This window comes from Electrona antarctica, assembly GCF_951216825.1.
Source record: "Electrona antarctica genome assembly, chromosome: 5".
NCBI lineage: Eukaryota > Metazoa > Chordata > Actinopteri > Myctophiformes > Myctophidae > Electrona > Electrona antarctica.
Window position 1 is genome coordinate 57415661 of NC_136810.1, and position 144179 is coordinate 57559839.

At 44.2% G+C, this 144179-nt stretch overlaps 4 protein-coding genes across 4 annotated transcripts; 3 read left to right on the top strand and 1 right to left on the bottom strand.

The window, feature by feature from the left end:
- The first annotated feature begins 13562 nt into the window (after positions 1-13562).
- Positions 13563-117789, top strand: LOC306923545 (protein phosphatase 1H-like). Its single transcript, XM_079501715.1, has 11 exons — positions 13563-14305; positions 78555-78723; positions 82113-82229; positions 83210-83461; positions 93081-93193; positions 95208-95292; positions 95640-95758; positions 102689-102752; positions 107335-107442; positions 112844-112995; positions 116914-117789. Exons 1-11 carry the CDS (start codon positions 14055-14057, stop codon positions 117059-117061), a joined length of 1578 nt encoding a protein of 525 aa, XP_079357841.1. The 5' UTR covers positions 13563-14054; the 3' UTR covers positions 117062-117789.
- On the bottom strand, positions 35231-36322 carry LOC306923219 (pyrin-like; the record flags this gene model as incomplete). The annotated part of the gene is made up of 1 exon (XM_079501245.1): positions 35231-36322. One exon carries the CDS (start codon positions 36320-36322, stop codon positions 35231-35233), a length of 1092 nt encoding a protein of 363 aa, XP_079357371.1.
- On the top strand, positions 41547-43649 carry LOC306923220 (solute carrier family 15 member 2-like; the record flags this gene model as incomplete). Its single annotated transcript, XM_079501246.1, has 1 exon — positions 41547-43649. The coding sequence occupies one exon, from the start codon at positions 41547-41549 to the stop codon at positions 43647-43649; it is 2103 nt and encodes a 700-aa protein (XP_079357372.1).
- On the top strand, positions 50306-52405 carry LOC306923221 (solute carrier family 15 member 2-like; the record flags this gene model as incomplete). Its single annotated transcript, XM_079501247.1, has 1 exon — positions 50306-52405. One exon carries the CDS (start codon positions 50306-50308, stop codon positions 52403-52405), a length of 2100 nt encoding a protein of 699 aa, XP_079357373.1.
- Positions 117790-144179: the final 26390 nt, after the last annotated feature.

Genomic DNA, 144179 nt, shown 5'->3' on the forward strand with positions numbered 1-144179 from the left:
AGGTTAAAATGTAAACAGGCTAAATGCTGATGGCTGATGATTCATTCACTGTAGACAATGCAGATATAAAACGTGTTAATGTTCACTGGTTGTCATGCATTGGACAGATCGCCTGTTAATGATCACATTATGGATGAACTGAGACCATTTTACACCTCTTTGACTCTGAGTTTCAACAGAACTACAGAAATAGGCTTATCACGCAGAACTTATTATTATCCTTTGTGAAATGTTAAAGGTGCTGTAACTTGAAAGATAAGTAAAACTGTTTACATAACCACAACACACATATACACACACACACACACACACACACACACCAGCAACAGATTTCATCGCAAAATAAATACTAATGTGACAACTATGCAGCAACAGCGAGAACACAACCAGAAAGCAGCAATAGATGCAAAAAAAACCAAAACAGAGTTCCATAATCCATACCATGAGATGTCTTCTAGCCTACTTCTTCAGTCGTGTAAATGATGGCCAGTGAGTATCAAACTTTGGATCCCACGGGACTTAACTCCTTCTAGAGAACCCTCTCTTGGTCGGGGGTTCCCAAAGTTTTCAGGCCGTGTGTGACCCCCCCAAAATCTACATTGTGCAATAATAATAATAATATATATATTATATTGTGGAAGTTAAGGAATTAGACGAACAGACGGAGTGGGGATCGACGTTTCTGATCTTTTACTTCCAAACATTTGCATCAAGAAACAAACACAGGTGCAGTAATCTCCATTCTGAGGTTAGACCATGGTGAGACACCGCCATCTAGTGGCCACACATTATAGGCTAATACAAGCTAGTAAATAAGATTCTCGCTATATTGTTTTATTTTAAAATGTGTCCTTTCTTTTAAACATCCACACACTTGTGTACACTAGAAATATACAGTAGGTATTAGGTAGCCTATAGCCTACTGTAAATTGGCAATAAATAGGTTAGGGGAATAAAAGCTTCAGTAGGGTTTATAAGTGGTAAATTGATCTGTCGATAAACTGTACCTATCAGTTTCCACTAGGTGGCAGCAGAGTCTTTTTTATGACAGGTTGTATGCATACAGTAGAAACTTGTAAGCTCCTCCATGTCAGTGGTTCACAAAGTAGGGTCAGGGGACCCCCAGGGGTCCTTGACAGTGTTCCGCAGGGTCTCCAGCAAAATGGGGATCAATTTAACCACCCTATATTTTATACTTCAGACATTATAAAATAGCCAGCTCGCAGCAATAATGTGACATGTTACGAGTTTGTAGATCGGCTATTTTTGAAACATTTGTATATATGTAAGTTATATATACACACACACACACACACACACACACACACACACACACACACACACACACACACACACACACACACACACACACACACACACACACACACACACACACACACACACACACACACACACACACACACACACACCTAGTGACCTCTCTCCCCCTCTCCTATAGGCATGGCCAGACTATAGTCCGGCCATGCCAGGCTACTGCAAACAATACCGTTCCACAGATTAGGCTTTGCATTCTCACAGACGACAGACAGACAGACAGACAGACAGACAGACAGACAGACACCTCCATGGGATTATCCCTTTGTAGCAATTAAGCGGGCACTGAGATGTGTTGGTGGCAGTCTGTTTATATGTTGATCTCTGAGTCAGCCTTCAGATGACCCCACACACACACACATACAGCCGGCTAACATGCAACTGCTTTAGACTAGACATGGTTTGTATAAAGCACATGCAAAGATCAATACACACACGCCCCACAAACAGCCGTTAACCAAATGTGAATGCCTAGACTCCTTCAAAACCGCTCTCAAGGAGCACTTACGGTTTACGGGCGGCTGCAATTCGAAACTGGCCCCTGTAAAAAAGAAATCCCCCAACCTATATCTATATACTGTACACGTTTTTTCCAACCGTGTATATGACGATTTCTTCTTTTGCATACAATTTACAATTTAGGCATTTAGCAGACGCTCTTAATCCAGAGCGACTTACATTAGGCAAGAACAAAAGTATGGGAATACATCACATATATAAAATGCATTTATCAAGAAACATGCGTAAGCTAAGAACGTAACTAGAACATATCTATATAATGACACTATACATATTAACTATACATATATACTATACTATGCTATACATATGTACTATGATGTGCTATGACTACATACAATGCAATTATTGTGCTGTCTACATGACATGCTATAAGTCTGTTTCAAATGCTATCTAAGTCTAAAAAGTGCTATCTGGGGGTAGGATAAGTGCTATGGGCCATGATGGAGTCTGAAAAGGTGGGTCTTCAGACTACGGCGGAAGATTGGGAGTGATGCTGCAGTTCTGATTGCAACGGGGAGTGCATTCCACAGTTTTGGGGCCAGAAGGGAGAAGAGTTTGGGACGTGTGGAGCGTTGTCCCGGCGTTTTTAGTGAGGGTACTTCCAGCTTTCCTGCGTTGGCTGATCTGAGTGCGTGGGAGGGTGTCTATTTGTGTCTTTAAATGTTCTGAGACATTGAAAATGGAGGACGCTGATGTCTTAAGTCTTAGTGCTTTTTCTGGTTTTAGCGGTGTACCTTCCTTGGACTGTACCCATTCTGCAATCTGTTAATGACATGTTCAATCAATCAATCAATCAATCAATCAATCAATCAAACCAGTAGAGATATCGGTCATCAACCAATCCTGGCCATGCAACACCAACTTTAGTTTAGTTACCTTTAGTTTATTTGGGTATCATAAAGTTCAGGACTTATTTTCACAATGGAAAATATATTGTTTATTCATTGTACATGGCTTATGTTGTGTATCCTACTTATTATGTGTAAAAGGACATTTATACAGTAGGATACATAACATAAGCCATGTACAATGAATAAACAATATAGTATTTTACACATAACAAGTAGGATAGATAACATAAGCCATGTACAATGAATAAACATTATATTACATACAACATTTGTTAGGGTTTAGTATGATAGGACCCAAAAGCAGAACTCAGAACTCAGTTGTTCTCAGCAGAGCGTAGTAGAGCAGCACGTGCATCTTTCCAAACCCTACGACATCTGCGAAGGTTCAATTGGACGGAGGGAACAGCCAATTCCTCTTCCTGGGAGGGAAACAACGGTGGCTGATAGCCTAAAGAGGCCTCAAAAGGAGACAGTCCTGTGGCTGCACTGGTTAGAGAATTATGCGAATACTCAACCCAAGCCAGATGTGTACTCCACGAAGCAGGGTTGGCAGCCGCTACACACCGTAGGGCAGCCTCCAGATCTTGGTTAGCCCTCTCCGTTTGGCCGTTGGACTGGGGATGGAAACCAGACGATAAACTCACAGTTGCACCCAATGCTTTACAGAATGATTTCCAAACATGAGATACAAATTGAGGGCCCCTGTCTGAAACAATGTCCAATGGAATACCATGAAGGCGGAAAACGTTGTTCACCAACAGATTAGCAGTTTCATAGGCTGTAGGGAGATTCGGAAGGGCCACAAAATGAACTGCCTGTCACGATGGCAAAAAGTATTGAACCCAAGTGCAGAGTCACGACCAGCAAGGCAGAGTGTAATTTAAGCATTTATTGAATAATGCAGAAAAAAGGCAAAACATATACAACTAGTAAATGGCAAAAACTAAGCAGTCCAAAAATGCAAAAAACAAAGAGGTACAAGCAAATTACCAGAAGCTTCAAAGCATAGTCCAGGAACAAGGAACAAGGCAAGAGATCCCAGCTACAAACACATGACATGAAAGTATGATCCGACAAGGTGTGTGTGCAATGAGTCCAGTCTTATAGGTGGTGGGTTGATTGCAGTAGTGTTCACAGGTTTGTGATGGGCTGGGCTGATGAGAGTGGAACCAGGTGTGTAACTGGGACTGAAGTGTGGAATGGGATGAGGGAGTGGCCGAAGTGGAAATACAGACAGGGGGAGACTCAAACTATGACACTGCCTTAGAAAAACGGTCAACAATGGTGAGAATGACAGTGTTACCTTGGGAGGTGGGCAACCCAGTGACGAAGTCAACTGCTATATGGGACCAGGGACGACTGGGAACAGGTAATGGATGCAACAGACCAGCAGGTGGACTATGAGAAGACTTCCCCCTGGCACAAACGGAGCAGGCGGAAACGAATGCCCGGGCATCTGCCTCCATGGAAGGCCACCAAAAGTGATGCCTGAGGAGTGACACAGTGCGGTTCCTTCCCGGATGACACGCAAGTTTGGAGTTGTGTGTCCATTGAAGGACCTGAGAACGAGCTGAATCGGGAACAAACAGGCGGTTAGGTGGGCCATTACCCGGATCCGGCTGTGCTCGCTGAGCCTCCCTTACTGCCGATTCAATCTCCCAGGAAACAGCTGCCACCACTGAGGAAGGGGAGACGATGGTGTCTGGACTGGGAGGCTGCTCCTCAGGAGTGTGCTGGCGGGACAGAGCATCAGGCTTGACATTCTTAGACCCAGGGCGATAGGTAATGGTAAAGTCAAACCTCCCAAAAAACAAGGCCCAACGAGCCTGGCGAGAATTTAGACGCTTGGCTGATTGAATATAGGCCAAGTTCTTATGGTCAGTCCACACAATAAATGGGTGCTCAGCTCCTTCTAACCAATGCTAGCAGCTCCTTGTTACCAACATCATAGTTACGCTCGGAGGAGTCAAGGGTATGAGAGAAAAAAGCACAAGGGTGCACCTTCTGATCCTGGCTGGACCGCTGAGAGAGTACTGCCCCAACCCCTATATCAGATGCATCGACCTCCACAATAAACTGCAGGGAGGGATCAGGACGAACTAGAATAGGAGCAGTGGTGAACAGATGTTTGAGCTTATAGAAAGCCTGCTCTGCTTCTGGGGTTCAACGAAAAGGGACAAGTGTGGAGGTGAGCTTATTACGACTTTGCTATAGTTTTTCACAAAGCGGCGATAAAAATGAGCAAACCCCAAATATCGTTGAAGTAGCTTACGGGTAGTGGGTGTAGGCCACTCTACAACTGCTCTGACCTTCCCTGGATCTGCTCTCATCTGTCCTTTCTCCACAATGAAGCCCAAAAAACTGACCGTATCGACGTGGAACTCGCACTTCTCGGCTTTCACGTAGAGTTTATTCTCCAACAGCCTTTGGAGAACCTGGCGGACATGGGAAACGTGGTCAGACATGTTCTTGGAAAAAATAAGAATATCATCAAGAAACACGAACACAAAACGATTCAGGAAGTCCCTTAACACATCGTTTACCAAGGCTTGAAAAACCCCAGGAGCATTGGTGAGTCCAAAAGGCATTACCAGGTATTCGAAATGTCCTAATGCAGTGTTAAAGGCCGTCTTCCACTCATCTCCTTCTTTAATTCTGACCAGATGATAGGCGTTCCTGAGATCCAATTTAGTGAACACAGTTGCTCCATGGAGAAAATCAAAAGCAGAGTTCATTAAAGGCAGAGTATACTTGTTTTTCACTGTGATGTTATTAAGCCCTCTATAGTCAATACAAGGGCGCAAAGTACCTTCCTTTTTGGCCACAAAAAAAACCCTGCACCCACAGGAGAGGAAGATGGGCGAATAATTCCTGCAGCTAAAGAGTCTTTAATGTATTTTTCCATGGCCTCCCGCTCAGGACGTGACAGATTGTAAAGTCTACTAGACGGCAAAGGGGCACCAAAGAGCAGATTCATTTCACAATCATAAGGACGATGAGGCGGTAGAGAGAGAGCCAGATCCTTGCTAAAAACCTGTCCCAGGTCATGATAATTAGCAGGAATGGAGGACAAATCAACAGGTTCAGGACGAGAGGCAACAGTGACCTCAGCAGGGGGAAGAGCTGATTGCAGGCAGGAAGAGTGACAAAATTGACTCCAGCTAATAATCTTTCCAGCAGACCAGTCAATGTGAGGGTTATGTAGTTTTAGCCAAGGAGAACCCAGCACAAGGGGTGTTTGAGGAGAGATAATTATCTTGAACTGAATTAACTCCCTGTGATTGCCAGATAGGACCAAAGACACAGGTACAGTTTGATGGGTTACACGGGCCAACAATCTCCCATCCAAAGCATTAGCAGTGAGTGGCTTTTCCAACTGAATAAGAGGGATCTTAGCCTGGTCGGCAAAATGGCTATCCAAAAAACTGTCATCTGCACCCGAGTCTACAAGAGCAAAAAGCGGCAAAGGGACCTGATTAACACATAAAGTAGCTTGAATCTGCATCCTGGTTTTGGATAGGGTTGAACAATTTGCATGGCTCACCAGTACCCCCACCTCTACTGACGAGCCAGGTCTTTTGGTCGGGTGGGACAGGCAGCGCGCAGCCGCAGGTGACCTAATTGACCACAGTACAGGCACTCACCCGCTCGGAACCGACGAGAGCGCTCGTCAGGGGATAAGTGGGCTCGACCCATTTCCATGGGCTCCTCTTCAGTGACATCTGATTGCCGCGAGGGGTGAGATTTCACAACAGGTGGTGAAGGGAGAGAGGAAGGCGGAGGACGAGGACGGCTCACTTTCTCTCTGCGTCGCTCACGCAGCCTGTTATCCAGCTTAATGGCAAGAGAAACAAGGGATTCAAAGTCAGTTGAATCATCACGAGAAGCAAGCTCATCCTTCATCTGTTCACTGAGAGCATTAATAAAAACCCCACGAAGAGACTGGTCACACCACCCCGCATCAGCAGCTAGGATTCGGAAATCCACAGAGAAGTCTGCCACACTCTTGGAACCTTGATGAATATATAGCAGACGTTTAGCAGCATCACCACTGTGATCCGGATGATCAAAAACTCCCTTCATTTTTGACACAAAATCATTGAACGTGAGCATAGTCAAAGGTTGACTAGAATTAGCTGCCTCTGCCCAAGCCAACGCCCTTCCTCTCAATAGCCCCATTACATAATGTACCTTAGATTGATCCGTAGGAAAGGTATGTGGTCTTTGCTTAAACACCATGGAGCATTGGAGAAAAAAACCACGACACTTATCCACATCCCCGGAGAATGGCTCTGGGTCCGTAGCATATGAATCTCTGTCAGCAGGTTGCTGTGGGTTGGGCGGAAGCGGAGCTGGAGGTTCTGCAGGATTGAGTTGAGAGGTTAACAGGTTCATGCCAGCGGATAATTGGCCAATCTGATTTATCATGAGTTGATTGCTGTTAGAAAGTTCTTGCAAAGCTTGTTGGTGTTGTCCCAATAGTCTTCCTTGGTTCTCAAGAATTTTTCGTAAATCTGGTTCTGAGTCAGCTGAGTCCATAGTGGCCAGTTTGTTCTGTTAGGGTTTAGTATGATAGGACCCAAAAGCAGAACTCAGAACCAGATGAATACAAACTCAGGTATTTATTCACAAAACAGGTGAAAAAAACAAAAATAGGCGTGGTGCTGTGTTGGGCTATGTTGAGCTGGTTGGCAGGCAGGCAGACAGGCAGGCGGCGTAGAACACTGGGGGCACAAGGAGACGAGGAATTAGAATAATGTTGATTGCAAGCAAAAAACGTAGAGCTCAGAGGCACAGTAACTTTACTGATCGGCAACTGACAAACTGGCAAGGACTCGAGCCAGGGTTTTTATCAGCTGGGCTTGATGAGGTGATGACCCCAAGGTGTGCAGTTCCACAGGAGGTAGATACAGCACGTCACAGCCCAGGAAGTCAGTCACACGCCCTTGCCAGACCATATAGGGAAAAGGGGGAAAAAACAGAAACACGACAGAAAAACAGCCAGCCCATAACAACATTACAATTTGAGGGGAATGCAGTGATCAGTGAACCTACAACCTGCTATTATTTTGTAATGTTTATGCCTTTCTTTTGTTTTCTTTCTTTCTCCATTGCTCTGTATAGCACTTTGAGCTGCATTTCATGTCATGAAAGGTGCTATACAAATAAAGTTGTATTATTATTATTATTACAACAATGTAGAATCCTGAGTGGGGGCCAAACAGTCCATTTGTATTTGTTTCCATCTCACGGTGTAGCAACCACTATACGCAGGCAGACAGGCAGAGGCGGAAAAGCTGGCAGGGTAAACAACAACAGATCCCTACAGCGTTGATGGACCAAAGCTAAGAATTAAATTTGCTATTGTTGCATTCAACACATCAATCAATTCTCGTTAGTGTACAGTATGTCAGCAGTAATTATGTGTTCATGAACAGGACAACGGGACAATTATTAAAAGTACAGTAAGTGATATTTGTTTTGTAAAAAATCACACCCGTGTGAAGGGCGCTCTTATACATCATCTAATGAACAACTGAATTTATATGATTGGTTGGTTAGCCGGTTTGCTCGTCTACATTCGTCTAAATCTTCCCTTCATTGTCAATGGCATTTGATGTTTGTGTTGCCACAAATTTACGTCATATTTGATGGGACATTTGACCTAATTTTTCCTTTTATTGTCAAACGCAAATATTGAGACGTGTGGGGACAAAAGCTGTCTAGGGCCCCTCAAAACAAATAACAGTGGTAGGCCTAGCTACAGTACCAGGCATAATCTATCTATAAATGCACCTACGTCTGTCTGTACGTCCGTCTGTACGTCCGTCTGTAGGTACGTGAGTACGTCTGTAATCCACGTAACTCGAGAACCGTTCGCCCCACCCGCCTTCAAATTCGACATGCGTCCCACACCCCCACAGGTAGTGCAGTGCCCGGTGTCGAGTCGGTCGGACCCACGGTTGTCCAGAACCGCCACAAAAGGCCTCTGCCCGGGCTCTGGACAGGGCCCCTGTCCATGGTCCAAATATGGAGCTGCCTGTTCTGACATAACAACAATCCATATACCGTATGGGCATGCCTGACACAGAACTCCACATATGGGCATAAAAGGGACACAGACAGATGTGTGGAACAGGTACTCTGACACAGGTACAATGGGTATTGCAGAGCCGGGTGGGGCATGGATTTCCAACTTCGTTACAGAGTCGGTATACTCTACAGCCAGGCACCGGTCTAGTTTTGAATAATTCAGCATTAAGGTTTTTAATTTCACTTTTCATTGTGTCATTAGTTAATAACTATAATAATGAGCATAATTAGCATACTTTACCAAGTCCAGAACTTAGTGCATGGGTATATGCTTTGGGTATTGAGTTTCTCTAAAGGTGGTGTTAGGTCATTCAATACACAGTACTCAAATTTCCAGCATGACCAGCAGTTTTGCTGACCTTTTATTTTTCAGGATAAAGGGCACTTTATTTGTTAAACTCATTTTGCCACTCACTTTATGCATGAATGTGTGGAGCTATCATCTCTGCCTTCCTGGGTCATCTTGCTTACATTTTAATACCTAGAATAGAGCACCAAAGTCTGACATCAATATCACTAGAGGGCACTATTCCACAGGTTTGTGTATTTTTTATAATCCCCATATTTTAGGTTCTTATATGAGGTGATCTTAGATCACCTAAACTGTGTTTGAAAAATAAACAAATCATCACAGTGGTTTCACTCATGGATATGAAGAATCAACTGACTGCGAGAAAACGCCAAATTAGTTAAATTTCCGCTGGAAATAGACTGTATCAAATATGAGTGACTTGACTGTCATAAACGATACAGAGACACCTCCCTGACAATATTGCAGAGACAGAGACAGTTTGTTCATTTTTGGACCACAATTCTTATATGATTTTTTAAAGATTACCCAATGTTATTCTCCATAGAGAAATTAGTTCCGCAAACCAGGTGATGACATCCTTGAGGGGGCAGCACTTTCCGTGTAAGAAGAGAAGCTCACCAGCATTACTGACTGCTCTGTAATTAGGACAATGGAGCACTTTGATTAATTATTGATCGGACATAGATGCCAATTTGGCATCTGCCCTGTGTTTGGAGTTGGGCTTTAATGCTGTGGCTGCATGTTTGAAATGGAGACACTGTTGTTTATAATAAGCAGCAGGGTGAGGCTTTTCACGGAGCATGTCTGACTCAAGGCCTATTCATCCAGGTTCAGGTGATGATGTGACCATCGAAAGGTGACCACCTTTTTGGTGGTCACCTCATCACTGGAAACTGGAGTATACAGGCATTTAGGGCTCCATTTGCGTCACCGCTAAACAACTTCTTTGCCTTTTTTTTTACTATTTTGATTTTTTTTTTTTAATAGTTCAATCTACATTGACACGTTGTGAGCTTGTAGACTGGCCAAAACATTTTTGAATACCGGTAGTTAAAATGGCCAGTCTACAAGCTCACAACGTGTCAATGTAGTAAATAGTAAAAAAAAAAAAAAAGGCAAAGAAGTTTAGGGATAAGGGGTTTAGCGGTGACGAAAATGGAGCCCTTAGTCTTAGTGCATCATATAATGCTCATTGTTCACATTATATCTTATCGTTATGGTTGGGCAGAAACATCCTATCTCTAACTTTTTTTTGTGCTTTTAGTAAATTAAGGCCCTATACTACTTGATCATAGCCTACTACAGCTTACACAAAAGCATCCAAAGTAGCAGATCTGCAAGCTCCACACGCATTTGCCATTTTAGAATTTTCATTCTGAAATGTATAACAGTTTGAACTGTAGGGATGTTAACAATCAATCGTTAATCGATGAGTTGCTGTTAAGAAATTCTTCAATTAAACAGTTTACAATTAATTGAAAATTCTGCAGCGGTTTTATGCGAATGTAGAGTTTTATGTTAGACATTATTGAGGGAAATGAAGATTCTCAGATTAAAAAAATAAATAATCAACTAACCGGTAAATCAGGTAACAGGTACGGTCGCCCCTTTTCCAACTTCCCCCGCGAAAAGTGAAGAACAGTCGCGCCGGAATTCCGAAAAGTGAAGAACGGTCACCCCAAAGCCGTGGATAGCTCGCCCACAAAGCGTGGATATCTCGCCCCAAAGCGTGGATATCTCGCCCAGAAGTGTGGATATCTCGCCCCATGTTTATTTCTCATATTACAACATTTAGAACCAGTTTAGCCATTGCACTCCATGTTTATTTGACCTTATTTCTCATATTAGAACAGTTTGTTGTTGTTGTTGTTGTTGTTGGTCACCTGATGCATGGGTAATGACTCATCCCCCTCAATTGTTGTTGAAATTCCATTCTGGATAGCCATGCATCTCCCTCCATTGTTGTTGAAATTACCCCCAACAAATGCATGTTGTTGTTGTAGTACCATTTCCATATATCTATTGCATTCTCTATTCTGCTATTTAGATTTAGCTGGGGTCCAACTGGACCCCCTCAAGGTAGACTTTTGTATTGTTCTTAATTAACTTTTAATCTGTTTAATCAATGACCTCTTCCATACAGGAAAGGATTCCAAATAAGCCAGCTGGCTTCTTCCTTTCCTTGCATTGTATTTTTGTTCTTCGATATGTATTATTATATAAAATATTCTATTTTTTATACTATGTGCTAAATAAATAAACCTAAATAAACCTAAACCTAAGGACCACTGCAATTTACGTGAAATATTTCAGACTTTCCTACTAGGCTGAGGAATATATCCCACCGTGAAATATTTCACAGACTTTCCTACTAGGCTGAGGAATATATCCCACCCTTTTCACATTGGCCTGTTACAGCGCCACCAACAGGTGGATTTTTGAAAATGACTCAAATCATGAACGCAGCGTGCAATTAACGTGAAATATTTCGCAGACTTTCCTACTAGGCTGAGGAATATATCCCACCCTTTTCACATTGGCCTGTTACAGCGCCACCAACAGGTGGATGAGCCATTCATTACCCATGCATCAGGTGACCAACAACTTTACCTCCTCCTCTCTGTCTAGCCCCAAAAAGTACAGGTAAAAATCTCTCTCTCTCGATCTGCTCTCTCTCTCTCTCTCTCTCTCTCTCTCTCTCTCTCTCTCTCTCTCAAAGTTGGCTACAAGAAAAATCTCAAAGTACAGGTAAAAATAAAGTAGGCCTACAGGTAAAAATCTCTCTCTCTCTCTGTTTAAACGTACAGGAAAAATCTCAAAGTACAGGTAAAAATCTCAAAGTAGAGGTAAAAACGGTTTTACGGGGCGACTTGTCCGGACATTTTGGGGCGACTTTGCCGGAGATTTTAGGGCGACTTCCCCAGGCTTTGGGGTGACCACACCGGACGGTCGGGGCGACCGCACCAGACGGTCGGGGGCGACCGTTCTTTGTGGTTTGGGGCGAATTGGAATTGGGGCGAGCAGGTATTCGTTAATCAATATCCGTAATTTCCGTCCCTATTTTGGAGGTTTCCAGACGATATCATATTTCACTTGGTCTCTCAAGGGTACATTTGGTTAGACTACACTTGTCAGGTTTAACTGTATATGACCCTTTTCTAAAGTAGACTATCAGGGCTTTTTATTTTTAAGTGGTGTAAACCACTCCTACAACTGGCTTTGTTGAGTGGTGTAAACCACTCCTACAACTGGCTTTGTTAGTTTACGTATCTGTCTGTTTGTCTGTCTGTCTGTTCGTACCAAAAAATGAGCATGTTGCTATGGTCACCCAGTTCACACGGGTGTGATTTCATTACGTCAGACATTACGTCAGACCACAGCTGATCAGTCTATATAAGACCTTACACCACTCAGTTCACACGGGTGTGATTTTATTTTATTTCGGAATGTGTTTTTCTATCTCCATGAAGTTGAAGGTTCCCATGTATTCATTCAATCATCCATTGATCCACAATACAGCCATTAATCTTCTCGGGTGCCCACTCTGTTTTGCTGCCCAGTATTAGAAGGTGCCCAAACTGCCCACTCTTCCGAGGTCGCTGGAGTTTTGAGGTGCCCAATGCCTGCACGCGACCTGCATTCATCCAGTTCAATCAACTCCCCTTTGGTTCCATTTATACAGTCGACTAAACCAAAACAAGGCCCCGGCATGAACACTCATAACACCTGCTCACTTTACCTGCAATACCTAATATGGTTATTATTGTCTCAGACTCCACCAACCCCAGGCCGACGGCATGGGCATAGGGTATGATTTGCACTCCGTCCGTCCTTCTGCGTATAGGCTACAGCTAATCTCTTGATCTGTGTACACAACTTTGTAGGCGCACTTCCTAGTTTGTAATAGGCTATATTCATCCTGTGTTGAGATAGTTTTTTTATCTCATGATGAAATTAATGAATCTCTCCCCGTCTCACTCGCGTGCGCGCGCACACACACGCGCCCACGAGACAGACACACACACACACACACACACACACACACACACACACACACCTTCAGTGCAAGATGATAAGCGCTCTGAAAAGAAAATACCGTGTTTGTGGTAGGCCTATACGGTCCGTGCACTTTGCCCAGAATACAGTGTGTAGGCTCGACTCATCTTTCCCTGCAGGATCAACGCACTTTGACCCGACAGTCAGTCAGCACCTCGCAACAGCACTATACTAACTATATAGTATAGGGGTGTGTGTGTGTGTGTGTGTGTGTGTGTGTGTGTGTGTGAGTGAGTGAGTCGTCATTCACTCAGTCAAGATCGGCTTTTCGGCGCCACACCGTCCTACCATAGAGTATATAGGGTATAGTCCACAAATAAGCTGCTCTCACACACACGCACGCACGCACACACACACACACACACACACACACACACCAACCAACCGGACCAACCAACCGGTTCAGTCGTCACATGACTCAGCTCCGTGTTGACATTTGTTTCCGCATTTCTTCTTCCAGTTCCATCCATAGAGTTCTATGTTATGTATCCCCAGCAGGACGGAGGAACTATAACTGAATGAATTACGGCAGCAGCGATAGTGTTGTTGTCTTTCGTCAAGCAGAAGAAGAAGAAGAAGAAGAAGACGAACGCAGCAGCAGCAGCAGACGCCGCTCTCCTCCTCCTCGTCCTCCTCCTCCGCACCGCAAAACGACGAACATCATCACCATCACGGTTCACGGAGGAGCACCTTCTCCTTCATCGGGTGGAGGAGAAGGAGAAGGAGGAGGAGGAGGCTGAAGAAGAAGAAGAAGAAGAGGAGGTGGTGGAGGACGGGGACTCTCACTCTCACACACGCTGCGGCAGGGAGGCAGCTATAAACGGCAGGACGGACCACCACCAACAGCACCAGAACCTGGACCACCACCACCCACCACCACCACCATGCTGACGCGGGTGAAATCGGCCGTGGCCAGCTTCATGGGCGGCATGATGGCCGGTGGGGGCGGCCCCGGGGGCCCCGGCGGGGGAGACGGCCACATCGGCTCGGACCTGCCGCTCAAGTTCCCCTACACCCGGCCGGACTTCCTGGGTCTGTCGCCGGACGAGATCGAGTGCTCCGCGGACCACGTCGCGCGACCCATCCTCATCCTGAAGGAGACCCGGAGGCTGCCGTGGAGCACCGGCTACGCCGAGTGAGTTTTTAGTTTTTTTTGCCATGTTTATTATGATCATCAATGATGGATGATGATGATTCATCCATTCATCCGCCTATACATCCATCCATCCATCCATCCACCCATCCAACACAGACAGCATTAGCTGTCTGTCTGTCTGTCTGTCTGGACCACTCCATCATAAACAACACCAGCATCTATCTATGCATTGTGCGCCTACTTGATTTGTATGAAGGATGTCAAACAGGTTGAAATATATGGTCTTCATACACGTAAATTGTATACACTACCTGCTTATTACGGTAATGTTACCTGATTATTATCATCATCATCATCATCATCATCATCATCATCATCATCATCAACCTTTTTAATTTCAAGGACCTATAGGCCTATATAGGGTGACCAGATCCCAAACACAAACATTATTTGGGACACAAACATCCCGTTCATTTGAGGGACAGAAGAAGTAGTGTTAGGCTATCGCTTGTGTGGGACAGGATGGGGTTAATGTTTAGTCATACTGAATGATGTCATATTCCACCATATAGGACAGCCTGATATTGCCTATATCATTCTGGCGCCTCACATTTTGTTTTAAAATGCTCATTTTGGTCATGGGTGGTATGGCCGACCTGTAGCATATAGGGATATTTCTCATGTTATTTTAACAGGCTTAAAAACACCTTGCACGAATTGAGAGCTTTTTAGATTTCAGATTTTTTCAGATTTTTGAGTGGTGTAAACCACTCCTACAACTGGCTTTGTTAGTTTACGTGTCTGTCCGTACCAAAAAAAATGAGCATGGTTGCTATGGTCACCCAGTTCACACGGGTGTGATTTCATTACGTCAGCCATTACGTCAGACCACAGCTGATCAGTCTATATAAGACCTTATTACACCACTCAGTTCACACGGGTGTGATTTCATTACGTCAGACATTACGTCAGACCACAGCTGATCAGTCTATATAAGACCTTATTACACCACTCAGTTCACACAGGTGTGATTTCTATTGAAGGGACGGCCCCTTGAGACGCAGCATCTCATTTTCAAGAGGGACCCATAAACAGACAAAATACAAAAAAAGCATACTGTACAAAATACACAAAACATATAGTACACAGATACAAACGGATATACAAATACATACATATATACACGAATAGCTTGCTCGCCCTCTTCCACCTATACCCCACCAACCACCACATCATCAGCTGTCACACAATGGAGATACGGTGCAAATACATCAGTGTCATTATTGATTACCGTCAGATTAGAAGCATAGACAAGTTGAGTCTAGATTAGCTCTGGTCCATAGCTCTAATGCGTTGCATTTAGAGCTATGTTACTCTCAACTTCCGCCGCTCGCATGAATGCAGACCAGCCTCTCCTCTTTAGCGTAAATAAAAAGAACGTTTTTGCTACTCACCAAAACAAAGGCGGGTTGTGTCATTAGAAAGCCTACTTTCCTTAGTGGGAGCACTCTGAGCCCCCCACCACACATATAAACTGTACTTTTTTGGCCAAAGGGGGATTTTGTTTCCACCGAAAAAAAATTATACTTTTAGTTACTCCACTGCGCCTTCTACCGATATTGCCCAGAGAATTGCCTCATAGAGAATATTTTTCCTCCGGTGAAAAAAAATCCCTTTCTGGCCAAAAAGTAGGCTTTCTGATGACACAACCCGCCTTTGTTTTGGTGAGTAGCAAAAATGTTCTTTTTATTTACGCTAGAGAGAGGCTGGTCTGCATTCATGCGAGCGGCGGAAGTTGAGAGTAACATAGCTCTAAATGAAACGCATTAGAGCTATGGACCAGAGCAAAGTCTAGATGTGAATATAAGGAGGTCCTGAAACTATACTGAATGATGAGATGGATCTTATCGATATAGTTGATATAGTCTAGTAGCCAGCCCATAGAGTTAAACAAAACATTAGTTTTGCAAAAAAATACTCGTTGGGCTAAAAACGGCCAATGCCGTCATCACAAATGTGATGATGTCAGCACATTTGGGCAAGTGGGCATGGCTGTTTTAAGCCCAATGAGTGTTTTTTTTTTGCAAAACTAATGCTTGGAATGGATTCAGCATCATGAAAACCCCCTAGTTTGACACATCACATGCTAGATAAAGCATGATGAAAATTTGAATATTTTGCCTTCTATATGTTGTTAATAGTATGGTCACATATTTTGCCAATTATGAAAATTGCTCAACATATGCAAGTTAGCATCCGGCAGTTTCTACATGCTGGGGACCCATACTCAACATTTATAACATAAAACCTTGGTGTACTCAACATGTCCGGGTTCACTTTTTGGCTACTAGACTAATTAACTAAGATTGTTCCAATCAAATGGGGCTTTGTAGCAGAAAGACCTCCGCCCAACCACACTGGAGATTTTGGGGGATTTTAAAGTACGGGTATTGTAGATGTCTTAGTGGATATGTCGAGGTAGACTGAGGCAGGTACTGCTTCAAGTAAGCAGGGCACAAATGCATTTATAAATGAAGAGATATACCAGTGTAGTTGCCGTCTTGCTTTAGACTGCAGCCAATTGAGTGATTTGTACATGAGGCAGTGGTGGGTATCATAATGGACGTCTCAATACATTACAAACCTAGTGCACAGGGAGTTATATAAGACTTTGAGGGGCTTATTAAGATGCTTACTACAGAAAGACAACTAATAGGGGACTATTAGGCATGCCAGTCACAACGACAGGGTCTCAATTTGTGGGACGCCTGCATGTCTTGGAAACGAAGGCACTGTCCCACGCAAAGGGGGACATCTGGTCTCCCTGAGGGACCCCCCAATTTGATATACCTTATAGGTTTTTATTTTTTGATTGATTACGGAATAATCAATTGAATACTTTAACAGTTTGCGAAATAGCACAGCCTACAGTGGTGCGATTATACAATGATGCTACCAATGTTAAAAGGACAACACAAACATAATTAATTGAGTATGCATGTTCCGCAATGCAAGTACACAGTGGGATCCTCATTGTACACACTGTAGAATCACCAGCCTTAATTTAACTCTTGGGAGAGTGAAACCAAATGGACCCGGCTTGGTTGGTGCAGGTCGATGGACCCATAACGCTGAGAACCTGGTGTCTTAACTAGATATGCCAAATGTTTGTTATTTTGAATATCAAAAACAAACTAGGCTATTGATAATATGTAATAACAGGTTAACCCATTTTGGGCGGGAACCCCTTTTGGTGTTTTAAACATGTTATAATTTAGCTATTGAAAAATAGCAGATCTACAAGCTCATGAGCTTGTAGGTCTGCTATTCTTGAAAAATCGTGAAAATATTTATTTCAGAAAACTGGAGGGTTTAGAAGATTTTTGGGTTAAAGGACAACTCCAGACTAAATAACATATACCATAGGCTCATTTTCCTACTTATATTGATCCCAAATGACTGGTCATGGGGTCTGTTTTGCATTTGTCGTCTAGTTTCCCTGGCAGTTCTGATAGCATAGAGTGGATTCCATAAAGCATATTGCTTTCACATTTATTTGTTGCGGTCAAAAGTGCGTGATTTATTTTCCATGAATGTGTTATTAGTTGTCATTAGACATACACATCCTCCATGCCTGGGTTGTCCCACACGAGCCGGCACAAGTCTCGCAAATGTTTTGGGTAGAGCTGGGACTCGATTCAAAATTTTAATCTAATTAATTAGAAGCTTTGTGATTAATTAATCTCGATTAATCGCATTTTAATCGCATATCAATATTCAACCAGAGAACAGTGATAAACCTTTTTTTTCAAATGTTTTTTGGTATCCCAGTGAATCTATGAATAGTGACTACAGGATACCACTCATTTTCAACATTTTACTGTCATTTATATACCTTAGAGCTGTTGTGTGGAAATAATAAAAAAAAGTCACCCCAATCTGTGTTGCCTAGAACTGGAGGTCTGAAAAAAAAATCTGTAACAGTAACAAGTACATCTCAGTGACATCACAAAGCTGTACTTCATATTGTTACTGTTTTTTGTCAGACCTCCAGTTCTAGGCAACACAAAATGGGGTGACTTTATTATTTCCAGTTTTCCACTCCTTGAAAATGAGTGGTATTCCCCTTTAAGCAATACAACTTTTTTTCAACAGATAAACAAGTGCAGCAAGTGCCTATAAAAAAGTGTCTATGAATACTCAAATGTGCTTTACATGGTGGGGCATGAGAAAACTTTATTAGGGGAGAAACACTTAGACAAAGGAATAAAATAAAAACGGTGGAATGAACTAGCTGGGGAGTGCATTTCACATGGGGTTGGGGCAGACCATTGCCTGACCACGGACTTTCACACTTGCTGCTTCAGTATGTTTCGCATCGAGGACAGCTTGACAGCTTCGTGCTGTGGCGAAATATCCGCGAGCTTCTGCAAGCCTCTACTCTCTCTGCGAGACATGCTAAGCTGAAGCAGCCGTGGCAGCGGTGGCCGAACGGATAGCGGCGCGGTCTAGATACCGGAAGGTTCCCAGTTCGAACCAGCCGTCCGACACGTTAAAATTACCACCGCTGAAATGCCCTTGAACAAGGCATCAACCACTACGATGAAATGTGTTCTATGAGCAGGGCCTAGCTGGAAACAAGTTCTTGAGCTTAGCCCAGATACCCTGGGTAAATATAGATTTCATTTCATTTCATTTCATTTCATTTCATTTCATTTCAAGCAGCTAGCATGGAAGCTATCGTTGGTCATATGGCTTATGGATCCTTTCCCTCTGACATTGCACACAACCATGCTGCTATCCACGCGTCCATCCGATAGCTAAATGTCTCTGTGTCTACGAATCTAAATGTCCCATCCACGGAGCAAAAGCGATATAAGTGGCTTCTTCATTCGATTCGTTTGGGTGTTGTTGTTGTCTGACGGAGCTGTAGTGTAGAGTGAACACTGCTGCTGCTGCGAGGGGGCTGCTCCTCCGCCTGCAAGGAGTGCAGCAGCCTAATGAGCCTATTCAGTACTAGAAATGCGCACAGTGAGAAACGTTCCACCGTGAAAAAAAAGGTGCGATTAAATGCGTTAATTTTTTTAACGCGTTAATTTTTATGTAGTTAATTAATCTCAATTAACGCGTTAAAGTCCCGGCCCTAGTTTTGGGGTGTGCATTCAGCACTACTGCCAATCAAAGTCACTGTACTTGCCCTAGCCTCGCCTCGATGATCTTACAGGCATTTGCAAAGTCTAAACTTGTAATTTAGATACACATTTTATGTAGACATAGCACTGTATACTTATAGTTTGAAAACCACGAAAGGAAAAATGAAACATTTCCAGAAGGACCTAAGAACCTTATGACTTCTGCAAACCCCATTGTACAGATATTCTAATGAATCTACTGTAAGGTTCTTACTTGGCTTGCTTATGATCCTTGATGATTATTTCTATGTATTTGATATTACCATGTAATGTGGTGTTCTTGCTTACTGTCAATCGCTCTGGATTAAGAGCGTCCGCTACCGTAAATGCCTAAATTGTATAAATTGTAATCTCTGGGTCTTGGCAAAACACATGACCACATATCTGTTTAGCAGACTGTGGCAGCTCGTGTGGGACAACCAAGGCATATGGATGCTTACTGTAATAACAGACTGATGAAAACATCACAGCTGTGTGAAGTGAGCGGTGCAACTACACATGTATTGCTATAGTTACTATACTGTACTGTGCTCTGTACTGTATTGTATGTAAAAAATCACACCCGTGTGAACTGAGTGGTGTAAGGTTTTATATAGAATGATCAGCTGTGGTCTGACGTAATAAGGTATTATATAGCCTGATCAGCTCTGATCTGACGTAATGAAATCACACCCGGATGTGATTTCACAACTGGCTTTTTTTGTGCAGAGAAAATGACCACGGTTGCTACGGTCATCCAGTTCACCCGGGTGTGATTTAATTACGTCAGAAATTATTTTGAACATAGCAACCATGGTCATTTTTTTCTGCACACAAAAGCCAGTTGTAGGAGTGGTTTACACCACTCAAAAATTAGAAATGTGGGGGTCCCCGGGGGGGGGGGTCACCGGAACATCCAGACCCCCAGGAACGCGCCGTGCCCAGTTGGCCGGCCCGGTTCCGGCGAGCCTTCCCGCGTCCGAAACGGTCAATAAGTCAAGACAAGTCAGGGAGGCGAAAATACGTGGACCCCTGTGGCCACCCGCGGACCCTCGCGGCCACCCACGGACCCCACTTGACCATGGCAAGTCATTTGGGATAATATAACATAAGTAGGAAATTGAGCCTGTATGTTATTTAGTCCAAAGTCGTCCTTTAAAACCTAATAGTCCTAGTCTGCATAGTGTGAGGCCAGTGTTGATTGTGTCGACTAAAACTATGACAAAAAAATGTTTGTGGACTACCTTTTTTCACTGACGAAAACTAAATTAAACTAAGCTATGATGACTTAAACTAAGGCCAAATATATTGACAATTTTGTCAACAGATAAAAAAAATTAGACTAAAATGTTAGGGAGGGCCGGGACTAGTGGAGAAGAGATCCAGTATAAGTAGAAGACAAGTCATTTTATGGTTGGTTGCGCGCGGGTGTTGCACTCTGAGAATAGCAAATCTACAAGCTCACAACGTTGCGTGTTGTGAGCTTGTAGATCTGTTATTTTCAGCATCCAACCAAGTCTAAAATCAGGCATTACGATGCTATCAAAAACCCCCCAAAAAAACAATGTACACAAAATTAACTGTAGATTTAGTTGACTAAATCCTATATGATATTTATTATATAGGATTTAGGAATTTATATTCCTTTCGTCATAGGAAGTCAGTCTAAAATATGACTAAAACTAAACTAAATCTTATTCAAAAGACTATGACTGAAACTAAATCAATTTCTGTCCAAATCAACACCTGGTGTGAGCACTGCAGTGGTTATTACTTGCTGCTGGTGTTCTGGAGTCCTATAATCTAATCCTTCTTGCGGTGTCGCTCTCACAGCGTGGGCTTGTTGTGTTCACAGCTGTGGCAGACAGTCCCATCCTCCTAATATAAGCTTAGTGTGACGTGTTACGTAATGTAATGAAATGCATGCATGGAATGGAGAGCAACTCTGTGGCCCACCACCACCATTCTACTGACTGGTATGAAATGAAATGATTACTATATTTACCCAGGGTATCTGGGCTAAGCTCAAGAACTTGTTTCCAGCCAGGCCCTGCTCATAGAACATTTCATCGTAGTGGTTCAATGCCTTGTTCAAGGGCACTTCAGCGGTGGTAATTTTAACGTGTCGGACCGCTGATTCGAACTGGCGACCTTCCGGTATCAAGACCGCTCCGCAATCCGTTCGGCCACCGCTGCCACTAGTATTAGAGAGGTGGAAAAAAGAACGGCTTGATTTTATTTGCTCATTTAATATTTGACTTGCAAGAGAGGGAGGGGGAGCACTATACTGCCCTTGGTTTAATTAAATAGCATGCTATCTAAATGATATTCTTACAAGAATAAGAAAAGCCTATAAGTGACAAAAACACGACAACAAAATAATGACCAAGAGATATCTGCATGACTGGCAGCCATATATATCCTGGTCCGCTAGCATGAATTAACCCATTTTGGGCGGGAACCCCTTTTGGTGTTTTATAGCATTATGTTCTACTTTAGCTATTGAAAAATAGCAGATCTACAAGCTCATAGCACGGCACCGAGTGCCGCGCTACGAGCTTGTAGGTCTGCTATTTTCGTGAAATCGTGAAAATGTGGTGGATATCTTTGAATATATTCTTTCAGAGCGAATGTTTTTAACTCAAAACTTTGCTTCTGGGGGGTTCCTGGAACAACATAGATATATGGGGGTCGGCGGCATATTACATATCATTTTGGGGTCCTTGACATGAAATATTTAACACATTTTTTAAATGTTGACGTCAGGCCTAAATGGGTTAAGGCAGATATAGAATTAGTTAACCAGTTGAAACACTTTAAAGTAGTGCTGCACAATTCATCAAAAAAAAGACTGCGATCTAGATTCAGACACGTATATGCGATCTCATTTCTAAATTTGAGCAAGAATCGTGCAGCACTAGTTGTTTCGTCCAATTCATTTTAGTTACTCTTAATGTTTTTGCTACAAGGAGAGAGAAGTTTAAGTCTGAAGCACTTCACGTATATATACGGACCCCGACGTATACTCCGTCTATATAATGGTTGAGTCCCACAACAGCGTTTAACATTGGTCCGGTTCCTATGGCAACGCCCCACCGCTCCAGCTATGGGATTGAAAATATAATCACGGTGTAAAGCAGTTGAAAGGAGGATTTTCAAACCTCCATAAATCGGACTCCGACTTTTAAAGTGAACGCGTATGGTGGCACCTGGAACTGGGTTTTATGCTAACAGCTAGCTGCAATTATAGAGTTAATAGTAGTTAGTAATGTTCAGCAACTACAGCCTAAAGCCAATATATATTTTCCAAAAATCGAGATTCACATTTGAGCAAGAATCGGGCCGCACTATAGTAAGTTACTGCACTTTGGCTTTTTCAGGACATTATAATACAGACCATCACATCAGCCTAAAGCTTAGAGACATATAAAGAATTTGTGTCTTGTCAGAAATCAGCCAGCTGTTGTGACGACGGCACAGCAGGGCTTCAGATAAAACTTAAATCTGGACAAAATGCAGATGATGTGGAAAAACACCTAGTACCTATATGTCATAATAATTAGGCATTGTCATAACAATAAGACAGGTTCTACGACACGTTTTGTGAAATGGGCATTTGAACATCTAAATCGCCAAACATTCAGAAAACATCCAGTCAATACTGTGAATACATTAAGTGAGTTCAAGAGTGGAAGAAGTCCACCCTGGTAATGCTCCCTAAGAACAAATACAAGGATATCACCAATATATATTTAGTTTAACCCATTTATGTAGACCTGAGGACGATTCTTAAAAAAAATCTTCTAAATCCTAAAAGCTTTCTGAAAATCCTATGTTTCTATGTCAGTGGTACTCAACCTTTTTCATGTCAAGGACCCCCAGAATTATATATTTGGCCGCAGACCCCAATCTGAAAATATGTTGTTCCAGGGACGACTCCCCCAGTAGCAAAGATATACGAGTTAAAAACGTTCACTCTGAAATAATATTATATTCAAAGATTTGTGCCACATTTTCACGATTTTTCAAAAATAGCAGACCTACACGAGCTTGTAGATCTGCTATTTTTCATTAGCTAAAGTATAACACGTTCCTCCAAATTAAACACCAAAACGGGTTCCCGGCTCCCGCCCAAAATGGGTTAAAGTCAAACAGTCAACAGTAGAGAGGCTTCAATCCACAGCATTGTCAAATGGAAACCATTACAGTTGGGTGCCACCGATATTGTCCCTTATCATTTGACCCATTTAGGACTGACCTCAACATTTTAAAAAATCCTTCTAAATCCTCCAGTTTTCGGAAATACATATTTTCACGATTTTTCAAAAATAGCAGACCTACAAGCTCGTAGCGCGCCACTCGGTGGCGCGCTATGAGCTTGTAGATCTGCTATTTTTCAATAGCTAAATTATAACAACACCAAAAGGGGTTCCCGCCCAAAATGGGTTAACTGTCCTTTTGCGCAGATCACGCAAACCTCAGCAAAAAGAAGAGGACAATATCGATGGCCTCCAACTGTATGTCCAAAGCCGTTACTTTTCAGGATAAAAAATAAACAAAACAAAAAAATAAACAGCAAAAGTATTTATTGCATTTTTATGTTTTGACATAAAGATGAATCAAATGTATAGATAAAGTGAGACAAACTAGAAAGGTATAAATTATAAGCACAATTCAATAAAACAGACAAGAAAAACAAAAAGCACAGACACAAAACAAAACAAACAAACAAAAGAAAATGGCGAGCAGCACATACACAATACAGTCAGTTATTCATTAGGGGAAAAAATATAAATACAAATATACACATATATACACAACACACATGGGCACATCAGAAGGCAAATTGCAAGAGTACAGCTGGGGCTCTCCAATCCAATGAATCACTTCCTTTATAAATCACAGTAGATAGATCCCTGGGCAAGTAATCTATCAGCGGCTGCCATATACCGTATTCATAAAGTTATTTTCTCTCTCTTTTAATTTGGCACTGAGCCTGGAGAGAATAGCTTTGAATGTGAGGCTTGACAACATTATACCAAGTATGGTCAACAACATGTACAGTTGGAGGCCATCGATATTGTCCTTTTCTTTTTGCTGAGGTTTGCGTGATCTGCGCAAAAGGACAGTTAACCCATTTTGGGCGGGAACCCCTTTTGGTGTTTTAAACATTATGTTATAATTTAGCTATTGAAAAATAGCAGATCTACAAGCTCATAGCGCGCCACCGAGTGGCGCGCTACGAGCTTGTAGGTCTGCTATTTTTGAAAAATCGTGAAAATATTTATTTCAGAAAACTGGAGGATTTAGAAGGATTTTTTAAAGTGTTGAGGTCAGGCCTAAATGGGTCAAATGATAAGGGACAATATCGGTGGCACCCAACTGTACTATGTAACTATCAACTAACTTCCTCTACTCGTGATACCAGACAGCGAGCTGCCTTTTCAGCTGTTTATGAAGAACATTTGTACTTTTAACCCTAGAACACTAAACACGGGTGATTTTCACCCAGACAATTATATTTTTTGTCATTTTCATAACGTTGCTGATCTCTGAGGTGGGCGGGTCTTTCAGTACCTTCATGATGCTCAGTGTGACATCATAGAAGGTAGGTTCGTTTCCCTGCCCACATCCCTGTTTTTGAGGGGCGATGGCCTTAAAATATATAAAAATAGAAACGGCACCCGGAGGAAACCCTGAGGTGAAATGGACATAGTGGCCGAATTTGGTATTGCAGTGCTGGCCGCTGGGCCAATTCTGGTCCGTTGACTATCGTTGCGCACGTTCATGATGACACGTGAACGCTGCGTTTCATACGTGAATGCGTGCAATGATAGTCAGCGGCCAGCGCGTTCACGATTTGGCCTTTGAAATCGCCTCATGCGCTTTTGAGCAACTTAATGCAAGTGGATGGGAGGAGAAATCCGGTGCCGTCTCTATTAATATATACTCTAAGGCGCTAGGCCCTCCTATAAACAGCTATAGTGTTTAATGTTTGTGTTGTCTGAACAAACAAACATTAAAAATGCCATTGACAATGTAATGGTGAATTTACGTCATGTGTGTCTGAGCAAATCGGCTGGGTATTTTGTGTATTGTCGTGCCATGTATTGCTGTACTTCAATATATTTTGATGAAAAATAGTTTTTATGGCATATTTGACATTGGGTAAAATATACCCATGTTTACTGATGGTGTGACAAAATGTATGTTGCAGTGTTCTGGGGTTAATTCATTTCCATATAAATACATATTTTTTAAAAGCAACTGATATCATTGTCTACTAGATATGAACTGTAGTCTATCTGAAGTTGTCCCTTAGTTATTTGGTCAGGTGCCCTATACCTTTTAAATGGCCATATTGTGTGAAGCAGCATTTAGTGCGGTCTTATGAAAAGCTAACTTGTTCATGTTGTTTCCATGAAGCAAGCACTTTATGAACGCACAGCTCCCAAAATGAGGCAAAACATTGACAAACAAGAAAGAAATGCAGCCCTAGTCAAATATTTTGTGGTGCCTTGAGAGATTAGTATCCTGGGTTCACAGGTTAAATTCACGGGGAGTTCCTGATTACAGAATTGTATTAGAATGCACACAAAAATAAAAAGTCCCTAAACTCGTTTAATTTGATGAGTTTGTGTTTGTATACTATTCAATTTCACATGAAGGCCCTTGTCTTGTCCTCTCCTGGCTGTTATGAGGCCGTCATCTGATACGTCATGGATTTTACTGTAATAATAATTCCTCCAGCCTTGGCTCTAAATTGTTTAATCGATGCTCCAACATGGCTTTTTATTTACCCAGCTGTCCCTAAGCTCTCATACACTGTTCTTATCATAGATGAAGTGAGAGACCTTAACTCTTTGAGAGTTTCAAGGATTTCTATATAGTTTGTAGACTTCTCTATGGCAGAATGGCGTTTTTGAATGATTTATTGAAAATTCTCTGTTGTGAATGTGTGACAACGAGAAAGAGAAAGCTTGACTTGTCTGCTTCCAGGAGAAAAATTAACTGAGTTGATAAAATGTTTAGTTCTTGTGTTGGAAGCCATTTAAAAGAGCCTGCATTTACACTGTTTTCTGTTTCTAGGACAACCAAAAAAAGTTATGCCCGGTTGAAGTTTTATTTTCTAAATAACCTTTTTTCTGCTGGGCGTACATAGCCATGCAATATCTCATTTTAAAGGGTGAGTTGTCTAGTTCAATTAAAATAAAATAAAAAGTTTCTCACATGTACCACTGTAGATATTTTGCCATCTATAAATAGCATGGTCAGTCATGATCAATCTGACCTATCCAGCTAAAAGTCCCCATAGCTCTGAAATTGGAACATCATATAAACTCAATTCTTTTTTGGGGTAAAATTAGACATTCTAACGCACATTTTGATATATACCATGTTTACATAGTCTTACCAGTACCTTGTCTATTCATGCATGTATCTCAAAAACCTGTTATGAAGAAACACAGTTTTGATAAAAAACACATCCAAGGACATTGTTTTGATATGACTTGGTGCCCATGATATGTATCAAAATATAGACTTGAATGTATACTGTATTATAAAAAAGAAATTGAGTTATTACCATCTACCGTTACAGAGTAAAGGTGGCCTTACACTAGCCGATAATCGGGCATTTGAAATCTGACAGCACCACACACTACAGGATAATCGGAGCGGGGGCCGAGCAAATATCAAACATTCTTGATGTCGATCGGGCCGATCCCGATCGCGCGCGGGGGGTGCCCGATTGAGTCGGGCACCCCCCGAGCGTCAAAAATGCCCGATTATCGGCTAGTGTAAGGCCACCTTAAATCACAGTTGAAACTTGCTTAGTCATATACAATAAACCTCACAATAGTGAACAAAATAGTCATGACAGGTCTAACTCATTGTAAAAGCGTCTTTTATTTTTTACGACTACTAACATAATAAAATGATAAATATTACAGAAAATAAATAGGCCTACATACAAAACAGTTACTCCTCCCCTAGCTCTGATCCATAGCTCTAAATGCGCATTTAGAGCTATGGATCAGAGCTACTCCTCCCAAATGTCCCCAAACCCAGTCCTTGACGGTGTGTGTGTGTGTGTGAGTTAACCTGACTCCGCCAGAGAGTCAGTACACTGTGTTCCCCCCTCCTGCTCCCATCTGGGAACTCTCAGGCAGACTTGATGCCCGGCCACAAAACGGCCTGGCCAATCAGCAGCAGCTTCTAGCAACTTCTAGCAGCAGCTTCTAGCTTCTAGCTGCTGCTGATTGGCCAGTCCGTTTTGTGAGCAACTTCTAGCAGCAGCTTCTAGCTGCTGCTGATTGGCCAGGCCGTTTTGTGGCCGGGCATCAAGTCTGCCTGAGAGTTCCCAGATGGGAGCAGGAGGGGGGAACCCAGTGTACTCTCTGCTGCCCCATCTGGCGGAGTCAGGTTATGTGTGAGTAGGCTAAATAAAAAAAAACACCCAAAAACTGCCCCCCCCTGAAATGAATGAATGAATGAATCCGGTTCAGTGTCGGAGAACGCCATCGCAGTCTTGACTCTTCATCCTCCTCCTCCTCCTCATCTGATGCCAGTTCTAAATATATAAAAATAAATAAACATTTTAGCTGTAGTCAGTGCACGCTACTATTACATGGCGTTTTACCCGGCTGCTGGCGATCAAATGATTTTATTGTGCAGTGTCTTTGTGGGCCGAGTCGTGGCATGAAAAATACAAATAGATGCTTGTATAAGTGGTATCACGATAAAATAATATGGCGACGTTAGAATGAAACACCAATGAGTGATCGCTGGTAATGTAGCTAGCTGCCCAGGGTATATCCAGCACCATTGCGTCGCAATCATCCAGCAACATTGGTACTGGCTATTGCCCGGGCTTGTGGCCCGGCCAATAGCCAGTACCATTTGTGCAGCGTTTGTTAGCAACTACTACTAGCCAACAGCCAGTGGAATGTGGTGACGCGATGGTGCTGGATATACGCTGGGCAGCTACATTACGCACGATCACTCATTGGTGGTGTCATTCTAACGTCGCCATATTATTTTATCGTGATACTAATTATACAAACATCTATTTGTATGCAACGATGCCACGATTCGGCCCACAAAGACACAGTACAATACATTCATTTGATCAGATGTTTTTGTTAGCTACGTCGATCACCTATAGTACCGACCCTTGTTATATATTCTCCGACTATGCCTGTCACGATGACTAAACCAGTTAGATCTATCCATATATGGTTCTACCACATCTATCTGATATCAGCACTAGGTCGGCTCGGGCCAAATATAGGGATCGTCTTACTAGACATGTCATATTAGGGCATTTTCGAATACAATAAAATTACCTTTTAGCGAAGGCATCAGCCTTGGTGGTAACTCCGGTGGGGAGAAGAAAAAACATTGCACACGTGTAATCCGCGAGGGTGGATGTTGCAGTCCGGCCAACGGTCTGGGACTGGAGAATGCCACTGGACACGGATGGATCATTTTTCAGATTGTTTTTTTTGCGGCGACTGCAAACCTGGCTGAAAAACTCTTCCTCCAGTGCCCACCTCGGAGGAGTCAACCAACCCCCCTGTTCACTGGGGGCTGGGCGTCAGTTTCCAATAGGAAAGCATACACGTGTGTCACGTGACACGGGAATTCTGGGAAATGTAGTTGATATTTATGCTCGATACTCTATACAGAGGTGCGGACCGAATTAATTTATTGGTATTAATAAAAAAAGAGAACTACGGAAAATCACGTACAAGTCAGACAGAACTAATGCAAAACTCCACGTGTTTTCCAGTAGTAATCTGTCTAAGGGTTAAGAGTCATATACTGTATATATATGGTTTTGGTTTATTGTCAATGGTTTTGGTTCGGATGGTTATGTAGTGTAAATGTTTTAATACTATATACATACTATATAAAGTAATACTAGAAATGCGATCTGCTAAACATGCTCTGCTGTAAATGCTAATGGAGGCCGAAAACTACAAGCTCTAGTTAATGTCCATGATACTATAATGGGTTGAATCTAGAGTTGCAATACCCTCCATTGACAGCCCATTGATCAAAATCAAATTTCCGATCTGCTTGTATTAGGCCTATATAACGTTAAACTCACCAACATTGCAGCAGTAGGGCAAGCTTGCATTATCCTCTTTCAATCTGCAAAGCGTTTGTTTCATAAAATCCACCGTAGACATGTTATGAGCAACTTTCTGCTAATAAATATCATGCCGTGATAGCTCTTTTTAAGTGTTGGTTGTGCTGCTGCTTCCTGCAGTAGGCTATGTGCAAATTCAAAACTGGTGGCACGCAGGGCTCAGTTCAGTGAATTTGACAAGCGCTTCCAACCTCGAACACTTAGAAAAATAATCACCTGCACAGAATTTCTTGTTTTCTGAAACAAACGCTTTGCAGATTGAAATAGGATCATTCAAGCTTGCCCTACAGCTGCAATGTTGGTGAGTTTAACGCCGTTTAATACAAGCAGATCGGAAATTTCTATTTGATCAATGAGCTGTCTAGAGAGCTGTTTCGGCTAGATACTGACATCTGTATGAGCTTCTATCAATACACACCCACTTGATGCTTCTGGTGTGTCTACGGCTGTTGTAAACAATGAGTATTATGTTTGATGCTTCTGGTGTGGCAGCTACAGCTAGGGCCTTCAGTAGTGGAACAGTGAAAGATGTAGAACAGGTGCAGTGCAGTGCAGTGCAGTAGACTAAATCTACAGTTGATTTAGTCGACTAAAAATGTATCTTTTGTGATGGCACTGAAGTCACAGTGTGAAAATAGCGGATCTACAAGCTCACGGTCACAATGTGTCGCAGTGTGCAGATCGGACATTTTCAGAGAGTGACACCCGAGCACAACCAAACATAATGAACCCATTTAGACCCTACGACGTGTGGGAACGTCATAACTAATCCAACCGACGGGTTACTAGGACGTGGCATTTTCACTGATATCAACCGAGAGAAAAATATTCTGAATTTATTTTCTTTTTGAGTTGGCCTCCAAGGCCACCATACTCTTCGATCTTCGTTCATCCGCGGTCCCATTCACTTCCCTGTTTACCGCTGCAGAAAGAATCCCTCGTATCTCCTAATCTAGGGAGCTCTCCGTGGTTTTGATCAGATGGATATACTAAGACTTGAGACTCAATGTGAAGTGTTCCTGTTGATGGACTCTCTGGCCACTCATATTCCAGTCAGTCTTCCCTCAAACATGAACTTCGTAGTAAAACCTTCCTGAGGAAATGCTTTGTTCTCCTATAAGACACAGACACAATATGAGCATCTCTCTGTGTTGTGTGGGAGATTCTTCCTTACATTTCCACAACCATCGTCAGAAAGGATGAGCCAGGGGCTTGCTGTATCTGGGTCCAGAGTTACATCCACATCATATTTACAAACTGTGAATACAATATTCAATCAATATTGAACATTGTATTCACAGTGTGTAAAATGGGTACATTTCAACAGTAGGGTTTAATTTTTTCCCGGATTTGGCTCATTTTAAATTCCGGGAATTTGACAACCTTTTCCCAGGAATTCCCGGGAATTCTCGTTGGGAAAAAAAAGAAAGAAAAGTGCCCCCTAAAATGAATTTATATAGCTACATACAATCAATTGATTTAGATTCCGCCGCTCTTTGCGTTTATCTTAATATCAATCAAATCAAAGACAATTGCCCACTGCATCGACATTCCCCGCTGTTCACAGTCACCATGCACAGCCAGTTTCAGGAGGAAAGGCACTGTGTACTACTCATGTTCCGTTGGCTGAACAAAGTTCCAACCTTCTCATGGTTCCATTATATTTCCAGGACAGGAGTCTGATTAAGTATATCTCCATTTAGTTTTCACTGAAGTAACACCAATGGAGTTACGTCCAAGTAGTGTCTCGAAAAGTTAACCTTTTTCATTCATCTTATTCGTGCAATGTTCCAAAACAGAGCTACAGCTATATCGTCATTGCATTTCTAATACTGTAAGTTTACGGTTTACATCAATCAGCCTCTCAAACCCATGGCTTTTTCCAATGCGTAACGTGCGTCAGGCCGGAAACCCCCCAAAATAACAGACATACAAGCTGTCGACACGCCGTTTCATGGCGTGTCGACAACTTGCAGATCTGTTCTTTTGGACTCTCGACTTCCGCCGCTCGCATGAATGCAGACCAGCCTCTCGTCTTTAGCGTAAATAAAAATAACGTTTTTTGCTACTTACCAAAACAAAGGTGGGTTGTGTCATTAGAAAGCCTACTTTCCTTAGTGGGAGCACTCTGAGCCCCCCACCACACGTATAAACGGTACTTTTTGGCCAAAAGGGGATTTTGTTTCCACCGGGAAAAAAAATACTTTGTTACTCCACTGCGCCTTCTACCGATATTGCCCAGAGAATTGCCTCATAGAGAATATTTTTCCTCCGGTGAAAAAAATCCCTTTCTGCCCAAAAAGTACCGTTTATACGTGTGGTGGGGGGCTCAGAGTGCTTCCACTAAGGAAAGTAGGCTTTCTAATGACACGTGTGTGTGTGTGTGTGTGTGTGTGTGTGTGTGTGTGTGTGTGTGTGTGTGTGTGTGTGTGTGTGTGTGTGTGTGTGTGTGTGTGTGTGTGAGTGTGAGAGAGAGAGAGCGCTTGTGTCTGTGAGTGTTCAAGTGTGCGTGAGTGTACAAAGACCAATCTCTCGACAGCATGGCTCCCATAAGAGCCCACTCCAAAAGGCCTGGTGACACATATAGAATAGCAGGAAGACGGGACATCCGAAGAAAAGCCACTGGAATCTTGCCATCGCATGCAAGTTCAAACCCTCCTGGGTCTCACGTGTGTCACAGAGAGGTGGGGGTCACCGTTGTGGAAAATTATCTAATCTCTGGAAAATTTCAGGAAAGCTCATGCAGTGCATGTATTTGAATTCAATTGATTTGATATGATATGATATGATATGATATAATATAGTACTTTATTGTCGGTTCACACTAAAAGTTGTCTTGCGACCCAGCAGCCAAGTATGCAGAAACACATATACACATTTGACATTTAACACAAAGAACAAGACAATTTATATACATAAAGACATGAAGACGAGAGCAATATCCACCGCCTAGATTACCCCGTGGCTACTACAACTCCTGATTATTGATGGTGAACAAAGGACCTCTTTATTCTGACCTTATTGTATGCTGGTACACCATATCCCCTTCCTGAAGGTAGCAACCTATACTCTCCATACAACACATGCTTAGTATTAGAGGTGATATTCCTTGCTAACCTTAGGATGCTGTTATCATACGTGGATGTATAAAGTTTCTGAAGTGGTTGTCCAACAATCTTTGAACAAATATGTTCAGTTGTTGCAGCAGTTGTGACTTTAGGGCTGCAGACAAACATCCATACCAGGTGGTACTACAGTACTGAACAAAGTTCCAACCTTCTCATGGTTCCATTATATTTCCAGGACAGGAGTCTGATTAAGTATATCTCCATTTAGTTTTCACTGAAGTAACACCAATGGAGTTACGTCCAAGTAGTGTCTCGAAAAGTTAACCTTTTTCATTCATCTTATTCGTGCAATGTTCCAAAACAGAGCTACAGCTATATCGTCATTGCATTTCTAATACTGTAAGTTTACGGTTTACATCAATCAGCCTCTCAAACCCATGGCTTTTTCCAATGCGTAACGTGCGTCAGGCCGGAAACCCCCCAAAATAACAGACATACAAGCTGTCGACACGCCGTTTCATGGCGTGTCGACAACTTGCAGATCTGTTCTTTTGGACTCTCGACTTCCGCCGCTCGCATGAATGCAGACCAGCCTCTCGTCTTTAGCGTAAATAAAAATAACGTTTTTTGCTACTTACCAAAACAAAGGTGGGTTGTGTCATTAGAAAGCCTACTTTCCTTAGTGGGAGCACTCTGAGCCCCCCACCACGCGTATAAACGGTACTTTTTGGCCAAAAGGGGATTTTGTTTCCACCGGGAAAAAAAATACTTTGTTACTCCACTGCGCCTTCTACCGATATTGCCCAGAGAATTGCCTCATAGAGAATATTTTTCCTCCGGTGAAAAAAATCCCTTTCTGCCCAAAAAGTACCGTTTATACGTGTGGTGGGGGGCTCAGAGTGCTTCCACTAAGGAAAGTAGGCTTTCTAATGACACGTGTGTGTGTGTGTGTGTGTGTGTGTGTGTGTGTGTGTGTGTGTGTGTGTGTGTGTGTGTGTGTGTACATGTGTGTGTGTGAGTGAGAGAGAGATTGATCAACGGGCTGACGGTATTGCAGACCGGAAAAAAACAACCTCCGGGACGACGGGTCCCGAAGCCATTTCCCGGGCGGGAAATAACGTGCTCTGTACCCGGGCTCCCGGTAATAAACCCTAATATACAGTGTGTAGAATGGGTACATTTCAACGTTGTATTCAGTGTGTAGAATGGGTACATTTCAACGTTGTATTCAGTGTGTAGAATGGGTACATTTCAACATTGTATTCAGTGTGTAGAATGGGTACATTTCAACATTGTATTCAGTGTGTAGAATGGGTACATTTCAACATTGTATTCAGTGTGTAGAATGGGTACATTTCAACATTGTATTCAGTGTGTAGAATGGGTACATTTCAACTAAAGTACAGCTCAATACTAAAACTGCTATGAGGATGAAAGCAGGAATAGCACTAAGGCTTGTTTACATCAGGGTCCAACATTTTCAATTCATCAGAACAATTAATAACATACAAATATACACTTCTATGCAAAACAATAAATCATCACATACAGTATAGTTTAAAAAAAGTTTAAAATTAAAGGGACAACTTGTACAGTATGGAAAGGTATTAACTTTTGTACAGGGACCAGTGTCCAATTACAGCGCCCATGAGTGCTTTTTGAGAGCGGCTTTGAAGGAGTCTAGGCATTCACATTTCTTAACGGCTGTTGGTAGGGCGTGGCTTGACTTTGCAAATGACTTGTATTTTAGTTCTACTGGATCTCTTCTCCACTAGTCCCTCCCTGACATTTTAGTCTAGTTTTTATTTGATGACGAAATTGTCAATATATTTACTCTTAGTTTTAGTCACCATAGCTTAGTTTTTTTTGTGGTTTTAGTAGACGAAACAAAAAAAACACTGTATTGAGCCGAATTGGATATTTCTATAGCATTCATTCTTAAATACTGTCCAAAACAAATGGACACAATTGAATTTACCATTTCATTTATTTATTTTTTATAATTCTTTATCCCACGATGTTGTAACCCATTTTTCACCCCTGTGTCAATTATCTAATGTGATCCTGGGCTCTACACACCCTCCGCAACCTAGTCCCCATATATGGGGGACATGGGGAGAGCAACGGACTTGAACTCATGCTTCCTTCATGCCTGAGTGTCCAAGTTGCTCCTTTACACCTGACAGGGGGGAGTTTCCCTGGTTGGACGTAGCACGTGGAAGGAACACGTTATTCCAACCAGTTCCTTTCCCCTCAGTTTAGAGACCAGGATTACGGCATGTTTTTTGTGAGGGTACCTACCCTAGGGGACACGGGGAGAACATGCAAACTCCATTAAAATGTACCATTTCAATTTCTATTCTTGTGCATTCTCTCTTTGACCTTCTGTTCGTTCTAATGCCGTGTGAGATCGTTATTTTCAGCCATACTACTGGCCTGAAAAATGAACACATTTCACACCTTCATGTCAATAGAATACATCTGCAAGGATCATTTACTGTAACAATTGGATGAGTTTGGCAGTTGATTGAAAAACCATTAAATTAACTCTTGTCTTCCTTGCAGAGGATTAGTTAGTAGTGTGATTGACAGGAGAGATTATCAGAGGAGCAGAGTTTCTACCACCATCATTAAGCCAAGGATTGAAGAATGGATATAGTCTCTCAGTGAAGTTGCAGCCTGTGAAAGAGTAGAGATTTACTCTGGTCTCCACATCATAAAAGGAGACCAGACCCTCCTCATAATCCACAAACACTCCCACTTTCTGGAGCTCCTCTCTTACAGGGAGGAGGACAGGAGTTTCAGCAAGAGCCTCGAACTCATTTCCATTACTCAACCATATAGTCCAGTAACCATTGTTGGGACTCAGTGTGATTTGTCCCTTCCTGTTGATGGACTCTCTGGCCACTCCTAGATTCCAGGCAGTCTTACCTCCAACTTGAACTTCGTAGTAAAACCTTCCTGAAGAAAAGCTTTGTTGTCCTAAGACACAGACACATGGAGAGAATCTCTTTGTGTTGTCAGGGAGATTCTTCTTTACATTTACATGACGCACTTGTTTTCCATCGTCAGACAGGATGAGTTTTGGATGTGCTGTATCAGGGTCCAGTGTTACATCCACATCATATTTCTGGACCCTCTTCATCTCAAAATCACACAGCTTCTTCATCTCTTGACTGAGTGTCTTCTCCAGCTGAGACACAGTTGTCCTCGCTGTCCCCACATATGAAGACTGATGGACATTGACCTTTGTCCAGTCCTTGGTGGGTGGAGAGGTGTTGATGGATGTGAAGTTCTGGATGAGGTGGAGGTGGTCTTCAGAGTGTGAGAGCTGATTCAGCTCAGAGATTCTCTTCTCTAACTGAGTGATTTCCTGTTTCAGATCTTTGATGAAGCCTTCAGCCTGTTTCTCTGTTGTTTTCTGATTCTCTTCAATCACACCAATGAGCTCAGCCTGGCTTCTCTCAATACAACTGATCAGAGAAGTGAAGACCTGCACATTGTCTGCTATGACTGTATCTGCATATTTCCTGCTGAACTCTACTGAGCGTTTGACCTCCTGAATCTTCAGTCGCCTCTCCTGGATAATCTGCTGGATTTCAGCCACAGTCTTTGCTTCATATTCTTCTTTCAACTTGTGACTCCTGAACTGTTGAACCATCTCAGAAACAAAAGTATTGACAGATACGTCTGGTCTCCTATCAAAGATCTTTGCACACAGTGGACACTTGTACACAACACTAGTGTCCCAGTAATGTGTGATACAGTCTTTGCAGTAGCTGTGTCCACACGGAGTGCTGATTGGATCAGTGAACACATCCATACAGATGGAACACAGGAAGTGCTCTTCAGACAGCCGACAGGTCGCCATTTGTATTTTAATGTATGTTAGTGCAGATGTAAAACCCACAGGGAACTGCGTTCGGTGTCCGTCCGGTAAGAACTTCACCAGAGACGTCTAAACCCTGATGATTAAAGTAGAGTGGATGTGAAGATCCCTGTAGGATGACGTCAACCTTAGATGATTCAGTAGAGTGGAAGTGAAGATCCCTGTAGGTGACGTTCAACCTTAGATGATTCAGTAGAGTCGATGTGAAGATCCCTGTAGAATGCAGAGATATGTCTGAGTCTTGCGGCCGATGATCCTGCCTGGTATGGAAGGAAGCTGCTGACCAGTGAGAGCTGCCTGGAGGAGCCTGAAGGTTGAAGTGGTGAGAACTAGGTGCTGTCTTGGAGAGAATCACTGCTTCTCTCTGAACTCAGGGAATGGTGAGAACTCAGTGCCTTTATATATAGAGCTTGGATGGATGCTACGTCACATCTCGCTGAGGTCGCCATGAGTCGCGTATAGCCTACATATCCATATATCCATATATGGAGTTTTACATTAGCTTGATGTCAGAACTAGACGTTTCTGCCAGTCTTACATTAGCTTGATGTCAGAACTAGACTTTTCTGCCAGTTTTACAATAGCATGATGTCAGAACTAGACGTTTCTGCCAGTTTTACATTGGCATGATGTCAGAACTAGATGTTCCTTCCGTTTTTTTTAGATTTTGAAGTTGATTATCTTTGCCCATGAAGCTTTCAGAAGGTTCCCCTTCCATGACCATCATCATCCATCACCATTCAATCATCTCAGACATTTTTCACATCTGAAACATTTTCTAAAAATGAACTTAAGCACATGCTACTTATGTCCCCAGTTAAGCATACTGATTTGGTGGGCTCCATTTTTCCGTCTCTGAAACGTTGCATTCTCCTAGCTTTCTCAACTCTGATATTGTCCAGGAATGGCTCTAGGTCCATTGTCAATGGCACGTACCCCATGCACTTATAACTCCAACTCTCCTTCCACTTCCTTTCAAATTGAAACATGTCACCATGTGACCATCAAACTTCTTAATCGACATAGCTTTCAACATCTGCACTTCTTGATCGACATTCAATGACAACAATGCCGCTTCTCGCCACTCTGATGGACTTAACGTCTCCATTCTTTTCCCCAACAAACCTTCCCACGTTGTGCTGGTCCTTGAAAACCCCATCCACTTTCTAAACTGTTTTCATTCCTACTACAACATTTTCCTCTAGATTTCCATCACTTGCAATTGCTGCGCTCTTTCCATTTGCCTTAATCCGTTTCCTTTTATTTTCATTTCCCATTGTATTCTCATCCTCATCAATCTGAATTTGGCTCCCACTGCTCTCCGCCGGCATCTTTAGGACCTCCCACAATCCTTTGCCCTGACCCATGTATGGATCTCCCGATCAGCCACGCCCAAATATGGAGTTTTTGATGTCAGACCTGGATATCTCCGTATATGGAGTGCCGATTTTCAGTGGGTAACTGTGGCAACCTGTCAAATATACTAGTTATTCACTATATCAGGGGTGCCCACACTTTTTTGACTTGAGGTCTACTTTTAAAATTGCCAGCTCAAGGTGATCTACCAACCAAAAAATAATTATCCCATTGCTTAAAATACTCAAAATATGTACCTAAAATAAATAACATTAAGGCATTAGGACCGTTTCAAAATCAATTATATTTATTTACCTTTTCAGTTACCCCACATTGCAAAGAAGATATTTTTTGTTAAAGTTACTCTTTGTAATAATAACATATTGCTCATAGAATGTTACAAATATTAAAAGTATCACACAAAAAAAGCATACACAATCACATGAAGGAATAATGCACCACTCAACTCAAAGAGCACACTATCAATAAGCCATGAAACAACAGGTACAATAAAGAGTCTCTTACTTTCTCATTAATAAGCCATGAAACAACACAGTATAACACTGTTTGGGTTCACATGAAGAAATAAATAAATAGCTGTGCATTGCACAGTGAATAAAACAGCTCAGTTGTAAGAACACTTACTTAATTGAGTCAATTCACTCAAGTGACTCATTACCACCAGTCATCCGTCCGGATGACCAGTCTCTGTCAAGTTATTATTCCTGCCTTATATATAAACAAGTTTTGGCACTGATTGCTTGAAGCTCTCTGTCTTTCCCACTCTCTCTCTCTCTTGTTGACTGTCCCTGTGAAAACGACAAAAAGAAAGCAAGGCTAATAAACCAAATCATATACAATCATATACAATCATGTACATATCATATGCATCTTTAAACAACATTTCATTGCTCACTATCTTAAATAGCAGCGCTATTCAGGACACACACACACACACACACACTCCTACCTTAATCAGATGACTGCTTGCACTGAATGGAGTCCGTCAGCGCTGCGTAATCCGGACAGTCACTGCTGTCTTAAACAGGCCTCCAAATAATCGTCCGTCAACGTGGAACGATATTTGGACTTAATTATCTTCATGTGGGAAAACGCTGATTCACATAAATATGTGGAACCAAATAACGCTGTGAGTCAGCACAAGTCCTGATGTTTGGGTACTTTTCCTCCACGAGTAAGTTCCAAAACTCTCCATCGCGGGCCCGCGACTTTAACTGTATGTCAGCCTGCAGTGCCATGATCTCATTCTCCAACGCAGAAGAGTTCATGTTAAAGTGTTGCTATTTTCGAGGCAATGGAATCAACATCAGTGTCTTCTCTGAATGGGAAGCACATGAATGTAGCGATGGGCTCGAGTAAGGCAAAATCTTGAAAGCGTTTGTGAAAGTCAGACTGCACATTTTTTATTTGCTCTGTGTAGCGCACACAGTCAAATTGACATCGTGAAAAAATAATCTTCTTCCCACTCTGCATGGAAGTGATATGTTTTAGGCTTCTTTGCCGCGCGCATCTTGCTATATGAACAATGATGGATAGATATCCTTTTAATTTGTTTGTTTAACAACAGAACAGACCCGACGTTCCCCACACTTGAAAACAAGGCACTGCATTGTGGGGGGTTTTAAATCCGCCGGCGCGCCGCCGCCTGCCCGAGGCGAGGATTGTTTTTTTTGTTTTTTTGTTTTTTTTCATGGCAGGGCCAAGCGGTCTACCTGCGCAGCGCTTGCGATCGACTGGTCGACCGCGATCGACGTAATGGGCACCCCTGCACTATATTATCGGTAGAATACTAATAATCACACCCGTGTGAAGTGAGGGGCCCTCCTATCATCACACGTCATCATACATCATCTCATTCTGGGCTAGAGATGTCCCGATACTGTATCGGTATCAGGAAAAGTATCGGATCGGCCCTTATTTGTCATATCGGGTCATATCGGTATCGGTGAATATGCCAGTCTAACCACAGATCCGACACAGGGGTAAGGGGTCGACACTATGGCAGGTAAATAAAATGTTGGGACATGTGTACGGTATTCGGTATCGGTATCGGCTAACACACAAATTGAGGTATCGGGATCGGATCGGGACATCCCCATTGAAGACAAAAGTGAGGACGCAAATTGTGATTGGCCAGAATTTCTGGCCAATCACAATTTGCGTTCTCACTTTTGTCTTCAATGTTTGTGTTTACACAGATCCTCATAGGAGGGGCCAGCGCCCCCCAAAACTGCAACATCGCTATCGAAACAATATAAAAATAAATCTGATATTTTTTCACCGATATTGAATATTTTCACTCCCTTTATTCCTGGGGGTCGCTACAATACGATTTTAGTCGACTAAATCTTCAGTTGATTTAGTCGACTAAAATGTATTTGTTGCCGGCAGTGAGGTGCCTGATCTATACTCACACAAGCTCACAGTCACAATGTGTTGCAGCTTGCAGATTGACTATTTTCAGAGAGTGACACCTGAGCACAACCAAACATAAAATGACTTGTTGTTTAGTTCTACTGGATTTCTTCTCCACTAGTCTCTCCCTGACATTTTCTGAAATTGTCATTATATTTAGTCTTAGTTTTACTCATCATTGCTTAGTTTTTATTTTGTTTTCATCAGTGAAAAATGGTAGTGGACGAACATTTTTCGTTTGGTTTTAGTCGAGTCGAAGGAAATCAACACTGTATTGAGCCGACTTGTAGATTTCTATAGCATTCATTCCTAAATACTGTCCAAAACAAATAAGACGCAATTTACCGTTTCAATTTCTATTATTGTGCATTCTCGCTCGTTCTGTGACAGCTCCCTCGCAGTTGCTGGAATCAGTCAGATGGTTAAGGACGGCTGAGGCTCAGGAGGTAGAGCAGGTCATCCAATGATCCCTGGGTCGAAGGTTCGAATCCCGGCTCCTCCTGTCCACATGTCAATGTGTCCTTGGGCAAGACACTGAACCCTACATTGCCTCCAATGAGTCGGTCGGTGTGAGCTCGCCACCGTCGGTGTGTGAATGTGGGAAGTGAGGACAGCCGGGGTCGTCGCTTCACTTCCCAATGTATGAATGAATGAGCCATTGTAGAGCGCTTTGAGCACTTGGAAAAGTGCTATAAAAATGCAATTCATTATGGTGACATTTTAAATGATTTGGCGATAAATAACCAATTCATCTGAACACATAATGAGTTATTAATGGAGGCGGTTGGCACCGCTCAGAGAGGGTTGCTAGGCTAGCAATTTTCTAGGGACATTTTCACTTCTGTTTTTCATGTCATATATGAAAGCAGGGAATCATAGCTACAAATTGACATACTGGTTGTGCAGTTTGACCCAGTAGTTTTGGACATATGGCTTACAGACTAGAGTGATGTCTTGCACAGATGAACAAACAGCTCTCCCAAGTCTTTGTTCCCTGAGCTTTTCAAACATATCCCTAATTAGGAGAATTGTATTGAACATTATTGACGTCGTAGTACTGTCGTAATACTGTCATCATAGATGGACCAGGCTGGTTCATAAATACACCGTACACGTCCTTCCTTCCGAGACGACAGTGTGACGGATTTGGATGTTTAATCGAGACTTATTGAAGCGACAGCGAGAAACCCCAAAAACTGTAGTCATGACGAAGAAAATACCCGGGACCAACTACCCGCTGAGCATCTCGTTCATAGTGGTGAACGAGTTCTGCGAACGCTTCTCCTACTATGGCATGAAGGCCGTGTTGATGCTCTACTTTGTGAGCTACCTGGGATGGGACAAGAACCTCTCCACGGCCGTCTACCATGGCTTCTCCAGCCTCTGCTACTTTACACCTATACTGGGGGCCATCATCGCCGACTCCTGGATTGGCAAGTTCAAGACTATCATCTACCTATCCATAGTCTATGTCCTCGGCCATCTGTTCAAGTCCGTCGGGGCCATTCCGACGGTGGGAGACGGGACGACGCACGTCGCGCTGTCCATCTTGGGTCTGATCCTCATCGCTTTTGGCACGGGAGGGATTAAACCGTGCGTGGCGGCGTTTGGAGGAGACCAGTTTGACGGAGAGGGCCAGGAGAGGGCCAGGTTCTTCTCCATCTTCTACATGTCGATCAACGCCGGCAGTCTCCTATCGACCGTCATCACGCCGTCGCTGAGGGGAGACGTGAAGTGCTTCGGAGGCGACTGCTATGCTCTGGCGTTCGGAGTTCCCGCAGCCCTGATGATCGTGGCTTTGGTCGTGTTCATCGCCGGCAGCGGGATGTACAAGAAGGGTCCTCCTCAGGGGAACGTCCTGCTGGACGTCTGGAAGTGCATCGGGTCTGCCGTAAGCAACCGCTGGAAGAGCTCAAAGAACGACCCGCCGAGGGAACACTGGCTGGACTGGGCTGAGGACACGTTCTCGAGCCGGCTGATCACGGAGATCAAGATGGTTCTGAAGGTTCTCGTCCTCTTCATCCCTCTCCCCATGTTCTGGGCCCTCTTTGATCAGCAAGGCTCACGTTGGACCCTCCAAGCCACCAGGATGAACATGGCCTTCGGAGACCATTTCAACCTGAAACCCGACCAAATGCAAATGATCAACCCTCTGCTCATCCTTCTGATGGTGCCCATGTTTGACTTCCTCATATACCCCTTCATTGGCTTCTGCAAAGTCAACGTTACACCCCTGAGGAAGATGGCCATGGGAATGATCTTTGCGGCGTTGGCCTTTGGAGTAGCCATGTTGGTGGAGGTGAACGTGATGAAAACGATGGTGGAGCCTGCACCTCCGGGGCAATGTCTCCTGCAGGTCTTCAACCTGGCAGGGAACGACGTCACCCTAAAGATCCCAGGACACGGTGACCTGTTTAAGCTGCCAATCGGATACCTTCAGGACCCTGCTGAATATGTGAGGCTTCCGTTAGGGAAAGCCATGAAGGAACTGAACATGGAGGTCACTTTTAACGGCGAAACGTCCGAGTGCACACGGACCTTCACGCCGCAGGAAGCCCACACACTCATCTTGTATCGCGGAGCCACTGGAGTCTCGTGTGAACTCGTGAAAGACAGCACGGAGAAGAGTGCGAGCGGGGACCCCCTTGTGAGGTTCATCAACGCCCAGCCCGAGGCGGTGACCCTGACCGTTCGAGAGGAGGAGATCACGGTGCCTGCCAACTACGACCCGTCTCCTTACGTGACCGTGACCAGGAACCGCTATCCGGACGTCAAATGTCACATGGAGTCAAAGAGTTGCCCCTCTCTCGACCTGGGCCAGCTGCACCACGGAGCCACCTACACCGTGCTCCTGTTGGAGAACTCGGGTAAGCTCGAGGCGCACAGGATGGAGGACGTGAAGGCCAGCGACGTTCACATCGCGTGGCAGGTCCCCATGTATGTGCTGATAACAGCCGGAGAGGTGATGTTCTCCATCACGGGCCTGGAGTTCTCCTATTCGCAGGCCCCGGCCAGCATGAAGTCGGTCCTGCAGGCCGGCTATCTGCTCACCATCGCCGTCGGGAACATCATAGTGCTGATCGTGGCGGAAGGGGCAGGTCTAGAACAGTATCTGGAGTTCCTGTTGTTTGCCGCGCTCTCGCTGGTCGTGTGCTTGATCTTCTCCATCATGGCCCACTTCTACACCTATGTCGATCCCGACGAGGTCGTCAAGGTCAGCCAGGAGGTGAAAGAGGAGGAGTACGCCGTCCCCAAGAAGAACCAAGCGAAAGATCTGAACAAAATGGAGGGCAGCTTCGAAGTGTAACCATGTCACAACCGTGGTTTTGGCTTTTACTCGTTGGTGTTGTTACTAGACACGAGCCAGCCATTTTGCCAAGTGTCCGGGGTAGCTCAGTCGATAGAGCTTTCGCCTTTGGACCACAAGTTTGTGGGTTCGATCCCGGACACCGCCAACTCAGCGTATGAGTAGCACGGCTTGTGTGCCGCAAGCCGTGCGGGAAGTACTGGGAGCTGATGGTAGGTGTGGCGCTCCACCTCAGCAATCCATCTCTCAGAGGTCTAGCGCATTGTAACGGGGACAAACTCCCGCGTGTTACCGGCTGATACCGACAATAAGCCACTCCCGACCTACTTCTGGAAATGAGTTTTAAAGAAGTGTTGGTTTTGTCTTGACTTCTAGGTAGTAGCACAACCAGGGCATGAAGACAAACAAAGACGATGTCCAATAATTGTGTTGCCATTCGATAAGGAAACTATATAAAATTAAAGAATAATATAAAATATTTAAAAAAAGAACAAAAGAATATAACGTTTGGGGAGAAAAAGTTGGCAAGTCTGCTTATTATTGGTTGTTTACCCTCCAATTTGATATCAATGCCAAGGAGTAAGTGGGAAAAATACACAAAAACTAAAAAAAAAGTGGGAGAAAGAGAGCTGGATTAAAGGAATGTAAAAGGGACTGTAAGGCCCCGTGTCTGTCCAATGGGGTTTACTGTATTTACTGTAAGGCCCCGTGTCTGTCCAATGGGGTTTACTGTATTTACTGTAAGGCCCCGTGTCTGTCCAATGGGGTTTACTGTATTTCTCGGCTGAAAACGCAGAGACGGCTAAAAGCACTCGCAGTCGTCCAACATCCGGGCGCCTTGCTTGCGCTTACGCGTGCACACAAATGAAATGCCCATCGCCAAGCTGCTGGCGTTTTGGTGGACATCTTGGTGGTGGACACACAGGGCCCTAAAGTGCAAGATAACCACGCTCATGCATTCCCAGATAAAACATACAAGAAATATACTGTGGATAAGGCCGATGATCTCCAAGGCAAAACAAGACAACAACACAGATTGATCACATCACAATACATCCATACGTTCTCTTGACCATCTCAGAACAATGTATTGGATCTCATTGTGCTAAAAGAACCCAGACCGAATGCGCCAATTTAACAAACCATGTCATTTCTCCAAGCGTGTTCAAATAACTCTGGAGGGATGTTGGAGGTTGCCTGGCTAATAAGCCAGACTCAAATCACACTGTCGTGTGGTATTTGAGTCTGGAGATGCTGTGTATGGATCTTGTTTCCCGGGGGGCGGGTTCAAACATTTTCTCTTTGACGCAATTGGTTAGAGCTACTGTCAGTCAAAGGTCTCAAGCATTGAACGTCACTGTACCAAAGCCCGCCCATATTGCATACCGTGTCCCGATTGGCCACACCAGTTCTCTGGTGTAGGAAATGGGTGTACAATTGAGCCTCTCCAGACCGTAATCCACCGGCAGGCAATTTTTTTTTGCCAACGGCTGATTCGGTCTGGCTTATTAGCCAGGCTATGTTGGAGGTGCCAAACAGGCCCCATGGTTGATGAAAGCACAGTTATTGTCTCTTGTAACTATGCAGCTTTTTTTTTTTTTTCTTTTTTTAAAAGAGTGTTTTGGGCTCGTTATAAAACCTGGTCGCTTGTTTCTCCTGCAAAAGTTGGAAACACAAGTTTCAGCCACGCCCAAATATGGAGACACAGCAGGCGGTGTATGTAAGTAGCCTTGCCGAGCCATGAGGCCCATAGGGCAGGATCCTATCTCCTGTTTCTGTAGCGTGAGACAGCTTGATGTACAAGTACACCCCCTGGACATGACGCTAGTATGTCGCAGGGACTTACCCCCAATCCAACCCTTGATGCTGAGTGTCAAGCAGGGAGGCACTGGGTCCCATTTTTAGAGTCTTTGGTATGACCCGGCCGGGGATCGAACCCTGACCTCCCAGTCTCAGGGCGTACACTCTAACCACAAGGCCACTGAGCTGGTAGGCGGTGTATGTGATATTATGAATTCACTAAATGTGAAACATATTCAAATTAATATGGAAAATAATATAAAATGTTGGAAAAAGGGGAAGATTATCTCTGTGACTAAAGTCACTTGTTATGATAGACTTGGTCACTTTGTTTCTCCTGAAAAAGCTGGCAACTTCATGGCCCCAAATGTGAAAAATATTCACGTTAAACCATAACAGAGCAGCAACAAAAAAAAGAGGAAAAAACACCAAATGTAATTCCATTATAAAAATGTAATTAATTAAACTTAAAGGACAACTTCACCCATTTTTGACCCATCTTCACAGCAAGTGGGTGGGTCCATACTCAAAAATCTGTCCAGCCAGAAGAGGACCAGTTGGCGATGACTTTGGTTATGTTGAACAGCAACCAGAATGCTACCACTGAATGTTTTCCCCTGCCAACAATGTAGAGACTAAGACTAGAGGATATTGTTTGAGCGCTTTGATCTCTCATCTTCCATGAAGGACGCCAAATGGAAGAGAGATGCCAGGGGTGGTTATCATGTGGAAGACAGGACACCAATGGTGAAGTGTCAGAAGAAAAAAAATGCTTTTTAACGATATCGTATATCGATATATATTAATATATTAACACTTAGGCCGCTATCATTTATTGAAAAATTAGGATCTAATTCACGCCAGCATTTTTTTAATTTTAGCTCTTATTTTGAAAAGCCGCCGTTTCCGGTCCATGAGCAGTAGTCATAACCTTGGAATCTACACGGAGCTAGGCAGGCCTTGTTTACAATCTGAATCCAGCCCGGAGCTCTGGAGAGCTCTACATCGTCAGATCTGTGCCGTCAAAGAAACGCTGTTTTGACCAAAATGCCATCTGGGACAAGGAATAGGAGATACAGGCGATTGAAAGAAATGGATAGAATGGATTGTTATGGCGACGACGATCTAAGATGGGCGATCCAGTGCTGTGCTAACAACACAGCTAGCTAACCTGCTAACGTGAGTAGCATTTTGGCTCGAGCAATCGAACGCGCTATAAAAGCTCAATTGCCAAAGGCCGTCGGCAATGGCGTTAAGCGTCAGTATAAAAATTAGGCGTCAATTGACTTTAATCGTCGGCAATGGCGCTGAAAGTTAATACAGGCGATACGAATCGATTAAAACAAAATAAAAAATGGGGGGGATAGTTAATTATGGTGGGTGTGATGTGAAATGTGAGCTTTAATCATATTCCATCATATTCAAGTGCTTTTGGAGAGAAATGAGACCGAGTCACTTTCAGTAGTATAGTTCTGTAGAGGGGATCCGGCTCACTGGTTCTCAATGTGCAGGGCTCTGAGGGACTATACCACAGGTCCAAATGGACACTTAACGGGTCTGTAGCTCTCAGAGTTAGAGCTGCACCAGCTGTGGGCGCTGGGGGGGGGGGGGGGGGAGCGCGTGTTCTCTCCTCCGCGTCATCAGTGCCCATGGTTGGGTTGGCAAACGGGCCTTTCTGTGTGGAGTTTGCGTGTTCTCCCCGTGCCCCTAGGCCATAGGGTACGTACCCTGGCAAAAAAGAAATGCTGTAATCCTGGTCTCTAAACTGCCTCCCTCTGGCCTGACGGAGGGGAAAGGAACTGGTTGGAATAACGCGTCCCCCCCCCCCCCCCCCCTGTCAGGTGAAAAGAAGTGGCTTGGACTCCTCATGCATTGAAGGAAGCAAGAGGTCAGTCCGCAGAGGGAGTGTATAGCGCCCAGAATTACAATAGACAATTGACACTACGTGGAAAAAAATGGGTTACAAAAATCGTGGAATGAAAATGTAGATACAAAAAAAAGAGTTAAGAGTTGTGTGACTTTCCTCCTCTACCCCTGATGACATCTTTACCGTCCAGCCACACTAATCAAGGCCGACATCCTATTCGGTTCGAGTCAGCGTTGTGAAGGGTCTCACACCACACTAGTGCTCTATCTCACTCCACATTTTGCAGTTGCACACATACAGTATAGCTCAGTGCTCTGCCTATAACCTGAGCTGCTTTGCGCACCGTTAATGTACTTGCACGATGTACAGTTTGCACGAAACTCTGTTATCCGTTAACGCAATCATTTTGCCGGAAGTGATCCGACTCAAAATATATAAATCCCACCTCCGTGGGTGCGCGAGCTGCATCAGAGTCCCGGGGACAAAGTGTGTTGATCGGTGCTAATCGCTGTTGCCATTAAACATGCTGAATCCTTATTTTAACGTTTTGTTTTGCCATCTCTCGCGCTCCATGAGGTCTGACAATATGACCTGTCACACAATCTAAATGTCTCAATAGAAGAGCAGGGGAAGACCGACAGGGATACAACCTCAACCTCAATGTCTCAATAGAAGAGCAGGGAGACACCGACAGGGATACAACCTCAATAGAAGAGCAGGGGGAGACCGACAGGGATACAACCTCAACCTCAATGTCTCAATAGAAGTGCAGGGAGACACCGACAGGGATACAACCTCAATCTAAATGTCTCAATAGAAGAGCAGGGAGACACCGACAGGGATACAACCTCAATAGAAGAGCAGGGGGAGACCGACAGGGATACAACCTCAATAGAAGAGCAGGGAGACACTGACAGGGATACAACCTCAATTGTATGATTTATATTGTAACATACTCTACCAAGAAGGTAAATAGGTTTTCAATGTAATGAGTCCCGGGCTGCAGGGATGGTCTTTTAGATGAGTCCCACTTCAACCACGTTAGGAGTCATATTTTGTCATTTGTACAAATTGCAGCATTTAACTCCCATTTCATTTTATATGGTTATAATGTGGTTATATTCATGTGGAAAACAGAAGAAGACATGATTATTATAACTAAAGCTAGCAAAATAAACTAGAATAATAAACAGTACAGTAGTACAGTAGTGCATACCGTGGATGCAGAGGTCGTTGTTTTATTGCACATTGTATTAACATATACTCTACCATACAGATTGTACAAAATAACATTTTATTCATTAAAACAAAGACTTACATAATGCCATTTTAACACTCGGGTGTTACAGTGTAGCTGGGCGTCATCTTAGAGATATATAATTGTATCAAATGGGGGTACGTGACGTCCCTCCTGGCCTAATGTTCACACTCTTTCTACTGTATATGCCAGATAACATCACAATGCGCTGACTCTTTCTCCCTTTCTAGTTTCTTACATTATGCATTCTGGTTGACGGAGGAGACGGCCTTGATAAATGATGATAAAGCTGTCCCACGTCTGTCCATTTCAATTCAGGTGGCTTTTATAGGAAATGTAGTACATGCAGAAGCAGCTGTCAAAGAAAACTCTCTCTCGATCTGTGTCTCTCTTCCTCTCTCCCCATCTCTCTCTCTCTCTCTCTCTCTCTCTCTCTCTCTCTCTCTCTCTCTCTCTCTCTCTGTCTGTCTGTCTGTCTGTCTGTCTGTCTCCCTCTCTCTCTCTCTCTATCTCTCTCCCTCCCTCTCTCTCTCTCTCTCTCTCTCTCTCTCTCTGGGTGGGTGGGTGTGATGTCAGATCCTTTGTAGATCGGGGGGAGGGGGAGACGTCAAAGAGTATAGCTCATTCACTCCTCCGCCCTTTCATACTCCTTCACTCTTTATCTCTCTCTCTCTATCTCTCTCTCTCTCTCTCTCACACACACACACACACACACACACACACACACACACACACACACACACACACACACACACACACACCTCTTATATAGATCTCCTACTTTTGCTATTTTTGAATTTAAATCCTGAAAGGTATTCGTCGTGTATTTGTCGACTACGGACCCTCTTCTGAAAAGATTTTGTCCCAGGGAGGGGTCCGACTTTTGAAAAACCTTCAATAATATTAAACAAAACATAATAATCTCTATAAGCTCACAGAACACGTTGCTATTTTCGTATAAGTATAAAATAAATTTGTTTTGCCAGGGCCCCCTTTGGAACACCCCTATATATATATATATATATATATATATATATATATATATAGTTCCCTGATCATATTTAAAGGCATGATATGTAAGTTTGTTACTCTATATTATACAACAGGTAATTTTGATGAAGCAATGTGATTGGTTGAAATGTGTGTGTGTGTGTGTGCGTGTGCGTGCGCGTGCGTGTGCGTGCGTGCGTGCACCAATCAACCCCAATCAGTTGACTGCTCATTGTGAAATGGCCCAGCTGCAGGGTTCAATGGGTCCTACTCAGACAGACATACACACACAATGGCACTTAATGGAGGCGGTTGGCACCGCTCAAAAATCAGCTCTCCCAGAGAGGGTTGCTAGGCTAGCAATTTTCATTTTCACTTCTGTTTTTCATATATGAAAGCAGGGGATCATAGCTATAAATTGACATACTGGTTGTGCAGTTTGACCCAGTAGTTTTGGACATTATGGCTTACAGACTATATGTCTTGCACAGATGAACAAACAGTTCTCATTAAGTCCCAAGTCTTTGTTCCCTGAGCTTTTCAAACACATCCCTAATTAGGAGAATTGTATTGAACATTATTGACGTCGTAGTACTGTCGTAATACTGTCATCACAGATGGACCAGGTTGGTATATAAATACACCGTACACGTCCTTCCTTCCGAGACGACAGTGTGATGGATTTGGATGTTTAATCGAGACTTATTGAAGCGACAGCGAGAAACCCCAAAAACTGTAGTCATGACGAAGAAAATACCCGGGACCAACTACCCGCTGAGCATCTCGTTCATAGTGGTGAACGAGTTCTGCGAACGCTTCTCCTACTATGGCATGAAGGCCGTGTTGATGTTCTACTTTGTGAGCTACCTGCGATGGGACAAGAACCTCTCCACGGCCGTCTACCATGGCTTCTCCAGCCTCTGCTACTTTACACCTATACTGGGGGCCATCATCGCCGACTCCTGGATTGGCAAGTTCAAGACTATCATCTACCTATCCATAGTCTATGTCCTCGGCCATCTGTTCAAGTCCGTCGGGGCCATTCCGACGGTGGGAGACGGGACGACGCACGTCGCGCTGTCCATCTTGGGTCTGATCCTCATCGCTTTTGGCACGGGAGGGATCAAACCGTGCGTGGCGGCGTTTGGAGGAGATCAGTTTGACGAGGAACATGTGATGGAGAGGGCCAGGTTCTTCTCCATCTTCTACATGTCGATCAATGCCGGCAGTCTCCTGTCGACCGTCATCACGCCGTCGCTGAGGGGAGACGTGAAGTGCTTCGGAGGCGACTGCTATGCTCTGGCGTTCGGAGTTCCCGCAGCCCTGATGATCGTGGCTTTGGTCGTGTTCATCGCCGGCAGCGGGATGTACAAGAAGGGTCCCCCTCAGGGGAACGTCCTGCTGGACGTCTGGAAGTGCATCAGGTCTGCCGTAAGCAACCGCTGGAAGAGCTCAAAGAATGACCCGCCAAGGGAACACTGGCTGGACTGGGCTGAGGACACGTTCTCGAGCCGTCTGATCACGGAGATCAAGATGGTTCTGAAGGTTCTCGTCCTCTTCATCCCTCTCCCCATGTTCTGGGCCCTCTTTGATCAGCAAGGCTCACGTTGGACCCTCCAAGCCACCAGGATGAACATGGCTTTCGGAGACCATTTCAACCTGAAACCCGACCAAATGCAAATGATCAACCCTCTGCTCATCCTTCTGATGATGCCCATGTTTGACTTCCTCATATACCCCTTCATTGGCTTCTGCAAAGTCAACGTTACACCCCTGAGGAAGATGGCCATGGGAATGATCTTTGTGGCGTTGGCCTTTGGAGTAGCCATGTTGGTGGAGGTGAACGTGATGAAAACGATGGTGGAGCCTGCACCTCCGGGGCAATGTCTCCTGCAGGTCTTCAACCTGGCAGGGAACGATGTCACCCTAAAGATCCCAGGACACGGTGACCTGTTTAAGCTGCCAATCGGATACCTTCAGGACCCTGCTGAATATGTGAGGCTTCCGTTAGGGAAAGCCATGAAGGAACTGAATATGGAGGTCACTTTTAACGGCGAAACGTCCGAGTGCACACGGACCTTCACGCCGCAGGAAGCCCACACTCTCATCTTGTATCGCGGAGCCACTGGAGTCTTGTGTGAACTCGTGAAAGACAGTACGGAGAAGAGTGCGAGCGGGGACCCCCTTGTGAGGTTCATCAACGCCCAGCCCGAGGCGGTGACCCTGTTCGAGGAGGAGATCACGGTGCCTGCCAACTATGACCCGTCTCCTTACATGACCGTGACCAGGAACCGCTATCCGGACGTCAAATGTCACATGGAGTCAAAGAGTTGCTCCTCTCTCGACCTGGGCCAGCTGCACCACGGAGCCACCTACACCGTGCTCCTGTTGGAGAAATCGGGTAAGCTCGAGGCGCACAGGATGGAGGACGTGAAGGCCAGCGACGTTCACATCGCGTGGCAGGTCCCCATGTATGTCCTGATAACAGCCGGAGAGGTGATGTTCTCCATCACGGGCCTGGAGTTCTCCTATTCGCAGGCCCCGGCCAGCATGAAGTCGGTCCTGCAGGCCGGCTATCTGCTCACCATCGCCGTCGGGAACATCATAGTGCTGATCGTGGCGGAAGGGGCAGGTCTAGAACAGTATCTGGAGTTCCTGTTGTTTGCCGCACTCTCGCTGGTCGTGTGCTTGATCTTCTCCATCATGGCCCACTTCTACACCTATGTCGATCCCGACGAGGTCGTCAAGGTCAGCCAGGAGGTGAAAGAGGAGGAGGACGCCGTCCCCAAGAAGAACCAAGCGAAAGATCTGAACAAAATGGAGGGCAGCCTCGAAGTGTAACCATGTCACAACCGTGGTTTTGGCTTTTACTCGTTGGTGTTGTTACTAGACACGAGCCAGCCATTTTGCCAAGTGTCCGGGGTAGCTCAGTCGATAGAGCTTTCGCCTTTGGACCACAAGTTTGTGGGTTCGATCCCGGACACCGCCAACTCAGCGTATGAGTAGCACGGCTTGTGTGCCGCAAGCCGTGCGGGAAGTACTGGGAGCTGATGGTAGGTGTGGCGCTCCACCTCAGCAATCCATCTCTCAGAGGTCTAGCGCATTGTAACGGGGACAAACTCCCGCGTGTTACCGGCTGATACCGACAATAAGCCACTCCCGACCTACTTCTGGAAATGAGTTTTAAAGAAGTGTTGGTTTTGTCTTGACTTCTAGGTAGTAGCACAACCAGGGCATGAAGACAAACAAAGACGATGTCCAATAATTGTGTTGCCATTCGATAAGGACACCAGCCAGCCAGGAAACTATATAAAATTAAAGAATAATATAAAATATTTAAAAAAAGAACAAAAGAATATAACGTTTGGGGAGAAAAAGTTGGCAAGTCTGCTTATTATTGGTTGTTTACCCTCCAATTTGATATCAATGCCAAGGAGTAAGTGGGAAAAATACACAAAAACTAAAAAAAAAGTGGGAGAAAGAGAGCTGGATTAAAGGAATGTAAAAGGGACTGTAAGGCCCCGTGTCTGTCCAATGGGGTTTACTGTATTTACTGTAAGGCCCCGTGTCTGTCCAATGGGGTTTACTGTATTTACTGTAAGGCCCCGTGTCTGTCCAATGGGGTTTACTGTATTTCTCGGCTGAAAACGCAGAGACGGCTAAAAGCACTCGCAGTCGTCCAACATCCGGGCGCCTTGCTTGCGCTTACGCGTGCACACAAATGAAATGCCCATCGCCAAGCTGCTGGCGTTTTGGTGGACATCTTGGTGGTGGACACACAGGGCCCTAAAGTGCAAGATAACCACGCTCATGCATTCCCAGATAAAACATACAAGAAATATACTGTGGATAAGGCCGATGATCTCCAAGGCAAAACAAGACAACAACACAGATTGATCACATCACAATACATCCATACGTTCTCTTGACCATCTCAGAACAATGTATTGGATCTCATTGTGCTAAAAGAACCCAGACCGAATGCGCCAATTTAACAAACCATGTAATTTCTCCAAGCGTGTTCAAATAACTCTGGAGGGATGTTGGAGGTTGCCTGGCTAATAAGCCAGACTCAAATCACACTGTCGTGTGGTATTTGAGTCTGGAGATGCTGTGTATGGATCTTGTTTCCCGGGGGGCGGGTTCAAACATTTTCTCTTTGACGCAATTGGTTAGAGCTACTGTCAGTCAAAGGTCTCAAGCATTGAACGTCACTGTACCAAAGCCCGCCCATATTGCATACCGTGTCCCGATTGGCCACACCAGTTCTCTGGTGTAGGAAATGGGTGTACAATTGAGCCTCTCCAGACCGTAATCCACCGGCAGGCAATTTTTTTTTGCCAACGGCTGATTCGGTCTGGCTTATTAGCCAGGCTATGTTGGAGGTGCCAAACAGGCCCCATGGTTGATGAAAGCACAGTTATTGTCTCTTGTAACTATGCAGCTTTTTTTTTTTTTTCTTTTTTTAAAAGAGTGTTTTGGGCTCGTTATAAAACCTGGTCGCTTGTTTCTCCTGCAAAAGTTGGAAACACAAGTTTCAGCCACGCCCAAATATGGAGACACAGCAGGCGGTGTATGTAAGTAGCCTTGCCGAGCCATGAGGCCCATAGGGCAGGATCCTATCTCCTGTTTCTGTAGCGTGAGACAGCTTGATGTACAAGTACACCCCCTGGACATGACGCTAGTATGTCGCAGGGACTTACCCCCAATCCAACCCTTGATGCTGAGTGTCAAGCAGGGAGGCACTGGGTCCCATTTTTAGAGTCTTTGGTATGACCCGGCCGGGGATCGAACCCTGACCTCCCAGTCTCAGGGCGTACACTCTAACCACAAGGCCACTGAGCTGGTAGGCGGTGTATGTGATATTATGAATTCACTAAATGTGAAACATATTCAAATTAATATGGAAAATAATATAAAATGTTGGAAAAAGGGGAAGATTATCTCTGTGACTAAAGTCACTTGTTATGATAGACTTGGTCACTTTGTTTCTCCTGAAAAAGCTGGCAACTTCATGGCCCCAAATGTGAAAAATATTCACGTTAAACCATAACAGAGCAGCAACAAAAAAAAGAGGAAAAAACACCAAATGTAATTCCATTATAAAAATGTAATTAATTAAACTTAAAGGACAACTTCACCCATTTTTGACCCATCTTCACAGCAAGTGGGTGGGTCCATACTCAAAAATCTGTCCAGCCAGAAGAGGACCAGTTGGCGATGACTTTGGTTATGTTGAACAGCAACCAGAATGCTACCACTGAATGTTTTCCCCTGCCAACAATGTAGAGACTAAGACTAGAGGATATTGTTTGAGCGCTTTGATCTCTCATCTTCCATGAAGGACGCCAAATGGAAGAGAGATGCCAGGGGTGGTTATCATGTGGAAGACAGGACACCAATGGTGAAGTGTCAGAAGAAAAAAAATGCTTTTTAACGATATCGTATATCGATATATATTAATATATTAACACTTAGGCCGCTATCATTTATTGAAAAATTAGGATCTAATTCACGCCAGCATTTTTTTAATTTTAGCTCTTATTTTGAAAAGCCGCCGTTTCCGGTCCATGAGCAGTAGTCATAACCTTGGAATCTACACGGAGCTAGGCAGGCCTTGTTTACAATCTGAATCCAGCCCGGAGCTCTGGAGAGCTCTACATCGTCAGATCTGTGCCGTCAAAGAAACGCTGTTTTGACCAAAATGCCATCTGGGACAAGGAATAGGAGATACAGGCGATTGAAAGAAATGGATAGAATGGATTGTTATGGCGACGACGATCTAAGATGGGCGATCCAGTGCTGTGCTAACAACACAGCTAGCTAACCTGCTAACGTGAGTAGCATTTTGGCTCGAGCAATCGAACGCGCTATAAAAGCTCAATTGCCAAAGGCCGTCGGCAATGGCGTTAAGCGTCAGTATAAAAATTAGGCGTCAATTGACTTTAATCGTCGGCAATGGCGCTGAAAGTTAATACAGGCGATACGAATCGATTAAAACAAAATAAAAAATGGGGGGGATAGTTAATTATGGTGGGTGTGATGTGAAATGTGAGCTTTAATCATATTCCATCATATTCAAGTGCTTTTGGAGAGAAATGAGACCGAGTCACTTTCAGTAGTATAGTTCTGTAGAGGGGATCCGGCTCACTGGTTCTCAATGTGCAGGGCTCTGAGGGACTATACCACAGGTCCAAATGGACACTTAACGGGTCTGTAGCTCTCAGAGTTAGAGCTGCACCAGCTGTGGGCGCTGGGGGGGGGGGGGGGGGGGAGCGCGTGTTCTCTCCTCCGCGTCATCAGTGCCCATGGTTGGGTTGGCAAACGGGCCTTTCTGTGTGGAGTTTGCGTGTTCTCCCCGTGCCCCTAGGCCATAGGGTACGTACCCTGGCAAAAAAGAAATGCTGTAATCCTGGTCTCTAAACTGCCTCCCTCTGGCCTGACGGAGGGGAAAGGAACTGGTTGGAATAACGCGTCCCCCCCCCCCCCCCCCCCTGTCAGGTGAAAAGAAGTGGCTTGGACTCCTCATGCATTGAAGGAAGCAAGAGGTCAGTCCGCAGAGGGAGTGTATAGCGCCCAGAATTACAATAGACAATTGACACTACGTGGAAAAAAATGGGTTACAAAAATCGTGGAATGAAAATGTAGATACAAAAAAAAGAGTTAAGAGTTGTGTGACTTTCCTCCTCTACCCCTGATGACATCTTTACCGTCCAGCCACACTAATCAAGGCCGACATCCTATTCGGTTCGAGTCAGCGTTGTGAAGGGTCTCACACCACACTAGTGCTCTATCTCACTCCACATTTTGCAGTTGCACACATACAGTATAGCTCAGTGCTCTGCCTATAACCTGAGCTGCTTTGCGCACCGTTAATGTACTTGCACGATGTACAGTTTGCACGAAACTCTGTTATCCGTTAACGCAATCATTTTGCCGGAAGTGATCCGACTCAAAATATATAAATCCCACCTCCGTGGGTGCGCGAGCTGCATCAGAGTCCCGGGGACAAAGTGTGTTGATCGGTGCTAATCGCTGTTGCCATTAAACATGCTGAATCCTTATTTTAACGTTTTGTTTTGCCATCTCTCGCGCTCCATGAGGTCTGACAATATGACCTGTCACACAATCTAAATGTCTCAATAGAAGAGCAGGGGGAGACCGACAGGGATACAACCTCAACCTCAATGTCTCAATAGAAGAGCAGGGAGACACCGACAGGGATACAACCTCAATAGAAGAGCAGGGGGAGACCGACAGGGATACAACCTCAACCTCAATGTCTCAATAGAAGTGCAGGGAGACACCGACAGGGATACAACCTCAATCTAAATGTCTCAATAGAAGAGCAGGGAGACACCGACAGGGATACAACCTCAATAGAAGAGCAGGGGGAGACCGACAGGGATACAACCTCAATAGAAGAGCAGGGAGACACTGACAGGGATACAACCTCAATTGTATGATTTATATTGTAACATACTCTACCAAGAAGGTAAATAGGTTTTCAATGTAATGAGTCCCGGGCTGCAGGGATGGTCTTTTAGATGAGTCCCACTTCAACCACGTTAGGAGTCATATTTTGTCATTTGTACAAATTGCAGCATTTAACTCCCATTTCATTTTATATGGTTATAATGTGGTTATATTCATGTGGAAAACAGAAGAAGACATGATTATTATAACTAAAGCTAGCAAAATAAACTAGAATAATAAACAGTACAGTAGTACAGTAGTGCATACCGTGGATGCAGAGGTCGTTGTTTTATTGCACATTGTATTAACATATACTCTACCATACAGATTGTACAAAATAACATTTTATTCATTAAAACAAAGACTTACATAATGCCATTTTAACACTCGGGTGTTACAGTGTAGCTGGGCGTCATCTTAGAGATATATAATTGTATCAAATGGGGGTACGTGACGTCCCTCCTGGCCTAATGTTCACACTCTTTCTACTGTATATGCCAGATAACATCACAATGCGCTGACTCTTTCTCCCTTTCTAGTTTCTTACATTATGCATTCTGGTTGACGGAGGAGACGGCCTTGATAAATGATGATAAAGCTGTCCCACGTCTGTCCGTCCATTTCAATTCAGGTGGCTTTTATGGGAAATGTAGTACATGCAGAAGCAGCTGTAAAAGAAAACTCTCTCTCGATCTGTGTCTCTCTTCCTCTCTCCACATCTATCTATCTCTCTCTCTCTCTCTCTCTCTCTCTCTCTGGGTGGGTGTGTGTGATGTCAGATCCTTTGTAGATGGGGGGGAGACGGAGACGTCAAAGAGTATAGCTCATTCACTCCTCCGCCCTTTCATCCTCCTTCACTCTTTATCTCTCGCACGCACGCACACACGCACACACGCTAAGCAAATGTGAACACGGCCAAACCGGGGCGTGCACGCACGCACACACACACACACACACACACACACACACACACATGGACCCTCTTCTGAAAAGATTTTGTCCCAGGTAGGGGCCCGACTTTTCAAAAACCTTCAATACTATTAAACAAAACATAATAATCTCTATAAGCTCACAGCAATCAACCCCAATCAGTTCACTGCTCATTGTGAAATGGCCCAGCTGCAGGGTTCAATGGGTCCTACTCAGACAGACATACACACAATGGCACTTAATGGAGGCGGTTGGCACCGCTCAGAGAGGGTTGCTAGGCTAGCAATTTTCTAGGGACATTTTCACTTCTGTTTTTCATGTCATATATGAAAGCAGGGAATCATAGCTACAAATTGACATACTGGTTGTGCAGTTTGACCCAGTAGTTTTGGACATATGGCTTACAGACTAGAGTGATGTCTTGCACAGATGAACAAACAGCTCTCCCAAGTCTTTGTTCCCTGAGCTTTTCAAACATATCCCTAATTAGGAGAATTGTATTGAACATTATTGACGTCGTAGTACTGTCGTAATACTGTCATCATAGATGGACCAGGCTGGTTCATAAATACACCGTACACGTCCTTCCTTCCGAGACGACAGTGTGACGGATTTGGATGTTTAATCGAGACTTATTGAAGCGACAGCGAGAAACCCCAAAAACTGTAGTCATGAAGTCATTGGCCATGTTCATCGCCGGCAGCACGCTGTACAATAAGGGTCCTCTTCAGGGGAACGTCCTGCTGGAAGTCTATAAGTGCATGGGGACTGCCGGTCTCCCCATGTTTGTGCTGATAACAGCCGGAGAGGTGATGTTCTCCATCACGGGCCTGGAGTTCTCCTATTCGCAGGCCCCGGCCAGCATGAAGTCGGTCCCGCAGGCCGGCTATCTGCTCACCATCGCCGTCGGGTACATCATAGTGCTGATCGCGGCAAACCTGTTGTTTGCCGCGCTCTTGCTGGTCGTGTGCTTGATCTTCTCCATCATGGCCCACTTCTACACCTTCTACAGCCTTGACCTCGTCAAGGCTGACCTTGACGAGGTCAAGGTCAGCCTTGACCTCGTCAAGGCTGACCTTGACGAGGTCGTCAAGGTCAGCCAGGAGGTGAAAGAGGAGGAGGACGCCGTCCCCAAGAAGAACCAAGCGAAAGATCTGAACAAAATGGAGGGCAGCCTCGAAGTGTAACCATGTCACAACCGTGGTTTGGCTTTTACTCGTTGGTGTTGTTACTAGAGATGAGCCAGCCATTTTGCCAAGTGTCCGGGTAGCTCAGTCGGTAGAGCTTTCGCCTTTGGACCACAAGTTCATGGGTTTGATCCCGGACACCGCCAACTCAGCGTATGAGTAGCACGGCTTGTGTGCCGCAAGTCGTGCGGGAAGTACTGGGAGCTGATGGTAGGTGTGGCGCTCCACCTCAGCAATCCATCTCTCAGAGGTCTAGCGCATTGTAACGGGGACAAACTCCCACGTGTTACCGGCTGATAGCGACAATATGCTACTCCCGACCTACTTCTGGAAAAGAAGTGTTGGTTTTGTCTTGACTTCTATAGGTAGTAGTAGCACAACCAGGGCATGAAGACAAACAAAGACTATGTCCAATAATTGTGTTGCCATTCGATAAGGACACCAGCCAGCCAGGAAACTATATAAAATTAAAGAATTAATATAAAATATTTAAAAAAAGAACAAAAGAATATAATGTTTGGGGAGAAAAAGTTGGCAAGTCTGCTTATTATTGGTTGTTTACCCTCCAATTTGATATCAATGCCAAGGAGTAAGTGGGAAAAATACACAAAAACTAAAAAAAAAAGTGGGAGAAAGAGAGCTGGATTAAAGGAATGCAAAAGGCACTGTAAGGCTAAAAGCACTCGCAGGCGTCCAACATCCGGGCGCCTTGCTTGCGCTTACGCATGCACACAAATGAAATGCCCATCGCCAAGCTGCTGGCGTTTTGGTGGACATCTTGGTGGTGGACACAGGGCCCTAAAGTGCAAGATAACCACGATGGATCTCATTGTGCTAAAAGAACTCAGAAATAACCCAGACCGAATGCGCCGATTTAATAAACCATGTAATTTCTCCACGCTGGTTCAAAGAACTACGGAGGGATGTTGGAGGTGCCCAACAGGCCCCCATGGTTGATGAAAGCACAGTTATTGTCTCTTGTAACTATGCAGCTTTTTTTTTCTTCTTTTTTTTTAAAGAGTGTTTTGGGCTCGTTATAAAACCTGGTCGCTTGTTTCTCCTGCAAAAGTTGGAAACACAAGTTTCAGCCAATAAGCCCAAATATGGTGTATGTGATAATATGAATTCACTAAATGTGAAACATATTCAAATTAATATGGAAAATAATATAAAATGTTGGAAAAAGGGGAAGATTATCTCTGTAACTAAAGTCACTTGTTATGATAGACTTGGTCACTTTGGTTCTACCGGAAAAGCTGGCCACTGCATGGCCCCAAATGTGAAAAATATTCACGTTAAACCATAACAGAGCAGCAACAAAGAAAAGAGGAAAAAACACCAAATGTAATTCCATTATAAAAATGTAATTAATTAAACTTAAAGGACAACTTCACCCATTTTTTACCCATCTTCACAGCAAGTGGTTTGATTGATTGATTGAAAATTGTATTAACAGTTTGCAGAATTACAGTACATTTCAAGCACAGACTCAATACAAAGGCTGTTAACTGTGAGTGGACGACCCAATTAAGCATTACACTTGTTTACAACAGGGTCCATACTCAAAAATCTGTCCAACCAGAAGAGGACCAGTTGGCGATGACTTTGGTTATGTTGAACAGCAACCAGAAAACTACCACTGAATGTTTTCCCCTGCCAACAATGTAGAGACTAAGACTAAAGGTGATATTGTTTGACCGCTTTGATCTCTCATCTTCCATGAAGGATGCCAAATGGAAGAGAGATGCCAGGGGTGGTTATCATGTGGAAGACAGGACACCAATGGTGAAGTGTCAGAAGAAGAAAAAATGCTTTTATTTAGGCATGTAATGATATATCGTATATAGATATATATCGATATTAATACAGACGATATGAATCGATTTAATAAAATAAAAAAATCGAAGAAAACAAATTCAAAAAATAAATAAAAGCTTTAATCATATTCCATCATATTCAAGTGTTCTGTAGAGGGGAGCTGTGTGTCTGTGACTGTCCAGGTGATGGTCGTTGATGCTCATTAACACATCAAGGAAGGCAATTATGTTTCTGCACTGTCAAAAGTAATGCTACTCCTTTTGCAATGTAGTTAAATAAAAATCACACCCGTGTGAACTGAGTGGTGTAAGGTCTTCTTATATAGCCTGTCTGATGTAATGCAATCATGTCTGACGTAATGAAATCACACCCGGGTGAACAGGGTGAACATAGCAACCATGCTCATTTTTTCTGCACTAACAAAGCCAGTTGTAGGAATCACACCCGGGTGAACAGGGTGAACATAGCAACCATGCTCATTTTTTCTGCACTAACAAAGCCAGTTGTAGGAGTGGTTTACACCACTCAAAAATGTGAAAAAAGCTTGGGGGGAAGATAAATTATATAAAATTTAAAAAATCACACCCGTGTGAAGTAAGTGGTGCAACTCCGTGTGGGGTCCCCGGCGGGGGGGGGGGGGGGGGGGTTCCAGACCCACAGGAACGCACCCAGCGTGCCGGCCCGATTCCGGTGAGCCGCCCCGCGTCCGAAACGGTCGAGAAATGACAGAGTTACCGTGTGGGGGTCCCTGTACTGTACTGTACTGTACTGTACTGTACTGTACTGTACTGTACTGTACTGTACTGTACTGGCACACCCGAAATCACCATATATACAGTTAATATGTGCGTGTGTTTGTGTGTGTGTTAGGTTGCGCACAGGTGGTGAAAAACAACCATGCTGTTTTCGTGCTCAGATTAACCCATTTAGACCTGGTGTAACCTATATGCCGGGACCTACCTTTGTGTGTCATTATAGCAACTATAATTTCACTCTCTTTTTTTGAGTGGTGTAAACCACTCCTACAACTGGCTTTTGTGTGCAGAAAAAAATGAGCATGGTTGCTATGTTCAAAATAATTTCTGACGTAATTAAATCACACCCGGGTGAACTGGATGACCGTAGCAACCATGGTCATTTTCTCTGCACAGAAAAAGCCAGTTGTGAAATCACATCCGGGTGTGATTTCATTACGTCAGATCAGAGCTGATCAGGCTACATAATACCTTACCTTATTTCATTACGTCAGACATTACGTCAGACCACAGCTGATCATGCTATATAAAACCTTACACCACTCAGTTCACACGGGTGTGATTTTTTAAATACGAATTTGAAGGTTTTCAGAGAACCTTAGGTAAGGTTTTAGAAGGCGTTTTTTAAAATCGGCCTCAGGTCTAAATGGGTTGACAAATTTAGCTGGGTAGCCCCTGGTACCAAGGACCGCTGGGTCTGCCTGGACCAGCGCACCCCCTGGACCAGCGCACCCCCACGCTGAGAACCACAGAAGAGTCAAAGGGCCCTATTTTGAGTGTCTTAAATACCAGGTCTTATAACTTAACTTAAGAAGGTGTGGCCAATGCTGTTTGGCCACTCAAAATAGCTAAACATGCAGCATTGGCCACGCCTCCAGGTCTTAAGTTAAGTACTAAGACCTATTACTTATGACACACAAAATACGGCCCAAAGCGTTCATGTGTGGTGCTTGTTGGTGTGATTTGTTTTGTGAATCCTCATAAGGGATTCATTGAGATGAGATATACCTTATTAATTCCCAAGCGGGAAATGAAGGCGCTAAATATACACAATGTCACAGTCAACCAGTGTTGCCATGTGAGGGTTGCGTTCTTCTTTTTTGGGGGGCTTGTTTCTTAAAGGAGAATTCTAATACTAGAAGGCTTTCTTACCTTTTAGTTGTAGTTGTTACGTCCCCACCAAAGAGGTCCAGGTGTTATTTTGTGCAAAAGTGCATTATTAGCCATTTCCCCTACCATAAGCCCTGAGCCCTCAATGAATTGCATTGAATTGAAAGGGGCTATGGGATGTTGTGCTAATTCGCTTATTTCCATCGCTCAAAAAACCTTTTTTTTTGTATATCCTCTCTTCATAATGTAAATAGTATCCCAAGCGGCACACTTTACTACTTATGTCGATGGAAATAAGCGAATTAGCACAAAAACCAAACCCCCATTGAGGTCTTATGGTAGGGGAAATAGCCAATAATGCACAAAATAACACTGGACCTCTTTGGTGGGGACGGGACAACTACAAATAAAAGGTAAGAAAGCCTTCTAGCATGGAATTTAAGTTTAGTTGCTTATTTTGGTGTTCCTAATGCTCATCTTGTAGATCGGACGGCTACACAAAAACGAAAAGAAAAGAGAAAACGATGTATGTGTCTACTCTACACTATTGTCTGGAGTCTTATTTGCCTCATCAATTGCTGATTGACCCAGAAGTCCACAAATGTGGCTCATAGTTCTGGTTGCTTATTTCTCTCGCAAAATATGGCTGCGTTGCAGTCCACTCAATTCCAGAAGGAAACTGCGTTAGGCACCGCCAGTACGCACGCACACACACACACACACACACACACACACTACACACACACACACCAAAAGGCTAGCCTGGGGGTGATCACATGATGCACACATGCTACTGTACTGTACTGTACTGTACTGTACTGCAGGGCACATCAACCCTAAACCATAACATCCATGTGTGTTAATTTTACTAATGGAACCAAATGGACCCGTTTAACCCATGTTAGCAATGCATTATGTTATGCTTTAGCTATTGAAAAATAGCAGATCTACAAGCTCATAGCGCGCCACCGAGTGGCACGCTACGAGCTTGTAGGTCTGCTATTTTTGAAAAATCGAAGAACGACTGACATAGAAACATAGAAACATATCTTTTTCAGAAAACTGTCAGGATGTAGAAGACATTTTTAGAATCTGATCTCAGGTCAAAATGGGTTAACACGGAGGAAGGTACCGTGTATGAAACATATGTGTACAGTTGAGGGTTTACTGAACACATACTGTATCTACATTGTTTCATGTGAGAAATGTTGACGTTTTATATTTCAACCACTTTGAACGTGGCTTCCTAAGTCATTTTGGACATTTTTTTTATTTTTTTCAATGAATCGACATATCTATAATCTATGAAACTCAATTCGTCCGAGTAACCACTTACTTAAGCCATGTTTTTATATAATTTAGAACTTCATTGTACAATGGTGGTGTGTAAATATATTTTGGAAATAGCAGATCTACAAGCTCTACAAGGTCTCTGTTACAGGTCCTCGTTTCTTTTGTTTATCACTTCCAATTGAACTGTACCCAACGGGTCCATTTGGTTCCATTTGTTCACTCTCAGAGTTAAATTATTTTACAATATAAATTGGGGATCCGAGAGATAGAAATGACATTAACCCATTTTGGGCGGGAACCCCTTTTGGTGTTAGCATTATGTTATGCTTTAGCTATTGAAAAATAGCAGATCTACAGGTCTGCTATTTTTGAAAAATCGAAGAACGACGGACATAGAAACATAGCTTTTTCAGAAAACTGTCAGGATGTAGAAGACATTTTTAGAATCTGATCTCAGGTCAAAATGGGGGTCCGTAGGGGTCCTTGAAATTAAACTGTGGCTCAACTGTGGCTCAAGAGGTAGAGCAGGTCGTCCAATGATCCCTGGGTCTGGGCGACTGTGGCTCAAGAGGTAGAGCAGGTCGTCCAATGATCCATGGGTCGGTGGTTCGAATCCCGGCTCCTCCTGGCTACATGTCGAAGTGTCCTTGGGCAAGACACTGAACCCCAAATTGCTCCCGATGTGCTGGTTGGTACCTTGCATGGCTTCCGCTGCAATCGGTGTATGAATGTGTGTGTGAATGGGCGATAAAGGCGCTATATAAATGCACCATTTACCATTTACCAAACGGGTTGAGAATCACTGCTAGAGCCGTCAAAACCTTAATTCTCTTATATGAAGGTCCCTGCATATCCTTTTCAAATAAAACTAGCAAAGCACTTGTTAACTAATAAAGAGCATGTCTTAGGGCCTCTCTTCTCAATGAGAATTCAATTGAAGTCAATTAAAAATGAATGCAATGATTTCACTGCACAGTACAGTATATAGTCCGAGACTCCCCGGTCTTCAGCAGAGCACTTAAGACCATTTACAACGTGGTATGGGCATTAGGCAGACGCTCTTATCCAGAGTGACTTACAAGTGCAAGATCAGAGTGAATGTGATAAACCATAGTCCTCTAGTGATGGGGATAAATGGCCACTTTGGATTATAGTGTGTGCAAAGAAAGAGGACACTGTAGTATAAGTGCTTCAAGGAAACTAGGATATATATATATATATATATATATATATACTAGGCAAACAGTGAGTCGACTAAAACTAAGACGAAAAATGTCCGTCGACTACCTTTTTTCACTGACGAAAACTAAGCTATGATGACTAAAACTAAGACTAAATATACTGATAATTTCGTCAACAATTAAAAACTAAACTAAAATGTTAGGAAGGGACTATTGGCAAGAGATCCAGTATAAGTCATTTTACACTTGCATGCTGAAAATGGCTATTTTCAGTAGATTTAGTCGACTAAAATCGTATGATGTTTAGTCGACTAAAACTAGACTAAACACTAAAACATTCCAGGTGACTAAAATGTGACTAAAACTAAATGGAAACTATTCAAAAGACTATAAAGACTATAAAACTAAAATAGAAATCTGCCGCCAAAAACAACACTGCAGGTAAACATCAAACGTATGTAGCAGCTGATCGAAATAACCTAATTAGCATCACCTGTGGTCAGTCAAGTGATATAAAGCAAAGTAACAAAGACATGAACGAGTAACCAACATGGATCTGCATAGTGTAACTAGGATTGTCACAATGACATAATCGCCCCAATCAGTTATTCGATATAATCACAATTACCTTGCATTATCGTCTGAATCATTTCCATTCATCCTTTCCCACTTCATCTGTTCGATTGTTTAGCAAAGCCAAAAGGCAAAATACATGTATATACTGTATACAAACCGTTAATCGCAAAACATGCCGTCATGACCGTGAGAACCCTAACTAGCTAACCCTGTGGCCTTTTGTTTGCTTTCTCCCCTCCTTACATCATTGCTCTGGCAGTAATCGCCTGCTTTTACATGCCATGGTGAATGCGGTTTCCTGCTGCCTTGTAATCATGGAGTAACTAATGTGGCATTGGCAGATGTTTTAGTTGTATTTGATCATTTTGTGGTAGTAGTACTTAGTTACATTCTCTGTTATTCACATTGTAACTGTGCTGCAACTGCTGCTTTGGCCCCGTCAACGAGACAAAAACTGAATACGTAAATACATGCAAATCCAACAATAACCACATTATAAAAACACTTAACAACACTCCTCTGAAACAGGTTGATGACTACAAGTATTTGGGTTCATATATATCTTCTTCCCAAAAGGACATTCAAACTAGGAAGGGTATGGCCTGGTCAGCCTGCAATGACATGCATAAGATCTGGTCATCCCAGCTTAGTACGTAAGCTGGGTAAGTAAAAATATTTAGGACGACCGTTGAGCCGATTCTACTCTATGGCTCCGAGACATGGACACTTTCAAATAAACTAGAGAAACGGTTGGATGGCACTTACACCGCCTTCTAATGAGAGCGCAAAATCTGTCTTGGAAGAGCCACCCATCGACTAATCTAATATACGGCAACCTTCCCTGTGTTTCTTCACTAGTCCGATCCAGAAGAACACAGTTTGCCGGCCACTGCTACAGATCTGACAATGAGGTTATATCTTCCCTTCTTCTCTGGAGTCCTGCCTCAAAGCAGACCAGAGGTAGAAAACTGTCGTTCCCTGATGTTATCGCTAGGGACACAGGCATCAGTAAGCAGGAACTGGGGGTGGCAATGAAGGACCGGGAAGTCTGGCGTGGCATTGTGAAATCAACGATCTCGACCGCAGTCGAAAAATGATGATGATGATTGGCCCCGTCTTGGCTAGATCTCACTTGCAGTAGAGGTTTAATACAGTGCTGCCAGGTTCATGCAAGAGAAACAGGCGGTCAGGTCTGCGAAAACCATCCCCAAAAGAAGCCACCGGGTTTACCACTTGAACCCTAATCTCTCAAGACTTTTCTTTTGCCAATGGTTTCCCAGATTGCTTGAACCCTAATAAATCAGGCTAAATGGCACAAAATATTGTCAGATGGGGGTCCGCAGACTGCGTTTATAGTTAACGCAGTTGAGCTGGTTCTCAACGCGACTTTCATGGTTAAATAAAGATCACGTATGTATGTTGAAGAACAAAGACACTTGCGGTGCCGGACGGTGGTGATTGGAAGTGTGCTGGAGTCAATTATTGAGGAAAAGGAGAGTGCAGTGTCTCAGAGCACCATGACTCTCACACACAGCTGTAATGACGTGTCTTTGGGGATAATGAGTGACGGGCATTCCCATGTATGGGGATATTGAGTGACTGATGGGAGATTTACGATTTCATAGTAAATGCGACCTGCGGTCGCACAAACATTTTGCTCTTCAAAGAGCAAAATTTTTCTGACAGTGAACATCAACCAGGACGAGCACATCACCAACAAGCGTCTGTACGGGGCATTACCAAGTGTATCAGAGAAGATAGCAGTAAGGAGGATGAGACTAGCTGGCCACTGTACGTGGCATTGCCATGTGTAACAGAGAAGATAGCAATAAGGAGGATGAGACTATAGCTGGCCACTGCCACCGACACCAAGAACTCCCGGCCAAAAAGCTTGTACTGCGGGAACCAACACACATGCATCGAATCAAGAGAACGTCCCACACCTACCTATGGACGTACAGTACTACAGAAAGATGCTGGTGCAGAAAGCACAACTGAGCTGGCCAGATGTATGGAGAACCGAGATGACTGGAGACGCCGATGGAGGGCTCGTCTGAGGACGACGTAGAGAGAGTGGGTCCTTTTCTTTGGTTTTTCAAAGATACCCTTTTACTAGAAAAGAAAAGAAAAACAACTTATTCTACTTCTTCTAGTTTGGATTGCGTTTCTCAGCACTCAGTACAAACACCTAATTTTAAACCCACTTAGAAGCATTATGAGCTCATTAAAACAGTGACACGCGCACACACACTCACACACACACACACACACACACACACACACACACACACACACACACACACACACACACACACACACACACAGAGTGTGTGGTTGGTATAGCAGTGAGCGAGCGCTATACGGTTGGCCTAGTTATTAGTGTTACAGTTTCTCCACAAACCAGTCGGTTCTCGATCCCCAGAGCTTCTGAGCATTGTGCTTTCTGCCAGTTCAGCAACATTATGTATTTCAACTACAGTAGTGCTACAGAGGAAAGTTGGCCAAGACCAAAAATAGGCCACGCACTAGACCACAGTGTAGTGTGTGTAGACGGTGTAATTAACCCATTTAGGCCTGACGTCGACATTTTTAAAAGAAACGTAGTTTTCTGAAATACCTATGTTTCTGTATCAGTGGTGCTCAATATTTCATGTCAAGGACCCCTTGACGCCATCTGAAAATATGTTGTTCCTGGAACGCCCCGGAAGCAAAGATTTGAGTTAAAAACGTTCACTCTGAAATAATGTACATTCAAAGATTTGCGCCACATTGTCATGATTTTTCAAAAAATAGCAGACCTACAAGCTCGTAGCGTGGCACTCGGTGCCGCGCTATGAGCTTGTAGATCTGCTATTTTTCAATAGCTAAAATAGCTTGGATAAAAGCGTCTGCTAAATGACTGTAATGTAATGTAATGTAATGTATAACATAATCCTTAAAACACCAAAAGGGGTTCCCGCCCAGAATGGATTAAGGTCATGACCAGAGGCCTCCACCGCGTCAAAGTTAGGGGCAGAATGTGAAAATGGGGTAAGTGGAGATGACAGCCCATGTTGCACGTCTAGTGGTGGAAAGTAACTAAGTACATTTACTAAAGGGACTTTTACTTAAAAGGTAGGGATTGTGAAACGTTTTTTTTCTTTTGTTATTTTTGTTACGATTTCATGCAATTTGAGTTACTATGTGAATGACCTGCCTCTTTAATTAACAACATAAGCGCAATAGGCCTATCTCACAGCCCGCTTTCCACGCCCACTTCCGGTAAATAGTGGTGTCATTTAACATTAGCATTTACACGTTTTTTTCTCTGGAGAATCTAAGTACATTTTCTAATGTAAAAATGTGACAGACCAATATTATTATGAAGCAAACAAGATGGTAAATCAGCTCGAACAGACCTTACCTTGAGAAAACAAAAAATAGATATACCTGCCAGACAGTAGAATACAAAGAGATATACCTGCCAGACAGTAGGATACAAAGAGATATACCTGCCAGACAGTAGGATACAAAGAGATATACCTGCCAGACAGTAGGATACAAAGAGATATACCTGCCAGACAGTAGGATACAAAGATATATACCTGCCAGACAGTAGGATACAAAGAGATATACCTGCCAGACAGTAGGATACAAAGAGATATACCTGCCAGACAGTAGGATACAAAGAGATATACCTGCCAGACAGTAGGATACAAAGAGATATACCTGCCAGACAGTAGGATACAAAGAGATATACCTGCCAGACAGTAGGATACAAAGAGATATACCTGCCAGACAGTAGGATACAAAGAGATATACCTGCCAGACAGTAGGATACAAAGAGATATACCTGCCAGACAGTAGGATACAAAGAGATATACCTGCCAGACAGTAGGATACAAAGAGATATACCTGCCAGACAATAGGATACAAAGATATATATACCTTGCCAGACTGTAGGATACAAAGATATACCTGCCAGACAGTAGGATACAAAGGCTGAAAGGCATGCATTTACATTCCAATGGGTGATTGAGGACCGCGCTCTACCGCAACGGCCAATCAGCTGTCCACTAATAGTTCTCAGGTCTGGTTTTTGTCCTGGTGTCTGGATTTTGGCCAGGCAGAAAACGGATTTGGACAGGCGGACGCCTGTCCTCACCTTATTGTAGATACGCCTCTGCGGGTCCATTTGGTTTTATTTTACGCTCTCAAGAGTTACATAATTGCACTACTTCAAGAATTCTACACAATTAGAGAATGTAAAGAATTCTTATTTTGATCAACGGTCTGAGAGAATAAATGTCTTCAAATGGTGGTCCGTGGCTCAAATGCAGACAACGTAAGGGCCTTTATGTGAAAAGGGTTGAAAACCACTGCTGTATTGCATTTCTGTATTGCTTCTTACAGTGTAAAGTACAAAAAACTCTTGAGCACTTCCAGCCACAGTTGCAGACAGTGTAATTAAGGTCATATCCATATCCAGGCCCCCAAGGTGAACTGAGTCTGGGACGACGTGAAGATGAGTTTAGTGAAATATGACAGCCCATGTCTCTCGCACGCACGCACGCACGCACGCACGCACGCACGCACGCACGCACGCACGCACGCACGCCGCACGCACGCACGCTCTCTCTCTTTCCTCTCTGTTCACAGATGAAAGGCTTGACTCCTTTCTATTCTGTCTTAGTTTTTTCTTTCCCCCCCCTTCCCCCCAATTTAGTCATAATTATGCCAATTAGTTCCTCCCCACCACACACATTTCTCTGTGTTGTTGTCACTTCTGTTGTTTCCTCCTGACTCACCTGTCAGCGAAGAGCTCCCATTGGTAGGACGTACTGACGCACATTTGTATTATTATATTTATATTATTGATAAGCAGCGTTTTTTGTTTTTAAATCTGAGAATCCTAATTTCCTTAATGTCTAACATAAAAATCGACATTTTGCTGATAATACAAAAGGCATATTATATTCCTTAATCAAATATTGATTTGACCATTTGAGATATACCAGGCATCTTTGTGTGAGGAATATGAATATGAAAAGTGCACTGTCTTGTCTGTCACATGCAAAAGCAGAGACGTTTCTGTGGCTACCCAGGTGGGGGGGGGACCTTTTTTTTTAACTGGCCCACATGTGCGTTCCTCGGTCACGCGCATAGAATCCGCAGCGGCAGTGGCTCAGGAAGAGTGGCTGGATGGCAACCGCAAGGTTGCCAGTTCGAGCTCCCCCAGAGTTAGTTGTCCAAGTGTCCTTGAGCAAGACACTGAACCCCCAATAGGGCTTGCAAACCTCGCACCTTTGGTATGCAAATTCGGGGGGTGCACCATTTTGGTTGTGATGAGTCACTACTATACCTGGCCAACAGATAGGCATACAGTGGTGGAAAAAGTACTCAATTGTTTTACTTAAGTAAAAGTACCAATACTGCAATTTAAAACTACTCCGTTACAAGTAAAAGTATGGAATTGAAAATGTACTTGAGTAAAAGTACAAAAGTATCGGCATCAAAATGTACTTAAAGTACTACAAGTAAAAGTACTCATATTGCAGGGCCAGCAGACCACCATGGCCCATCACCATTACTTTTTTTTAACCGATATTGATAACATCCTGCTTCTCAAGACCGATACCGATAACTGATAATAAATTCAAATATAAAAAATTATAAAGATATAGGCTATTTGTAAATGTATATTAATCTGTGTAGTATTAGCACACCTGAAGGTAACAAATACTAGTAGTGGGCAAAGATGGATTTAACATAGCTTTGACTTAACCAAATACAGTATATCATTATTCATTATCATGACTATTAAAACAAAACCCAGAATAGTTCTGACTGAATGAACATATTTATTATTTCAAGTCCTAATATGATGACACTGTTTTCCCCCCAAGCAGAACTAAAACCCTATGGGTGCTTTGTCACTTGTCAAGAAAATAAAATGTACAATAAAAATATAGTAGCCTATAGCCTACCCTAATTATACTAGGGACTTTCTGAGAAGGGCACTTCTCATTGAGCTTTTTACACACTAAAAACACGAGTGTTCATTTAACTCTGACTCAGAGTTAAATTAACTACTGAGGTTACTGAGAGTGTACGGGAGAGGTGCGCGAACGCATCCGCGATGTATTGTGATGACCAGCTGTTGTAAATCACAGATGAAGAGGCTCTCCGAATCAAATCTCCGCTTTGAAATTGTTTTTACGAAATAATGACTTTATGACTCAGAGTCTCAGTCGCTCGATCTGTCCCAGACTAGTCGCTGTCCCAGTCAGAAGCAGAAAGCTAACGCATGAAGCTTAGCTAACAGGTAACATTGCCTGGAAGGCTGGAATGCCTTCAGAGGAAAATCAACAGCAAACGCATCGATTATGTCCGTAATGTCACATCACCACATCGATGCAGAATCATGCATGTGTGTGTGTGTGTGTGTGTGTGTGTGTATAAAGTAAAACAACGCTATGGTAACACACGGCTCGTTAAAAGAACGGGCGCGATGCATGTTGGCAATGTTTACAACTTACTAGATGAGTGGAGTTGTGCACGACGCACGTGGACATAATTATTATATCCTTTATGGAAGAAGGGAGATGGGGAAACACCACAAGAGTGACAAGTGACAACTGATCATCAGGCAACTGCAAACATGTGTTCTCTCTGCAGTAGAGGTTTTATTTTGCAGGCTAGCTTGTTGTGTTAGCCACCTAATTAATATAGCCGAGCTTGACTCTCATTGACTGTCGCCGTCGGTCGGAGATATTAAATAATAAAATGACCGAGGTGGAGGTTTGACAGACAGATGGAGCAGCTGCAGGTAGGAAACGGGTCGCCGATCTACTCACAGACGCGAATGTATAACGTGTTTGAGATATATGAGAGAGAGAGAGGGAGAGAATAGTTATATATCCATAATATAGCGCGAGGGAGAGAGAGTCACACTCAGGCGGCAGTGAGATGAATGCACCGGTGAAACGTTAGTCCATTATTTATTTTATCCCCTTTATTCTGACCTTGTTTATGGTGAGAAGCCTACTTGTTGTATTTCACACAACAGTAGGCTACTCAAGTAGGCTTAATAAATCCCATTTTGGCGAACTGAAAGAGCTCTAGCACCGTGCACTAAACACTCAAACACCAACTTTATACACTTGATGCAGATCTAATATGTAGTAGGGCTTGTAGGCCATCACAATCACAATGGCGCCAGTAGGCGTGACAGCCTACCGTGACGTCAGCCTTGCATCTCCTATTGCTCCTGATGTGCTGGTTGGTGCCTTGCATGGTTTCCATCGGTGTATGAATGTGTGTGTGAATGGGTGAATGTAATGCACAATCTATGTAAAGCGCATTGGATGAAGGTGCTATATAAATGCACCATTTACCTTTTCACAGAAAACAGAAAACCGCCCACTGATAGAACCGCAGAATTTTCAACAGTTACGTTTAATGGAAGAATTTCTTAACGACGATTAATCGATTAACAAATAACTTTTAACATCTCTATTATTATTACATTTCTTATCATTGACAAACTTGTTTTCCTAAAACGTTGTGAGCTGAGAAACATGGCTTTAGTCTGCTGTCAGCATGCAGATAAGGCCTGCATGCTGGGAGGGAGTACAGGTCTCAGGTCACACAGCTGACAACAGGAGAGACTCACACAGCTCAGTAGAGAGAAGAGATCAAATACTTTGTTGTTTTCCTTTAGCCAATTTATAATCTGACAGTCAGGGAAGAGCAATTCAGTCTATTTAAAAGAAGTCTTCTGTGGTTTCTTCTACAAACAGGGCATGTATCTGCTATTATTGGCGTAATGCTGTAGAATGGGGAACAGGGAAATTGTCCAAGGGGCCAATTTGGGGAAATCCTACTGTGTGAAACGTCAGGACGTTCTCTTCTTCAGGAAGAACCCTGTTCCTGTTCTTCCTGTCACTGTGACAACAGGTTCCTGCTTCGCTGCATGGCCTCATCCCCACCTGTCAGTTAGTCACTGTTGTTTTTTGGCAGCAAATTTTGTCAACATAAAAACTAGACTAAAATGTTAGGGAGCGACTAGTGGAGAACAGATCCAGTAGAACTAAAAAGACAAGTCATTTTATGCTTGGTTGCATGCTGACAATAGCAGATCTACAAGCTCACAACGCGTCGCAGAGCCTGCTTCCAATGCTCTGAGTCTATATGCATCCAACCCTTCCGCGTTCAGTTTGGGCCGCCGCTGCACTTCCGGTCGCCAGCCGACTCATTGCTAGGGGACGTAAAACACATCAAAACGCATCACACTGACGCATTTTGAGCTTGTAGATCTGCCATTTTTGATACAACAGTATATGCAATGTGGCCCTCTGGAGTGAGTGTGGAACTATAGTGGCCCTTCTCCATGTTCAAAGTTGCCCACACCTGATCTGATCTGTTGAATCTCTCATCTGTCTCTCTCTAGCATATGTCATGTCTCTCTCTATCTGTGCATTTATTATTCTACCATGTGTATTTATTTGATGTACCGGTATATCGAACATTATTAAAATTTCGGTCGGCGTTGGTAATTTTTGCCATTATTATACAACATTATTATGTGTTCAGTTTTTTAACCGCTTTCCCTGTTTTGGGCATACAGGCTTCAAAAGAATCAATTATACGTTATTTTAAAGTTATATTCTTTCTATTACTAAATTCTGCCATTCAAGAGATCATGCTACTGTATATTTCTGAGCCCATGACTCCATGTGTTGTGCAGTGGATTGCATACTTTGTGAAAATTTGACTTGAATGTTGGAACGTTTGCCTCAATACAAAAAGGATGGGTTCAAATATGATTTAGTCTCTGTCGGGTGGAAACTCTGTATGTCCAAAACTGTTACTTTTCAGGATATATATATTAAAAAAAGCAGATCTACAAGCTCAAAAAGTGGTGAAAATCTGCTATTTTTTATGACGATTGATTGATTGATTGATTGATTGATTGATTGATTGCAATATGTATTAACAGTTTGCAGAATTACAGTACATTTCAAGCACAACTCAATACAAAGACTGTTAACTGTGAGTGGACGACCCAATAAGACATTACACTTGTTTACAAGAAGGTCCACCTTGTTCAATTCATCAAAACATTTAGAGACTTATACAAATAGACACTTCTATATAGTCAAAGAACAGCACGCTGTACAAAAAGTAAAATATGGAGATCAGAGGTAGCAACTATTTCCCTTTTTATGCACTAAACTAAAATGTTTGTAAATCCAGAAGGCCAGCCAAGGGCCAAGCCAGATCAGTGACTGCCTGCCTGGCTCTTTTACACGACCGCATGTGAACATTACCTAATGGTGAGACTACGCAAACTATGTGGTAATTATGTACAGTACAGTGTCCACGATTCAGAGAGGGAGAGAGGTGGGGCGAAGGGCTCAAAACGGAGGGTGTTGTTGGTAAATGCGTGCATGTATGCTCATACTGTACGTACGTACGTACATCACATTAGCCTCATAGCATGGGGCGGCTGTGGCTCAGGAGGTAGAGCAGGTCGTCCAATGATCCATGGGTCGGCTGTTCGAATCCAGGCTCCTCCTGTCTACATGTCGAAGTGTCCTTGGGCAAGACACTGAACCCTACATTGCCTCCAATGAGTCGGTCGGTGTGCGCTTGCCACCATTGGTGTGTGAATGTGGGAAGTGAGGACGCTGGCGTCGACTGTTCGCCGCTTCACCTCCCAATGAATGAACCATTGTAAAAGCGCTTTGAGTAGGCACGTAGTGCATAGAAAAACGCTATAAAAATGCAATTCATTATAACCCATTCTGGGCGGGAAGCCATTTGTGTTTTAAGCATTCTGTTCTACTTTAGCTATTGAAAAATAGCAGATCTACAAGCTCGTAGCGCGGCACTCTGTGCCGTGCTACGAGCTTGTAGATCTGCTATTTTTGAAAAATCGTGAAAATGTGGCGCAAATCTTTGAATATACATTCTTTCAGAGCGAAACGTTTTTACTCAAATCGTTGCTTCTGGGGGGGGGGGTCCCATGGAACAACATATTTTCAGATGGGAGTCCACGGCCAAATACAGATAATTCTGGGGATCCTTGACATGAAATATTGAGCATCACTGATATAGAAACATAGGTATTTCAGAAAACTGTCATGATTAGAAGACTTTTTTTTTTAAATTTCGATGTCAGGTGGTCTAAATGTGATAATTGCCCAAGTCATGTTTTTGAGGTTTTCAGAAGAAAAAAAAAACACTTTTTGCCTAAGTCAGGGGTTTTCAACTGATTTTGACCCAGGGACCACCATCCTGTCTAAGAGCAACCTGGGGACCACCACTATTGTGTCGGGTGGGTCCATCATTGACCCACCTGACACAATCAATAATGGTGGGGGTGATCATCATGCACCATTCCAGGGGTTAAGATTAGGTTTTGTTTTTGAGTGGTGCTAGCCACTGTCTCCTATACGCACTGCTATGTGTGTCCCTATGCATGTGTACGCGTCCGAGCACGGACACATGAAACACCTCGCTTATACCACTGGATGGCACTGTTGAGCAGCGCCGCACGCACACGCACACACACACACCTTCCTCATCATTCAAGTGCCCTCAAAATAAGGATAGAGTACAGTACATGCACATTCGCACGTACACACACACACACTACTATGCATAAAAACATGCTAGACACACACACACACACACATACACACAGTTCAGACGGGTCAGATTTTTTTGTTTTTATTTAGTTTTTTCATGCTTTTTACTCACTAATCACACTATCACAGGCTACATTCATGAGCTGGAGGACTGGAAGAAATCTAGTTTTTGTTGACACCCAAGTTTATACCATTATAGTTGGTTGAAATGGGTTGATTTAGACCAGAGAGAGAGAGAGGGAATTGAAGGTTGTTTATGTAAAAGCCCCAAAACCTCTAGGCTTGAACCAAAAAGAAATAGCGAATTCACTCATAGGATTATTGAAGCCACATATACACACAGCTGTTCCCTCTTACAACTCGCACTTCAACAGCAGACACTACACAACATACAAACTGTCAAGATCAGACATCAGTATTCAATCCCAGAGCCAGAAACAGAAAATGTTTCATTTCCACCTCATTGGGTCCCACAATGACAGTAATAGTACACCAGCTTGAATCACACTAGTATAGACAGTTTCACTTCTAGTCATTTTTACTAGTTGCCTAGTTGTTTAACTACCTATTATGTGTTTTTTTTGGGAAATACATTTTTGTACATTTAAAAACTGTGTACATTGGTGACTAAAACTATAATCTACCTCAGGGGTTCTCAACCCGTGAGTCGCGACCCCTCGGGGGGTCGCCAAATTATTTTAGGGGGTCCCCAAATTATTAAAAAAAAAAAAAAAGATTTATTTTTAAATTTTATTTTCACTTTTTTTCAAAAATAGCATACCTACAAGCTCGTAGCGCGCCACTCGGTGGCGCGCTATGAGCTTGTAGATCTGCTATTTTTCAATAGCTAAATTATAACATAATGCTTAAAACACCAAAAGGGGTTCCCGCCCAAAATGGGTTAAGGTTATTGTAGCAGTCAATTTATATTGGGGGTCGGGAGGGGGCGGGCGGGGGTCCCGAGACATTGCCAAAGCATTTCCGGGGGTCCCCGGCCAAAAAGGTTGAGAACCCCTGATCTACCTGATCTTGAGGCCTACAAAATCGGGAAAATTAAAAAAAAAAAAAAAAAAAAAACTAGTACCAACAAGGTCGACTAGTTGCTTAATGCCCTAACACACACACACAGCAAACAACACAAGCAGGCAGCAGCAAAGAAGCAAGAAAAAACTAAGTTCTTACCGTCTTCTACTTGACTTTCCTCCCAGCATCGATGGCACCGACCAGCCTCAATTCTCCTGGCTGCTCAGCTTTGGATGATTAGTACTGCAGTGCACACAGCATTCATGGTGTAGTGCAGTGGGCAGGGTTTTAGGGCAGGCTCTAGGGTCCAGCATGTCACTGGGGAATGGACGCAGGGTCGAGAAGAAGCTGAGTTTGGGGGTCTGGGGGTCATCACTGTGGCTTGTGTACCTGTGGAGAAGGTTGAGAGAGACACCATAAGCTTTGAGTATACAGGGTTAGAAAGAAAGGAAGAGGGGCACGGTGCCACAGTTGGTAGTGCTGTCGCCTCACAGCTAGAAGGTCCTGGGTTCGATTCCCGCTCGGGACGCTGTGGGCGCTGGCGGCGTGTCTCCTCCTCCGCGTCATCGGTGCCCAATACCCGAGGCGGGGTAGGCGAAAGGGCCTTTCTGTGTGGAGTTTGCATGTTCTCCCCGTGTCCCCTAGGGTAGGTACCCTCACAAAAAACATGCAGTAATCCTGGTCTCTAAACTGCCTCCCCCTTGGCCAGCCGGGGCGCCTGATGGAGGGGAAAGGAACTGGTTGAAATAACGTTTTCCTTCCACGCGCTACGTCCAACCAGGGAAACTCCCCCCTGTCAGGTGTAAAGGAGCAACTTGGACACTCAGGCATGAAGGAAGCATGAGTTCAAGTCCGTTGCTCTCCCCATGTCCCCCATATATGGGGACTAGGTTGGTGGATGGTGTGTAGAGAAATATATTTAAAAAAGAAAGAAAGAAAGACAAATCTACACTAGTTGAAGACCCCTATAGTCTAAGATCTTCTTGTGTGTCCGTTTGTCCTCTCAGGGTGATCAACGCGGGGAAGAGCACTTTAAACGAGGACCAGGCGTGCTGTGAAGTCCTGATGGTCCACAGGAGGCCAGGGGGAGGGTCCACGCCCAGCCGGACCCCCGCAGGGTGCCGCAGGAGGTCCTCGCTGCCCAACGGTGAGGGTCTGGGCCTCAGGGACGGCCTGGTGAGTCTGGCTTCTACGTTCATGAACATTAACATAACAGCTTTAACTCATTTAGACCCGAGGACGATTCTACAAATGTCAGTTTTCTGAAAAAAACTCATGTTTCTATGTCAGTCGTTCTCGAGGACCCCCAGAAATATATGTAATTGGCCGCCGACCTCCATCTGAAAATATGTAGTTCCAGGGACCGCCAGAAGCAAAGATTTGAGTTAAAAACGTTCGCTCTGAAAGAATATATATTCAAAGATTCGCACGACATTTTCGCAATTTTTCAAAAATAGCAGACCTACAAGCTCGTAGCGCGGCACTCGGTGCCGCGCTATGAGCTTGTAGATCTGCTATTTTTCAATAGCTAAAGTATAACATAATGCTTAGAACACCAAAAGGGGTTCCCGCCCAAAATGGGTTAATGCCGTGATTAAACGTTGGTGTTCTAGATCTCCCTGCCGTGTTTTGACTAACCTTTGGAGAGCCACTGCGTCGACTTGATAATTGCTCGTCAGGGAAATCCACTTTAAAGCGGTGTAATCGCTTGTCGTAGTGTTAAAAAAATATTCCAAAGTGATCATCAAAACGCGTCGCCTATATTCTTTCAGAGCAAACGTTTTTAACTCAAATCTTTGCTTCTGGGGGTTTCCCTGAAACAACATATTTTCAGATTGGGGTCGGCAGCCAATTACAGATATTTTTGGGAGTCCTTGACATTGAAATTGTTTGAGAACGACTGACATGGAAACATCGATTTTTCAGAAAACTGTCAGGATTTAGAAGACGTTTTGTAGAATCGTCCTCGGGTCTACGTAAATGGGTTAATAAAACTTGAATGCGACCTCGCGAGTATACAAAACCAATGTTTACGTCTTGAGATGACGCTTTGGACCCAAGCTCCGTGCACCACACAGTTACTTCCGCTTCAACTAGAAATCTTAAAGGAGAATTCCATGCTAGAAGGCTTTCTTACCTTTATTTGTAGTTGTTACATCCCCAACAAAGAGGTCCAGGTGTTATTTTGTGCAAAAGTGCATTATTGGCTATTTCCCCTAATATAAGCCCTCAATGGTGGTTGGGTTATAATGCTAATTTGCTTAGTTCCATCGAAATAAGTAGTAAAGTGTGCCGCTCAGGATACCATTTACATTATGATGGGAAATAGCCAATAATGCGCTTTTGTACAAAATAACACTTGGACCTCTTTGGTGGGGACGTAACAACTACAACTAAAGGTAAGAAAGCCTTCTAGCATGGAATTCTCCTTTAACCCATTTTGGTGTTTAGCATTATGTTGTGCTTTAGCTATTGAAAAATAGCAGATCTACAAGCTCATAGCGCGCCACCGAGTGGCGCGCTACAAGCTTGTAGGTCTGCTATTTTTCGAAAAATCGAAGAACGACTGACATAGAAACATAGCTTTTTCAGAAAACTGTCAGGATGTAGAAGACATTTATAGAATCTGATCTCAGGTCAAAATGGGTTAACACACGCTCTTTGAGCCTAGTTGAACCGGAAGTCATCTTCTGCCTTTTATAGAGAGTATGCGTGTGACATCATCATCAAACCAGGAAGTTATGCAGGAATGCCTACTGAGTGGCAAAAAACTACTTTCTGGCCTTGACAGCCCATACATCCACACAGAAAAGTCATATCTGATTGCATTAAACAACATTAAACCATGTTAAACTCACTTTGCCTGTTGCTTTGCCACTCGATGTGCCATTCACTTTAAGCATGCGCATACCCTCTATTGATAGTGACACAGTGGAGAGAGAGACAAACTTGGAATGACTCGCAGCAATGGCCGTCGGGACTCGAAACCTGTTGACACGTCGTCAGGCTATTTTCGCTACTTTTTGTTTTGCGACAGCAAGTAGGACATTCGTTTGCGATAAAACGAAGGAAAACAAAAAAACAACTCCTTGAATGTCCCAGAGGGGCCGGGCTGCAGTGTGAGTGAGCCTGTCTCATTCTGTCCCATCAGCACAAATACATGTCCTTCTCACTGCACACTTCACCAGCCATGCTAGACATGCTAGAGACACACACACACACACACACACGCACACACACACACACACACACCTTCATCATCATCATCCTTCAAGTGCCCTCAAAATAAGGATAGAGTACAGTACATGCACACGCACATTCACACGTACACACACACACACACACACACACACACACTACTATGCAAAAAGGCACAGAGACTATGAGCAGACATGATGCAGAACATTACGTTCTGTGGTGTTAAGGGCCTTGCAAACGGGGAGCGATAAAACGCGCCAATATAGTTCATTTTCAATGAGACCTGCGTTTTTGCAGAATAGTTCCGGAGTGGATCCAACGGATTGTGCGGCCCTGGTCTTTCCCTTAGTGGGTCTGATCGAGGGTAGCTATACTGGGACGTAAGTCGGGACTTGATCACCCCGGCTGGGTCACCCGAGTGAGGGGGTATGATGTTCGAGAGACCCGAAACCCCGATGACCTCGGGATACATCACTGAGGATACGTCCCAGGTGCATTCAAGCGATGTATTTCCGTTCTTTATATGCTGTATATGATCATTATAATAAGGGGCACGGTGGCGCAGTAAGCAGCCTGCTCACTCCTCATGCATTGATTACAATTTTGGCATTTAGCAGATGCTGACTTGCATTAACCCATTTTGACCTGAGATCAGATTCTAAAAAATGTCTTCTACATCCTGACAGTTTTCTGAAAAAGCTATGTTTCTATGTCAGTCGTTCTTCGATTTAACAAAAAAATAGCAGACCTACAAGCTCGTAGCGCGCTACTCGGTGGCGCGCTATGAGCTTGTAGATCTGCTATTTTTCAATAGCTAACACCAAAAGGGGTTCCCGCCCCAAAATGGGTTAAGCGAGATGGAAGCATGAGCTTAGTTCGGGGCTCTGCCCAGATTGGCAGAGTGAGAGTAATGCCCACGATTACAGCTTATAGGCAATTGGCACCAGGTGAAAATATAGGTTACAAAATCGTGGGATTTAAAAAAAATAAAACCACAATAATGCCCGGCTTACACAAGCGGTATTGCGGTTGTTGCACCCAGCCCTAATTATTATGACATACATTTTTCAGAAAACCAGGCAAGACATGTTTTTTAACAACTTCAGGTGAAGATGGCATGTGTATGGAATATGAATGATTATGACGCACGCTCATCTCTCACCGTTCTTTTTATTTTGTGCGTGTGTGTGCGCGTGCGTGTGTGTGTGTGTGTGTGTGTGTGTGTGTGTGTGTGTGTGTGTGTGTGTGTGTGTGTGTGTGTGTGTGTGTGTGTGTGTGTGTGTGTGTGTGTGTGTGTGTGTGTGTGTGTGTGTGTGTGTGTGTGTGTGTGTGTGTGTGTGTGTGTGCGTGTGTGTGTGTGGATGCAGGATAGCTGTGAGGGTCTGACCTTCCAGTACTGGGGTCTGTTCGACGGCCACGCGGGCTCCGGAGCTGCGGTGGTGGCCTCGCGTCTCCTGCAGCACCACATCGTCCTGCACCTCCAGGTAGGTCAGCTCACACGGGTGTGATATATATATATATATATGTTTTTGAGGGGCCCTAGCCCCTCCTATGCCCAGCTTTCCGTGTTTGTGTGAACACAAACATTGAAGACAAAAGTGTGAAGACGGAAAAGTGAGGACGCAAAATTGTGATTGGCCAGAATGAGATGATGTATGATGACAATGTCAAGGAATTTTGGGTTAAACTTAAAGAGCCCTATAAGCCAGCGGTGTTTCTTAACCTTTCTTGACCCTTTGTTTTGTGAGATAATTACCCCCTGTTGTCTTTTGTTTATTGTCCTTTTGCCTCCTGTGAGGGGCTGGGCTTATGTCTGTATATCTAGAGTGTTGCCCTCCCAAATACACTGTGTACTTGAACTGTAAAGGTCCCCACACACCGAGCGCAAATTCAGATTTTTAACCCATTTTGACCTGAGATCAGATTCTAAAAATGTCTTCTGCATCCTGACAGTTTTCTGAAAAAGCTATGTTTCTATGTCAGTCGTTCTTCGATTTTTCAAAAATAGCAGACCTACAAGCTCATAGCGCGCCACTCGGTGGCGTGCTATGAGCTTGTAGATCTGCTATTTTTCAATAGCTAAAGCATAACATAATGCTAACACCAAAAGGGGTTCCCGCCCAGAATGGGTTTGAGCGGCGTTTCTCCATCGGTTTTCCGAAAAACGCGGCCGGTGTGCAACCACCTTAACTCTGTGTTCTCCTGTTGGCGGCCACGCTACACCAGGCTTTTCGCACACAAAACGCGCGCGTTTACCCCCGCGCGTGCGTTTCATTTAGGTCCAGTCCTATTTTAAAAAACGCACGCGCGGGCCACACGTTTAGGGTAAACGCGCGAGAAAAGCCTGGTGTAGCTTGGCCGTGATGGTACCTCAAAATAAGATTGCATGGACAACAAGACCGCCCCTCACTTCACACGGGTGTGATATATATATATATATATATTTTTTTTTTCTTTTTTCCAGGAGGTGGTGGAGATCCTACGCGTGCCGTTCCTGGTGCCGCCCACCTGCCTGGGGGAGGAGCCTGTGATCCACCACCACACCCCCAGCGGCTCCTCCTCCCACCGCGGGACCCTCACCCGGGCGGCGTCGCTGAGGGGGGCGGCGGGCGCCCCCGTCCCGCCCAGCACTCCGCCCATGCGCTTCTTCACCGAGAAGAAGGTGTCGCAGGAGAGCCTGGTGATGGGCGCCATAGAGAACGCCTTCAAAGATATGGTGAGCAGTTGATGTCGATTTCGTCGACTAATACTATGACAATTTTTTTTTCGTCGACTAATATTATGACAATTTTTTTTTTCGTCGACTAATACTATGACTTTTTTTTTCGTCGACTAATACTATGACACATTTTTTTTCGTCGACTAATACTATGACATTTTTTTTTCGTCGACTAATACTATGACAATTTTTTTTTCCGTCGACTAATACTATGACCATTTTTTTTTCGTCGACTAATACTATGACAATTATTTTTTTCGTCGACTACTATGACAATTTTTTTTGTCGACTAATACTATGACAATTTTTTTTTCGTCGACTAATACTATGACAATTTTTTTTTCGTCGACTAATACTATGACATTATTTTTTTTTTTCGTCGACTACCTTTTTTTCACTGACGAAAACTAAATGGAAACTAAATGAAAACTAAGACTGAATAATACTGACAATTTCGTCAACAAATAAAAACTAGAGTAAAATGTGAGGAAGGGACTAGTGGACAAGAGATCCAGTATAAGTCATTTTTACACTTGGTTGTATGCTGAAAATAGCAGATCTACAAGCTCACAACGCTGGGAGCTTGTAGATCGGCTATTTTCAGCAAGTGTAAAATCAGTCATTACGACGGCATCGAGGCCCACCAAAATACATTTTACTCAACTAAATCAACTGTAGATTTAGTTTCAACATTCCAGGTGACTAAAATGTGACTAAAACTAAATGAAAACTATTCAAAAGACTATGACTAAAACTAAAATCAAAATGTGCTGCCAAAAACAACACTGATGGTAAGAGAGCCTAAAGATGTGGTAAACACACACACACAAATATGTATATGGGATCGTTCGGAAATACGAACCGGGAATGTGCTCAGATTTCTTTTTGTGCACCAGAATGCTGCCGGTTCCATCTCCAGCCCCTCCTAGGGTTAGTGCCCAAGTGTCTTAACGTTGCATTTATATAGCGCTTTTATCCAAGGCGCTTTACAGAGATTGTGCATTGCATTCACCCATTCTTTCACACACCGATGGCGGAGGAAACCATGCAAGGCACCAACATGCACATCATCAGGAGAAATTAGGGGTTCAGCGTCTTGCTCCAGGACACTTTGACACTAACTCTGGGGGAGCCCGGCTGGGATCGAACCTCGCCACTCTACGCCTGAGCCACTGCTCTCGGTGAGCAGGTCGGTGCCTTGCGTGGTTTCCTCGGCCGTCGTCGGCGTGCGGACATGTGAATGTAAAGCGCTTTGAGGAAAAGGTGCTGCCTGTATAAATGCATACTGTCATGCATGCTGTCTTGGAAGAGCCACCCATCGACTAATCTAATATACTGTACGGTACAGTACAACCTTCCCCGTGTTTCACCAGGAGGTGCATGCATAGTCAAAGAAACCCTGTACAAGGGCTCCTGTTAAGGTCTTCAAGGTGTTTTTCTGGTCAACAAAAACACCTTGAAGACCTTAACAGGAGCCCTTGTACAGGGTTTCTTTGACTATGCATGCACCTCCTGGTACCACAGCACCTCAAAGGCCCTTAAAACCAGGCTCCAGACTTCCCAAAACAAACTGGTCAGGCTCCTACTTGATCTAGCCCCCCGAACCCACCTCACCCCTGCCCACTTCGACAGGCTGGAATGGCTTAGGGTCGACGACAGAGTACAGCAACTTGCAATGGGTCTGGTCCACAAGATTCGATACACCACCAAGATACCCATGTACCTGTCTAGATACTTCCTTAATGTTAACGAAGTCCACACCCACAACACCAGAGGGAGTGCAACGAACCATGTACAACCCAGATTCGGCACAAACAAGGGACTAAATTCTTTTCGCTCCTATGCCACCAAAATGTGGAACGCCCTACCAACTGTCATTAAGACATGCGAATCCCTTGACTCCTTCAAAACCGCTCTCAAAGGGCACCTACGGATGGCTGCAATTCGAAACTGGCCCCCGTAAAATCTGAATCCCCCCCCCCGCCCCCCCCTTTCTTCCCCTCACTGTATATATTTCTTTTCCCTTTTTACCTCCTTTTTGATGAATTCTTTTTTGATGAATTCCTGTTCTGTCTATAGAAGTGTCTATTTGTACGTCTCTAAATGTTTTGATGATTTGAACATGGTGGACCCTGTTGGAAACAAGTGTAATGCTTAATTGGGTCGTCCACTCACAGTTAACAGCCTTTGTATTGAGTTTGTGCTTGAAATGTACTGTAATTCTGCAAACTGTTAATAAATTCTTCAATCAATCAATCAATCAATCTTCACTAGTCCGATCCAGAAGAACACAGTTTGCCGGCCACTGCTACAGAGCATGACAATGAGGTTATATCTTCCCTTCTTCTCTGGAGTCCTGCCTCAAAGCAGACCAGAGGTAGAAAACTGTCGTTCCCTGATGTCGTCGCTATAGGGACACATGCATCAGTAAGCAGGAACTGGGGATGGCAATGAAGGACCGGAAAGTCTGGTGTATGGCATTGTGAAATCCATGATCTCGACCGCGGCCGAAAAATGATGATGCTGATAAATGCAGACCGTCGCGGACAGCACAGTGAACAGGCTGAGATCAATATAGTATTTAAAAAAACAATGACTCCAGCACTTTTCCAGAAGACATTGCTAACAAGGTAATGGATATACCGTTTACACCCTAAGCATTAATTAAGCTGAAATTATTTACTAAATCAATTGTCATCGCTCCCCTGTAATTAGATATCAGACAGTTGTACAGTACAGTACAGTACAGTACAGTACAGTACAGTACAGTACAGTACAGTACAGTACAGTACAGTACAGTACAGTACAGTACAGTACAGTACAGTACAGTACAGTGCTGGCCGGCGGTCTTGGTCTTGAAATCGGACGGTTCCTGGTTCCATACCAAACTCCTATTTTGCGTGTTGAAGTGTACAGTATACAGTTGGTATACTGTATATGCCCTGCTTCATGAACCACAGTCTTTATGTACTGTTGTACTGGGAGCTGACCATTACAACCACAGTCTGGCACTGTTGTACTGGGAGCTGACCAGTACAACCACAGTCTGATACTGTTGTACTGGGAGGGAGTTGACCAGTACAACCACAGTCTGATACTGTTGTACTGGGAGGGAGCTGACCAGTACAACCACAGTCTGGCACTGTTGTACTGGGAGCTGACCAGTACAACCACAGTCTGATACTGTTGTACTGGGAGGGAGCTGACCAGTACAACCACAGTCTGATACTGTTGTACTGGGAGGGAGCTGACCAGTACAACCACAGTCTGGCACTGTTGTACTGGGAGCTGACCAGTACAACCACAGTCTGGCACTGTTGTACTGGGAGCTGACCAGTACAACCACAGTCTGGTACTGTTGTACTGGGAGGGAGCTGACCAGTACAACCACAGTCTGGTACTGTTGTACTGGGAGCTGACCAGTACAACCACAGTCTGATACTGTTGTACTGGGAGCTGACCAGTACAACCACAGTCTGGTACTGTTGTACTGGGAGCTGACCAGTACAACCACAGTCTGGTACTGTTGTACTGGGAGCTGACCAGTACAACCACAGTCTGGTACTGTTGTACTGGGAGCTGACCAGTACAACCACAGTCTGATACTGTTGTACTGGGAGGGAGCTGACCAGTACAACCACAGTCTGATACTGTTGTACTGGGAGGGAGCTGACCAGTACAACCACAGTCTGGTACTGTTGTACTGGGAGCTGACCAGAAGTGACCTTGTCTGCACGCCTGCATTCTATAGCAGCTGAAGCAGGCACCTGACACACACACACACACACACACACACACACACACACACACACACACACACACACACACACACACACACACACACACAGCTGTCTCCAATGCATTATTTATTAGCAATTCCCTCACGTCAGTAGCATATCATCACTGTTGGGGTGGAAAACCTCCAAAAATAAATACACGTACACACAAATAACAACAGAATCGCATTGCGACATGTTGTGAGCTTGTAGATCGGCTATTTTTTACAACCTTTGTGCCATCAATTTACCAAAAAAAAGAATGAAAATGAAATATGGCGATACGAGTTGTACAACAGAATAGTTGTCTGTCTGGCTGGCTACACAAGACTAGTTTACAATTTACAATTTAGGCATTTAGCAGACGCTCTTAATCCAGAGCGATTTACATTAAGCAATAACAAAAGCATGGCATACATCACATATATAAGAAGTAGTTATCATGAATCATGCGTAAACTAAGAACGTAACAGTGGAGTATCTATGTAAACTATACATACTATACTATATTATATATTATACATGTGTACTATAAAGTGCTATGACTACTACATCATCAAATGCATTTCTAGTGCTGTCTACGTAACAAGCTATAATAAGTCTGTTTAAAATACTATCTAAGTCTACATAAAGTGCTATCTAAGGGGCTAGGCTAGGGCAAGTGCTACGGGCCATGGTGGAGTCTGAAGAGGTGGGTTTTCAGACTACGGCGGAGGATTGGGAGTGAGGCTGCAGTTCTGACTGATGGGAGTTTATGCCTGGCAACAACGATGTTCTGTCAGTTAGTCAGTATGTCAGTCAGTATGTCAGTCAGTCAGTCAGTATGTCAGTTAGTCAGTATGTCAGTCAGTCAGTATGTCAGTCAGTATGTCAGTCAGTCAGTATGTCAGTCAGTCAGTATGTCAGTCAGTCAGTATGTCAGTTAGTCAGTATGTCAGTCAGTCAGTATGTCAGTCAGTATGTCAGTCAGTATGTCAGTTAGTCAGTATGTCAGTCAGTCAGTATGTCAGTCAGTAGGCTATGTCAGTCAGTATGTCAGTCAGTCAGTATGTCAGTCAGTCAGTATGTCAGTCAGTATGTCAGTTAGTCAGTATGTCAGTCAGTCAGTATGTCAGTCAGTCAGTATGTCAGTCAGTATGTCAGTTAGTCAGTATGTCAGTCAGTCAGTATGTCAGTCAGTATGTCAGTCAGTATGTCAGTCAGTCAGTATGTCAGTTAGTCAGTATGTCAGTCAGTAGGCTATGTCAGTCAGTATGTCAGTCAGTCAGTATGTCAGTCAGTAGGCTATGTCAGTCAGTATGTCAGTTAGTCAGTATGTCAGTCAGTCAGTATGTCAGTCAGTAGGCTATGTCAGTCAGTATGTCAGTCAGTCAGTCAGTCAGTATGTCAGTTAGTCAGTATGTCAGTCAGTAGGCTATGTCAGTCAGTATGTCAGTCAGTCAGTATGTCAGTTAGTCAGTATGTCAGTCAGTCAGTATGTCAGTCAGTCAGTCAGTCAGTATGTCAGTTAGTCAGTCTGTCAGTCAGTCAGTATGTCAGTCAGTAGGCTATGTCAGTCAGTATGTCAGTCAGTCAGTCGGTATGTCAGGCAGATCTACCCAGTCTCACCCAAACAAGGTGAAATATCCCGGAATTGCAATTCCGTGCATACAAGCAGTGTTGTTTTTGGCAGCAAACTTCTATTTTAGTTTAGTAGATCTGATATTTTTTTTAAATCGTGAAAATGTGGCGCAAATCTTTGAATGTATATTTCTTTCAACGTTTTTAACTCAAATCTTTGCTTCTGGGGGGGGGGGGGGGTCCCTGGAATAACATCATTATAAGATGGGGGTCCGTGGCCGAATACAGATAATTCAGGCAGACTGTCAGCCTGCCTGCAGCCAGCAGCAGACTCTGTGCTGGAAGTCAGTCTTTAGGCTCATGTAGAGGCTAAACACTGTGCCCGTTGTGGCTCCGCTGGAAGTCAAAGGGGGGCACGTCAGACTGCAGTGGTTTTCATTCAACCCTTTTCATATCAACGCCCATTATTTATTCAGCATTTAACCCATTTTGACCTGAGATCAGATTCTAAAAATGTCTTCTACATCCTGAAAGTTTTCGGAAAAAGCTATGTTTCTATGAAAGTGGTTCTTCAATTTTTCAATAGCTAAAGCATAAGATAATGCTAACACCAAAAGGGGTTCCCGCCCAGAATGGGTTAAGTCAAAAACGAGATAATATGTTGTTGTCGTTGGGTACGATTTTGTCCAAAAATTGCTGTTTTGGTGCGGCATCATAGGCGAGATAACAGGGTAACGTTGATCAAAATAATAATTATTTTTACAGCCTAATGCAATGATTTAACTCTTAAATGATGATAATAATGAATTGCATTTTATAGCGCTTTTCCAAGTGCTCAAATCGCTTTACAATGGTTCATTCGTTCATACATTGGGAGGTGAAGCGGTGAAACAGTCGACGCCAGCGTCCTCACTTCCCACATTCACACACCAATGCACACAATGATCTCATCATGTGCAGCTACCGTTCTGACCACTAGGTGGCAGCATGCAATCAGTCATACTTAAAACGCTGTGCCTTGACATTGAACCAATGTATTGTCTTGTGGCTGTTGTTGTATCTGGCTTTATGCATGTGAGGGTGTGCAACACATGTAGAGAGAGCTAGAGGCTCTGCTGTCTGTCTGATAAACCCCAGGATGGATGTGTGTTACAGTCTTGTGTTTTTGGCAATTTTTTTGTTTTAGTCATAGTCTCTTGAATAGTTTTCATTTAGTTTTAGTCACATTTTAGTCACTTGGAATGTTTTAGTGTTAGTCTAGTTTTAGTCGACTAAATATCATAAGATTTTAGTCGACTAAATCTACAGTTGATTTAGTCGACTAAAATGTAGTTTGGTGGGCCTTGATGCCGTCATGGTGTTTTTACACCTGCTGAAAATAGCCGATCTACAAGCTCACAACGCGTCACAGCGCGACGCGTTGTGAGCTTGTAGATCTGCAATTTTCAGCATGCAACCAAGTGTAAAATGACTTATACTGGATCTCTTGTCCACTAGTCCCCTTCCTAGCATTTTAGTCTAGTTTTTAATTTGTTGACGATATTGTCAGTATATATTTAGTCTTAGTTGGATGTGTGGAAACATCAATAGAAGTGTGCCTGGCTCAGAGGCACGCGCGCTTATCACATGCACTGTTAGCCCGGCCACGCCAATAAGAAGGAATGAGATGTATATCTCTGGCATAGACTTATGGCGCACGCACGCACGCACGCACGCACGCACGCACGCACGCACGCACGCACGCACGCACGCACGCACGCACGCACGCACGCACGCACGCACGCACGCACACACACACACACACACACACACACACACACACACACACAGACACACACAGGCACGTACGCACGCACACACACACACACTCTCTGTCCCTCTCTCTGTGTCCCTCTCTGTCCCTGTCACACACACACACACACACACACACACACATACAGTCATAGGAATACACTCAAAAAAAGTGTGTGTGTGTGTGTGTGTGTGTGTGTGTGTGTGTGTGTGTGTGTGTGTGTGTGTGTGTGTGTGTGTGTGTGTGTGTGTGTGTGTGTGTGTGTGTGTGTGTGTGTGTGTGTGTGTGTGTGTGTATTTGCAGCAGGATCAGTTTTCACCATAGTGATATGTTTCCATTGGCTACCATATATCAGAGTGGACTGATGGGGTCGGCGACCGGATAGCATATCAAACACATCATTGCAAAGTCGCTGCAGACCTAGTGTCGATTCCGTCAACTATAACTATGAGGAGAAATGAGGAAAACTAAATAAGAACTAAGCTATGGTGACTAAAACTAATTAAATATTAGTTTAAATTAAATATACTAACAGTTTTGTACAACAAATAAAAACTAGACAGAATGATCCAGTAGAACTAAAAAGACAAGGCATTGTATGCTTGGTTGCACGGTGAAAATACCTCACGTTGATGACCAGATCTTATGCATGCCATAAGATGCCATTGGCTGACCATGGCCAATTGCAGCGCGTGCTGCAACGTGTCTTGCATAACTTTGTCCAAAGCTGCATCATTCATAACTTTGTGGGGCACGCCATATAAAGCTGCATCCTTCATTCCAGACTGCCATCGTTGCTGAGTAATGACTCCAGTCTATAAAACGTCTGGGTTTCCGAGGCTAGCTCCAGTCTGAAGGAAAACATAACCTGACTAAGACAAAGTTCTGTGTGTTGTATGCAGACATTCTCATTATTATTAGGCTCCCCCTGTACAGCCAAAGGCAATGGATACAGCTCACAATAATATTCAGGGTAGAGAAACCTCCATATTTCAACTTTATGATTGTTGTTGACCGCCAAACTTTTGGTGGGCAAATGCGGAAGTAGAGCCTTCTTCCGGGTGCTTCAAAACGCCACTGAGCAACTCCCATTGAGATGAATAGCCTTTACAACTCTATGAGGACCCCCCCCCCCCCCCACACACACACACACACACACACACACACAAATGGCTCAGACTTTACTACTGGAGTAGAAACTAGCAATACCACAATGTACAAAATGCTCTGTTACATTCAGAGTAAAAGTCCTGCATTCAAAATGTTACTTTTACAGTTTACCGTTACAGTTCCAAAGTAAAAGTAGTCATTGAGAACTTTCACCTTTTTGAGTGGTGCAACCACTCCAAGGAACAGCAATGTCCGTGTTAACCTACCTATATGTGACTGTGTGACTATGTGACTATGAGTACCAGTAGGGGCAAAAGTGGCGCTGTTGTGCCAGAAACAGAGAGAGAGAGAGATAGTGCTGCACTGTTGCCTGCTAATGAGAGAGAGAGAGAGGGGGGAGGGTAGTTGCACCACTCAGTTCACATGGGTGTGATTTTTTTCTTCTTGAAAATAGCCAATCTTCAAGCTCAAGGGTTACAGGGAGTAAGTATGAGCAGCAGCCTGTTTCAAATTCACGTTAGCATTTTTGATTAATCCGGTGACAGCTTAATTACTCATCTGATTGATGAATGGATATGTTTTTTTTTGTCTTCCTTTTTTTTTGTTTAATTAGTCTCAATTCAATCTGGCTAATCGGACTAATTAACTAGCGTAGTAATTAGCACCTCATCATCATCATCATCATCCATATCCCCCCAACCCTTAAAACTTTCTTCTCCATAGTGTTTAATCGCTCTATGACTCTATAGATGCTATAATAAGTGCGTGTGTGCCCGTGTGCGTGCGTGCGTGCGTGCGTCTTAAGGATGCTGTCTTAAGGATGCTATTATACAGCTTGGCTACAAATGTAAACTACTTGTGTTCATATTTGCAAGCCTCGGTAATGTCCATAAATCAGTCGTGAGGGGCCTGCAGATTGCAGGCATGCCCAAGCCGAGAGCTATAAGGCATCTGAAAAATGATGTTCAGTGTCTGCAATAATTGACAATCGCCATATATGGAGAAGGCGATGCTTTCTGTACCCGTGATCTGTCTCCTGAAGCACTTGTTGTGGAGTTCTCCGAGTTTCCGCATCCATTGTTTGTGTTCAAGAATTTCTTGTTAAATGTGAATGCAAATAAAGATGGTGTGTGTGTGTGTGTGTGTGTGTGTGTGTGTGTGTGTGTGTGTGTGTGTGTGTGTGTGTGTGTGTGTGTGTGTGTGTGTGTGTGTGTGTGTGTGTGTGTGTGTGTGTGTGTGTGTGTGTGTGTGTGTGTGTGTGTGTGTGTGTGTGTGCGTGCGTGCGTGCGTGCGCGCGCGCGCGCGCGCGTGCGTGCGTGCGTGCGTGCGTGCGTGCGTGCGTGCGTGCGTGCGTGCGTGCGTGCGTGCGTACATACAGGATGTCCAGCTAGAGAAGGAGAAGGCCGTGTACAACATCTCCGGGGGATGCACCGCGATGGTGGTGCTCCACCTACTGGGGAAGCTCTATGTGGGCAACGCAGGGGACAGCAGGTAAAACAGCTCCACCTACTGGGGAAGCTCTATGTGGGCAACGCAGGCGACAGCAGGTAAAACAGCTCCACCTACTGGGGAAGCTCTATGTGGGCAACGCCGGGGACAGCAGGTAAAACAGCACCACCTACTGAGGAAGCTCTATGTGGGCAATGCCGGGGACAGCGGGTAAAACAGCACCACCTACTGGGGAAGCTCTATGTGGGCAACGCAGGGGACAGCAGGTAAAACAGCACCACCTACTGGGGAAGCTCTATGTGGGCAACGCTGGGGACAGCAGGTAAAACAGCTCCACCTGGGGCACGGTGGCACAGTTGGTAGTGCTGTCGCCTCACAGCTAGAAGGTCATGGGTTCGATTCCCGCTGGGGGCGTGTTCTCTCCTCCACGTCATCAGCACCCATACCAGAGGCGGGGTTGGCGAAAGGGCCTTTCTGTGTGGAGTTTGCATGTTCTCCCTGTGTCCCCTAGGGTAGGTACCCTCACAAAAAACATGCAGTAATCCTGGTCTCTAAACTGCCTCCCCCTGGCCAGCCGGGGCGCCTGATGGAGGGGAAAGGAACCGGTCGGAATAACGTGTTCCTTCCACGCGCTACGTCCGGCCGGGGAAACTCCCCCCTGGCAGGTGAAAAGAAGCAGCTTGGACTCCTCATGCATAGAAGGAGGCATGAGGTCAGTCCGCTGCCCCCCAGGTTGGCAGAGGAAGTGTAGCGCCCAGGATTACATTAGATAATTGACACTGGGTGAAAAAATGGGTTGCAAAATTGTGGGATAAAACTTATTAAAGAAAATACTGGACAAGGTACCGTACCTGTGTTGTTTTTAGCAGCGCATTTACATTTTAGTTTTAGTCATAGCCTTTGGAATGAAACTTAATTTAGTTTCAGTCATATTTTAGTCACCTGGAATGTTTTCGTGTTAGTCTAGTTTTAGTCGACTAAATATCATGACATTGCATGTCCCACGGTTGTCCAGAACCGCCACATAAAATGCCTCTGCCCAAACTCAGGCCTGACGCAGAATATATAGGAATAAAAGGGACACAGAGAGACAGATAAATTAAATCACCATATATGGGCATATAAGGGACACAGACAGATGGGTGGAACAGGTACGCTGACGCGGGTACAACAACGGGTATCGTATAGCCGGGAGGGGCATGGATCTCCAACTTCCATCGTTACCGACTCGGTGCTCTACAGCCGGCCACCGGTCTAGTCTGTACAATGAAGCTATGAGTATATACGGCGCTATAGAGTGCTGTGTCTATACATAAAATGTAGACATGGCGTCTAAATGACATAAAAAGTATAGCCTTAAATTCATTGCAACGCCTGTAAGGTCGTCGAGGCTAGTGCAAGTGCTACGGGAAGTGCTAAGATGGAGTCTGAAGAGGTGAATTCTCAACACGCTGGCTTTTGTAACCTGTTGAAAAATGAACTAGCCTGATATTAACCCATTTTGGGCGGGAACCCCTTTTGGGGTTTTAAGCATTATATTATACTTTAGCTATTGAAAAATAGCAGATCTACAAGCTCATAGCACGGCACCGAGTGCCGCGCTACGAGCTTGTAGGTCTGCTATTTTTGAAAAATCGTGAAAACGTGCCTCAAATCTTTGAATATTGTTACAGAGTCAACGTTTTTAAGTCAAATCGTTGCTTCTGGGGGGGTCCCTGGAACAACATATTTTAAGATGGGGGTCGGCGGCCAATTACATATACTTTTTGGGGTCCTTGACATGAAATATTGAGCACGACTGATATAAAAACATTATATTTCAGAAAACTGTCATGATTTAGAAGATTCGATGTCAGCCCTAAAATTGTTAAAGCTGTTTTAGCTTGAGCACTCATTTTAGCCTCCCCCCACCCCCACCCCTCTCTCTCTGTATTGCCCTGTCTCTCTCTCTGTATTGCCCTGTCTCTCTCTCTGTATTGCCCCCCTCTCTCTCTGTATTGCCCTGTCTCTCTCTCTGTATTGCCCCCCTCTCTCTCTGTATTGCCCTGTCTCTCAGAGCCATCATCATCCGGGCGGGGGAAGTCGTCCCCATGTCAACAGAGTTCACACCGGAGTCAGAGAGACAGCGGTTGCAGTTCCTGGTGAGACATTTTTTTTAAATAAAACATGAAAACTATAGGCCTGCGACAGTTAATCGAAGTGATCTATTTAACCCATTTAGGACTGAAACCAGTCAACGAACATTTTTCGGGGTGCATACTTAGTTTAGACTAGTCATTGGTTAGACATGGGTTAAGGTTAGGTTTAGGTGTGCTGCCCCGCGGGAGGTTAGGTTTAGGGTGAGGGTTTGAGATAGGTTGTAGTTGTAGGACTAATGACTGGTCTAATGACTGGTCTAAACTAAGTACTGCACCCACATTTTTCATCTTAGTATTAGTCGACGAAATCAACACTGGTTCCCTGTGTGTTTCTCTTCACATGGCCGAAGGCCTACATGCAGCCCCACCTGTTGGGTAACGAGTTCACCCACCTGGAGTTCCCCAGGAGGGTGCAGAGGAAGGAGGTGGGCAAGAGGATGCTCTACCGAGACTTCACCATGTCGGGATGGTGGGTTCAATCATTCAATTAGACTTCACCATGTCGGGATGGTGGGTTCAATCATTCAATTAGACTTCACCATGTCGGGATGGTGGGTTCAATCATTCAATTAGACTTCACCATGTCAGGATGGTGGGTTCAATCATTCAATTAGACTTCACCATGTCAGGATGGTGGGTTCAATCATTCAATTAGACTTCACCATGTCAGGATGGTGGGTTCAATCATTCAATTAGACTTCACCATGTCGGGATGGTGGGTTCAATCATTCAATTAGACTTCACCATGTCGGGATGGTGGGTTCAATCATTCAATTAGACGTTTTAGACAGACTTCACCATGTCGGGATGGTGGGTTCAATCATTACATTATACGTTTTAGACAGAGACTTCACCATGTCGGGATGGTGGGTTCAATCATTCAATTAAACAGCACTGTTTGCAAATGTAGCTAGATTTGTTGGCCACAAAGACAATTTAGACAAAACTTGCTGCTGCCTGCTAATGGAGCTTGTATAGGCTAATTATTTTTCGGGGAAATTGCAGATAGTTGAGTGGACCAGTTGCCAGTCTTGCCAGAACAGATATGGTGACTTTGTAAATCTGAAAAACGGTATTAACACCAGAAGTGGAGCTTTTCAAAGTCTTTCTCAACCGTCCAGTTCTGTAAACATTCTCCTATTAAGCAGGCAGCTTTTTGTTTCGCTTGTAAGCTATTCAGGACCTGAATAGCCTTTTTCAGGAAGGTATGATATGCGTGGTCCATCAATCATCTGTTTGGCTGTTGAATACAATATAAGAAAATGCATGAAACAGCATCGTTTATCAGACGGAGCATTCCGTCAGAAGCGGAAGCTAGTTAGATTCCTTATGGCGGAACGTTACGTCTGAAGCAGTATGTCTGTTAATTTACGAAAACAACACAAAACAAATAAGGAGATATAAGAGGTTTCTGCCCGACATCAACAATATACACTATACCACTACTGTGCACGTGGCGTGAGGCAGCTTGATGTACATTGTACAAGTACACCCCCTGGACATGACGCACAAGACAAGTACACCCCCTGGACATGACTCACAAGACAAGTACACCCCCTGGACATGACTCACAAGACAAGTACACCCCCTGGACATGACTCACAAGACAAGTACACCCCCTGGACATGACTCACAAGACAAGTACACCCCCTGGACATGACGCACAAGACAAGTACATACCCTGGACAATGGCCATTATTCTAATCAGTGGCGTTTCCAGGAATTACATTTTGGGCAGGCAAGATGTGTTAATTGTCGTCGTCCTAAAGGTTTTCAAAGAGATATACCTGCGTGACAGTATAGTCTACAAAGGCTGAAATTTAAGGCATGCATTTGCATTCCAATGGGAGATTGAGGGGCACGCTCTATACGCGCAACGGCCCATCCGCTGTCCACTAATAGTTCTCAGGTCTTGTTTTTGTCAGTGTATGGATTTTGGCCAGGCAGAAAATGAACTTGGACATGAGGCGGCCGCCTTATTGTAGATACGCCACTGATTCTGACGTCGCAGAGACTCGGACCCAATCCAGCTGAGTGCCAAGCAGGGAGGTATTGGGTTCCATTTTTATAGTCTTTGGTATGATCCTCAGTGGTGTGCACAGATTGACACTAGGGGGTGCTAGAGCACCACCTGCCCTTGCCCTCTAGACAGCAATGTGCCCCTTTGAGAAAAAAAAAGGGAAAAAAAAAAATTTGTTGTACAGTGTACACTACAGTATGTGGACCATGGTGACATTGATACATTCTTGATAAAAAAAGCTTCTAATATGTTATTTATGCCCCAAAAGAACCCTCGACCTCCCCAATCTCAGGGCAGACACTCGTGGGATGACGATACTGGACAGAAACCGCCTTGCAAGCAAACGCTATTCCTGTAGCATCAAAATCCCTCGGTTCCAGTTTCCACACGCTGTGAGGCAGCTAGATCTCTGCCTGCATTGTGCTGCTTGGCTGGCTGCAATCAGCGTTGCCAGATTTGGAGGCAGATACAAGCAACCTGCTGCGTTGTTTAAAAAAAATAAAAAATAGGCCTGTTTTATGAACATATAGGTTTTTTACTGCATTCTATTTTTCCCCAGATGTAATGCATTTTTTTTAATATGTTCATCATGCTTCTTTTTATTGATAATCTGTATGTATCGCAATGGACAAACTTCCTTTGGGATTAATAAAGTATCTATATCTATCTATCTACCAGGACTACAATCCCAAAAGACGCAACTATAGGTCACATGAGCTCTTTAAAACTAGTATAGCCTATATATATATATTGGCTATTTGAAGTCAGATCGTGATGCAACACATTGTGAGCTTGTAGATCTGCTATTTTCATAATACAATTTTTTGATAAATTGAATATTTTTGAAACAACACAAATCTGGTACGATATTTTCAGATGTTTGAGAACCACTGGTTTATTATAAAAACATCATGGAAGCAAGTCCCAAATAAGATACTGCACTTTAGAAAACAAGCGCCAACAAACCCACATGCAACCACCAAAATGTACACGGCAAATTCACAGAAGAACAAACCCCCAAAGTCCCTTAGAATGAGCAAGACGTGGCAACCCTGTCTGCAGTGCAGTGCACAGCGATAGTCTTCACTCTGCACGCCGTTAAAAAAGTGCTGAGCGCGGCAGTACCGCGCCTTGGGCCCGAGGTGGAAACATATGGTCTCTCTGAGTGGGACCAGAACCGTTCCGGTCCCTCGTAATCGGCTTTAGTTTTATGCCATCATCGACGGACACTGTGTACTAAACGCCAGACCTCAAGTTTAACCCGTTTAGACCCGAGCACGATTCTTTAAAAAATGTCTTCTAAATCCTAAAAAAAAATGTTTCTATGTCAGTGGTGCTAAACCTTTTTCATGTCAAGGACCCCCAGAATTATATGTAATTGGCCGCCGACCCCCCCATCTGAAAATATGTTGTTTCCAGGGAACCTCCCCATGCAGAAGCAACGATTTGAGTTAAAAAACGTTCACTCTGAAAGAATATATATATATTCAAAGATTTGCGTCACATTTTATAGATTTTTCAAAAATAGCAGACCTACAAGCTCGTAGCGCGGCACTCGGTGCCGCGCTATGAGCTTGTAGATCTGCTATTTTTCAATAGCTAAAGTATAACATAATGCTTTAGAACACCAAAAGCTGGGTTTCCCGCCCAGAATGGGTTAATAAGCAGGGGAAAGAATGAAGGCACTGGAGCGTTTTATTCAACGTTTCAATGTCAATGCATCTCTGACAGGTCATAATGAAGATGCATCGACATGGAAACTATGTACTGTATGCGTGTCCTCCTGTGTCCTGCTCCTGAGACAGACAGACAGACAGCAGTTAACACCCCAATAGCCCAGGACAGTTAACACCCCAATAGCCCAGGACAGTTAACACCCCAATAGCCCAGGACAGTTAACACCCCAATAGCCCAGGACAGTTAACACCCCAATAGCCCAGGACGAAGTTCACCGTCCTTTCTATTAGTAACGCCCGACGCACCAAGGCAAAGTTTTATCCAAAAGACAAAGTGTATTGATATGAAAACGGATCGCATCGCTCCACAGCCTGGGAGCGCCTGTTGCGCAATCCTCGATGTTGAGATGTCATCGAAAATGTCCCCACGAATGAGGCACGGTCGAGCTCCCTTTGTTCTCAGTTAAGCGTGTATTTTAATAGAATTAAACGCAGTACACATCAGTCGTTGATTTTGACAGCAAAATTTAGATTTTAGTTTTAGTCATAGTCGCTTGAATAGTTTTCATTTAGTTTTAGTCACATTTTAGTCACCTGGAATGTTCTAGTGTCAGTCTAGTTTTAGTCGACTAAATATCAAAAGATTTTTGTCAACTAAATCTACAGTTGATTTAGTCGACTAAAATGTGTTTTGGTGGGAGGTGTGTGCATGAGTGGGTCAAGTAGCCAAAAACTGTACTCTTATGTAAAATAATATTATTACTTTTAAAATAATATTGACTCCAGTATCATGTAAAAGTAGTCATTAAAATAACTAAGAAAATAATTAGGAAAGTTTCTAGTGAAAAAGAGTACTCAAGTTCTGAATTACTTCACGATTCATTTATTGTTTAAATAATCCAAATGTCCTTGAAATGTTAAATATATAAATTATGCTTGTCCAAGAGAAATATAGACAATTGTCATTGTCTCTCTCTCTCTGTCTCTAGGGCGTATAAAACCATTGTCTCTCTCTCGCTCTGTCTCTAGGGCGTATAAAACCATTGTCTCTCTCTCTGTCTCTAGGGCGTATAAAACCATTGTCTCTCTCTCTGTCTCTAGGGCGTATAAAACCATTGTCTCTCTCTCTGTCTCTAGGGCGTATAAAACCATTGTCTCTCTCTCTGTCTCTAGGGCGTATAAAACCATTGTCTCTCTCTCTCTGTCTCTAGGGCGTATAAAACCATTGTCTCTCTCTCTCTGTCTCTAGGGCGTATAAAACCATTGTCTCTCTCTCTGTCTCTAGGGCGTATAAAACCATTGTCTCTCTCTGTCTCTAGGGCGTATAAAACCATTGTCTCTCTCTCTGTCTCTAGGGCGTATAAAACCATTGTCTCTCTGTCTCTAGGGCGTATAAAACCATTGTCTCTCTCTGTCTCTAGGGCATATAAAACCATTGTCTCTCTGTCTCTAGGGCATATAAAACCATTGTCTCTCTCTCTGTCTCTAGGGCGTATAAAACCATTGTCTCTCTGTCTCTAGGGCGTATAAAACCATTGTCTCTCTCTGTCTCTAGGGCATATAAAACCATTGTCTCTCTCTCTGTCTCTAGGGCGTATAAAACCATTGTCTCTCTCTCTGTCTCTAGGGCGTATAAAACCATTGTCTCTCTCTCTGTCTCTAGGGCGTATAAAACCATTGTCTCTCTCTCTGTCTCTAGGGCGTATAAAACCATTGTCTCTCTGTCTCTAGGGCGTATAAAACCATTGTCTCTCTCTGTCTCTAGGGCGTATAAAACCATTGTCTCTCTCTCTGTCTCTAGGGCGTATAAAACCATTGTCTCTCTCTCTGTCTCTAGGGCGTATAAAACCATTGTCTCTCTCTCTCTGTCTCTAGGGCGTATAAAACCATTGTCTCTCTCTCTGTCTCTAGGGCGTATAAAACCATTGTCTCTCTCTCTGTCTCTAGGGCGTATAAAACCATTGTCTCTCTGTCTCTAGGGCGTATAAAACCATTGTCTCTCTCTGTCTCTAGGGCATATAAAACCATTGTCTCTCTCTCTGTCTCTAGGGCGTATAAAACCATTGTCTCTCTCTGTCTCTAGGGCGTATAAAACCATTGTCTCTCTCTGTCTCTAGGGCATATAAAACCATTGTCTCTCTCTCTGTCTCTAGGGCGTATAAAACCATTGTCTCTCTCTCTGTCTCTAGGGCGTATAAAACCATTGTCTCTCTCTGTCTCTAGGGCATATAAAACCATTGTCTCTCTCTCTGTCTCTAGGGCATATAAAACCATTGTCTCTCTCTGTCTCTAGGGCATATAAAACCATTGTCTCTCTCTCTGTCTCTAGGGCATATAAAACCATTGTCTCTCTCTCTGTCTCTAGGGCGTATAAAACCATTGTCTCTCTCTCTGTCTCTAGGGCATATAAAACCATTGTCTCTCTCTCTGTCTCTAGGGCGTATAAAACCATTGTCTCTCTCTCTGTCTCTAGGGCGTATAAAACCATTGTCTCTCTCTCTGTCTCTAGGGCGTATAAAACCATTGTCTCTCTGTCTCTAGGGCGTATAAAACCATTGTCTCTCTCTGTCTCTAGGGCATATAAAACCATTGTCTCTCTCTCTGTCTCTAGGGCGTATAAAACCATTGTCTCTCTCTCTGTCTCTAGGGCGTATAAAACCATTGTCTCTCTCTCTGTCTCTAGGGCATATAAAACCATTGTCTCTCTCTGTCTCTAGGGCATATAAAACCATTGTCTCTCTCTGTCTCTAGGGCATATAAAACCATTGTCTCTCTCTCTGTCTCTAGGGCATATAAAACCATTGTCTCTCTCTCTGTCTCTAGGGCATATAAAACCATTGTCTCTCTCTCTGTCTCTAGGGCGTATAAAACCATTGTCTCTCTCTCTGTCTCTAGGGCGTATAAAACCATTGTCTCTCTCTCTGTCTCTAGGGCATATAAAACCATTGTCTCTCTCTGTCTCTAGGGCATATAAAACCATTGTCTCTCTCTCTGTCTCTAGGGCGTATAAAACCATTGTCTCTCTCTCTCTGTCTCTAGGGCGTATAAAACCATTGTCTCTCTCTCTGTCTCTAGGGCATATAAAACCATTGTCTCTCTCTCTCTCTCCATCTCTAGGGCATATAAAACCATTGTCTCTCTCTCTCCATCTCTAGGGCGTATAAAACCATTGTCTCTCTCTCTCTGTCTCTAGGGCGTATAAAACCATTGTCTCTCTCTCTCTGTCTCTAGGGCGTATAAAACCATTGTCTCTCTGTCTCTAGGGCGTATAAAACCATTGTCTCTCTCTGTCTCTCCATCTCTAGGGCATATAAAACCATTGTCTCTCTCTCCATCTCTAGGGCATATAAAACCATTGTCTCTCTCTCTCTGTCTCTATGGCATATAAAACCATTGTCTCTCTCTCTCTCTCCATCTCTAGGGCATATAAAACCATTGTCTCTCTCTCCATCTCTAGGGCATATAAAACCATTGTCTCTCTCTCTCTCTCCATCTCTAGGGCATATAAAACCATTGTCTCTCTCTCTCTCCATCTCTAGGGCATATAAAACCATTGTCTCTCTCTCTCTCTCTCCATCTCTAGGGCATATAAAACCATTGTCTCTCTCTCTCCATCTCTAGGGCATATAAAACCATTGTCTCTCTCTCTCTCCATCTCTAGGGCATATAAAACCATTGTCTCTCTCTCTCTCTCCATCTCTAGGGCATATAAAACCATAGATGACGATGACCTGAAGTTCCCTCTGATCTACGGCGAAGGGAAGAAGGTAAAGCACCACAAGAGAAAAGTACCAGATCATCAAGGCGTTTTTATTTTTAAATATCCTGAAAAGTAACAGTTTTGGACATGAGTTTATTGTTATGAAAACCGATCGCATCGATCCACAGCCTGGGAGCGCATGTTGCGCAACAGTGGGACGTCATCGAAAAAGTTCCCCCGGGCCCCTGTTTAGCCGACGACAACGAAAATCTTAAAACGTTAATAACTCGCGATCCATCCCGTCCAATTCTAAGAAAAGATCCTGTGTTAGTCTAGACGGGCCCACCCGCTGTCCAGTCGCTAGTCGCGTTAGATTTAATCATGCCTCCCGTTGTTGTCGATTGCCGTTAAAAGTGTTTTGGCTACATTTAGCTGCTCCAGCCACATCCGGTATAACTTCCGGTCCGTCGGTAAAAGTGCTCCGTTGCTATAAATCGCAATTGATTTAATGGATTAAATAACCCCGGGCGATCGGAGTGTTATCAGCCACATATGAAAGCAAAGGTCCCGGGGCTCGTCAGGGCAACGGTTTTGGTGACATTTAGCATCTCATCCCAATGACACTATTTGAAAAGGTCACAGAGGAGGTTCACTACCCCCTCTAGACCGGAGACGGAGAAGAATATCCTCCATGTCCAAAAACGGATACTTTTCAGGAAATGGTGGGGCATTCAAAGTTTGACATGCAGAGACACATGGAGAATGCGAGGTTTCCTGCCCTACAACGCCGACATTGTCGCGTGGAAACCTCGCGTAAGAATATATAGGACGTTAATTTACACCAAAAACAAAAAAGAAACACAAAGTTAAAATATGGAATAAGGTTTCTGCCTGACAGCAACGAACAAAGCGTGTCTTTTCACTGATAACTAGAGCAGATGTGGACCCAATGGTGTGTCCACATCTGCCGGCACAAGTACCTGTAGGTCTACTGGTTTGTGGGGCTTTACCCCCTGGCACAGTGGACCCTGTGTGGGGCTTCACCCCCCTGGCACAGTGGGGCCTGTGTGGGGCTTTACCCCCTGGCACAGTGGGGCCTGTGTGGGGCTTTACCCCCTGGCACAGTGTGGGCCTGTGTGGGGCTTCACCCCCTGGCACAGTGGGGCCTGTGTGGGGCTTCACCCCCTGGCACAGTGGGGCCTGTGTGGGGCTTTACCCCCTGGTACAGTGGGGCCTGTGTGGGGCTTTACCCCCTGGCACAGTGGGGCCTGTGTGGGGCTTCACCCCCTGGCACAGTGGGGCCTGTGTGGGGCTTTACCCCCTGGCACAGTGGGGCCTGTGTGGGGCTTTACCCCCTGGCACAGTGGGGGCCTGTGTGGGGCTTTACCCCCTGGCACAGTGGACACTGTGTGGGGCTTTACCCACCTGGCACAGTGGGGGCCTGTGTGGGGCTTTACCCCCTGGCACAGTGGGGCCTGTGTGGGGCTTTACCCCCTGGCACAGTGTGGGCCTGTGTGGGGCTTTACCACCTGCACAGTGGGGCCTGTGTGGGGCTTTACCCCCCTGACACAGTGGGGCCTGTGTGGGGCTTTACCCCCTGACACAGTGGGGCCTGTGTGGGGCTTTACCCCCTGGTACAGTGGGGCCTGTGTGGGGCTTTACCCCCTGGCACAGTGGGGCCTGTGTGGGGCTTCACCCCCTGGCACAGTGGGGCCTGTGTGGGGCTTTACCCCCTGGCACAGTGGGGCCTGTGTGGGGCTTTACCCCCTGGCACAGTGGGGGCCTGTGTGGGGCTTTACCCCCTGGCACAGTGGACACTGTGTGGGGCTTTACCCACCTGGCACAGTGGGGCCTGTGTGGGGCTTTACCCCCTGGCACAGTGGGGGCCTGTGTGGGGCTTTACCCCCTGGCACAGTGGGGCCTGTGTGGGGCTTTACCCCCTGGCACAGTGTGGGCCTGTGTGGGGCTTTACCCCCTGGCATAGTGGGGCCTGTGTGGGGCTTTACCCCCCTGGCATAGTGGGGCCTGTGTGGGGCTTTACCCCCTGGCACAGTGTGGGCCTGTGTGGGGCTTTACCCCCTGGCACAGTGTGGGCCTGTGTGCCCACATGGAGCTCTGCTCGCTTTGATGTGGGGCGATGCGGAGACGGCTGGATAGAGCAAGGCTTTGTGCAGGAGAGAGAGAGATAGAGAGAGAGAGGCCAGAGCACATCAAAGCTGCGGCACACATGGCCCTGCATGTTTCTATGTCAGTGGTTCTCAAACATTTTCCTGTCAAGGACCCCCAAACATATATGTAATTGGCCGCCAACCCCCCATCTGAAAATATGTTGTTCCAGGACCCCCCCCAGAAGCAAAGATTTGCGTTAAAAACGTTCGCTCCGAAAGAATATATATTCAAAGATTTGCACCACATTTTCACGACTTTAAAAAAATAGCAGATCTACAAGCTCGTAGCGCGCCACTTGGTGGCGCGCTACGAGCTTGTAGATCTGCTGTTTTATTGAAGGGGGTGGTAGTGAGAGTGAAAGGACTTGTCCGACAGTAAAAACAGAGAGATGTCACCGTGGCGAATGACGTAATGTTGTAGTTTTCTAACCCTTAAAAAACTACACCGCGGTGATAAGCTATCACCTGATACTGGAGTATATGAATGCAGCTTTAGTCTGCTCTGCTCCACTGTGCTTTAGTTCAAAAACAAACACTGGCATTTCACAGATTCACAGTAAGTCAAATGCTACTGTATGTGTGCAACCTACCCGTTTTAAATGTGTGTTAAATGTGTGTTAAAAAGGCAGACAGAATCAGAAGCAAACTCATTCGGCGTGCAAATGAACCAGGCGGTGTCTGAGCGTGAGACCCAGGGGGGGAATCGGGAATACGATGATTATTAAGGACTTGCAAAGTGGGCAGGTTGTTGGGAGATGTGTGTAACGGCTTGGTTTCACAAGCCAATCAGTTGACGAAATTGTCAATACATTTAGTCTTAGTTTTAGTCATCATAGCTTAGTTGTCATTTAGTTTCCATTTAGTTTTCGTCAGTGAAAAAAGGTAGTCGACGAACATTTTTCATCTTAGTTTTAGTCGACAAAAACAACACTGGTTGTTGGGAGATGTTGTGTAACGCCGTGGTTCCACAGTGTCGTGAGCAATATCTTTCTCTTCCGTTAAATAATGGCCCCATTTGAGCTCATGTTTCATGTGCCTAAAATGCTGTGTATCCTCTCCTCTGCTCTGAGCCATATCCTGGGTCTTCGGGAATAATTGTCAAACCAGAGAGAGTTTTTAAGGCCTATATTTCCTCCTAATTCTAAATAATGCTCATTGGGTTATTAATATTATATCCCTGATTTTCGTCTTCTAAAAACGGTACGGTACATATTTAATAAGTCGTCGCTGTCGAGTGGAAACCTCATAAAATGATGGTACTAAACTGTTACCGTTCATGATTCAAAAATAGCAAAAGTAGCATATGTATATGTGTATATATCCCTCCATCCCTACTCCCGTGTGTGACAGGCTCGTTATGAAGTGTCACACCTGTGCTGCTGTGTGACAGGCAGTGTTGTTTTTGGCAGCACATTTAGATTTTAGTTTTAGTCATAGTCTCTTGAATAGTTTTCATTTAGTTTTAGTCACATTGTAGTCACCTGGAATGTCTTAGTGTTAGTCTAGATTTAGTCGACTAAATGTCATAAGATTTTAGTCGATTAAATCTACAGTTGATTTAGTCGACTAAAATGTATTTTGGTGGGCCTTGATGCCGTCGTAATGGCTGATTTTACACTTGCTGAAAATAGCCGATCTACAAGCTCACGACGTGTTGCGCGTTGTGTGCTTGTAGATCTGCTATTTTCAGCATGTAACCAAGTGTAAATTGACTTATACTGGATCTCTTGTCCACTAGTCCCTTCCTAGCATTTTAGTCTAGTTTTTATCTGTTGACAAGATTGTCAATACATTTAGTCTTAGTTTTAGTCATCATAGCTTAGTTTCAATTTAGTTTCCATTTAGTTTTTTGTCAGTGAAAAAAGGTAGTCGACGAACATTCTTCGTCTGTTTTAGTCGACAAAAACAACACTGGTGACAGGCTCGTTATGAACTGTCACACCTGTGCTGCTGTGTGACAGGCTCGTTATGAAGTGTCTCACCTGTGCTGCTGTGTGACAGGCTCGTTATGAACTGTCACACCTGTGCTGCTGTGTGACAGGCTCGTTATGAACTGTCACACCTGTGCTGCTGTGTGACAGGCTCGTTATGAAGTGTCTCACCTGTGCTGCTGTGTGACAGGCTCGTTATGAAGTGTCTCACCTGTGCTGCTGTGTGACAGGCTCGTTATGAACTGTCACACCTGTGCTGCTGTGTGACAGCCTCGCTATGAAGTGTGACACCTGTGCTGCTGTGTGACAGGCTCGTTATGAACTGTCTCACCTGTGCTGCTGTGTGACAGGCTCGTTATGAACTGTCTCACCTGTGCTGCTGTGTGACAGGCTCGTTATGAACTGTCACACCTGTGCTGCTGTGTGACAGCCTCGCTATGAAGTGTGACACCTGTGCTGCTGTGTGACAGGCTCGTTATGAACTGTCACACCTGTGCTGCTGTGTGACAGCCTCGTTATGAAGTGTTGCACCTGTGCTGCTGTGTGACAGGCTCGTGTGCTGGCCACCATTGGAGTCACCAGAGGATTGGGAGACCAGGAGCTCAAAGTGCACGACTCCAACATCTACATCAAGCCTTTCCTCTCCTGCTGTCCTGAGGTACTCTACGTTCACTGTGCGTGTGTGTGTGTGTGTGTGCGGTGGTTCTCAACCTTTTTCTTTGATCGCAGCTGACCACTTGACCACGCGGCAGTTTCACAGCATGTTTATTTTAATGATCAAATAGGCCATTTTTCACGTTTTTAATTTAATCGGTTTTTTTGCCCCTTTTTTTATTTTTCTTCTCCTTTTTAATGTTGTACTATACTAGGATTATCTACAAGCTCACAACATCGTCCATGTAGACCGGCTATTTTAACTATTTGAAAGAAAAATAAACCCCTTGTTGATTAAAAAGGGAACATTCCCTGCGTTTGGCGATGACGCAGCGCTGACGGATGCCCGATGGCCGCAGTGGAGCCCCGGCGTTAGGCGTCGTACAAGATGGGGCCCATATGTGACCAGATTTGACTGAGGACACTGCCATTGGATTTTTGTTCATGTCATATGAAAGCAGGGAATCATAGCTTCAAATTGACATATTGGTTGTTCAGTTTGACCCACCAGTTTTGGAGATATGGCTTCTAGAGTAATGTCTTGCAGAGACACAGCGAGTTGAGAAAACAGGCTTGAAAGGTTCACTTCTGTGGACTCTTAACATTACACCTAAAGCATTTATTTCATATTTGCATGTCGATTTCAGCTCTGACATTGATCTAGTATATGTGAAGAGTCTGCCTGTGCTATTAATTGGATAAGAAATAATAATAATTTCAGTTTTTCTCCTCTGCATGGTGAAAAGCTGGAGGCTGCAAGATGGCAGCCCCTCAGTCAAATCTGGTCACATATAGTCTCTATCAACAGTGAAATATGTGACCAGATTTGACTGAGAGACTGCCATCGCGCAAATTCCAGCTTTTCACCAGAGGAGAAAAAAACGTTTTTATTTATTTCAACATTTTTTTCAAAATGAGTTTATAGCACAGGCAGACTCTTCACATACTAGAGCATGTCTGAAATAAGTGTCAGAGCTGAAATTGACATATAAATATGAAATAAATGCTTAAAAATGTAGCTAGGTGTAATGTTAGAGACCACAGAAGTGAACCTTTCAAGCCTGTTTTCTCAATTCGCTGTTTTCTGTAAGACATTACTCTATAAGCCACATCTCCAAAACTGGTGGGTCAAACTGAACAACCAATATGTCAATTTGAAGCTATGATTCCCTGCTTTCATATGACATGAAAAAAACGAAAATTCAAAAAAAATTCAATGGCAGTCCCTCAGTCAAATGTAGTCACATAATTATGTACAGTGGCTGGACCTCAACCTCAACCCCAAGTTGTTGCTGCGGGAAGCACGGCTGCATTAACATTCTGCACCAAGAAGCATCCCCTACAACCCAGCTCTTTCCCCCCTGCCTGCCGTCTTGTGATACTTATAATGCATTATTCCCTTGATCTTTAATTCATCTGCGTCCGAGTTCACTCACGGTTGACTTTACTTATACTTTGAGGTTTCTCTCAACTTTTTACCCCCTTGGCTTCGATCACAGAGATTTTTTTGCCAGTTTGCCAGGACAGATGCTATGAAAACACCACAAGCTATAATTTGCATTTTGGAAGTCTAAACTCAGTGATTGTCAATCTTTTTAATTTCAGAAAAGAAGAAAGAAACATTTTATTTTAGCGGGAACCCTTTTTGGTGTTAGCTATTGAAAAATAGCAGATCTACAAGCTCATAGCGTGCCACCGAGTGGCGCGCTACGAGCTTGTGGGTCTGCTATTTTTGAAAAACCGAAGAACGACTGACATAGAAACATAGCTTTTTCAGAAAACTGTCATTTTCAAAAAGACATTTTTAGAATCTGATCTCAGGTCAAAATGGGTACCGTTAACCAAAACATTTTAGTAATGGTTGTCCCATCCTGTCCTCCTCCAGGTCAAAGTGTTTTAGTAATGGTTGTCCCATCCTCCTGTCCTCCTGTCCTCCAGGTCAAAGTGTTGTAGTAATGGTTGTCCCATCCTCCTGTCCTCCTCCAGGTCAAAGTGTTTTAGTAATGGTTGTCCCATCCTGTCCTCCTCCAGGTCAAAGTGTTTTAGTAATGGTTGTCCCATCCTCCTGTCCTCCTCCTCCAGGTCAAAGTGTTTTAGTAATGGTTGTCCCATCCTCCTGTCCTCCTCCTCCAGGTCAAAGTGTTGTAGTAATGGTTGTCCCATCCTCCTGTCCTCCTCCTCCAGGTCAAAGTGTTTTAGTAATGGTTGTCCCATCCTCCTGTCCTCCTCCTCCAGGTCAAAGTGTTGTAGTAATGGTTGTCCCATCCTCCTGTCCTCCTCCTCCAGGTCAAAGTGTTGTAGTAATGGTTGTCCCATCCTCCTGTCCTCCTCCAGGTCAAAGTGTTTTAGTAATGGTTGTCCCATCCTCCTGTCCTCCTCCAGGTCAAAGTGTTTTAGTAATGGTTGTCCCATCCTCCTGTCCTCCTCCAGGTCAAAGTGTTTTAGTAATGGTTGTCCCATCCTCCTGTCCTCCTCCTCCAGGTCAAAGTGTTTTAGTAATGGTTGTCCCATCCTCCTGTCCTCCTCCTCCAGGTCAAAGTGTTGTAGTAATGGTTGTCCCATCCTCCTGTCCTCCTCCTCCAGGTCAAAGTGTTTTAGTAATGGTTGTCCCATCCTCCTGTCCTCCTCCTCCAGGTCAAAGTGTTGTAGTAATGGTTGTCCCATCCTCCTGTCCTCCTCCTCCAGGTCAAAGTGTTGTAGTAATGGTTGTCCCATCCTCCTGTCCTCCTCCAGGTCAAAGTGTTTTAGTAATGGTTGTCCCATCCTCCTGTCCTCCTCCAGGTCAAAGTGTTTTAGTAATGGTTGTCCCATCCTCCTGTCCTCCTCCAGGTCAAAGTGTTTTAGTAATGGTTGTCCCATCCTCCTGTCCTCCTCCAGGTCAAAGTGTTTTAGTAATGGTTGTCCCATCCTCCTGTCCTCCTCCTCCAGGTCAAAGTGTTTTAGTAATGGTTGTCCCGTCCTCCTGTCCTCCTCCAGGTCAAAGTGTTTTAGTAATGGTTGTCCCATCCTCCTGTCCTCCTCCTCCAGGTCAAAGTGTTTTAGTAATGGTTGTCCCATCCTGTCCTCCTCCTCCATGTCAAAGTGTTTTAGTAATGGTTGTCCCATCCTCCTGTCCTCCTCCTCCAGGTCAAAGTGTTTTAGTAATGGTTGTCCCATCCTCCTGTCCTCCTCCAGGTCAAAGTGTTTTAGTAATGGTTGTCCCATCCTCCTGTCCTCCTCCTCCAGGTCAAAGTGTTTTAGTAATGGTTGTCCCATCCTCCTGTCCTCCTCCAGGTCAAAGTGTTTTAGTAATGGTTGTCCCATCCTCCTGTCCTCCTCCTCCAGGTCAAAGTGTTGTAGTAATGGTTGTCCCATCCTCCTGTCCTCCTCCAGGTCAAAGTGTTTTAGTAATGGTTGTCCCATCCTCCTGTCCTCCTCCAGGTCAAAGTGTTTTAGTAATGGTTGTCCCATCCTCCTGTCCTCCTCCAGGTCAAAGTGTTTTAGTAATGGTTGTCCCATCCTCCTGTCCTCCTCCTCCAGGTCAAAGTGTTTTAGTAATGGTTGTCCCATCCTCCTGTCCTCCTCCTCCAGGTCAAAGTGTTGTAGTAATGGTTGTCCCATCCTGTCCTCCTCCAGGTCAAAGTGTTTTAGTAATGGTTGTCCCATCCTCCTGTCCTCCTCCTCCAGGTCAAAGTGTTTTAGTAATGGTTGTCCCATCCTCCTGTCCTCCTCCTCCAGGTCAAAGTGTTTTAGTAATGGTTGTCCCATCCTCCTGTCCTCCTCCTCCAGGTCAAAGTGTTTTAGTAATGGTTGTCCCATCCTCCTGTCCTCCTCCAGGTCAAAGTGTTTTAGTCATGGTTGTCCCATCCTCCTGTCCTCCTCCTCCAGGTCAAAGTGTTGTAGTAATGGTTGTCCCATCCTCCTGTCCTCCTCCTCCAGGTCAAAGTGTTTTAGTAATGGTTGTCCCATCCTCCTGTCCTCCTCCTCCAGGTCAAAGTGTTTTAGTAATGGTTGTCCCATCCTCCTGTCCTCCTCCTCCAGGTCAAAGTGTTGTAGTAATGGTTGTCCCATCCTCCTGTCCTCCTCCTCCAGGTCAAAGTGTTTTAGTAATGGTTGTCCCATCCTCCTGTCCTCCTCCTCCAGGTCAAAGTGTTTTAGTAATGGTTGTCCCATCCTCCTGTCCTCCTCCAGGTCAAAGTGTTTTAGTAATGGTTGTCCCATCCTCCTGTCCTCCTCCTCCAGGTCAAAGTGTTTTAGTAATGGTTGTCCCATCCTCCTGTCCTCCTCCAGGTCAAAGTGTTTAGTAATGGTTGTCCCATCCTCCTGTCCTCCTCCTCCAGGTCAAAGTGTTGTAGTAATGGTTGTCCCATCCTCCTGTCCTCCTCCAGGTCAAAGTGTTTTAGTAATGGTTGTCCCATCCTCCTGTCCTCCTCCAGGTCAAAGTGTTTTAGTAATGGTTGTCCCATCCTCCTGTCCTCCTCCAGGTCAAAGTGTTTTAGTAATGGTTGTCCCATCCTCCTGTCCTCCTCCTCCAGGTCAAAGTGTTTTAGTAATGGTTGTCCCATCCTGTCCTCCTCCTCCATGTCAAAGTGTTTTAGTAATGGTTGTCCCATCCTCCTGTCCTCCTCCTCCAGGTCAAAGTGTTTTAGTAATGGTTGTCCCATCCTCCTGTCCTCCTCCAGGTCAAAGTGTTTTAGTAATGGTTGTCCCATCCTCCTGTCCTCCTCCTCCAGGTCAAAGTGTTTTAGTAATGGTTGTCCCATCCTCCTGTCCTCCTCCAGGTCAAAGTGTTTTAGTAATGGTTGTCCCATCCTCCTGTCCTCCTCCTCCAGGTCAAAGTGTTGTAGTAATGGTTGTCCCATCCTCCTGTCCTCCTCCAGGTCAAAGTGTTTTAGTAATGGTTGTCCCATCCTCCTGTCCTCCTCCAGGTCAAAGTGTTTTAGTAATGGTTGTCCCATCCTCCTGTCCTCCTCCAGGTCAAAGTGTTTTAGTAATGGTTGTCCCATCCTCCTGTCCTCCTCCAGGTCAAAGTGTTTTAGTAATGGTTGTCCCATCCTCCTGTCCTCCTCCTCCAGGTCAAAGTGTTTTAGTAATGGTTGTCCCATCCTCCTGTCCTCCTCCTCCAGGTCAAAGTGTTGTAGTAATGGTTGTCCCATCCTGTCCTCCTCCAGGTCAAAGTGTTTTAGTAATGGTTGTCCCATCCTCCTGTCCTCCTCCTCCAGGTCAAAGTGTTTTAGTAATGGTTGTCCCATCCTCCTGTCCTCCTCCTCCAGGTCAAAGTATTTTAGTAATGGTTGTCCCATCCTCCTGTCCTCCTCCTCCAGGTCAAAGTGTTGTAGTAATGGTTGTCCCATCCTCCTGTCCTCCTCCTCCAGGTCAAAGTGTTGTAGTAATGGTTGTCCCATCCTCCTGTCCTCCTCCTCCAGGTCAAAGTGTACTCGCTGTCGCAGTGCGAGCACGGGGCCGACGACGTCCTGGTGCTGGGGACAGACGGACTGTGGGACGTCCTCTCCAACCAGGAAGTGGCGGAAGCCATCACGAGTTTCCTGGGCAACTGTGACCCCGACGACCAGCACAGGCATGTTGGACGGACCGCAACGTTATGTCTTTATGTGCCAATCTGCTATTTTTTAAAAATTTGAATCCTGAGAAGTCACAGTTTGGGCCATATGAGGTTTACTTTCCAGCCGACAGAGACCATATGTGACCAGATTTGACTGAGAGCCTGCCATCGCGCAAATTCCTTTTTCACCAGAGGAGAAAACTTTTTTTTTTTTTTTGTATTTAGTTAATAGCACAGGCATACTCTTCACATACTAGAGCATGTCTGTAAAAGGTGTCAGAGCTGAAATCGACATGTAAATATTAAATAAACGCTTAAATATGTAGCTAGGTGTAATGTTAGAGACCACAGAAGTGAACCTTTCAAGCCTGTTTTCTCAACTCGCTGTGTTCTGCAAGACATTACTCTATAAGCCATATCTCCAAAACTGGTGGGTCAAACTGAACAACCAATATGTCAATTTGAAGCTATGATTCACTGCTTTCATTATCACATGAAAAAGCAAAAATCCAATGAAAATCCCTCAGTCAAATCTGGTCACATATAATTATACGGAGGAGAGATAGTTTCAAAAGGATTGGTGTGTGTGTAGCTGTAGAACTTCTCTGTAGTCTACAGGAATAGCTGGCTTTAGCTATTCACAATAGAGCGTCGCAGTCCCTCCCCCTACCATGGACCAGGAAATGAATCCCAATGCATTTTTCCCATAGACGTTTCAGAAAGTATTTATTTAAAGACGGTTACGCCACGGACAAAGCCAACTCGAGTCGTGACAACTCATGACAACACAAACAATATTTTGGACCAAACAAATAATTACAAAGAAGAAAAACAACAAAAAAAGTGTAACCTGCCGTTTTTTTCTTCTTTCTAATTATTTTTTCGGCCCCAAAAATTGTGTTTGTTGTCATTATTTGTCACGACTCGAGCTGGCTTTGTCCGCGGCGTAAACGTCTTTAAATAAATACTTTCTGAAATATCTATGAGGAAAATGAACGGAGAATCATTTCCTGGTCCATGGTAACGGGCGGGACTGTGACGCTCTATAGTCTCCTCATCTCTGTTAATAAAAAAATCACACCTGTGTGAAGTGAGGGGCGCTAATATATTAAAGTCTAACTCATGTTGATTAGGTGATGTACTGGTGATGTAAAACAATTAACAAACAGTGTCAAAACAAACATTAAATTCTCTTTATTTTTAATGGCATTTAATGTTTGTGTTAGGGACAAGATGACGTAAAATTGTCATTGTCAATGGCGTTTTAAAACAAACATCAAACTAAAAACAAACATTAAACCTTTATATGGGAGGGAGGGGCTAGCGCCCCTCAAAAATAATTGTGATGTGGTCTCCGACATCCACTGAAGTTAGAACGACTATTAAAATGATAGAATTTATATGCATGCCAAAAATAGCCAAACTACAAGTTGACAACTCTCTAAATTAGGCTTAACTCAGCCAGCCAGACAAGAGTTGAACTTGTATTCACCCTGTCTCACATTGTGGAGAGGATAAAGTGCTGCTATCTTGCGGCAATTATGATAATTTCTAAAAAAATGTTTCTCTGATGTCAATGGAGTGTGCCAGGGATGATAACGGCCAGCTCTAGGGGCTTAATTTGTGTCCTCAAAAAATGTTCTCCGAAGGTTTTAGCACCAAACTCTAATGAGTGTGTAGACTGCTTTGCGGTTATTCAAATACTATGGATGCTTTCAAGATTTCAAAGTTGTTGTTGTTGTTGTTGTTGTCGTCGTCGTCCCCCCCCCCCCCGGATGCACAATTAATGGGGTCATCATAACACGTATCGGCAATATCTCAGTATTGATCGAATATTTTTGTTTACAATATTTGTTGAAATGTGGTTTATGTGATGATTAAGACGGTGGGAAGCCCTTTTGGTGGTTTAAACATTATGTTATAATTTAGCTATTGAAAAATAGCAGATCTTACAAGCTCATAGCGCGGTCTGCTATTTTTGAAAAATCGTGAAAATATTTATTTCAGAAAACTGGAGGATTTAGAATCTTTTTTTTTTTAATTTTGAGGTCAGGCCAGAATGGGTTAAGACGGTGGGGCTCACGCAGGCGAGCCAGTAGGATAACACACACAGAAACGTGCCTATGGGAGGATGAGCCGTTCCAGCTAAATTATGGTTTGGAACCAAATGGACCCTTGTGGGTCTGTAACTCTGAGAGTGTACAAACGGAAACAAATGGACCCTAACGGGTCCATTTGGTTCCGTTTGTACACTCTCTGAGTTGTAGGCAACAAAGTCTTATGCACACCTGTATATGCTCTTAGGCGGGTGCATAGGCAGGGCTCAATGTATTCACCTGTATATGCTCTGAGGCGGGTGTGTAGGCAGGGCTCAATGTATTCACCTGTATATGCTCTGAGGCGGGTGTGTAGGCAGGGCTCAATGTATTCACCTGTATATGCTCTGAGGCGGGTGCGTAGGCAGGGCTCAATGTATTCACCTGTATATGCTCTGAGGCGGGTGTGTAGGCAGGGCTCAATGTATTCACCTGTATATGCTCTGAGGCGGGTGTGTAGGCAGGGCTCAATGTATTCACCTGTATATGCTCTGAGGCGGGTGCGTAGGCAGGGCTCAATGTATTCACCTGTATATGCTCTGAGGCGGGTGCGTAGGCAGGGCTCAATGTATTCACCTGTATATGCTCTGAGGCGGGTGCGTAGGCAGGGCTCAATGTATTCACCTGTATATGCTCTGAGGCGGGTGCGTAGGCAGGGCTCAATGTATTCACCTGTATATGCTCTGAGGCGGGTGCGTAGGCAGGGCTCAATGTATTCACCTGTATATGCTCTTAGGCGGGTGCATAGGCAGGGCTCAATGTATTCACCTGTATATGCTCTGAGGCGGGTGCGTAGGCAGGGCTCAATGTATTCACCTGTATATGCTCTGAGGCGGGTGTGTAGGCAGGGCTCAATGTATTCACCTGTATATGCTCTGAGGCGGGTGTGTAGGCAGGGCTCAATGTATTCACCTGTATATGCTCTGAGGCGGGTGCGTAGGCAGGGCTCAATGTATTCACCTGTATATGCTCTGAGGCGGGTGCGTAGGCAGGGCTCAATGTATTCACCTGTATGCTCTGAGGCAGGTGCGTAGGCAGGGCTCAATGTATTCACCTGTATATGCTCTGAGGCGGGTGCGTAGGCAGGGCTCAATGTATTTCCGAAAAATGCACATAAAGTGCACAAAGACCGTGCACACCGTGTGCACTTGCAATACGAACTTTATTTAGGCAACGTTTCTTCAGGCATCTCTCAGAGTTAAATTGACATTGATTTTGCAATATAAATTGGGGGTCCCAGAGATAGAAATGCCATTAAATGGGTGGGTGGGCGGGGGGGGGGGGGGGGCGGGGTCGTCCGTAGACTAATGCATGTCAAACTGGGGGTTTGACATGCAAATGGTTGAGAATCACTGCTAGAGCCGTAAAAAAAAAAACTTCTCTTATGGGGGTTCCCTGGCATATCTTTTCAAATGGGGGGGTCCGTGGGCTAATTAGTATCAATTTCGGGGGTCCTTTGATGTGAAAGAGTTTGAGAACCACTGCTACAGTATATGGTAATAATTATTATTCTGGGGCGGCTGTGGCTCAGGAGGTAGAGCAGGTCGTCCAATGATCCGTGGGTCGGAGGTTCGAATCCCGACTTCTCCTGTCTACATGTCGAAGTGTCCTTGGGCAAGACACTGAACCCTACACTGCCTCCAATGAGTTGGTCGGTGTGAGCTTGCCACCATCGGTGTGTGGATGTGCGAAGTGAGGACGCTGGCGTCGACTGTTCGCCACTTCACCTCCCAATGTATGAATGAATGAACCATTGTAAAGCGCTTTGAGCACTTGGAAAAGCGCTATAAAAATGCAATTCATTATTATCCCTCTCTTGTTTTGTGACCTCATTAAGGTACACGATGGCGGCGCAGGACCTGGTCATGAGAGCGCGGGGCGTGCTGAAGGACCGAGGCTGGAGGATATCCAACGACAGACTGGGCTCCGGAGACGACATATCCGTCTACATCATTCCTCTGATGTACGGGAACAAACAGACCTAGACCAACCACCCCCCTAATGTACGGGAACACACAGACCTAGACATAGACCCCCTGATGTACGGGAACACACAGACCTAGAACCAACCACCCCCCTGATGTACGGGAACACACAGACCTAGAACCAACCACCCCCCTGATGTACGGGAACACACAGACCTAGAACCAACCACCCCCCTGATGTACGGGAACACACAGACCTAGAACCAACCACCCCCCCTGATGTACTGGAACACACAGACCTAGAACCAACCACCCACCTGATGTACGGGAACACACAGACCTAGAACCAACCACCCCCCTGATGTACGGGAACACACAGACCTAGAACCAACCACCCCCCTGATGTACGGGAACACACAGACCTAGACCCCCTGATGTACTGGAACACACAGACCTAGACATCATCCCTCTGATGTACGGGAACACACAGACCTAGACATCATCCCTCTGATGTACGGGAACACACAGACCTAGACATCATCCCTCTGATGTACGGGAACACACAGACCTAGACCAACCATCCGCCATCCATATCCGTCTACATCATTCCCCTGATGTACGGGAAGTTCGGGAACACACAGACCTAGACCAACCGTCCGCCATCCACCGTCACCACCCCGCCCGCCCTCCAAAAAAACCAAAAACTGAGGACCACTACTGTCTCTCTACAGTGCGTCAGCAAAAAGCCCCCCAAAATACATTGGGCCCTTAACAGGTCTGTAACTCAGAGAGCGTACAAATGGAACCAAATGGACCCGTGGGGGACCGCGGGAGATGAGAAATTGTATCAAATAGAAGGTGTGGGGGGGGGGGGGTCCGTCTGTGGCCTAATCGCATATTAAACCTGTTTTTTAGTGGAATAATGTAAAAAATAGAGTTAAGTCACTGGATGAGCCTATTCCACCTCTGTACGTAACCCAAGTCATCCCATGTGCTCCTAAAAGCGACTAGACTATAGACTCTTCACGCTATAAGAGTCGACTCTCACAGCCTCTCCCACCTCGTCCCACACAGGATCCTCTCCGGTTGCTCCACATTCAACCTCAACTCTCCCGATTCTATTTTAAAAACGGAATAATTCAATAAGTAAAAAAACAAAGCTGGATCCCTGAAACCCGTTATAAGAGTAATGGAAGGCGGGGTTTTAAGTAAATTCTGCCTCATCTGCTTGGCACTCTAGCGCCTTTTCTTGTGAAAAAAAATCCCCGGCGAAAGAAGTGTTAAGAGAAAACGTGCATTTATATAGCGCCTCTATCCAAAGCGCTTCACAAGGTGCATTATTACAGTACGTTCACAAGACACACGTTCTCACGCGGACGGCGGAGGAGGAAACCGCCGCTGCTCATCATCGCAAGGATTTGAAGGGCTCAGTCCCAGTGTCTTGCTCAAGGACACGTCCAACACTAACACTAGGGGGTGGGGAAGCCAGCTGGGGCATCGAACTGGGAACTTTTCCCCGTTTACCCCAAGCAAGCAGCCATTCTTTTGTTCCTCCACATCCACCGTCCTTCCCCGGTATAAAGGCTCAGGAGCCGACCTGGAGCGGTGTGTGGTTGTGGGAACGACGACGACCAACGTTGTTGCAGGGAGGGATCACGGAACTCACACTGAGATGTTGGGAATGTCTCGGTTTATCCCTGACTGTCAATAACGTTATGTCTCGTTGCTGGTACGATTTATTGACTCAATGTGAAAATGTAAAATACTCCGTCCTGACTGAGACGTCAAGATGTTTGGTGGGTGGCCTGTACAGTGTACAGAGCAACCCAGATAGAGATGTGTATAATACTGTGTATACTGTATATGTAGAGTCATGCCTCCTCTCTTTTGTTGTTAATGTTTTTAACGTGTTTTTTTTTTTTTTTAACCCCTGGTCAGGAGCATCCTTGGCATCCATTATTCATTTGCAGGAGAAAAGAAAGAAAGGAATCATTTAAATCATGTATTTTAGTTCTAGACCAGTGTTTCCCAAACTTGTTCAGCTCGAGACCTATAAAACATACATGTTGTGTCTCCCCTGGACCCTAATGTACAAAAATATGAATTCATCGTTCTATTTTCGGAAGGCATTATGACGACGCAACGCCAAAAACAAAATCTATTTTAACCCGGCTGAATCAGTCGTATAGATTTAGTCCACCAAAATCAAATGATATTTATTCAACTATAAAACTCCAAAATCGAACTAAAACGAAATCATGTGCTGTGAAAATTGACACAATAAACACACCGATCATCAAGGCTATTTCCTGCGGAGCCACTCGGTGGCGCGCTATGAGCTTGTAGATCTGCTATTTTTCAATAGCTAAAGCATAACATAATGCTAACACCAAAAGGGGTTCCCGCCCAAAATGGGTTAATGGGGAATACCACAAATTTTCAACATTTTACTGTCATTAAAGGTATATTCAGTGATTTTACTTAATTCAAATATCACTTATTTTTTCTTTTTTTCTGGATAATCCTCCCTACTATAGAGTGTGCTGACCATATAAGGAGTTCCTCCCTGTCCCCAGTGAGCCCCTGGGGTCAAAAAACCCTAGTTTCAGTTTTGAAAAGCCTTCATCCAATCAGGATGAGAGGGGCCTTCCTCCAATCATGATCGACTGGGGGCGGGCCTTGGTGCACATGCTGTTGGCCTGTTGCACTTCCCCCACTGTAGAGTGTGCATGTGCACATTTTGTTACCGGGGCGGACTGGGTGGTTTTCCAAATCACCCAAATCACTGAATGCTCCTTTAATATACCTTAAAGTTGTTGAAACGAGATCTGTAACAATATGAAGTACATCTTTGTGCGAGACGTACTTCATAATGTTTACTGAGCACATTTCAGACCTCCAGTTCTCGGCAACACAGAATGGGGGGACTTTTTTTATTACAACTCTAAGGTATGTTAATGACATAGTAAAAAGTTGAAAATGAGTGGTATTCTCCTTTTAGTGGTTAACCCATTTAGACCGTATGACATGTGGAAACGTCATAACTAATCCAACCGACGGGTTGCTAGCACATTTTCATTGATATCAAACGAGACAAATTGTTGGCCTCTCCCTCTGCACCATACTCCTTGCTCTTCACGCATGCGTGTTGTCATTCACTTCCCTGTATACGGCTCAGAAAGAATGCCTCGTATCTCCTAATCTAAGGAGCTCTCCGTGGTTTTGACCAGATGGATATACTAAGCTCTTCATTTCTGACTTCAACACGCCTCTCGTTCAAAATATGAACGCGAGGGATTATTCAGCGACTTTATCGTAATCATAGCGAGGTAAGCAAGCAAAAGTATTACTCCCGTTTTTTGTCCGGAACGGAAGGGGGGGGGGGGGGGGGGTGGCTTACAGAGTAAAAGCGGCCCTATCTGCGCGGCACCCCGAGCTGTTATTTTGAAATAAATCCCAGTGCTGATTGTGTTAATGTAACACTAGCAATGTGAAGATCCCACTTGTGTTGTCAATTTTTTTTTCTCAGTGAAAATACTGCACTGAATAATGTGGATCCACTGCTTACTGGGAAGATGAAGGAAAGACATTGTTTTCTTTTAAAAAAAAATATTTTTTTATCTTTCAGTACAATGAAAGTAGCCTAAAGTAAAAGTACACAAAATGAGTTTTCCTGATGTCAGATGAATATCATGATGTCGCGTCCCCAACAATCCTTTCAACACATACTTGGAAAGTTCCACATATATAATAATGATGCATTCTAATTACCTCTATAGGGGGCTGTCAAAGAATCAAAACTTCTAATCACATCAATAACATATTAACCCATTTTGGTCGGGAACCCCTTTTGGTGTTTTAAACATTATGTTATAATTTAGCTATTGAAAAATAGCAGATCTACAAGCTCATAGCGTGCCACCGAGTAGCGCGCGGCGCGCTACGAGCTTGTAGGTCTGCTATTTTTGAAAAATCGTGAAAATATTTATTTCAGAAAAACTTTTTAATTTTGAAGTCAGGCCTAAATGGTTTAATAATGAATTGTGACTAATCACCATTCGTAACTGTGCCCCAAATATGCCAATTTTCTCTGTATACTGTTATTGGGAATGGAAAGATGAATGACTCTGTCGTTCTCAGCCCCTATAATGTGATTTGGGCGCAGCTGTGTGATGTATGTGCCGGGATTACTCTGTGCATGGGTTAGTTCGTTGGGCAGGCATTTTTATATATTAATTCCATAAATGAACTACCTTTGACAGCCCTGATCCTAATGTAATGATGTGCATAGATTATTATTATTATTATTATTATTATTAACCCATTCTGGGCGGGAACCCCTTTTGGTGTTTTAAACATTATGTTATAATTTAGCTATTGAAAAATAGCAGAATAGCAGGTCTGCTATTTTTGAAAAATCGTGAAAATATTTATTTCAGAAAACTGGAGGATTTAGAAGATTTTTTTTTATTTCGAGGTCAGGCCTAAATGGGTTAATAATATTATTTTGCGTTGGTCAAGTTCATCTACCTCTTGACTTTTTATTCCTTTCCAACTCTTTCTTCTCTTCTTCTGTCCGGTTTGGGTGCCATTCTGGCCGCCATGAACATTTAGATGGTGACGGTTTCATTTGGTGCATTCAACTGCCATTATTTGGCTATTTTAATAATGTAGGTAAAATCCTCTCCTCTTGTTCTCGTCATTGATTCTCTTCTGAATGAAAAACGTTATGCTAGTAATGCACTTCCCCCCCACCTCAAAACGACAACATTAAACAAACAAAAACAAAGAATAAACTCAGGAATCTGTGTTAGGCATTTCCATGTGGTTCAGTCTTTGTTTTACATTCTCTAACTTAACCAATTTTGGGCGGGAACCCCTTTTGGTGTTAGCATTATGTTATGCTTTAGCTATTGAAAAATAGCAGATCTACAAGCTCATAGCGCGCCACCGAGTGGCGCGCTACGAGCTTGTAGGTCTGCTATTTTTTTTAAATCGAACGACTGACATAGAAACATAGCTTTTTCAGAAAACTGTCAGGATTTAGAAGACATTTATAGAATCGTTCCCAGGTCAAAATGGGTTCATCCATTAAAAGCAGGAAAGCGTTCGTTGTCATCTTAGATTGTTGTGTTGGCTATGAAAAAAAATTGCAGATATAAAAGCTCACAGTGCGCCACTTCGTGCCTATTTTTTTTTCTTTTTTAATCATGAAAATGTGTGCAAATCTTTGAATAAGTATATTATCGTAAAGTGAACATTTTTAAATCAAATCTTTGCTTCTGGGGGTTCCTGCAGGAACTAAATATTTTCAGATGGGAGTCTGCAACCAAAGAAGCCCTACATATACGGGACATGAAAAGGTACGAGCACCGCTGATATAGCATACTTTTTTTTTTTTTTTTTTTTCGTTAAGATTTAGAAGACACCAGGGTGGTTCAAAGTAGTATCACACGGGTGTCGCGGCGCGAAACACTGAGCTTGTAGATCTGCCATTTTGGCGGCGCAGTGGTGTAAACTGGTTGATGTACAGTTGGGTGCCACCGATATTGTCCCTTATCATTTGACCCATTTAGGCCTGACCTCAAAATTAAAAAAAATCCTTCTAAATCCTCCAGTTTTCTGAAATAAATATTTTCACGATTTTTCAAAAATAGCAGACCTACAAGCTCGTAGCGCGCCACTCGGTGGCGCGCTATGAGCTTGTAGATCTGCTATTTTTCAATAGCTAAATTATAACATAATGTTTAAAACACCAAAAGGGGTTTCCGCCCAAAATGGGTTAACTGTCCTTTTGCGCAGATCACGCAAACCTCAGCAAAAAGAAAAGGACAATATCGATGGCCTCCAACTGTAAACAGGGACTCTGCCTCTGTCAGGATAACAGAGATAACACTCGCAGAAAGGTTGTAGCGAAATGCCCCCACAATATGAATAGTTGTTTATGGGTTTTTTTTTACGTTGTATAATTGTAATATTTCACTCGAAGGTGGCTTTACCGTGATTATCGGCACTTAACCCATTTTGGGCGGGAACCCCTTTTGGTGTTAGCATTATGTTATGCTTTAGCTATTGAAAAATAGCAGATCTACAAGCTCATAGCGCGCCACCGAGTGGCGCGCTACGAGCTTGTAGGTCTGCTATTTTTGAAAAATCGTGAAAATATTTCTTTCGGAAAACTGGAGGATTTAGAAGATTTTTTTTTTAATTTCGAGGTCAGGCCTAAATGGGTTTAAGTGATGCTTGTGGAACTGTGCTCCGCCTCGTTTCTGACCGTTCCCGCCAATAATCACGAGAACGCATCATGTCAATATGTCATGATTATTACAAATATTTGCCTCAAGTACGTTTTTATTTTTTATTTTTTTGAAAATAGCTGATTTCTCACAATGCGACGCGTGAGCTTTATAACTGTCAGTGACACACGGTTTTGTCATCAGTGCGGTGGAAACGGACTTTTCAGAAAATGGAAAAAAGAAGAAAAGAAGTTCCAATGGATTCCAATGTAGTTATTTAGTCACTCTCTCGTTTATCATTCATAAAACCCACGGAACCACTTTCATTTTCAAAAAAAATATTCCACAAATAACAAAACTAGCAGATCTGCAAAATGTTTCACAAATGCCAAAAAAAATGCCCATATCATGGCAGAATAGAGCATAGCACAACATGGCCGCCATTTTGTTTACCGCCACACTTACAAGAAATCTGTGGAACCAGAGCTGGTAAATAGAATGCCACTTCTATGCTCTTGTGAGCTTGTAGATCAGGGGTGGGCAACTGGCGGCCCCCACATTCACTTAATGAGGCCCATCTATTATTTATTTCAGCCGTTATTTCAGCCGTATTTCAGCCATTTATTTCAGCTGCAAACATGACCCGCTTTAATTACTTCAGTCTACAGATTAGTAGCTCGGATTAGTAGCTCATAAAGTCAACATAACTGTAACTGTAAAATATAGCAAAAAAGATAGCTGATCTACAAGCTCAAAACGCGTCGCAGTGCGACGCGTTTTGAGCTTGTAGATCAGCTATTTTTTGCTACGACAGTAATGCAATGTGGCCCCTCTGGAGTGAGTGTGGAAATAAGGATAAGGATGTTATTAAAAGAACAACTGTCAAATGTGGACTGGATTCAAGTCTCCTCTTCTCTACTATACTGTAATACTAATAATGTAGCCTATACATTTATGTCATATCTTCTCTGTCGGATGGAAACCGTATTATGTCCGAAACTGTTACGTTTCAATTTTTTACATTTTCAAAAGTATCAAAAGTATACAGCAGATCTACAAGCTCGAAACGCGGCGGGTTTTTGCCCGACAGCAATGATAATTATGTACATATGAAGAGTCTTTAAAGAAGTAGGTTGGGAGTGGCTTATTGTCGGTATCAGCCGGTAACACCCCGTTGTCCCCGTTACAATGCCCTAGAGACCCCTGGGAGATGGAGTCTGTCCCCGTTACAATGCCCTAGAGACCCCTGGGAGATGGAGTCTGTCCCTGTTACAATGCGCTATAGACCCCTGGGAGATGGAGTCTGTCCCCGTTACAATGCCCTAGAGACCCTTGGGAGATGGAGTCTGTCCCTGTTACAATGCGCTATAGACCCCTGGGAGATGGAGTCTGTCCCCGTTACAATGCCCTATAGACCCCTGGGAGATGGAGTCTGTCCCCGTTACAATGCCCTAGAGACCCCTGGGAGATGGAGTCTGTCCTCGTTACAATGCGCTATAGACCCCTGGGAGATGGAGTCTGTCCCTGTTACAATGCGCTATAGACCCCTGGGAGATGGAGTCTGTCCCCGTTACAATGCGCTATAGACCCCTGGGAGATGGAGTCTGTCCCCGTTACAATGCGCTATAGACCCCTGGGAGATGGAGTCTGTCCCCGCTACAATGCGCTATAGACCCCTGGGAGATGGAGTCTGTCCCTGTTACAATGCGCTATAGACCCCTGGGAGATGGAGTCTGTCCCTGTTACAATGTGCTATAGACCCCTGGGAGATGGAGTCTGTCCCCGTTACAATGCGCTATAGACCCCTGGGAGATGGAGTCTGTCCCTGTTACAATGCCCTATAGACCCCTGGGAGATGGAGTCTGTCCCTGTTACAATGCCCTGTAGACCCCTGGGAGATGGAGTCTGTCCCCGTTACAATGCGCTATAGACCCCTGGGAGATGGAGTCTGTCCCCGTTACAATGCGCTATAGACCCCTGGGAGATGGAGTCTGTCCCTGTTACAATGCACTATAGACCCCTGGGAGATGGAGTCTGTCCCTGTTACAATGCGCTATAGACCCCTGGGAGATGGAGTCTGTCCCCGTTACAATGCGCTATAGACCCCTTGGAGATGGAGTCTGTTCCCGTAACAATGCGCTATAGACCCCTGGGAGATGGAGTCTGTTCCCGTAACAATGCGCTGTAGACCCCTGGGAGATGGAGTCTGTCCCCGTTACAATGCGCTATAGACCCCTGGGAGATGGAGTCTGTCCCTGTTACAATGCGCTATAGACCCCTGGGAGATGGAGTCTGTCCCCGCTACTATGCGCTATAGACCCCTGGGAGATGGAGTCTGTCCCTGTTACAATGCGCTATAGACCCCTGGGAGATGGAGTCTGTCCCTGTTACAATGTGCTATAGACCCCTGGGAGATGGAGTCTGTCCCCGTTACAATGCGCTATAGACCCCTGGGAGATGGAGTCTGTCCCTGTTACAATGCCCTATAGACCCCTGGGAGATGGAGTCTGTCCCTGTTACAATGCCCTGTAGACCCCTGGGAGATGGAGTCTGTCCCCGTTACAATGCGCTATAGACCCCTGGGAGATGGAGTCTGTCCCCGTTACAATGCGCTATAGACCCCTGGGAGATGGAGTCTGTCCCTGTTACAATGCACTATAGACCCCTGGGAGATGGAGTCTGTCCCCGTTACAATGCGCTATAGACCCCTGGGAGATGGAGTCTGTCCCCGTTACAATGCCCTAGAGACCCCTGGGAGATGGAGTCTGTCCCTGTTACAATGCGCTATAGACCCCTGGGAGATGGAGTCTGTCCCCGTTACAATGCGCTATAGACCCCTGGGAGATGGAGTCTGTCCTCGTTACAATGCGCTATAGACCCCTGGGAGATGGAGTCTGTCCCCGTTACAATGCCCTATAGACCCCTGGGAGATGGAGTCTGCCCCCGTTACAATGCACTATAGACCCCTGGGAGATGGAGTCTGTCCCCGTTACAATGCGCTATAGACCCCTTGGAGATGGAGTCTGCTCCCGTAACAATGCACTATAGACCCCTGGGAGATGGAGTCTGTTCCCGTAACAATGCGCTGTAGACCCCTGGGAGATGGAGTCTGTCCCCGTTACAATGCGCTATAGACCCCTGGGAGATGGAGTCTGTCCCCGTTACAATGCGCTATAGACCCCTGGGAGATGGAGTCTGTCCTTGTTACAATGCGCTATAGACCCCTGGGAGATGGAGTCTGTCCCCGTTACAATGCGCTATAGACCCCTGGGAGATGGAGTCTGTCCTTGTTACAATGCGCTATAGACCCTTGGGAGATGGCGTCTGTCCCCGTTACAATGCCCTATAGACCCCTGGGAGATGGAGTCTGTCCCTGTTACAATGCCCTATAGACCCCTGGGAGATGGAGTCTGTCCCCGTTACAATGCGCTATAGACCCCTGGGAGATGGAGTCTGTCCCCGTTACAATGCGCTATAGACCCCTGGGAGATGGAGTCTGTCCCTGTTACAATGCGCTATAGACCCCTGGGAGATGGAGTCTGTCCTCGTTACAATGCGCTATAGACCCCTGGGAGATGGAGTCTGTCCCCGGTACAATGCGCTATAGACCCCTGGGAGATGGAGTCTGTCCCTGTTACAATGCACTATAGACCCCTGGGAGATGGAGTCTGTCCCCGTTACAATGCACTATAGACCCCTGGGAGATGGAGTCTGTCCCCGTTACAATGCGCTATAGACCCCTGGGAGATGGAGTCTGTCCCCGTTACAATGCGCTATAGACCCCTGGGAGATGGAGTCTGTCCTCGTTACAATGCGCTATAGACCCCTGGGAGATGGAGTCTGTCCCCGTTACAATGCCCTATAGACCCCTGGGAGATGGAGTCTGCCCCCGTTACAATGCGCTATAGACCCCTGGGAGATGGAGTCTGTCCCCGTTACAATGCACTATAGACCCCTGGGAGATGAAGTCTGCCCCCGTTACAATGCACTATAGACCCCTGGGAGATGGAGTCTGTCCCTGTTACAATGCGCTATAGACCCCTGGGAGATGGAGTCTGTCCCTGTTACAATGCACTATAGACCCCTGGGAGATGGAGTCTGCCCCCGTTACAATGCGCTATAGACCCCTTGGAGATGGAGTCTGTTCCCGTAACAATGCACTATAGACCCCTGGGAGATGGAGTCTGTTCCGTAACAATGCGCTGTAGACCCCTGGGAGATGGAGTCTGTCCCCGTTACAATGCGCTATAGACCCCTGGGAGATGGAGTCTGTCCCCGTTACAATGCGCTATAGACCCCTGGGAGACGGAGTCTGTCCTCGTTACAATGCCCTATAGACCCCTGGGAGATGGAGTCTGCCCCCGTTACAATGCACTATAGACACCTGGGAGATGGAGTCTGTCCCCGTTACAATGCGCTATGGACCCCTGGGAGATGGAGTCTGTCCCCGTTACAATGCGCTATAGACCCCTGGGAGATGGAGTCTGCCCCCGTTACAATGCGCTATAGACCCCTGGGAGATGGAGTCTGTCCCCGTTACAATGCCCTATAGACCCCTGGGAGATGGAGTCTGTCCCCGTTACAATGCGCTATAGACCCCTGGGAGATGGAGTCTGCCCCCGTTACAATGCGCTATAGACCCCTGGGAGATGGAGTCTGTCCCCGTTACAATGCCCTATAGACCCCTGGGAGATGGAGTCTGTCCCCGTTACAATGCCCTATAGACCCCTGGGAGATGGAATCTGTCCCTGTTACAATGCGCTATAGACCCCTGGGAGATGGAATCTGTCCCTGTTACAATGCGCTATAGACCCCTGGGAGATGGAGTCTGTCCCCGTTACATGGAGTCTGTCCCCAAATAATTTCCTGGGCCCTGGTAGGGGGCGGGACTGCGACGCACAGCAACACAAGCAGCAGAAGCAAAAAAAAAACAAGTTTGTACCTTGAGCCGCTTAACTTAATCAGTTGTATAAGTGATGCCAGGCCGTGTCAAACTTTGGTTCTCTCACTCTAGTTCATGATGAGCCCTCCAGTGGCGTCTCAAGTCATCTACATTCGCCATACATCTGGCTATCAATGGCACCGACCAGCCTCATTCTCCTGGCTGCCATCTTCTCACTCAGCTTTGGATGTTTTAGTATTGCACACAGCATTCTGGTGTAGTGCAGTGGTCAGGGTTTATAGGGCAGGCTCTAGATCACAGCATGTCACAGGAGAAAGGACTCAGGGCCGAGAAGAAGCTGAGCTTGGGGGTCTGGGGTCATCACTGTGGCTTGTGGGGTGGGAGCGGAGACTCGACCAAATTAACAATGCAGTTTATTATGTGGGGACTGAGGGATATTTAAGTGTTCACCAGCTTCTTTTCTTCTGTCCACAGGTTCGTCTGAATCGTCTTGAATGAAAAAATAAATAAAAAATGTTATTGACTCAGGATTGTGAAGAAAAGGTCCCGCACACTGTCTTTCGCTTATAGAGCAGTAGTTTTATTAGATGACAACGTTTCGGTCAGAACGACCTTCAGCAGGTCGTTTAGACCTGATGAACAGTGCTGGCCTGGACCAGGCTCCGACGCACCTGTCCTTGTAGGAGTGCACAAGGCCTCTTCGTTACAAAAATTGACTCGGGATTAAAATTCGAAAAAAGTAGCAGATCTACAAGCTCAAAACGTGTCGAAACTGTGTTTCGAGCTTGTAGATCTGCTACTTTTGATGCTTTTGTGTGACGCTGACTGTATATGTATATGTGATCAAGTAGGGCGTTGTTTTCTTATGGAAAAAGAAAACAGAATAAAGGTATAGAATAATATGGAGATGAGAGGTTTCTCAAGCTCCTTTTCCCTCGATCATATGGATAGAAATCTTGGAGGATTCCATTTTTTAGGTTTTTGATTTATTTTATATATATATAATATATATATATATATATATATATATATATATATTGATACATATTTTTTTAGCATAAATCAGTGCGTTGGTTAAAAAAAATTATCGAAACAATGAAACGTACCGGTAGTAAAAAAAAAAAACGCTTTGGACAAAACCTTTTAACTCCATTGGACCCTCAAATAGTCTGCTAAAACTCCACCACCTCTCTCCCTCTCATGCAAGTAATATAAAGACACAACACCAACTTTGATGAGGCAGTATTGCTTTATTTTCAAATTATACGGTCTTCTCTTCATTTCCTGGAAAATGTATATTTTTAATTTTGGAGTTAGGTGGTTTCTTCCCGACAGCATGCAGAGATATATGAAATATATGAACATCTCCTACAGCCCTGAGGTCCTTTAAGTTCACCGTATAAATGATGACCTGCAGGCGGCAATGGGATGCCAAGACACTCCACAGACACACACACACACACACACACACACACACACACACACACACACACACACACACACACACACACACAGGACGTGGTAGGAGTCTCACACTTGCAGGTCCGTATACCTGGTGGGGGGGGGGAGTGAGGAGAGAGCCATCTGGTCCCCACTGAGCACTCTGCACTGGCCAGCACTGTCTGTTCCCTGGCACCGCACTCCCACTCTCAACACACACTGCGTGCGTGCGTGCGTGCGTGCGTGCGTGCGTGCGTGCGGTCCAGATTGGATGACGGTGGGGGTGGCTTAATTTTTTCTTACTATTATTTTTTTTGTCCAAGGTCACAGCATTCCCAGCCTGTGTGTGGACACTTAGTGGCACTTAGTGCGGGAGGAGGGGCTGAGCACAAGATATTTTGAAACCCAAAAGAACAAAATAACCCAAACAATAACCCAGGGCCGGCAATGGCTCAGGGATAGAGAGTGGCCGGTAGAGAGCCGGATGGCAACCGTGAGGTTCCCGGTTCGATCCCTGTGGGCTCCCCCAGAGTTAGTGTCGTAGTGACCTTGACTCTGAAAAAGTGCTGTATGCACCATTTTCCAACTACGAGAAAGCTTTCACTGAAGATCAGCAAGCTGCTCACAACGCATTGTTTTTTAGCGAAAGCCTTCACCACAATAACAAAAAATCACACCTGTGTGAACTGAGTGGTGTAAGGTCTTATATAGCCTGATCAGCTGTGGTCTGACGTAATGTCTGACGTAATGAAATCACACCCGGGTGAACTGGGTGACCGTAGCAACCATGCTCATTTTTTCTGCACAGACAGACAGACAGACAGACAGACAAACAAAGCCAGTTGTAGGAGTGGTTTACACCACTCAAAAAACAAAAAAAACACTGTCTAGCCCTGAGGGACTCCGGTCATTAAGGATACATATCTACTGTATACAGTGGGGATGCTGAGCAGGGAGATGCTCATCTCTTTGGTACAGCAGGTGTCGTCTCCATGACAACAAGTACCTGCATAGAACCGTGTCCCTCCCTCCATGTACTGTAAAAGTACATCATAGAACCGTGTCCCTCCTCCATGTACTGTAAAAGTACATCATAGAACCGTCCCTCCTCCTCCATCTACTGTACAAGTACATCATATAACCGTGTCCCTCCTCCTACATGTACTGTAAAAGTACATCATAGAACCGTGCCCCTCCTCCATGTGAAGTAAAAGTACATCATAGATCCGTGTCCCTCCTCCATACTGTAAAAGTACATCATAGAACCGTGTCCCTCCTCCATGTGAAGTAAAAGTACATCATAGAACCGTGTCCCTCCTCCATGTGAAGTAAAAGTACATCATAGAACCGTGTCCCTCCTCCTACATGTACTGTAAAAGTACATCATAGAACCGTGTCCCTCCTCCATACTATAAAAGTACATCATAGAACCGTGTCCCTCCTCCTACATGTACTGTAAAAGTACATCATAGAACTGTGTCCCTCCTCCATACTGTAAAAGTACATCATATAACCGTGTCCCTCCATCCATGTACGGTAAAAGTACATCATAGAACCGTGTCCCTCCTCCTCCATGTACTGTACAAGTACATCATAGAACCGTGTCCCTCCTCCATGTACTGTACAAGTACATCATAGAACCGTGTCCCTCCTCCATGTACTGTAAAAGTACATCATAGAACCGTGTCCCTCCTCCATGTACTGTAAAAGTACATCATAGAACCGTGTCCCTCCTCCATGTACTGTAAAAGTACATCATAGAACCGTGTCCCTCCTCCATGTACTGTAAAAGTACATCATAGAACCGTGTCCCTCCTCCATGTACTGTAAAAGTACATCATAGAACCGTGTCCCTCCTCCATGTGAAGTAAAAGTACATCATAGAACCGTGTCCCTCCTCCATGTGAAGTAAAAGTACATCATAGAACCGTGTCCCTCCTGGCAGAATGAAATGTTGTCCAGCAGGGGGAGTGGGTTTACCCAGGCTACAGCCGCACACCCACTAGCAGGGACATGCACACATAGACATCAAAGGGGGCTTGAGCCCCTGCCCTTTTACCCGTCTGTAAAACAACTGCCCTTTCTAGACCTCGAATGCAGCATTTACTACATGGTGAAAGAAATGCAAAATGCCACTACTTTCCACGCCATTGCCGGAAGGCACGCATTGTGAATAAATATAACTTTAATTTGCATCCTATGTGTTTGGCTCTGCTTTTGGGTTCAACTTTCTGCAAACCGTGACACGATCTACAATATCGCAGCACGTCACGTCACTAATTTCAGCATTTTCGTTTTGTTTGAACTTTAATGTTTAAATATTAAAAAACAAAGAAAAAAAATACATATATATATTTACTCACAAACCATAAGATTGGTCCCGAGAGACACACTGTTTGGGAAAGGGTGCATTAGACGCAGCCATACAGCCTGAGCCCCCCCCCCCCCCCCCCCCACTCTTCCATACCGTGCAAGAAAGTCCCCGAATGTCTTATGTTACCGTTGCCGGGCGCTGTGTGTGAAGTGAAGGCATGTGGGGAATGTGGTGTATTATAATATCATACCCTGAAGAAGGCAGTTGTTATCTGCTGAAACGTTGGTTCCTACTCTGCATCCTAATAAATAATCGGCACTTTGGCTATCAGTCCACTCTTTTTGTCTTTTTAAGACTTAACTCTTTAGATGTTGCTGCCGTGAACTGGCACCACTAAGACTGGTGTGCGTTTAGCATCCTCCTCCACAGTATTATAATATACACACACACACAGAGTGCGTGCGTGCATGCGTGCGTGCGTGCGTGCGTGCGTGCGTGCGTGCACGTGCGTGTGTATCCATCTCCACACACACACTCCACAGTGCAGCTGTGGGAATCATTTAGTAGAATCAGTTGTAATGTATGACTGTGGGATTCAGCAGGATCAGGGTGATTTATCTGACTGTGGCGTGTGGCCCCTGTACGGTCCCGTCCTAATGGGAAGGTATTATCCTAAACTACACCCTGTACGTCCTACTGACTGGAGGCTCTTCTCAAACCTCTCCATGTCCAGTGGTGGTAAAAGTACTCAATTGTTTTACTTAAGTAAAAGTACCAATACTGCAATTTAGAAGTACTTCGTTACAAGTAAAAGTATTGGAATTGAAAATGTACTTGAGTAAAAGTACAAAAGTATCTGCATCAAAATGTACTTAAAGTACTAAAAGTAAAAGTATTCATGTTGCAAGTTCAAACTGTACAAAATCTATTGAAAATAGCCGATCTACAAGCTCACAATGCGTCGCAACGGTGAGCTTGTAGATCGGCTATTTTCAAATGGCCGAAATGTACAGGGTTGAAGTGGTTAATGTATGTAATCGCCAAAGTAACTATAGTAACTAAAGTTTTCAAAAAGGGAAGTAGTGAAGTAAAGTAGGAAATTGGAAATGCCCAAGTATTTGGGCTCCTGGCCCTATCGTATAGGCATTCTATGGATAAATAAGAGCTTAACCTCAAATTGCAACAGTTTCATGCGTATGTTCAAATGTTAGGTGCCTATGTTAAGTTTATCAACTGTATCTTGGTTCTGATACCTTTACTTTTTTGGGGAAAAAAATGCTGCGAAAGGAGTTTAATCCACTGTTTGTGGACGGGCTCGACTCCATTTCGACCTGCGCTGCGCAGGGAGGGAGGGATAGCTTTTCGCGGAATCTCATCTCGGAGCTAAAGCGTATGCGTAGATATTGAGGTTCCAAATGGAGCTACATCTCCTTCAAATCAGTGTTGATTTCGTCGATTAAAACTAAGATGAAAAATGTCCGTACAAATACCTCAAAATTGTACTTAAGTACAGCACCTAAGTAAAAGTACTTAGTTACTTTCCACCACTGTCCATGTCCACCACCACGCCCAAATGAAGCCAATCTGAAACGGGACCCACCATACAAGATGTGTGTTCCAATAGGCTGGGGTTAAAGTCCATCCATCCATCCATCTTCAACCGCTTATCCGTACACGGGTCACGGGGGCAACAGCTCCACCAGAGTGTTCCAGACTTCCTTCTCCAGAGCAACATTAGTGACTTCCTCCTGGGGGATCCCAAGACGTTCCAAGGCCAGTGAGTCGATGTGTTTCCTCCAACTGCGCCTTGGTCTGCCCCCCCGGGGTCTCCTCCCAGTGGGACGTGCGTTGAGGACCTCCCTAGGCCGGGAGGCACCCGAGAGGCATCCTAACCAGATGCCCGAACCACCTAAAAGGGTTAAAGTCGTTCAACTGATTTTGATGGTGGGACGTACAGTTGGAGGCCATCGATATTGTCCTTTTCTTTTTGCTGAGGTTTGCGTGATCTGCGCAAAAGGACAGTTAACCCATTTTGGGCGGGAACCCCTTTTGGTGTTTTAAACATTATGTTATAATTTAGCTATTGAAAAATAGCAGATCTACAAGCTCAGGCGCGCTACGAGCTTGTAGGTCTGCTATTTTTGAAAAATCGTGAAAATATTTATTTCAGAAAACTGGAGGATTTAGAAGGATTTTTAAAAATGTTGAGGTCAGGCCTAAATGGGTCAAATGATAAGGGACAATATCGGTGGCACCCAACTGTATCATGGACGCTCTGGAACCCCCACCTCAAGGAGCCCCGGGGGTCCCCAGGGGTCAACCGGACAGTCAGGCCCCACTTTGAGAACCACTGTCCACACACGCCACACACGCACGCACGCACACACACACACACACACACACACACACACACACACACGCACACACACTCAAGTGTGAACTCAACCATATTTATTTAATTTGTCTTCATACAGGAAGGTCAAATACAGTAAATTCAGTATCCAATCCACCAGCCGCAAGCATGACATGCTGTCTGCTCCATGTGTGTGCGTGCGTGCGTGCGTGCGTGCGTGCGTGCGTGCGTGCGTGCGTGCGTGCGTGCGTGCGTATGCACTATACTTGTGAGGACCAAACATCCCCCAGCAGGCCTATAGTAGAATTTGAGAAATATACATATATGAGGACCATTTGAAATGGTTGTTTTATGTTTTTAAAAAAATGACTTTTAGAGTTAGACTTTATAGAGAGGGTTAGAGATTAACCCATGATACTGTTGGGTGGAAACTTCCTATCTCCATTATTCTAGCTTATTATTATTATTTATGAATAAATTAACACCCTTCTCGATCATACTAAATAGCGCACTGAGCGCACTGTGCAATGCAAACTAATAGGCGAGTGCGCTCCTGTTGCGCATTTCCGAACGCACCCTACACAGCAGGGGTTTTCAATTGGTGGTGAAAATATTGCATGTGTTCCCCGAACCATGCATTTAATAATGTAGGATTTGTCTTTTTCATTTTCTTTCCACAGTCCACTAGTTGAGAAACAGTGAACTGAATGACCTGGTGACCTATGATGACCGACCGTCCATGCAGTCAGATTTACTGACAAGTTGCGGAGGCCAAGGAATTCAACAGAAAAAGGGATGGAGTTAGAATCTCCAGAGGGGGGAAGTGCACCAGATTGTCTGGTTGAGTCATTATTAGTAGTCATACTGTATGGGCCTTTGGTTGAGAAACAGTGGGATCAGGGACGTACAGTAGCTCAGGGGTTCTCAACCCGTGGGTCGCGACCCCTCGGGGGGTCGCCAAATTATTTTAGGGGGTCCCCAAATTATTTTCAAAAAAAGAAAAAAAAAACTTTTTTTAAACTTTATTTTCACGATTTTTCAAAAATAGCAGACCTACAAGCTCGTAGCGCGCCACTCGGTGGCGCGCTACGAGCTTGTAGATCTGCTATTTTTAAATAGCTAAATTATAACAATGCTTAAAACACCAAAAGGGGTTCCCGCCCAAAATGGTTTAAGGTTTATTGTAGCAGTCAATTTATATTGGGGGTCGGGAGGGGGCGGGGTGGGGGTCCCGAGACGTTGCCAAAGCATTTTCGGGGGTCCCCGGCCAAAAACGTTGAGAACCCCTGCAGTAGCTGACCATTTGGTTGCCCTACTCGTAGGATATTTGTGCCGCCCCCCTCCCGACGAGAGTGCTGCTATTCCTGTTTGCGATGACGCACACACACGGCCGCTCGTTATTACGCAGCGGAGCCGCAGTGACAATTGTTATTTTGAGGGTCGGTTTGGCACTTTTCGGCACATTTTGTTGCCCCCCTCGGCGTGTTGCCCTACTCGCAGTGCGTATTGCACGTATAGGTAGCGACGGCACTGTGTGGGATCTTAGAGTATATATGAATAGAGATTAGAGACGGCACCCGGAGGAAACCCTGAGGCGAAATGGACGTAGTGGCCGAATTTGGTATTGCAGCGCTGGGCCAAAGTCATGAACGCGCTTGTCCGTTGACTATCATTGTGCACGTTCACGATGACACGTGAACGCTGTTTCATACGTGAACGCCGCTGTTTCATACGTGAACGCGTGCAATGATAGTCAACGGCCAGCGCGTTCATGAGTTTGGGGCAAATCCATCCCAGAATGCACTCTGTTCCTGAGTGAAATCGCCTCATGCGCTTTTGAGCAACTTAATGCAAGTGGATGGGAGGAGATATCCGGTGCCGTCTCTATTCATATATACTCTAAGAGTGGGATACACATGGAATGCATAGCAAGTGTTACAAAAGTGCTAATCTTACCTCAAATTGAATCCCCACCCAACACAACAGTGGGAGGGGCGCAGTCGAAACACCCCTCCCCCTCACACAACACAATGTTGTGTCAAACCATGTGACCTCCATTGGAAATACATTGGGCGGCCATGACACAACACAACAAGCATCCAACGAGCACGAGAATTGCATTAAAGGTGTGAGCTCAGCCTAGGGCTGAGCTCACACCTTTCATGCAATTCTCTGTGCTCGTTGGGTGTTGTGTCATGGCCGCCAAGCGGCCCAATGCATTTCCAATGGAGGTCACATGGTTTGACCCAACATTGTGTTGTGTGAGGGGGAGGGGCGCAGTCGTCCGCCCCTCCCCCTCACACAACACAATGTTGGGTCAAACCATGTGACCTCCATTGGAAATACATTGGGTGGCCATGACACAACACAACAAGCATCCAACGAGCACGAGAATTGCATTAAAGGTGTGAGCTCAGCCTAAGTCAGGGTAGCTAGTGGTGGGAACCCGCACCCGAACCCGCTCCAAAATGAATGAATGAATGAATGAATGCATTTTATTTGTATAGCACCTTTCCAAACATATAGTTACAAAGTGCTTTACAGACTAGGTTATAAAACAGGAATCATAAAAACATCAAAACAACAAAACATCAGAAACAATAAAATATGAAGAAAATAACAGGTCAATAAAACAATTAAAATCAATATTAGGAAAAACACTTGGCATATAGATGTGTTTTTAAAAGCGTTTTAAAAGAAGACACTGATTCTGCTAACCTAAGAGCCAGTGGCAGGGAGTTCCAAAGCAAAGGTGCCCGAGCCGCAAAGGCCCGGTCACCCCGAGTGACCAGACGTGTTGCAAGAGGAACTAGGAGGGCCCTATCCGCAGATCTGAGGCAGTGCACAGGGTTATGGGGTTTCAGCAAGTCTATTATATAAATAAAGATAAATGTATTGACGACGTTTCGAGCCAAGGCTCTTCATCTGGTCAAACCGTTTGACCAAATTTATGGTCAAACCGTTTGACCAAATTTATGGTCAAACCATTTGACTAAATTTATTGACGACGTTTCGAGCCAAGGCTCTTCATCTGGTCAAACCGTTTGACCAAATGTATGGTCAAACCGTTTGACCAAATTTATGGTCAAACCATTTGACCAAATTTATGGTCAAACCATTTGACCAAATTTATTGACAACATTTCGAGCTGCTCGAAACGTCGTCAATAAATGTATCTTTTGGAGTGTGCGGGTTCCCTTCTCTTTTCCTATTTCACTTTTTGAACCCAGCACCTCCACGAAGTGATGTGCGTATTTTACTATAGTTTCTTCAGGGTAGCTAGTGGTCCCTCGTTCACAATCAGTTGAAAACTCCTGTACTACAGTCAGTGTCACACAAAATCGGTTCGAGCTTGTAGAATCCAGTGTTGTTTTCGTCGACTAAAACTAAGACGAAAAATGTTCGTCGACTACCTTTTTTCGCTGACGAAAACTAAATGAAAACGAAATGAAAACTAAGCTGTGATGACCGAAACTAAGACTAAATATATTGACAATTTCGTCAACAAATAAAAACTAGACTCAAATGTTAGGAAGGGACTAGTGGACAAGAGATCCAGTAAGTCATTTTACACTTGGTTGCATGCTGAAAATAGCTGATCTACAAGCTCACAACGCGTCGCGCTGCGACTCGTTGTGAGCTTGTAGATCTGCTATTTTCAGCAAGTGTAAAAACAGCCATCAAGGCACACCAAAATACATTTTAATCGACTAAATCAACTGTAGACTTAGTCGACTAAAATCTTATGACATTTAGTCGACTAAAACTAGACTAACACTAAAACCTTCCGGGTGACTAAAATGTGACTAAAATTAAGTGAAAACTATTCAAGAGACCATGACTAAAACTAAAATAGACATTTGCTGCCAAAAACAACACTGGTAGAATCCTGTGTTTTGGGCATTATGAGGTTTCGACCCGACAGAGACTTCAACGTCAGGATTTATGGCTTCATCTGATAGCTCTGGTCCATAGCCCTAATGCTTCTATAATGCAGGGCAGGCTCATAGAAGCATTAGGGCTATGGACCAGAGCTACAGGCAAATCAGACTAGGGCATTCACTTCTAGTCATTTTTACTAGTTGACTAGTTGCCTAGTTTACTAGTCGACTAGTCGACTAGTTGTTTAACTACCTATTATGTACAAAATAAAATAAATTAAAAAAATAAACTTTTTTTTTTTTTTTTAATAAATATTTGTACATTGAAAAACTGTGTACATGGTGACTATAACTATAATCTACCTGATCTTGAGGCCTACAAAATCGGGAAAACAAATAAAACAAGGTCGACTAGTGGATTTACTAGACTGGATCCCTATTATATACTTGCCAGTGTGTGACTCATGCACGGAAAATCAACGATCTACAAGCCCACAGTGTGTCGCAGCAGAGACGTGTGTGAGCTTGTGTAGATCGGATCGGATATTGTGTGTGGCTAAAATGTTGATGTCCTCTCAAGTACAGTAATGCAAACTTGCGTATGTGTGCGTGCACGGTGTGCGTGTGCACGGTGTGCGTGTGCACGGTGTGCTTGTGCGGTACACCGTTTCATCGACCTATGTGCAGTGCAGGCTGCAGCCAATCGAAACTCATTATCCATTCCGCAGTGTTGTAAAGTAACTAAGTACATTTACTCAAGGACTGTAGGCTACTTAACTGCATTTTTTTTTTTTTTTACGTTACTGGAGTATTTCCAATTTGCAGTACTTTCAGTAGGCTACTCCCTAGGGCTACTCCTCTAGGCAAACATTGTACTTTGACTCCACTACAATTATTTGAAAACGTAGTTACTAGTTACTTTATAGATTTTGATTATGGCCCGTAGCACTTGCCCTAGCCCCTTAGATAGCACTTTATGTAGACTTAGATATCATTTTAAACAGAATTATAGCATGTTACGTAGACAGCACTAGAATTGCATTTTATGCAGTCATAGCACTTTATAGTACATATGTATAGTATAATATAGTATAGTATGTATAGTTTATATATATAGTTTCATGATATAGATACTCCACTGTTACGTTCTTAGCTTACGCATGTTTCATGATAACTACTTTTTATATATTATGTGATGTATGCCATGCTTTTTGTTATTGCTTAATGTAAATCGCTCTGGATTAAGAGCGTCTGCTAAATGCCTAAATTGTAAATTGATTATAATTACAAAACAACATACCCACTTGAATCTATTTTATACTCTTACGTCATTTGAAAATAGCCCGTGTGCAAGCTCATGCTATTTTCAGCCTATTTTCAAGAGACTTTTAAAAGGAGATTTTGAAATAAAATAAAAAGAGTACTTTTAGCATGGTAGTATATTGTGAAGGCAATATTAACAATCAAATGAACAAAACAGACTATTGTTTTTTATATTGTGGTCTTCCTTCACTTTTTTGTGTGAATAAAATGTGATTTTGTCAGGATTAGAACCCATATTCCGGTGGAAACATTAGCCCAAACATATTTGTCTACAAGCTTCACAATGCATCGCAAGCATTAAAACCCATTTTGGGCGGGGAAAACCTTTTGGTGTTAGCATTATGTTATGCTTTAGCTATTGAAAAATAGCAGATCTACAAGCTCGTAGCGCGCCACCGAGTGGCGCGCTACGAGCTTGTAGATCTGCTATTTTAAAAAAATCGAAGAACGACTGACATAGAAACATAGCTTTTTCAGAAAACTGTCAGGATCTAGAAGACATTTTTAGAATCTGATCTCAGGTCAAAATGGGTTAATTGTGACCTGCTTATAGATCTGCTTATTTTTTTGTGGTGAAGAGGGAAAAAAAGTACCTCAGACAGTTGTATAACTCAAGTCCCGTTCTCTTTTTTGTCTTGGCCAATGGCCGTTGGTGGAGTTGAAAAGGTTATCTGTAAACTATGAGTCATGGTGAGACTCAGTCACACCACATTGCATGGTTCATCGGGTTCACGTGGGAGCTATAAGAAGAGCTGCTATAAGAAGAGCTGCTATAAGAAGAGCTGCTATAATAAGAGCTGCTATCTAAAACCACTGGTGGAATTAAGTACAGTGACTAAGTACATTTACTTAACCCATTCTGGGGCGGGATCCCCTTTTGGTGCTTCAAGCATTATGTTATACTTTAGCTATTGAAAAATAGAAGATCAACAAGCTCTTGTAGGTCTGCTATTTTTGAAAAATCGTTAAAATGTGGCGCAAATCTTTGAATATATTCTTTCACAGTGAACGTTTTCACTCATACCTTTGCTTCTGGGGGGTGGTCCCTGGAACAACATATTTCCAGATGGGGGTCGGCGGCCAAATATATATAATTCTGGGGGTCCTTGACATGAAAAAAGTTGAGAACTACTGGCATAGAAACATCATTCAGGTCATCAATCATATTCAGGTCTGTACTGTACTTGGGTACAATATTCAGGTATTTGTACTTGAGTATGTACAATTTACAGTACTTTTACTTCTACTCTACTCCACTACATTTTAGAGGCAAATATTGTACTTTTACTACTACGTTTATTTGAAAACGTCAGTTACTATAGTTACTTTGTAGATATGGATTATTATAACAAAAACATACTGTACATAGTACCATTTTGACAGCAGCGCATTGTGAGCTTTGTAGATCTGCTATTTTCAAAAGATTATTTATAGTGTACATTTGAAATTTTGCATAATGAGTACTTTCTACTTTTGGTACTTTAAACTCAAGTACATTTTGAAATCAGAACTTTAACTTGTAACAGAGTATAGTTCTACGTTGCAGTATTGATACTTTTACTTAAGTAAAACAATTGAGTACTTTTTCCACCACTGTCCAAAACCAAGCTAGAGCAGTGGTTTTTCCACAAAAGAATCACGTGGGGACCGACCCCCCCCCTGACCGTCCCCGAGATGAGATTGAGAACCGCTGTGCTATAGAGCATGCGGTTCTCAAAGTGGGGTCCGGGGACCCCCAGGGGTCCTTGAGAAACCAAATGGACCCTTACTGTACGTGTCTGTAACTATAAGAGAGTGTACAAATAGGGGCGGCGGTGGCTCAGGGGTAGAGTGGCCGGATGGTAACCGCAAGGTTGCCAGTTCGAACCCTGTGGGCTCCCCCAGAGTTAGTGTCCAAGTGTCCTTGAGCAAGACTCTGAACCCCTAATTGCTCCTGATGTGCTGGTTGGTGCCTTGCATGGTTTCCTCCACCATCGATGTGTGAATGTGTGTTGTGAATGGGTGAATTGATGCACAATCTATATGTAAAGCTATATAAATGCACCATTTACCATTTTTACCATTTACGAATGGAACCAGTTAGTTATTTGCACAAAAATTTCATTTTTGTTCCATTTGTACACACTCAGAGTTCAATTGATTGATCATTGATTTTACGATATAAATTGGGGTCCCAAAGATTTAAAAACAAAATACCATTAAATGGATGGGGCCGTAATCTATAAATGCATGTCAAACTGGCCCGGGGGTCCTTGAAATTAAAATGTTTGAGAATCAGTGATTCTCAACAAGTCAGTGCTCTATATTGATCCTCTTTGCAGTGATTCTGAATCAATGCTAAAAAACATCCGTAAAAATCTTATGGGGTGTGTCCCGGTCACCAGAGATTTCGACCCAGGACTATTCGACCCGGACCATTCGACCCGCTCTCGACCCGCTTGGACCTGACTTTTCGACCCGGACCGCGAGAGAGAGAGACAGAGAGAGACATAGAGAGAGAGAGAGAGACAGAGACATAATAATAATAATATGTACATTGATTTACCAAACAATTATTGTGTTGGTGTTTTTATTTACCAAACAATTACAAAGCTAATGGAGGCTAATGGAGGCTAAAGGGAGCCACCCACAGAGACACAGAGACACAGGCCATCAACGATCACATTCCTAAGGCTAGCAGCCACCATCCTCATCCCCATAGCAGAGTATGACGTTTTTTGCTAGTGGGGTTTTGTGAATAATCACATGAAGTATAAAAGTATGATATATAAGAAAAGTTATAGCTATAATGGTAATGCCTTTATTGATTGTATGCTGTGATTTGAATACACTATATTTTGTCATTCAGTCATAAAGTGACGTTCAGTCTACACATTAGCAGCAGCTCTGTGTTGTCTGACAATTATTCTTGCACTCATTTTATTCTCCCATATAGAACGACACAATGTAACATAGCTCTGTTTACACAATGCTGTACCCCCCTCCAACTGTATATGTTCCCCATCTTAAATCCTGAATATGGAGAATTAGGCATCATATATGAGATGCGAATATTATAATTGGGATTTCATTTATATTGCATATTTCATCTTACTTACATTTTGTTTACAAGGTGAACCCTCTAGGGGTTACACCGTTTGTCTGTTTTCTGTTTTTATGTTTTGTGTGAGGACTGCGGATGAAAATTAGCATCTTTGCTAATCCCGGTGTATTTACGTTCATGTGACGTTCATTAATATGCTCTGTCCTGTCTAAATAAACAAATAAAGTAAAGTAAAGTAAAGATAATTCGACCCGGTAAAAACGGGTCGAACGGACTCGAATTTGCGGTTGGTCGAATAGTCCTGGGTCGAAATCTCTGGTGACCTGTGTCCCTGCCTGGCATATATTTTCTATGCCTGGCTAGTAATTATAAGTGTCAATTTGGGGGTCCTTTATACCTTGACATGAACAAGTTCAGAGAACCACTGGCCTCTAGTCTAGACTGCCTGTCTGCTCATTTATAGAGCAATACTACAAGTTTCCCTGCATGCAGCTGACCAAGCGGAAATAAATAATGTCTGGAGGAACATGAGATGAGAGTACAGACAGACAGACATACACTCACTGCACTCTCAGCTTGCCTTGGCCCTTAAACACTAATGCCAGCACTAACACTCTGGGAGTATATAGGCTAACTCAAGAGTGTACACGTGTAACCAAATGGACCCGTGCTAAGGGTGCATGCATGCATTTGTGTTGGTTATACATTTGTACACCGAGACAGTGACTGCATGGGGCCGGGGAGTGACTGCCTGGCTGGGGGTTGGTTTTATACTGTCGCGGTATTCTGCAGCGCATCAACAAAGAAAATAAAGGACATCGATTTGAGCACAGATAGCTATTAAAATAGCCTGAATCATCATAGCCAACTATTAGTCCCTCGCTCCTTAAAAGGTAATAGGTTACAACGGTCAACGGTATGTGTCGCTGGACGAAAAAGGGACACCGTTTAGTTGTAAACTACGTCGTAGTACGATGCGGTTCTGGATTGAACATGCACGGTGCATGCATGCATCGCATGATGCCTGGCTGCACATCAGGCCAGAGAAGCCGATAGATAGATAGTAGCTCAGTGGGCAGCGTGGAATATGGCTTAAAGCCACGTCACGTAGGCTACTCTTCTCTTCATCGTAACAGACAGTCCGACTCCTACATGATTTCATTGTCTAATTGTCTAAAGCCTACTCAAACTCAAACCATGATAATTATTATGGAAACATATATGGCTTTTAGTTTTTATTATAGGTCACATTCACAATGAATAAACCCCGATCAACATCTCCATGGGCACTCCAAATGCGCAAAACCCCAAATGGCAGTGCATGCGGGCACCACATTACTCGGCTATTATAGGCTACTGTGCAATGAATTGATACAGCAATAATGGCCTGGATTAATATTAACACATATATTTATAAATACATAAATAATATCCACAGATTAGAGAATCACAAATCAGGCAAAATCTCCTAATAGTAATGCCCGCCCGTCAAAGCTTCATTGCAAATGAACACACGAGGCAAACACAACTGCACACAAGAAAGTGCGATTCCTTCAGTTTGCTATTTTATTGTTGGTTGACAGAAACAGACAACCAGACAGTGCTCATTATCCGTAACGTAAGCAGATCCAAGACAAAAATGCAAACAAAGCGATCATGCAAAGATTGTAAAATATATATATATA

Bases quoted from the DNA above. Each gene is read 5' to 3' on its own strand.
- LOC306923545 (XM_079501715.1), top strand. From the start codon at position 14,055: ATGCTGACGCGGGTGAAATCGGCCGTGGCCAGCTTCATGGGCGGCATG. The intron at 78,724-82,112 runs GTGAGTCTGGCT...GTGTGGATGCAG, and splicing joins TGGGCCTCAGGGACGGCCTG to GATAGCTGTGAGGGTCTGAC. The intron at 93,194-95,207 runs GTAAAACAGCTC...CCTGTCTCTCAG, and splicing joins GGCAACGCAGGGGACAGCAG to AGCCATCATCATCCGGGCGG.